Source organism: Trachypithecus francoisi, unplaced genomic scaffold (genome assembly GCF_009764315.1).
Source record: "Trachypithecus francoisi isolate TF-2019V2 unplaced genomic scaffold, Tfra_2.0 Lachesis_group3, whole genome shotgun sequence".
NCBI classification, from domain to species: Eukaryota; Metazoa; Chordata; class Mammalia; order Primates; family Cercopithecidae; genus Trachypithecus; species Trachypithecus francoisi.
Genome location: NW_022681468.1, coordinates 66,221,961 through 66,366,139, shown reverse-complemented (window position 1 = coordinate 66,366,139; position 144,179 = coordinate 66,221,961). Strand labels below are relative to the sequence as shown.

At 39.0% G+C, this 144,179-nt stretch overlaps 1 protein-coding gene, 1 long non-coding RNA gene and 1 pseudogene across 18 annotated transcripts in view; 2 read left to right on the top strand and 1 right to left on the bottom strand.

Moving 5' to 3' along the window:
- Nucleotides 1-4,011, bottom strand: part of LOC117071280 — a 4,144-nt gene extending 133 nt beyond the window's left edge. Inside the window, exon 1 of the long non-coding RNA XR_004432223.1 lies at nucleotides 3,956-4,011. This is a non-coding gene — a long non-coding RNA (uncharacterized LOC117071280). The remainder of the gene's footprint in view (nucleotides 1-3,955) is intronic.
- Nucleotides 4,012-6,898: 2,887 nt separating this feature from the next.
- Nucleotides 6,899-7,350, top strand: LOC117071033 (annotated as a pseudogene).
- Nucleotides 7,351-27,722: 20,372 nt separating this feature from the next.
- MIA2 (MIA SH3 domain ER export factor 2) lies at nucleotides 27,723-143,124 on the top strand. Of its 17 annotated transcripts, XM_033188189.1 has the most exons (30): nucleotides 27,723-28,037; nucleotides 30,704-30,837; nucleotides 34,438-34,524; nucleotides 40,886-42,116; nucleotides 47,001-47,219; nucleotides 47,324-47,424; nucleotides 70,281-70,406; nucleotides 72,553-72,574; nucleotides 72,665-72,753; nucleotides 83,342-83,419; nucleotides 84,992-85,018; nucleotides 85,580-85,690; nucleotides 86,303-86,374; nucleotides 87,213-87,317; nucleotides 92,189-92,311; nucleotides 94,071-94,191; nucleotides 95,423-95,469; nucleotides 96,246-96,336; nucleotides 100,357-100,495; nucleotides 104,872-104,973; nucleotides 106,260-106,320; nucleotides 107,166-107,201; nucleotides 109,532-109,599; nucleotides 110,819-110,901; nucleotides 112,536-112,664; nucleotides 117,427-117,585; nucleotides 137,616-137,738; nucleotides 140,148-140,206; nucleotides 141,174-141,408; nucleotides 142,522-143,124. In XM_033188189.1, the coding sequence occupies exons 1-30, from the start codon at nucleotides 27,923-27,925 to the stop codon at nucleotides 142,686-142,688; spliced, it is 4,260 nt and encodes a 1,419-aa protein (XP_033044080.1). In that variant the 5' UTR covers nucleotides 27,723-27,922; the 3' UTR covers nucleotides 142,689-143,124. The 17 variants fall into 17 exon arrangements, with proteins under 17 accessions (XP_033044080.1, XP_033044084.1, XP_033044082.1 ...); XM_033188193.1 differs by lacking the exon at nucleotides 47,001-47,219 and having other exon boundaries at nucleotides 142,522-142,847; XM_033188191.1 differs by lacking the exon at nucleotides 112,536-112,664 and having other exon boundaries at nucleotides 142,522-142,847.
- The last annotated feature ends 1,055 nt before the right edge of the window (nucleotides 143,125-144,179 follow it).

Genomic DNA, 144,179 nt, shown 5'->3' with positions numbered 1-144,179 from the left:
CCACGATGCCCAACTAATTTTTGTATATTTAGTAGAGACAGGGTTTCACCATGTTGACCAGGCTGGTCTTGAACTCCTGACCTCAGATGATCCACCCGCTTCAGTCTCCCAAAGTGCTGGGATTACAGGCGTGAGTCACTGTGCCTGGGCTAGACTCTCTTTTTAAAGATTAACTGGAAATCATCATGGCGGATGGGAGGCAGAACTAGACTGCAGCTCTGACTTTGATGGACAGAGTGGTGTGCGGAGGCTCGCACCATGAATTTTAGCTTCAGATCAACTGCAAGAACAGACCACCAATCTTGAGAGGACCCACAGACCCTCTGACAGAAGCGGACTGCTCCTCCAGGACCCTGGAGACACCCCAAATATTGTGAGAGCCCAAACTGCAAAAGTGGGAAAGGTAGATCCTCCTGTCCCAAACACACACCCTCTCTGGAGAAATTGAAGGACTGTTTGCAGGAGAAGTTTCTGATCTTACCTGGAGCTGAGTCAATTAGAGAGCCCAGTGAAATACAGGCATAGAGGAAGCAGCAGGAAAGGCCTTGGGAACTTGCTGGGTCCCCAGCATGCCATTCCTGCCTGAAACCACAGAGATCTATCAGGAGAGTGGGCAGAAGAGTGAGGGACAACACCACAGAGAGAAGGAAGTGTCCAGCTGAACTTTGTGACAATTCGAACCTGGTGAGAAGCCTCCTGGCCAGAACTCAAGGGAGGGCACAGATCGGTGTGCAGACTCCACAGACGGGGGAAGAACTAAAGCCCTTTTCTTTTGCAGCTGGGAGGAGGGTAGCCTGGGGCAAGTTCTCAAGCCCAGCTCACCCACTGCCCAGAAATAGACTTGAAGCTGTTAGGGGGTGCATAGTGGGAGTGAGACTAGCTCTTCAGTTTGTGTGGGAAGTGGGTAAGGCCCGTGACTGTGCTTTCCCCCACTTCTCTGACAAACTGCATGACTCAGCAGAGGCAGCTATAATCCTCCTAGGTACACAACTCCATTGACCTGGGAACCTTACCCCATCCCCCACAACAGCCACAGCAAGACCCGCCCAAGAATAGTCTGAGCTCAGACACACCTAGCCCTGCCCCCACCTGATGGGCCTTCCCTATCCACTCTGGTAGCTGAAGACAAAAGGCATATAATCTTGGGAGTTCAAGGGTCCCACCCACCACTGGTTCCTCTCCATACTACCATAGTTGATGTTTTCTGGAAAGCGCCACCTCCTGGCAGGAGGCCAACCAGCACAAAAATAGAGCATTAAATCACCAAAGCTAAGAACCCTCACAGAGCCCACTGCGCTCCCCTGCCACTTCCACCGAACAGGCACTGGTATCTACTCTGTGCGGACAACTCCCAGTACCAGCCCAGAGCTGGGTAGACGTGCTGAGTGGCTAGACCCAGAAGAGAGACAACAATCACTGCAGTTTGGCTCACAGGAAGCCACATCCATAGGAAAAGGGGAGATCCGTGGGACAAAAGAATCTGAACAACAGCCTTCAGCCTTCGACCCTCCCTCTGACAGAGCCTATCCAAATGAGAAGGAACCAGAAAACCAACCCTGGTAATATGACAAAAAAAAAAAAGGCTCTTTAACACCCCCCAAATAATCATAGTAGCTCACCAGCAGTAGATCCAAACCAAGAAGAGAGCCCTGATTTACCTGAAAAAGAATACAGGAGCTTAGTTATTAAGCTAATCAGGGAGGCACCAGAGAAAGGGGAAGCCCAGGGCAAAGAAATCCAGAAAGCAGTACAAGAAGTGAAGAGAGAAATATTTAGGGAAATAGACAGCATAAAGAAAAAACAATCAAAACTTCAGGAAACACTGGACACACTTACAGAACTGCAAAATGCTCTGGAAAGTCTCAACAACAGAACTGAACAAGTAGAAGAAAGAAATTCAGAGCTCGAAGACAAGGTCTAACAAAGACAAAGAAAAAAGAATAAGAAAATATGAGGCTGGGCACAGTGGCTCACGCCTGTAATCCCAACACTTTGGGAGAGGTCACGAGGTCAGGAGATTGAGACCAGCCTGGCCAACAGGGTGAAACCCCATCTCTACTAAAGATACAAAAATTAGCTGAGTGTGATGGTGCGTGCCTGTAATCCCAGCTACTCAGGAGGCTGAGGCAGGAGAATCGTTTGAACCAGGGTGTCGGAGGTTGCAGTGAGCCGAGATGGTGCCATTGCACTCCAGCCTGGCGACAGAGCAAGACTCCATCTCAAAAAAAAAGAAAGAAAGAGAGAGAGAGAGAAAGAAAGAAAAGAAAGAAAGAAAGAAAGAAAGAAAGAAAGAAAGAAAGAAAGAAAGAAAAAGAAAATATGAACAAAACCTCCAAGAAGTCTGGGATTATGTGAAATGACCAAACCTAAGAATAATTGGTGTTTTGAGACTAGCCTGGCCAATATGGTGCAACCCTGTCTCTACTAAAAGTACAAAAAATTAGCCAGGCGTGGTGGCACGTGCCTGTAGTCCCAGCTACTCAGTAGGCTGAGGTAGGAGAATTGCTTGAACCCGGGAGGCAGAGGTTGCAGTGAGCTGAGACTGTGCCAGTGCACAACAGCCTGGGTGACAAAGCAAGACTCTGTCTCAAAAAAAAAAAGAAGAAGAATCGGTGTTGCTGAAGAAGAAAATTCTAAAACCTTGGAAAACATATTTGGGGGAATAATTTAGGAAAAGTTCTCCAAACTTGCTAGAGACCTAGACATCCAAAAACAAGAAGCACAAACAACACCTAAGAAATTCATCACAAAAAGAACATCATCTAGGCACACTGTCATCAGGTTGTCATCAGGTTATCTAAAGCTAATACAAAGGAAAAAATCATAAGAGCTGTGAGACAGAAGCACCAGATAACCTATAAAGGAAAACCTATCAGATTCACAGCAGATTTCTCAGCAGAAACCCTACAAACTGGAAGGGTTTGGGGCCCTATCTTCGGACTCCTCAAACAAAACAATTATAAGCCAAGAATTTTGTATCTAGCAAAACTAAGCATCGCATATGATAGAAAGATACAGCCTAGGCCGGGCGCCGTGGCTCAAACCTGTAATCCCAGCATTTTGGGAGGCCGAGACGGGCGGATCACGAGGTCAGGAGATTGAGACCATCCTGGCTAATACGGTGAAACCCCGTCTCTACTAAAAAATACAAAAAAGTAGCCGGGCGAGGTGGCGGGTGCCTGTAGTCCCAGCTGCTTGGAAGGCTGAGGCAGGAGAATGGCTTAAACCCGGGAGGTGGAGCTTGCAGTGAGCTGAGATTCGGCCACTGCACTCCAGCCTGGGTGACAGAGCGAGACTCCGTCTCAAAAAAAAAAAAAAAAAAAAAAATCTATTTCATACAAATGCTGAGATAATTTGCCCCTACCGAGGCACCACTACAAGAACTACTAAAAGGAGCTCTGTATCTTAAAACAGGCCGGGGGCAGTGGCTCTTCCTCTGTGCCAGAAGCAGAACTGTGTTGTCATTATTCCTGGGCAGAGAGAAAGATGAAAATTTCCTCCTCTCTTCTCAATTTTTATTTTTATTTTATTTATTTATTTACTTATTTTGAGACGGAGTTTCGCTCTTGTTGCCCAGGCTGGAGTGCAATGGCGCGGCAGCGTGTGGTGTTGCTCACCACAACCTCTGCCTCTGGGATTCAAGCGATTCTCCTGCCTCAGCCACTCAAATAGCTGGGATTACAGGCATGCCCCACCACACCCGGCTCATTTTGTATTTTTAGTAGAGATGGGGTTTCTCCATGTTGGCTATATTGGTCTTGAACTCTGACCTCAGGTGATCCACCCTCCTCCGCCTCCCAAAGTGCTGGGATTACAGGCCTGAGCCACCGCGCCCAGCCTTATTTAGTTTTTTGAGACGGAGTCTTGCTCTGTTACCCAGGATAGAGTGCAGTGGTGCCGTTTTCGCTCACTGCAACCTCCCCTTCCTGGGTTCAAGCGATTCTCGTGCCTCCACTTCCTGAGTAGGTGGGATTACAGGCGCCTGCCACCACGCCCGGCTAATTTTTGTATTTTTAGTAGACATGGGGTTTCACCATGTTGGTCGGACTGGTCTCAAACTCCTGACCTCAAGTGATCCGCCTGCCTCAGCCTCCCAAAGTGCTGGGATTACAGGCGTGAGCCACCGCGCCCAGGGTCTCCCAATTTGCAATTAAGTGGAAGCACGAAATTATTTCTGGCCAATAGAAGTAAACAGAAGAGGCTGGGTGCAGTGGCTGACTCCTGCAATCCCAGCACTTTGGGAGGCTGAGGCGGGGGGATCACTTGAGACTCAGGAGTTCCACACCAGCCTGGCCAAGGTGGCGAAACATTGTCTCTACTAAAAACACAAAGATAATTAGCCGGGTGTGGTGGCACGCACCTGTAATCCCAGCTACTCGGGCAGCAGAATCATTTGAACTGGGAGGAGAAGGTTGCAGTGAACCAAGATGGCACACCTGTAATCCCAGCTACTCGGGCAGCAGAATCATTTGAACTGGGAGGAGAAGGTTGCAGTGAACCAAGATGGCACAACTGCACTGCAGCCTGGGTGACAGAGCAAGACTCCTTATTAAAAAAAAAAAAGGCCGGGCGCGGTGGCTCAAGCCTGTAATCGCAGCACTTTGGGAGGCCGAGACGGGCGGATCACGAGGTCAGGAGATCAAGACCATCCTGGCTAACACGGTGAAACCCCGTCTCTACTAAAAATACAAAAACTAGCCGGGCGAGGTGGCGGGTGCCTGTAGTCCCAGCTACTCAGGAGGCTGAGGCAGGAGAATGGCGTGAACCCGGGAGGCGGAGCTTGCAGTGAGCTGACATCTGGCCACTGCACTCCAGCCTGGGCGACAGAGCAAGACTCCGTCTCAAAAAAAAAAAAAAAAAAAAAAAGGAAACAGGAGTAATATAAATATACACCACTTCCGGGTTCCAGGCTGGTCTTTTTTTTTTTTTTTTTTTTTTTTTTTTTTGAGACGAGCTTTCCCTTTATGTTGCCCAGACTGGAGAGTAGTGGCACAATCTCGGCTCACTGCAACCTCCTTCTCTCAGGTTCAAGCCCTTCTCATGCCTCAGCCTCCCAACTAGCTGGGATTACAGGCACATGCCACCACGCCCGGCTAACTTCTGTATTCTTAGTAGAGATGGGGTTTCGCTGCCTTGGCCAGGCGGGTCTCAAACTCCTGATGTCAAGTGATCCGCCCACCTTGGCCTCCCAAAGTGCTGGGATTACAGGCGTGAGCCACTGGGCCCCAGCCAGGCCTAGTTTTTAACTGAGTTCTTTAGTTCTCTTTGCCTGCCATGGTGACCTTGGCTAACTCAACTTCCAGATGGTTTCGCTACCGGTTAGCTGCACATAGGACAGTTCACAGTAGACTGCAGTGTGAACAAGAAACAAACTTTCATTGTGTTAAGCCATTGAGATTTATGGGTTATCTGCAACCTTAGCTAATGAATTACCTTGATAAATACACATTGTGGGGATAATGCTGTATTAACTTCTGCTTTGTGTAATCTCCTTAAGTATCCATATTTGCCATTAAGGAAGTTTTATATTCTGTAACTGTTGGTGGATTTCCATATATCATAACACCATCACTCAGTGTTGGCCATTTGGTAAACAAAAATGTGTCATGCAGCAGCATGATTACTTTTGGTAGTTTATCAGATTTGTAGGAAACAATAGTTTCTCTTGTATTCAAAAGTAAAGAAACTCTGTTTCATAAGGTGGCAAACTCCCTTTTCAGAAACCTCACTGTGTGAACAACGGTGAAGTCTTCCAGTGCTTCCACTGCAGTAAATCAGCATTAGCAATGTGACATAAGTGTAATCTTCACTCTCCACTGCACTACACTCTCCTCACTTTCATGTGAGGGGAGCACTGAGACCACTGCGGTCTGATACTATGTAAGTATCAACTTTTTCCAGCCATCACTGTAGACATACAATTTTTCTGCTTTTTGATATTTAAGATTACAGAGCAGGGAATGTTAAGACCATGCTTATATTTTGCTTGTGAATAGTATGATTTTCCAAAATCCCCAAATTATATTGGTTATTTTGAGACTTCAAATCCACTCCCATTCCTACTCCCTCGCCTATGTTGGCATACACTATTTTAGAAGCAGAACTTAAGTTTTAGAGGAGGTGCTGGCAATTTGGAATATGAAAGAATGGGGCTGGTTTTACCTTGGTTGTTCTTGAATGGCTATTCTTATCCGAGTGAGGCAAACCCAGCATGGGTAGGAGCCCTGGAAGTGGACAAAATAAACCTGTGCTTGTGTCAATTTGTATCTCCTCATGCTGTTTCCTATATGTCTTCCTTGAGAAAAATTGTCTTCCTGAGAAAATTGACCGGACTTTTGTTTTGTTTTGTTTTTGAGACAGGGTCTTGCTCTGTCATCTAGGCTGGAGTGCAGTGGCACAATCTCGGCTCACTGCAGCCTTGACTTCTTAGGCTCAGGTGACCCTCCTGTCTCAGCCTCCTGAGTAGCTGGGACCACAGACACATGACACCATGCCCAGCTAATTTTTTGTTTTCTGTAGTGATGGGGTCTCCCGATGTCGCCCAGGCTGAGACTTTACAAAAAAAAAAAGAAAAAATATCTGGCCGGGCACGGTGGCTCACACCTGTATACCCAGCACCTTGGGAGGCCAAGGCGGGTGGCTCACTTGAGGTCAGGAGTTCGAGACCAGCCTGGCCAGCATCGTGGAACCCTGTCTCTACTACAAATACAAAAATTAGTCAGGCACAGTGGCATGCACCGGTAATCCCAGCCACTTGGGAGGTTGAGGTAGGAGAATGACTTGAACCAGGGAGGCGTGGAGGTTGCAGTGAGCCATGATCGTGCCACTGGACTCCAGCCTGGGCAAGACTCCATCTCAAAAAAAAAAAAAAGAAAAAATATCTGGGGTCCCCAGCCTCATGACCACCTTGCTGCTCAGCCTGCTGGCTGGCCCCCAAAAGGTTGCAGCCAAATGTGGTCGCTCCTTCGCCTGCCCCAAAGGATTCAAATGCTGTGGCGACAGCTGCTGCCAGGAGAATGTGTTCTTCCCTGGCCCCTTGAGGGTCTTCATCATCATGTTCCTGATCACCCTGCCCCTCTTGTGCATCTGTGACTGGTTAAGCACTACTGTCCCAACTACAGAGACCCGGACCCAGACGCCCTGACGGATTGCCGGGGACCCCGGGAACTGCCCTCCATCATCCCGCTAGAGAGGGTCAGAGCATCCCTCTCTGCACCGCCACCCTCCTATAGTGAGGTGATTCTGAAGCCTACCTGGGGCCCACCTTCCACAGAGCCACCCCCTCGCTACAGCTTCAGGCCTGAAGAATATACCGGGGATCAGAGGGCCATTGACAAGCCAGCCTTCTGAGTCACCTCCTGCCTAGAATCTTGCCATCGGCAGCCTCCTCCCCAGTGCCTCCTGGATCAAGCTAGAGACTGCTGGCACCGCAGGAATGTCCCTGCCCATCCTGCCATATCTCTGTTCATTCTTGGATTTAACTTATGGCTTTTTCTGCCTCTGTTCCCAACCCAGCTGCCTCTGTTGTCCTGAAGGTCAGGCTGGAGTGACAGTATCTGCCCACCCCCCAACCCAAGAGAGAGGCTGCTGGAAGGAAAATGCTGACCATTGGAGGTGCCCAACAGCAGAATGGGCTACTCTGAGGGGTAGTAAAAGCCCCATTTCTGGAGTTATGCAAATCTTGACTGGACAGTCAGCTCTGAGATTTTATCAGGGCACTTCTATACCTGTGGGAGACTGGACTGGATGAGCTCTGAGCCAGCTTCCAATCTTACTTGAATAGAGAACTCACTGTACCCACCCCCAACACGTGGTAAACACACATCCTCACTGAAAACAAAAAAAATCTCTGATTTATGTGAAATATTTTATAAACTATAAAGCCACTAAAAACACTAGCTCTTCCACTTTCATTGAATGACTGTTAAACCTATATAGAAAGTCATTTCATTCAGTTGCTTAAGTGTACATTTTGCAACTCTTCTTATCCTGAAGAGTATACTAGACAGATATATTGTTCAAGTTGCTCTGTGGTTGCTTTAATGCTCATACGAGAAAAAATTAATGACTAATATGAGCATTTGGTTAACATGTTTTTTAAGACTTGAAATGTTGCTGCCATGTTCTGTACCTGTGCTATTCAATATGGTAGCCACTAGCCACATGTGACTATTGAGCCTCTGAATTGTGGCTAGTTTGATTAAAGAATTGATTTTAAAATTTTATTTGATTTAAAAAACTTAAGTTTAAATAACCATGTAGATAACACAAATATAGAAGGCTTCTGTAGTATAAAAAGTACTATTGGATAGCACTATTCTACACAAAATCCTCATAAATATTAGTTATTATTTAGAACTATGCCATCTGATATGTAGCTGTTGGTTACATGTAGCCATTGAACACCTGAAATGTGGTTATTCTGAATTGAGAAATGCTGTCAATATAAAATACATTAGATTTCAAAGGCATAGCATGAAAATTGAAAATATGTAAAATGTCATAATAATTTTTATATTGATCATCATAGTAGGTAGAATAATGGCCCACTGAAGATCTCCATGTACACATCTCGAAAACCTGTGAATATGTTTCATATGTTACATGGTGAAGGGGAATTAAGGCTGTAGAAGGAATTAAGGTTGCTAATCAGCTGACCTTATAACAGTGAGAATATGCTGGATTATCTGGGTAGGCCCAATACAACTACAAGGGTCCTTAACAGTAGAAAAGGAGATGTGACTACAGAAAAAAGACATAGAGGCTGGCCATCATGGCTCACACCTGTAATCCCAATACTTTGGGAAGTCAAGGTGAAAGGATCACTTGAGCCCAGATGTTTGAGACCCTGTCTCTACAAAAAAAAATTTTTAATTAGTTAGGCGTGGGGCTGGGCGCGGTGGCTCACGCCTGTAACCCCAGCACTTTGGGAGGCTGAGGTGGGCGGATCGTGAGGTCAGGAGATCGAGACCATAGTGGCTAACATGGTGAAACCCCGTCTCTACTAAAAATACAAAAAAATTGTGGTCCCAGCTCCTCAGGAGGCTGAGGCAAGAGAATGGCATGAACCCGGGAGGCGGAGCTTGCAGCGAGCCAAGATCAAGCCACTCCACTCCAGTCTGGGCAACAGAGCGAGACTCTGTCTCAAAAAAAAAAAAAAAAAATAGCTGGGCATGGTGGTGCCTACCTGCAGTCCCAGCTTCTCAGCAGACTGAAGTGAGAGTATCACTTGAGCCCAGAAGGTTGAGGCTGCAATGAGCCGTGATTGTGTCACTGCACTCCAGCCTGAGTGACAGGACAGACCCTGCCTCAAAAAAAGAAAAAAGATGCAGAGATGCAACATTATTGGCTTTGAAGATAGAAGAAGGGGGCATCTAAGAAGCTGAAAAATACAAGGTAATATATTCTCCCCTAGAACTTTAGAATAGAATGCAGTCCTGCTAACACTTTGGTTTTTGCCCATTGAGATCTATATTGGACTTCTGACCTATATAAATATGAATGAACAAATGAATGGGCCATGCATGGTGGCTCATGCCTGTAATTCCAGCACTTTGGGAGGCCCAGGCAAGTGGATCACTTCAGACCAAAGAGTTTAAGACCAGCCTGGGCAACATGGTGAGATCTTGTCTCTACCAAAAAAAAAAAAAAAAGAAAACATTAGCCAGGCATGGTGGCGCATGCCTATACTCGGGAGGCTTGAGACAGGAGGATCGCTTGAGCCTGGGAGATTGAGGCTGCAGTGAGCCATGATCATGCAATTGCACTCCAGCCTGGGCAACAGTGTGAGACCTATCTCCAAAACAACAAACTAAAACAAAAAAGCCTAAATAAATCAACAAAATAAATAAGTTTGTTTTAAGATACTGTTAGTAGTAATTTGTTACAGCAGCAAATAGACGATGAATACAATAATATTAAATAATATCTTGTATATAGTGACTTAAGTAAAATATAATGTTGAAGTTGATTTCACCTGTTTCTTTTTACTTTAAAAAATATAGCTATTGGGAGGCCGAGGTGGATGGATCACGAAGTCAGGAGATTGAGACCATCCTGGCTAACACAGTGAAACCCCGTCTCTGCTAAAAAACAGAAAAAATTAGCTGGGCGTGGTGGCAGGTGCCTGTAGTCCCAGCTACTCGGGAGGCTGAGGCAGGAGAAGGGCGTGAACCCGGGAGGCAGAGCTTACGGTGAGCTGAGATTGCGCCACTGCACTCCAGCCTGGGCGACAGAGCAAGACCCTGTACACCCCACCAAAAAATATGGCTACTAACTCTTATGTTCATCACAACACTATTCACAATAGCAAAGACATGGGATCAACCTAGGTATCCATCAAAGGTGGAGGGAATAAAGAAAATGTGATACATATACACCATGGAATACTACACAGCCATAAAAAAGAGTGAAATCATGGCCTTTGTAGCAACATGGATGCAGCTGGAGGCCATTATCCTAAATGAATTAATACAGGAATGAAAAATCAAATATTGCATGTTCTCATATATAAGTAGGAGCCACTACTTATGGGTATACATGAACATAAATGTGGCAACAATAGACACTGGGGACTACTAGAGGGAGGAAAGAAGGAAGTGGATGTATTAGTCTGTTCTCAAGCTGCTGATAAAGACATACCCGAGAATGAGTAATTTATAAAGAAAAAAGGTTTAATTAACTCACAGTTCCGCACAGCTGGAAAGGCCTCAGGAAACTTACAATCATGGCAGAAGAGGAAGCAAACACGTTGTTTTCACATGGCAGCAGCAAGGGGAAGTGCCAAGCAAAAGGGTTTAAGCCCCTTATAAAACCATCAGATCTCATAATAACTCACTCACTATCATGAGGACAGCATGAGAGTAAGCACCCCCATGATTAAATTACCTCCTACTGGGTCCCTCCCATGACACGTGGGGATTATGGGAGCTACAGTTCAAGATGAAATTTGGGTGGGACACAGCCCAACCATATCAGGGGTCAAGGGCTGAAAAACTACCTATTGGGTACTATGCTCACTATCTACCCCAAACCTCAGCATCATGCAATATACCCATGTGAGAAACCTGCACATGTACTCCCAAATCTAAAATAAAAGTTGAAGTTATTTTTTAAAATAGCAGAGAAAAATTCCCCAGTGGTATGTTCCTAAGTTGTACAGCCAAAATTTATTATTAAAAAAATTAACATGAAAAAACCTGTATGCAAATGTTTGTAGGGGCTTTATCCATAATCACCCAAAACTGAAAATAACTCAAAAGTCCATCAACTAGAGAATGGATGAACAACCTGCTATATATCCATACAAATAGACTACAACTCAACAATAAAAAGGAACGAACACACGCAAAGTAAAATGTGGCTACTAGAAAATTACATATGTGGCTCACTCTGTCGCTCTCTTTTTTTGTTGTTTTTGTTTTTTCTTTAGAGACGGGGTCTTGCTGTGTCATCCAGAATGGCGTGCAGTGGCGCAATCATAGCTCACTGCAGCCTCAATCTCCTAAGCTCAGGCAATCCTCCCACCTCAGCCTCTCATCATTCTTTATTTCTATTGGACAATGCTGATTTAGAACTTTTTGGCTTGATCATTTTGTGTTGGAGCAAAAGCAAAATTACTTTTTGAGAAGATTCTTGGGCTGTTTCCAAGTGCTCCTTTGGCTTACTTTCAAGATGGAGTTGGGAAGTGACTTTCTATTTAGTCACTTGACCTCTTGAACTCCTTACCTTTCATAAGATAATATCAGTCTTACTTCTACTCTGCTAAGAGTTAAAAGTATATGATTCAGCACTTAACAGGCCATATAGAAAGTTACCTCTACATATTGTCAGTGAACATGACCTCAGACTCACAGTTGTTTGTTCAGTATTTATCAATGTGAACAAAACAAAATCACAGTTTAATGTTCATTTAAAGAAGTCATGGCCAGGCACAGCGGCTCATGCCTGTAATCCCAGCACTTTGGGAGGCCTAGGTGGGTAGATCACTTGAGGTCAGGAGTTCAAGACCAGCCTGGCCAACATGGTGAAATGCAAAAATTGAAAAAAAAAAAAAATTCCAACTACTCGGGAGGCTGAGGCAGAAGAATCGCTTGAATCTGGGAGGCAGAGGTTGCAGTGAGCTGAGATTGCACCACTGCACTCCAGCCTGGGCACACCGTGAGACTCCATCTCAAAAAAAAAAAAAACAAAAACAAAGTCATGATAACTGCTGAAATTACAGAGGCAAAGATAAGCATTTCATGCCTTTGACAGTCCTAGTTCAGAAATAATGGTAGATATTTGCATAAAACCATACTATAGAGATTTTGTGGTAGAAGCATTTCCTCCTGGGCACACGTATTTTTTAGCCTTTCTTGCAGTTAGACTATAGCCACATGATTGGGTTCTATCTAGTGGGAGTTGGCAGAAGGAATGTACTTTCAGACCTGACCATAAAATTCCATGCATGACTGTCGACGCATCCTGTTTTGCTTCTGTGATGACCTCAGAGGCCACATGCTGAAGATGGCAAAGTCACAAAATGGAAGGAGTCCAGATCCCTGAGTTACCAAAGGAAAGAAAGTCAACAAAGAAAGTTGCGTAACTGACTTTGTGAGTGAGAAGTAAGCCACTGCTGTTTTAAGTCACAGAGATTTTGTTGTTTGTTATCACAGCATATCTTCGCTTACCCTAACTAATATATTTCTATTTAAAAACGACTTTTAGGTTGGGTGTGGTGGCTCATGCCTGTAATCCCAGCACTTTGGGAGGCCGAGGTAGGCGGATCACTTGAGGTCAGGAGTTTGAGACCAGCCTGGCCAACACAGTGAAACCCTGTCTCTACTAAAAATACAAAAATTAGCCAGGTGTGGTGGTGCATGCTTGTAATCCCAGCTACTCGGGAGGCCAAGGCAGGAGAATTGCAAGAACCGAGGAGGTGGAGGTTGCAGTAAGTTGACATTGCACCACTGCACTCTAGCCTGGATGACAGAGCAAGACTCCATCTCAAAAAAAAAAAAAAAAAAAGACTTTTAGGGCTGGGCGCCTAAAATTACATGTGTGTAATCCCAGCACTTTGGGAGACTGAGGCGAGTGGATTGCTTGAGCCCAGGAGTTCGAGACCAGCCTGGGCAATATGACGAAACCCTGTCTCTACTAAAAATACATAAAATTAGTGGGCCGTGGTGGTGCACGCTTGTACTCCCAGCTACTTGCGGAGCTGAGGCACGATAATTGCTTGAACCCGGGAGGTGGAGGTTGCAGTGAGCTGAGAACACGCCACTGTACTCCAGCCTGCACTGCAAAGCAAGACTCGGTCTCAAATAAATAAATAAGACTTTTAGGCCACAAACAGAGGCTCACATCTGTAATTCCAGCACTTTGGGAGGCTGAGGTGTGTGGATCTCTTGAATCCAGGAGTTTGAGGCCAGTCTGGGTAACATGGTGAAACCCTTTCTCTGTCATAAAAATATGAAAATTAGCTGGACGTGGTGGTACATGCCTGTAGTCCCAACTACTCAGGAGGCTGAAGTGAGAGAATCACTTGGGCCCAGGAGGTGGAGGCTGCAATGAGCCAAGATTGCAAAACTGCACTATTGCCTGGGCAACAAAGCCAGACTCTGTCTCAAAATAAATAAATAAATAAATAAAAGTAAAAGTAAAAAATAAATAAATAAAATTTTTTTTAGGAGTTGTTTAATTCTGGAACTCATAGGTAAATTTATCTTCAATTACTTTTTTTTTTTTTTTTTTTTTTGAGGTAGCTTCTCATTCTGTTGCCCAGGCATGGAATGCAGTAGCACAATCATGGCTCACCACAGCCTAGACCTCCCAGGCTCAAGTGATCCTCCCACCTCAGCCTCCAAGTAGCTGGAACTACAGCCATGTGCCACCACACATGGCCAATTTTTTTATTTTTTGTAGGGATGGGGTCTTGCTATGTTGCCCAGGCTGGTCTCAAACTCCTAGGCTCAAACGATCTGGCCTGCCTCGGCCTCCCAAAGTGCTAGGATTACAGGCCTGAGCCACTCTCCAATTACTCATAATTGTTATAATTTGCAAAGTACATATGCCCATCATCCAACAAGTAAACAGTTCTTGAAGTATATCTAATGCAAAAATATGGAAAGGGCTCATATGTCCTTGGGAGCTGGTGTGATGCTTCATAAATTCATATGAGAGAGGATCAATCAATTTTGTTATAGTTCTGTGAAGTAGTAGTTTAGTACTCTACCTCAAATGGAATACTTACAAATTCCAAACAAACAAAAACAAACAAAAAGACGGCTCTTTTCCTGTTTCTATTTATAATTTCAGGGTCTTAGCGTTTTCCCAAACATAAAGTGCTTCTTTAACTAATTTTGATTATCTCTAACTGCACTCCCAGATTCTTCAGGGTAGCCACACTGTTAAATCAGAGCATTTCTGGATATTTTGGAAGCTTGAACAATAAAGGCAAATCTTCTGTGTTCTTTTTGCTTTGTTTATTGTTTTCATTGTTTCACATATTTATTCTTCAACCAATAAGAATTTTAACTATAAATCAAAGCTGACTCTATTACTACAGGTTTCCATAGTTTATGAAGTATTTACACTATGACAAATTGATGAGTCTATTCTCTAGAAATTCTTTTAGAAATACATGAATATTACTACATATTCTGTGGTGAAAAAAAAAGCCACACAAATAAAACTCATTTCTATATTTTTATCACCTGACTATAGTGATATCAAATAACATTTGATCTGGAATCCTAGGTTCATACCAATGCTACTAGTGCTTCACAAAACCAAACTTATACTTTTTTGAAGGGGAAGGTGGGAATAAAGGCTGTGAAGAATGATAATCAAACAGAACTCATCTGTACAGTAATGAATTACTTGCCCAAGACTTTAGAGGGATATCTTCATATTTCGTCTTGCTGAGCTGAGTCGCGGAATCATGCACTTCACAGCTGTATACTAGTGGCAATATCGTGGTCTTCAGTTGTGATGTTGTTGTTGTTGTTGTTGTTTGAGACAGTCTTCCTCTGTCACCCAGGCTGGAATGCAGTGGCGCCATCTCGGCTCACTGAACCTTCCCCTTCCAGGTTAAAGCGATTTTCGTGCTTCAGCCTCCCAAGTAGCTGGGACTGCAGGCATGCACCACCATGCCCAGCTAATTTTTTGTATTTTTAGTAGAGATGGGGTTTCACCATCTTGGCCAGGCTAGTCTCGAACTCCTGATCTCAGGTGATCTGCCTGCTTGGGTCTCCCAAAGTGCTGGGATTACAGGACAGTTGTGCCGTTTCTAATAATGCACATGTTTAAAAACGTAAGAGGACTAATCACAAAGGCTTTTAATCCTGAAAGTACAAAATTTCTACCCTGTGGCCTTTGGGAATGAGATCTTGAAAAAAAAGTATTGGAAGTTGTAATAGAATCAAACCTAGGCATAATATGTAATGGTTATAACATGAATTTTGACTTCTCTAATTATTTGCAGAAAATTTTAAGCCCTAGCCAATTTCCCTTGCTCCCAGGGATACCTTCAAGCTGATTGTTCTTGTCATCAGTTTGCGCTTGCACAGAGAAATAAAAAATTCATTTTAATATAAGTTTAAGAAAAATGTTACTAGAAAAGTAATGACAGTTATTTCTCAGGATTTCATCTTATGTTCCAAATCCAAATATAAATGAATCAATTATTTTTATTGTTAATGAGGTTAACTGAGAGTTAATATTGATGCTTTTCCAGTCGTAGAAGACTGCTAAATCCAGAGGGAAAACTTGTGTAGAAGAAAAAAATTATTAGGAATAGTAAAGTTAATATAATAGTGGAGACCCTTTGCAGTCTCCTTCAGAGATATTAAAGTGAGTATCAGTGTTGAAGTGAACAAGAACATAATTAACAAGCTTTTAAATTTATATGTAGGAAGGGAATTTGTTATTCTTTTCTTTTTTTTGAGACGCAGTCTCGCTCTGTCGCCTAGGCTGGAGTGCAATGGCGTGATCTCGGCTCACTGCAAGCTCCTCCTCCCAGGTTCACGCCATTCTCCTGCCTCAGCCTCCAGAGTAGTTGGGACTACAGGCACCCACCACCATGCTCAGCTAATTTTTTGTATTTTTAGTAGAGACAGGGTTTCACCATGTTAGCCAGGATGGTCTTGATCTCCTGATCTCATGATCTGCTCGTCTTGGCCTCCCAAAGTGCTGGGATTACAGGTGTGAGCCACTGCGCCTGGCTGGGAATTTGTCATTCTTAAACCAACTACAATAATCTCAATGTTCAGATAATTCCAGAAACTCCTGACACAGCGTGGCTTGTAAAGAGGAATTTCCAATCTCTTTTTCACCGCATTGTAGGAGATGAAGAAGCAAAGCATAATCCCACAGGACCCAGGAAGAAATCATAACTTGTGATATACAGTCAACTGCTCAGATTGACTGGCCAGGATGACATCATGGCATGGATCTCAACTAGCAATCTTGCCCCATGGAAGTTTTCTAAGTCAGTGAAAATTGCCTTGGATCCTGATGATTTCGTATAAAGTAAAATATTACTTGGTGGAGGAAACATATACTTAAGAACGTTGTTTTGTGATATCTTGTTGTAATGAAAAATGTAGGCTCATACACATAAATGGTAAATAGTGTTTGAAAATATTTTGAGTCTTGAGGAAATGTGAAATAAATTCTTAGGTGATAGTAATAAAAAATGCTTGAGGCATTTGTTATGTGTTTGCCTTTTATGTAGCTTTTATGTAGCTAAGTTGTGGTTACTCCTGAGTGTAAAAGGATGGATGTGTTTAGTAATATAATCAGAGTGGGTTTGTGGAGTACATTTTTGTTGGTGGTCAAAGCCTTGGAAAGCATCTTCTCAAATGGTTTTTTGTTATCAGTAGTATCTTGTTAATCGGTAAGAGTTTGATGAATTAAAATATCATACACTCGAGACAAAAAACAATTAAAACTGAGAAATATTGTATGTTGTTGCAACATAAGAAAGGAGATGAGAAAGCCTATTACCTCATTTAAAAATGATGTCATGCTTATATTTGAGGTTAGTCAGAGTGTACATTTTGTTGTTGCTTTTAAAACTAGGTAGGCTTGTTTCTAGTGGGTCATCAAGTGTTATCCTGTAGACATAGGTTTAACGGAAGATTTTAATAACCGTGAGTGCTTGAATAAGGGCACCGCCTGCTGAATCCACTCCATTTCCCTTCTCGTCTGCTCCATGAAGCCACCTGGGGAGGTGAGGCCAGTATTCACAGTCCAGAGCCCTGCTGTACCATCCCACCTCATTCAGCCCTTACCGGAGGCTGCAGAGACTGAGGCTTCTGTTGTTCCTCCCTTCCTCACCTTCCTCTTCTCTCTTCTCTTCCTCATGCTCTTCTGTTCCCTACCCACTGCCCCCCTCTGCCATCACTTCATGAGGAGAAGCCTAGTTGGAGGACAGTTAGGTAAAAGCAGACAGACAGTTACCTGCCAATGTATTAGGACCAGAATGAGTCATGGAAATTATTTTCATGAGAAATAACATTTTTAAAAGCAGTTATTTTGTTTTTAAAATTATTTTATCACATTTGAGGCTTCTAATAATTTGTTTTTATTTTGCATTTTTTTGTATCCTCAATGTCAGATACATGTGATTGATCTGATTCTTCACTAATGACAAAAAGCCAACATCTATTTAAGCTTTCTCGCTTTTGAGCTGGTGGAAAGGCTCAAAGGTAACCTTTATTGGAGCATTATATTGCAAAGATGAAGCAACAAATAGATATTTATTTTGCTTTCAATGATCTTATATATTAAGGTTCTATTCTGCTAAAGGACTAATAAGTCTCATGAAGAGAATCAGCAAAGTAAGAATTCTCCACATAATTCAGATACATTTTCAACTTAAATGTTAACTTTAAAATGACTTTGGGCCAGCCACGGTGGCTCACACCTGTAATCCCAGCACTTTGGGAGGCCAAGGCAGGTGGATCACTTGAGGTCAGGAGTTCGAGAGCAGCCTGGCCAACATAGTGAAACCCCATCTCTACTGAAAATACAAAAATTAGCCAGGTGCAGTGGTGCATGCTTGTAATCCCAGCTATTTGGGAGGCTGAGGTGGGAGGAACACTTGAACCTGGGAGGTAGAGGCTGCTGATCATGCCATTGTACCCCAACCTGGGTGACAGAGTGCTCTGTCTCAAAAAAAAAAAAAAAAGGAAAAAATATTAAATGAAATGACTTTCAGGCTGGGGTATGGTGGCTCACGCCTGTAATTCCATTACTCTGGGAGGCTAAGGCAGGCGGATTGCCTGAGGTCAGAAGTTCAAGACCGGCCTGGCCAACATGGTGAAACTCCATCTCTACTAAAATAAAAATTATCCGGACATGGTGGCGACCACCTGTAGTCTCAGCTACTCGGGAGGCTGAGGCAGGAGAATTGCTTGAACCTGAGAGGAGGAGGTTGCAGTGAGCTGAGACTGTGCCACTATACTCCAGTCTGGGCGACAGAGTGAGACTTTGCCTCAAAAAAAAAAAAATAATAATAATGACTTTGAACTGTTCTGTATGGTATAGTGGTAGTGGGCATATGACTATGCATTTGTCAAAACCCATAGAACTGTATACTTATACTTACACCACAAAGAGTTAATTTTACCATATGCAAATATAAAAAAAATCAACTAGAATGGCAGGAGGACCCCAAGATGGAATGTACTTTGAAGCTACAAGAGGCTAAGTAGTTTGCCAAGACTTAGCGTGAGTTCACTGGCAGAGGGGTTGTTTATTTCTATGGCCCAGGGAAGTCTGAACAAGGGGGAGAGAGGAAGAAAAAAAAAAGAGAAGAGGGAAGATAATAGTATCAGATCAAGGATTTTTTTTAGGGTTTTTGTTTTTTTTTTTTGAGAGAGTTTCACTCTGTCACTGTGGCTGGAGTGCAGTGATGTAATCAGGGCTCACTGCAACCTCCGCCTCCCAGACTCAAGTGATCCTCCCACTTCAGACTCCTGAGTAGCTGGGACTACAGGTAGGTGCCATTATGCCTGGCTGATTTTTATTTATTTTTTATGTTTTTTTTTTTTTTTGTAGAGACAGGGTGTTGTTATGTTGTTTAGGCTGGTTTTGAACTCCGGGCTCAAGCATTCCTCCTGTCTCCCAAAGTGCTGGGATTACAGGCATTAGCCACTGCGCCAGGCTTTCAAGGTATTTTTATTTTATACATCTTTGAAAGAAATTGATAAAATAAATAATCATAAAGAACTTATCTATTCGTTTTCATGTAGAAATTTTATGCAATACATGCTTTTAAAAATATAATTATTGGCCGGGTGCTGTGGCTCACGCCTGTAATCCCAACACTTTGGTAGGCCGAGGAGGGAGGATCACGAGGTCACAAGTTCGAGACCAGCCCGGCCAAGATGGTGAAACCCTGTCTCTACTAAAAAAAAAAATACAAAAAAATTAGCTGGGCACATTGGTGGGCGCCTGTAATCCCAGCTACTCGGGAGGCTGAATGAGCCAGGAGAATCACTTGAACCTGGGAGGCGGGGGTTGCAATGAGCTGAAATCATGCCACTACACTCTAGCCTGGGCAACACAGCAAAACTCTGTCTCAAAAAATATATATATATAATTATTTGGGGGAAGTGTAAATATTAAATTACTGACTTTTTTTTTTCTTAAAGACACTTGGAAGCACGAGGTATCTAGTACTGTGGACACCAAAAAGGCAAGAGGGAGGAGAGAGTACATAAAAGAGAAAGGGATGGCTACAGGGAATGAAGGAGGATGATTTGGGAGAGAATAGTGTAAGAGTATCTTACATTGGCACATCTGAGTCATTTTTTTTTTTTTTGAGACGGAGTTTCACTCTTGTCATCCAGGTTGGAGTGTAATGGCGTGATCTCAGCTCACTGCAACCCCCGCCTCCTGAGTTTAAGCTCCTGCCTCAGCCTCCTGAGTAACTGGGATTGCAGGTGCGCACCACCATGCCTGATTCATTTTTGTGTTTTTAGTAAAGACGGGGTTTTGCCGTGTTGGCCAAGCTGGTATTGAACTCCTGAGCTCAAGTGATCCGCCCACCTTGGCCTCCCAAAGTGCTGGGATTACAGGCATGAGCCACTGCACCCAGCCCATCTGAGTTCTTTATAGACATCTAGGGTATTGATGATTGGGAATTAGTAGGAATATTAAATATTTCTAGGCTGTTGCTCATTAACCTATTTATGTACAGGAACCTGTCCAACATCCTTGAAGCATCTGGGAATCCAAAGGCTTTTCATAGCTTTGCATGCTGGATGTTTGGACTTTCACTGCTACTGCTACTATCACTCCAGTGACAAAGATGAATATGGGAAAAGCTAGATCTGTTTGAAAAAAATTAATCAAAAGATATAATCGAATTTTTTTTTTTGAAATGAGAGAGAGAGCAGTTGAGCTACACAACTCAGTACAGAATCTCATTTAGTCATGAGGCATGACTTCTTGAAAAGGAATCACTTCATTTATTTATTCATGCATGTATTCATTCATTCAGTAAAAAGTTATTGAGTGATATATATTTATTAATTTTTTTTGAGACAGAGTTTTGCTCTTATTGCCCAGGTTAGAGTGCAGTGGTGCAATCTCGGCTCACTGCAACCTCCGCCTTCCGGTTTGAAGCAATTCTCCTGCCTCAGCCTCCCAAGTTGCTGGGATTAAAGGTGCCACCATGTCCAGCTAATTTTTTTGTATTTTTAGTGGAGACAGGGTTTCACAATGTTGGTCAGGCTCGTCTTGAACTGCTGACCTTGTGATCCACTTGGCTTGGCCTCCCAAAGTGCTGGGATTACAGGCGTGAGCCACTACACCTGGCCCTATTTATTAAGTAATTTAACCTAAGAACCTAAGTCATCTAAAGAATAAGTAGGAGTTACCAAAGCAGTTATATGATAAAGTTATATGATAAAAACACAGATCGTATTACTCTCTTCCTTAAAACTTCCTATGGCCTCCCATTGTACTTAGAAAAAAACTCACACTCCACACTTCCATAGCAAAAAGACCCTGCATGATTGGGTTCCTCGTGTCTGTGCCTCTTGCTTCATCTCCTAGTACTCTTCACTTGTCTTGATGTTTCTTGAATATATAGGCCAAGTTCATTTCTACCTTAAGACAGAGGCGCCCATGCTGGAGTGCAGTGAAGCAATCTCAGCTCACTGCAACCTCTGCCTCCCAGATTCAAGTGATTCTCCTGCCTCAGCCTCCTGAGTAGCTGGGTTTACAGGCACGTGCTCCATGCCCAGCTAATTTTTGTATTTATTTATTTATTTTTTTAGTAGAGACGAGGTTTCACCATGTTGGCCAGTCTGGTCTCAAGCTCCTGACTTCAGATAATCTGCCTGCCTCAGTATCCCAAAGTGCTGGGATTACAGGCGTGAGCCACTGCGCCTGGCCAAGGCCATTTTTTTCTGACATACTCTAACGCATTTGTATGCCTTCTTTATTTTTTTCTTTAAATCTGGGGTAATGAAGCTTCAGACAATGAAGTATAACCTCCTCATTAATTCTTTCCTCTGCACAGTAATTCTGTCTCCCCACTCCCCTCGTCTTAAGTCAAATGTCACTCCAGTGATGCCTTCTGAGACAACCTTATCCAAGTAGACGTTTTTCTCTGTAATAACTTATCACTACCTGAAGTTATCTTGTTCATTTGTTTACTTGTTCTTGTCTGCCTCCCTTCAAAAGCATGCAAGGTCTATGAGAGCTGGAACTTTGTCCTGTTCATTCCTGTATCTCCAGTCCCTAGAAGAATGCCTGACACATCATAGGCATTCAACAAATAATACCTATCTTAGAAGTGAGATTTGTATGCGAGATATTAAGCTCACTTGTTCAAAGTTGGTGCTCAACAAACTTTAATTTTCTTTCCTGTCTCTTGATGAGACTAATCAGTTTGGTTCCCTGATGAGCAAAAATCACACACATATCTTGGATGTAAAGAATGCTGCATACTATTATTCTGAAACAACTTGTAAAGGAATAATGACAGTGTGTGGGGGTATTCTCTTTTTGCTATCCTTAATCCACTCTTAATTCTGCCATTCTGCTCAGTGTCCCTGGAACACAGACCTTTAGGACTGCTTCAGTGGGTTCCATTATTTGCTGGCATTTGGCTGGGTTTGGCAAGTGGGAGGCTGCATCAGGAGGTCAGAAGGTGGGAGCAGGGTGAGGTTATCTTGATTGAGTTCCTTTACTGAAGACTTCAAGTTCCTGTTCAGCCGTCCTCTCCTAAGCTCTCTCCAGTCAGTGGTCACATTCCTGCCTACCTGGGTCTGTTACATCCTTTGTTGGTTTCCCTTAACCCTGTCCCCACCTTTGTAAATAGTCCTTTTATTAAGTTCTCCTAAATCATTGAGGAGTGCTGTCCCCTTAAAATTGAATGTCCAGCCTGTAATCCCAGCACTTTGGGAGGCCGAGACGGGCGGATCACGAGGACAGGAGATCGAGACCATCCTGGCTAACACGGTGAAACCCCGTCTCTACTAAAAATACAAAAAACTAGCCGGGCGAGGTGGCGGGCGCCTGTAGTCCCAGCTACTCGGGAGGCTGAGGCAGGAGAATGGCGTGAACCCGGGAGGCGGAGCTTGCAGTGAGCTGAGATCCGGCCACTGCACTCCAGCCTGGGCGACAGAGCGAGACTCCGTCTCAACAAAAAAAAAAAAAAAAAAAAATTGAATGTCCATCTGTTACCTGGTTAAATTCTTATTGATACAGACAGAATGGGAAAAAGTGGGAGAATTACAATGTGATCTTCAACAACACAAAATAACAAACATAGGAAAAGCCATTGGCTGGGCATGGTGGTTCATGACTGTAATCCCAGTGCTTTGGGAGGCCTAGGTGGGTGGATAACCTGAGGTCAGGAGGCCGAAACCAGCCTAGCCAACATGGCGAAAACCCGTCTCTACTAAAAAAATACGAAAATTAGCAAGACTCTGTCTCAAAACCAAAACAAAACAAAACAAAACAAAACAAAACAACAACAACAACAACAAAAAAAAGGCAAGCCATGGAGTGACTAGCACAGATGATGCGTCAAGTCAAAATGTGCGTGTTCTGTCATCTCCTCTTTTTGTGCCTGTGAATCACCAGCTTCTGAGGTTAGGTCCTCTAGAAGCAGATGCTAAGATAGAGTTTGGGGTTCAAAGGATCAAACCTATGAAAGGAAGTGGCAGATAGCAGGATTGGGCAGAATAAGAAATCAAATTGCAGTGCAGGCCTTACAAAGACTCAGTCAACCCAACAGGAAGCTCTAGGTGAGAAATGCCCATCAGGTTGTCCCACATGAGGCTGAAATGACTCTGCCTTTGTACTCTCTTGTTTATTCACTAGATTCACTAGATCACTCAGGAAGGGGTGAGCTTGGGTAAGGGCATAGGCCAAATGACCCTGAAATGCAGGCTCTATTAGATTTTTTTGAAGAATATGAAAATCTTAGCTCTGAGAGAGCAGGCTTCCTACTGATCATTGATTTTGGAAAACAAACTTCCTTTACTTAGGACCTTGAAAGCAAAAGTCCTTCCTTCACTTTAGCTTGCTTAGGAGCTGGGTATTTGTCTCTGCAGGCGCTGGTATAGGTCTCTACAGCTGAGGCAGGCCCTGACATAGCTGCTAGTGGAGGCTGTTTACTAACTGTACTCCCTGTAGGTGGGCAGAAAGTACTATCTTGGAGAGGGGATATGGAGGGCCATCTCCACGCCTTCCCCACAAGACTAACATCTTCATCTCTCCCGGGTCTTTTCTCTCACTGCACACACATCATACCGTGGGAACTCTTTCCGAAGGCTCTATCCTCATCCATAGTAAAATCCCTCTAGATTAATCAGTTCTCGTCATCCCAAGTACCTTCTAATTAAATTTCCCTGTCTTATAAGTTGCCAGAGTAACAGGCAGGTGTTGAAGAAAATATGTTCCCACTTTAGGAAACCTGAGATACTAAGAGAGAAGACTGTACTATGTAGTGTCAGACATAACATCACCAAGCAGTAGAAGGACAGCATTCATGATTCTGTCTTTATATTCTCATGGAAAGGGTTGCTCTGTGATTCTATCTCTAGGTACTGAATATGTGTGGCTTTGAGGGTTCATTTTATTATTATTATTATTATTATTATTTTTGAGACAAAGTCTTGCTCTGTGGCTCAGGCTGGAGTGCAGTGACACCGTCATAACTCACTGCAGTTTTGAACTGCTGGATTCAAGAGATCCTCCTGCCTTAGTCTCCCAGATAGCTAGGACTACAGCGTGTGCCACTATGTCTGGCTCATTTAATCTTTCTTTTTTTGTAGAGATATGGTCTCCCTATGTTGCTCAGGCTGCCCAGACTGGTCTTGAACTCCTAGGCTCAAGTGATTCTCCTGCCTTGGCTTCTCAAAGTGCTGGGGTTATAGGAATGAGCTGCCATGGCTGGCTGATGATTCATTCTTTAGCATTATGCAATAAGTACTCTTACTTCCCATATGGTTTGTGAAGAATAGTATAGGCCTTCCAAATCAGTATTCCTGGCTGAGTTGTGTTACCATGACACCTTCCTCAGTTTTAACATTTAGCATTACATTTGATGAATTTGATATATTCTGCAAAATGCATCAGCAATTAGATAATATCTGGCTAAGTTAATATGACTGTTTTTTATAGTGAAAGTCACACTTTGGTTTCTTTTAACCAAATGCTCTTTTCCCTTTCATGTGCCATCTCCTCATCCAGCTTTGTTAGAGACAGTTCATCAACATTGTGCTAACACATTTTCAGATATCTGTTAAATTATAATTTAAATAATGATCTGAACATAAAATGAGATAATCTGAGTGCATTAAGTAGCAAGAGTGTGGGAACATTTCTAGTAGGAGCAAATCCCTCCAGACCGGCATCTTAGGCAAAAATTTTCCTCCACTCAAATCTCCCTCAGGCCAATCAATACCAAATTTAGAATTTGCTGGGCTCTTGCTGTTGTTAACTTAGAACATGATTAAGTCAATTACTTCTGAATTTATCTCTAAATTCTTTATATTATCTTTAATATTTAATACAAAAACAAGGAGAGTTAAACTACATTAATTACTAAATGTTCTTGATTTAATACTGGATTTGGTAATATGCAAATAACCCTGCAAATATGCAATATTACAAAATATGCAAATAACCCTGAGCTAAATTTTGATGCTGAAGAGCTGATCCTTCTTTAAATGTCTTTAACAACACAGCTTGTAGATTTGCAAAGGTACTTAATAAACTAACCTACATCTTTTTTTAAAAAATAGAGACAGGGTCTCACTGTGTCACCCAGTGTGACAATAGCTCACTGCAGCCTCAAACTCCTGAGGTCAAGCAATCCTCCCGCTTCAGTCTCCCAAAGTGTTGGGATTACAGGTGTGAGGCACCTGGCCTAACCTACACCTTTTTGTATGTGTTTCCATACCACTATGCAGTGCTCCGTTGCAATTCAATGATCCTGAAATGCATACTCTATCAGATTCTTTTGAAGGATATAAAAATCTTAGCTCTGAGAGAGCAGGTTTACTGCTGATCATTGTTTTTGGAAAACAAAGCAACAAACAAACTTCCTTTACTTAGGATCTTGAAAGCAAAAGTCCTTCCTTTACTTTAGCTTGCTCAGGGGCTAGGTATTTGTCCTATTTGTGTCAGGCACTAGAGGGGAGCGTGACATCATACCAGTGCTGGGTTCTGACCTGAGAATCAGAAGACCAACTGTATGCCCACTGGTATGCCCAAATACAGTGAAAAAGTATAGCAAAGGAGGGCTTAGACCAATATTTTCCAAAGAATGAAATTGGACAACCATGGTTTCTGAAAATCGACGGAGACCTAGAGTTTTTACCCAAAAATTTCTAATGTGGGATTTTGATCCTTTTTGAGTGACAATAACCTTCAGATGACTGGATTTTCATAGCTTTGTTCTTTCTTTATTTATTTTTCATTATGATTATTTTTTTGAGATGGACTCTCTTTCTGTTGCGCAGGCTAGAGTGCAGTGGCGCAATCTCAGCTCACTGTAACCTTTGCCTCCTGGGCTCAAGTGATTTTCCTATCTCAGCCTCCCAAGTAGCTGGGATTACAAGTGCCTGCCACAACTGGCTGATTTTTGTATTTTTAGTAGAGATGGGGTTTTACCATGTTGGCCAGGCTGGTCTTGAACTCCTGACCTCAGATGATCCTCCTGCCTTGGTTTTCCAAAGTGCTGGGATTACAGGTATGAGCCACTGGGCCTGGCTGATTTATTTTATTTTAAAATAATATATGGGCCAGATGTGGTGACTCATGCTTGTAATCCCAGCACTTTGGGAGGCTGAAGCAGGAAGATCACTCGAGTCCAGGAATTCAAGATCAGCCTGGCCAACACTGTGAGACCTCATCTCTACTAAAAATAAAATATTAGCCAACTGTGTCCCACATGCCTGTGGTCCAGCTACTCAGGAGAGAGAGGTGGGAGGATTGCTTAAGCCCGGGAGGCTGGCCTGGGCTAGAGTAAGACTCTGTCTCAAAAACAAAACAAAATCAAAAAAGATATGTGCTTTCTTTTTTTAAAAATAAAGCCAAACAGGCCGGCGCGGTGGCTCAAGCCTGTAATCCCAGCACTTTGGGAGGCCGAGACGGGCGGATCACGAGGTCAGGAGATCGAGACCATCCTGGCTAATACAGTGAAACTCTGTCTCTACTTAAAAATACAAAAAACTAGCCGGACGACGAGGCGGGCGCCTGTAGTCCCAGCTACTCGGGAGGCTGAGGCAGGAGAATGGCGTAAACCGGGAGGCGGAGCTTGCAGTGAGCTGAGATCCGGCCACTGCACTCCAGCCTGGGTGGCAGAGCAAGACTCCGTCTCAAAAAAAAAAAAAAAAAAAATAAAGCCAACAATATAGAAAAAGTCAAACAATATAGGAACTACAAAGAAGAAAATACCACCGGAAATCACACTATATACTTCTACCATGTGGGAAGCACTTATTCAGGTATCTTTCTTTCATTCTCTGTCCACTTACAGAAATACGCATACAGTTTTTAAAACATGGAGTAATACTCTACCTGTTGTTTCTGGAGTAGTCTTGTTGCAGACAGACTGACATCTTTACACAGCAGATGACTTGATTCTTGGTGGTAAAGCAAGTGGTTGGTTATAAGTATGGGATCTCATCGTATCTAGTTTAACATTTCTTTTCCACTCACTATGTGCCATTGAGTGAGTGATTTAACCCATCTCTCTGTGCCTCAGTTTCCTTATATACAAAAGTGGGGATGATAATATTACCTACGTCAGAGAGTTGGTGTGAAGGTTAAATCAGATCAGATATTTAAGTACTTACTTAAGACAGTACCTGGAACATAGTAAGTACTTACTACATTTTAACTATTGTTCTTAACTAAATAAGTTTTAACTTCATAGTAACAATAAGGGGTTTTTAAATATACAAGTGGAATCTTTTTAAAAATACTTTTCACCATGATATTTCAAAGCCATTCTTTTAACATAAATTATTACTCTTTTTGCACACACTATGTACATTATCCACTGAAATTAGTATTTGCAGGTAACTATACTGCAAATACTAATTTGTGGAGACCTACTTAAAAACTATCTTGCTGAACACAAGGTACCTTTAAGTGAGACAGTTTTATATGGGCTTCCTTTATAAGACATTAGTCCAACTAAAAATCCGTGTTAATTATTAAACCCTTAGGTGTTACAGGAATACCTGACACTGCAGATTGGAAAGAGACAGTGTTTGTCTCTCAAGTTAAACCAACAAGCCGGTGGAAAAATGTAGTTATCAAGAAATTTTTAAAACTTCAACCCTTTTTCTCTTATATTTAGTAAAGAGAGTTAAATATCTCCTGTTTTGGCTGACATCTCTAAAACCTGAGCAATTGGCTTCAACCTCACTTGGGATTCCTGGTTGCTTGTTTTAGCATGGAGAAACTTGGCGTCCACAGAATCTTTCTTCTGGCTATTTCTCTGACAAAGTGTCTGGAAAGTACAAAACTGCTGGCAGACCTGAAAAAATGTGGTGACTTGGAATGTGAAAGTAAGTTTGCTTCCCCCGCTTCTTCTCCTCCTAAACTGAGGCTCTGAAATGACATAAAATCTTATTGTGGTCATGCATGATAAAAAGGAGTACTGGTATCATTGAGAAATATTTGCATTATGAAGCATAGCATGGTATAAAAAAGAAATGTTGGAAGCAAAGCATTTTGTGATAGTATTTAATGCAAATATACAAACAGCAAAAATCAGTCTGCTATAGAAATAGTTCAGAAGTTAAAATGATATTAATTCGTACCTCGAAAACAAACTAATCAGCCCTTTTACTATTTTTAAAGATAAATCTGGGAGTCTCTGAGCCTATTCTGGCTCAGAAGGCTGCCCCATTAAAAAAAAAAAAGGATAAATCTACTTGATTCATATAAAAAAAGACATCAGGCTAATTTGATAGTCCTTTATTTATGAAGGTCTTTTACTTTTTAGTTTCTGTTTCACACACAGAAATTTCTGATTCTCATGACGTTCCTAAAAAGTGTTCTTATTTCAAACCATCATGATTTATTCTTCTAAACTTTATCAAATGTTAATCATTTCTGTGTCATTTATTATGTAAAAATACTGAAACCAGGGTTAGAATATAAATTTTTTATTTATATAATTGAATATAAAGCTTTCTTTACTGTAAACGGAAATTAATTTCCATTCTATTAAGAACTAATTTTCTGTTATTTTATGGTGCAAAATAAATTACACCCCAATATATTAGAGTTGCTTTAAATAAGTTATTTTTCCTTTTGTTTTTATGTTATAATAAATACGTATTTTTTCTCTCTCAGCAAAATCAAGAGTTGCTTTAAATAAATTCTACCTTTTTGTTTTGTTTTTCCGAGATGGAGTCTTGCTCTGTTGCCCAGGCTGGAGTGCAATGGCACGATCTTGACTCACTGCAACCTCCGCCTCACAAGTTCTCCTGTCTCAGCCTCCAGGTGCACACCCGGCTCATTTTTCATATTTTAGTAGAGACGGGATTTCACTGTGTTGCCCAGCCTGAGCTCAGGTAATCCACCTGCCTCACCCTCCCGAAGTGCTAGGATTACAGGCATGAGCCACTGTGCCTGGCTGTGAGAATTACTTCTAATTTGTAACATGAAAATTAAAAATGGAAAACATTATTAGTATAAACATAAATAATTTATAAGTAATAATTTTGAGTAAACATTCTTCCTTAACTTTTTGGACATATAATGTAATACATAGAGAAGTTTGCTAGATGATGTTTTATTATCATAATAATCTTTTGGCTGGGTGTGATGGCTTGCACCTCTAATCCCAGCACTTTGAGAGGCTGAAGTGGGAGGATCACTTGAGTCCAGGAGTTTGAGACCAGCCTGGGCAACACAGTGAGACCTCATCTCTACAAAAAAATCAAAAAAGTTAGCTGAGCATGGTGGCACAAGCTATAGTCCCAGCTACTAGGGAGACTGAGGTTGGAGGATGGCTTAAACCTGGGAAGTGGAGGCTGCAGTCAGCTATCATTATGCCACTGTACTCTAGCCTGGGCAACAGAACAAGACCCTGCCTCAAAAAAATATATATAAAGAAAAAAAAATCTTTCCCTCTTTATATTACAACATCATTTTAGTTTCCTTAAGGCCAGACATAGAACCTGAAAAGGGAACATTCAAATTTATAGAAATTTATAATGTTATTTTAACTTTAATTGCATGACAATAAAAATATCTTGATTTACACATGTCAGTATCATTTTAATAGATAATATGGTGTGTATATTACTTCATGTGTTGAACTGCTGAATCTGGCATATGTGGCTGTGATTCGTTCATAGTTATTGAGAGCCTACTACATGTTGGGTTGGACAGGGGGCAGGTGCTATGCATCTAAGGGGAATAAAATGAGATGTAAGATAAGTTTCTTCCCCTTCAGAAAATTTAATTTTAGTGAACGATGACAAGACAGGTTAAAATGAAACAGTAAATAGTGATGCAGCCTAGTAAGGATAATAGGTAATTTAAAGTTCAGAGAAAGGGCAATCGGAGTAGGTTGGAATAATCAGGCTGCCTCACAGAGGAAGCAGGACATGACTTAAGCATGAAGGGGCAAACAGGTGTCTAGACTGGGGAAAGGACAGAAAGAAAAGCTCAGAATAAGGAAGGAGATTTTGCAGTGAGAAGAACCTCCGAGCAAATCAGGCTCCACTAGGGTTGTGTGACCAATTCTCTGAGCCTTCACTAAAGACTCATTTGTTAGACTGAGATGAAATTATTTGCCTCACAGATCTGTTTTGAGGATTTAATAAAATAAAAATATGAGAGCAATGATCATAATGCCTAGAATATGGTAAGTGCCAGGGAGAAAACTGATTATCTTTTTTCCTTTCCTACAGACTAGAGAATGATAATGATACGTTCCAGGGACGATGGATAAACAAGCTTGAGTGTAGCCAAGTCTGTGTGAAGGGATAGGAGGAGGTCCTTTCAAAGAGAGAAAGGGGACCAGGTTATGGACAGCCTTGGATACCAGGCCCAAAGGCTTAGACTCGCTAAGGCTACGTAGGTTTTTGAGGCCATAAATGATATAAAGATATTAGCATTTGGAAACATATAGGATGGATTGAAAGAGAGCAAGATGAAAGGGGAGAAATAACATTTTAATTTAATGTGTGTGTTTTTCTTTACATGTTTTACATAGCTTTAATAAGCAGAGTCTCAGCCATGAGAGATTACAGAGGACCTGACTGCAGATACCTGAACTTCACTAAGGGAGAAGAGATATCTGTTTTTGTTAAACTTGCAGGAGAAAGGGAAGATTTGTGGGCAGGAAGTGTAAGTAACTACTTTTAAAAATTGAATGCAGAATAAATGACCAACTTGCACAAGGATTCCTTTCTTTTCTTTTCTTTCTTTTCTTTTCTTTTCTTTTCTTTGGAAACAGGAAACAGGGCCTGACTCTGTTGCCCAGGCTGGAGTGCAGTGGTGTGATCACAGCTCACTACAACTTCCAACCTCCATGTCCTGAGTTCAAGCCATCCTCCCACCTCAGCCTCCTGAGTAGCTGGGACTACAGGTGTGTGTCACCATGCCCGGCTAATTTTTGTATTCTTGGTAGAGACAGCGTTTCACTCTGTTGCCCAGGCTAGTCACGAACTCCTGAGCTAAAGTAATCTGTCTGCCTTGGCCTCCCAAACTTCCAGGATTACAGGTGTGAGCCACTGCACCCAGCCAAGGATACCTGCTTTTCATCTTTAAAGAAACGTTAAGAATTTCAAAACACAGTATATATATTAAAAACCCTTGACATATTTAAACAAACAAAAAATGGTCATGTTCAGTGGTAGTTCCAATATTTCTATAAAAGAGGCTTTTTGGGAAGGCAGTATGGTTGGGATGGAGGGCTAAGAGAATGCCTTGAATTCTTGAATTTATTTTACATAGCATGCATCATTTTTAAAATTAGATTTTTATATTTATTTGGAGGGACTTCATATTATGGGATGGCTAGGCAACCCCAGTCATTTATTGGTGCTGCCAAAGGTCAAGGTTTTTTTTGTTTTGTTTTGTTTTTTTGTTGTTGTTGTTTGTTCGTTTTTTGAGACAAAGTCTTGCTCTTGTTGCCCGGGCTGGAGTGCAGTGGTACAATCTCTGCTCACTGCAACCTCAGCCTCCCAGGTTCAAGCAATTCTCCTGCCTCAGCCTCCTGAGTAGCTGGAATTACAGGAGCATGCCACTACACCTGGATAATTTTTGTATTTTTAGTAGAGATGGGGTTTCACCATGTTGGTCAGGCTGGTCTCAAACTCCTGACCTCAGGTGATCCACCTGCCTTGGCATCCCAAAGAGCTGGGATTACAGGCATGAGCCGCTGCACCCTGCCAATGGTCAAGTTGTAGAGACTGCAAAGTTTTAGTTAATCAGATTAAAAGACATTTATTTCTGAGCAAATGAAGGGCTGAGTTGTTATTGAAGAGATCCCCAGAAAGGTTGGTAGCCTAGGGAAGCTAGGTGTATAAGTTTTGTTTGTTTGTTTGTTTGTTTTTGAGACAGAGTCTTGCTCTGTCACCCAGACTGGAGTGCAGTGGTGTGATTTCAGCTCACTGCAACCTCTGCTTCCCAGGTTCAAGCGATTCTCCTGCTTCAGCTTCCTGAGTAGCTGGGATTACAGGTGCCTGCCACCACGCCCGACTAATTTTTGTATTTTTAGTTGTGACGGGGTTTCATCATGTTGGCCAGGCTGGTCTGGAACTCCTGACCTCAGGTGATCCACCTGCCTTGGCCTCCCAAAGGGCTGGGATTATAGGTGTGAGCCACCGCACCTGGCCCTACGTGTGTATGTTTTTTATAGAAAAAAACAACAACTCGGGCCAGGTGCGGTGGCTCACACTTGTAATATCAGCACTTTGGGAAGCTAAAGTGGGCGGATCACTTGAGGCCGGGAGTTTGAGACCAGCCTGGACAACATGGCAAAACCTCATCTCAACTAAAAATATAAAAATTATCTGGGTATAGTAGTGCATGCCTGTAAACCCAGCTCCTTGAGAGGCTAAAGTGGGAGAATCGCTTGAGCCCGGACGTAGAGGCTGCAGTGAACCGTGATTGCACCACTGCACTCCAGCCTGGGTTACAAAGTGAGACCCTGTCTCAAAAAAAACAAAAAACAAAAAAATAAAAATAAACAAAAACAAAAAAACAAAAAAGACAACCCAGCTGAGAGAGCCTTTTATTTGGCCCAAAGCTTTAGTATGCTGAAATTCCTAGAAGGTTAAATTATCTCTGAATACGTAACATGGGAAAAGTAATGATTAATACTTTCCATTGAAAAAAGTTTCTCTTTGATTGTATCATTATGGTTTATAATGCAAAGGTGCTATGATAAGTACTTTTACTCCCAAGCTGAACAAACATGATAGACTTGATACATATATCACTTCCATATTATATATGCACCAGACCTCTTTTTTTGTATAGCCCCTGTGGTCACTGTTTGAAGAAGCAGATTTTATTTAAAAATTCTCCTTTACCATCAGGGGCTGTAGGACTGGACTTCTAATTGTCACTGGCCAGAATTGCTTGTCTGGCCTCTGCAGTTCTCAACTTTCCCTACTGCTTCTGGTGCCTTTAAAATGCCAGTCTAAGGCCAGGTGTGGTGGCTCATGCCTGTAATCCCAGTGCTTTGGGAAGCTGAAGCAGGAAGAATACTTGAGGCCAAGTGAGACCAGCCTGGGCAGCCTAGCAAGAATACACACACACACACACACACACACACACACTCATACAAATTAGTGGGGTGTTTACATGTCTGTAGTCCTAGCTACTTCGGAGGCTGAGGGAGGCTGAGGCAGGAGGACAGCTTGAATCCAGGAGTTAGAGGTTACAGTGAGCTATGATTGCACTGCTGCACTCCAGCCTGGGCAACAGAGCAAGACTCTGTCTCTATTAAAAAACGAAAACGAAAAAACAATCTATGTCTCGAATTCATTGGAAGCATCCAATGCAGCTGTACAAAAAGTGACATGTTAGGTGTCATAAAAGGCAAAGAAAGCATTCTTTTTTATTTACTGTATGTGAACATAATGGTTCCACATAAAAGCAGTGTTTAATGTGTGAAGCCAGGGCGAAGTTTTAGGCACATTTACTTTTGTGCATTTGATGTTTAGTTCATGCAGTTAGCTGTTTAAGAAACCACACTATGGACCCACAGGCTGTCAGTTTCCAAATAGTTACAGCTATGGAGAGCTGGACAAATCACAGTTGAGGTACAATGGTGCTGGATTAGAGGACCAAAAGAAATATGTTCTTTAAAACTTCAACAGGGTTAGGAAATGGGCTGAGGGTGGCTGTGTAAAACCTTCACCCTTGGGGGACAATCTGCCTTGCTTGAACTGGGTTAAGAAGATCTCTGTTATTAAGGTAGCCCCAGAAAAGTAGAATGGAACCAAATCCTCCCTGGAGAACTTGTAGACCTTTACTATCTTGATGAATCCATTTGTGGCCCTTCAGAGTTTACACCGCCTGTCTGATTTTAACATCCTGAAAATATTGAATATGTCACTACTCCATCTAGCTTGGCTACCGCCACCATTGCATTGCCTTTTGATATCCCAGGTCTACTCGTGTAAATCTGCAGTTGACCTGGACAGGAAAGGTTGTTAAAGAACAGAAAAAGGAATAACATGAGTAAGTGGAACAGGTTTCCTTCTGAAGTTCGAAACAGCGACATTTTACGATTTGGCTCTTTGTTCCTTAAATAAATGCTCTTCTTTTGAATAACAAAAGAATATGATTTTACTCTCTTTTACATGGAAATTGATAGTCAATGTTTGTGATTTGGAGTAGATGAAAGCCAAGGACATGGGACAAAATTAGGTTCAATAATTATTATTGCTTTGATCATTCTTTCTCGATGATCTTTGTTCTTCATTTTGACAGAAAGGAAAAGAGTTTGGATATTTTCCCAGAGATGCCGTCCAGATTGAAGAGGTGTTCATATCTGAGGAAATTCAAATGTCAACTAAAGTGAGTAAACTCATTCTCAGTTGTTAATTGACTTTAAAATTTCTTGGTTAAAACAGTTTTCCCTGGTATCAGTGCCTATTGCTTATGTACTTTTTATAGTGAATGCATGAAATAGTTGACCTGAGAACTTGCTCTAGGAATAGCTTGAGTATCTGAATAAAATTAATTAAGACAAATTTGGTGACAGTAAAAGATTTTGCTTTCTGAAAAATTAACAGACAGGCAGTAGAGTGTAGTTGTTAAGAGCATGGATTCTGGAGATGGACTGAGTTCAAAGTCTGACCCAACTACTTACAAGCTATGTGGCCTGGTATGCCTCAATTTCCTTATCTGTAAAATGGAGGTGCTGAGTATAATACAATGGTTCACGTATTGTTTTGAAGAATAAATGAGTATATGTAAAGTACTTAGAAGAGCACTAAGTGCTCAGTAATTGTTAGATATTATTACTAATGCTATTGTCTTACTAAGATAAAAGTTTATTTTCCACCACACTCCTTAGTCTCCTATCTGCACATCCTCTTTTGCTGTTGGAGTTTTTCATGAGTTTTTCATGATAATGTTGGGCTTCAAGGGAATCAGGAGGTGACTTTTCAATTAATAAACTTGGTTAGCCCATTTAATTCAGATTCTAGCTTAAGCCAATTTACCTTAAATGAGGTCAGTGAGAAGGGAGTCTATCTAGTTAAACAAACTGCCTATTTTCTGGCTCTTTCCCATCACAAACTCTGGGATTAGCTGTCTATTTACTGTATAATAATTGGTCCTGTCAGTTCTATTTCTAAAATATATCTGGAGTATATTCCTTCTCTTCAATTCCATTTTCACTATCGCCCTAATTCAAGGCACTATCATCTCTTGGTTGGAACGCAGTGGTACAATCAAACTGTACTACAGCCCAGAATTCCTGGGGCTCAAGCAGTCCTCCCGTCTCAGCCTCACCAATGGTTGGGACTACAGGTGTGCCACCACAAGTGGCTTCATCTATTGATTAGAATACTACAATAGCCTTCTAACTATACTCCTTGTCTATACTTTTGCCCTCTTTCAATCCATTCTCCAAACAATAATGAATCTTGTAAAAACAAAAAATCAGATGATATCATTCCTTTAAAGCCCTTTAGTGGCTTTTCACTGGACCTGGAATAAAACCCAGACTTCTTACCCTGGCTTCACAGTCCCACATGATCTGCTCCTGCCTCCTTTGCTGACTCTGTCTCTGGTGCCATTCTCACGTCACTCACCATGATCCTGGCCAATCTGGACTTTTGACTGTTCTTAGAACATGCCAAGCTCTTTCCCAGCCCGGGGACCCAAACAGGCTATCTCTTCTGGTTGGAATGCTTTCCCCAAACACTTCACTTGGCTAGTTCTTTCTTATCCTTTAGGCCCGAGATTAAACATCAGTGCCTCCTAGGAAACTTTTGGAAGCAAAGGATATGTTTTAATATCTGGATTGTGGTGATGGTAACACAAATGTATACATTTGTTCAAATGCATACATTCATTATATGCAGTTTATGTATACCAATTATACCTCAATAAAACTGAAATGAAAGTATGTTGAGTTTGAAAATCAAAAATAAAAACCAGAGCCTTGGAGAGGCCTTCCATGATGATTCTAAAGGAATTGTTGCTTCTTAATCACAGTTTTCTGTTTGTTTCCTTCATAGCACTTATTGCAATTTTTTTTTCTTTTTCTTTTTTGAGATGGAGTCTCGCCTCTTATTGCCCAGGCTGGAGTACAATGGCACAATCTCTGCTCACTGCAACCTCCATCTCCTGGGTTCAAGTGATTCTCCTGCCTCAGCCTTCCAAGTAGCTGGGATTACAGCGGCCTGCCACCACGCCCGGCTAATTTTTGTATTTTTAGTAGAGACAGGGGTTTCACCACGTTGGTCAGGCTGGTCTCGAACTCCTGACCTCAAGTGATCCACTCGTCTTGGCCTCCCAAAGTGCTGGAATTACAGGTGTGAGCCACCGCACCCGTCCTCATTTATTGCAATTTACAATTAGTTTTTTCTATTGTTTACTGCAGTATCCCAGCACCTAGCACAGTGCCAGGCATAAAGTAAGTGCACAGATGCCCCAAATTCTTATGTCAAGTTCCTTGGGAGACAGATATTGAAACAAGTCTTTGCATCCAAGAAGTTTGCTGGGTAGTTTGGGAATAGCACCTGTGAAGGAACAAAAGTAAAAGCAGGACTTGGCTGGGCACAGTGGCTCATGCCTATAATCTCAGCACTTTGGGAGGCCGAGACAAACAAACAAACAAAAACAACGAAAAAGAAAAAGAAAAAAGAAGCATGACTGGGCAGACAGAGAAGTTGAATTGTGATGTAGTTGCAGTGAAGGTCTCAGCTGATTTCCTAAGGAGCTCTGGAGCTGGAATGGCCCTTCAGAGTCGTCTTTAATAGAGAGAGAGGCAAGACAATTGGACCTTTTATCCCCACATTTCTGGTTGTATTTGGAATACTGTAACTTTGGGCTGGGATATGCGAGTATTTACTAGAGATAGTTACTATTCTAAATGCTTGACTTATTTAATCCCCACAACACCTTGGTAGAATAGGTACTGTCATTATCCCTGGAGGATTCAAGGAGGAAAGTTCTCTCTGAAAGTCAGATGAAAAGTCAACTTGCAAAAGGAAGATTAATACATCAAAAGGCATACAAATTTATTTGATCACAATTTTATGTGACACAGGAACTTTCAGAATGGAGAACCAGGCTGGGCGTGGTGGCTCATACCTGTAATCCCAGCACTTTGGGAGGCCAAGGCAGGTGGATCACCTGAGATCAGGAGTTCGAGACCAGCCTGACCAATATGGTGAAACCACATCTCTACTAAGAATACAAAAATTAGCCAGGCGTGGTGGTGTGCGCCTGTTTTCCCAGCTACTTGGGAGGCTGAGACAGGAGAATTGCTTGAACCCGGGAGTGGAGATCATGCCACTGCACTCCAGACTGGGCGACAGAGCAAGACTCTGTCTCAAAAAAACAAACAAAAAAGAATGAAGACCCGAAGATACAGAGGAAACTGTCCATTTTTATGCTTAGCTTCAATAACGTATGGATAGCCATGTAGAGATATGACTGAACAAAAAGGGTATGATCTAATTCAGTAGACTGAGTGGGGGAACCCAGAAAGGCCTGTCTGTCTAGATTCTCCTTGGCTTTGCTGAGCATGCATTGCATCTTTCTGGTTATAGGGCAGGGCCTTCCCTGGAATGCCGGTCTTATGCCCTACAATCAAACAAGGTAGGTCAGAGAATTTATGAATAGCTTTGCATAGAAAAGAGGAGGAAACATTAGAGTAATAATTTTAGATTATATGGCAAGCTTTGGAGAAAAGGGGTTCTTGTTTCTATGAGCTGCCTTGGGAAAGCAGGATTCTACTTTCTATGACTAGCCTCGGGGAAAAATGAGACTGAGAGGTGGAGAATAGGAGAAGTTCAGAGAAGAATTTTGCTTCTGATGTCTTCATTTTGGGGGTATTTCTGAGCCCCAACATCCCCATCTTACAGAAGAAGGAGGCTGAGGCATAGAAAGATCATAAAATTCAACCAAGGTCACAGAGGTAGTAGATGGCAGGGTTGGGCATTGAACCCAAAGGGTTTGACTCCAGAGTCTGTTCTTAATCATGTACTAGACTGTAGTGCCAAGTATATATTGTAAAATTGCAATTCTGAAGCTTATTCTTTAAAAAATCTGAACTTTATCTTCATTTCATAATGGTAGTATCCAAAGGCAGCTCACGTCACTGTTTCTAACATTCAGATTTAAAAAAAAGTCTTCACCATGTTTCTTCTTAATGATTTGGTTGTTCTGTGAGATGGACAAGTAGATCCTCACTTCCACTGGCTGTATGCAATATCTCAATAAATGAAGGCAAATTGTTTCAGTGCAATTTTTTTTTTTTTTAATAGGATCTAACTCTGTTGCCCAGGCTGGAGTGTAGTGGCACAATTATAGCCCACCGGAGCCTCAACCTCCCAGGCTCAAGTGATCTTCCCACCTCAGCCTCCAGAGTAGCTGGGACTACAGCGCATGCCACTATGCCTGGCTAATTTTTGTGTGTTTTTTTTTTTGTACAGAGTTTCTCCATGTTGCCCAGGCTATTCATAAATTCCTGGGCTCAAGCAGTCTGCCCACCTCAGCCTCCCCAAATGCTGGGATTACAGGCGTGGGCCACCACATCTAGCTAACTTTTTTTTTTTTAAGACAGGATCTTGCCCTGTTGCTCAGGCTGGAATGAAGTGGTGCAACCATGGCTCACTGCAGCCTTGAACTCCTGGGCTCAAGTGCTCCTCCTGTCTTGGCCTCCCAAAGTGCTGGGATTACAGGCATGAGCCACTGTGTCCAGCCTTTTGGTGCAATTTTTAACCAGGTTTTCATGCTTTAGAGCAGAGGTCCAATCTTTTGGCTTCCTTGGGCCACACTGGAAGAAGAAGAATTGTCTTCTGCCACACATAAAATACACAAACACTAATATAGCTGATGAGCTAAAAAGAAATATTGCAAAAAAAAATCCCATAATATTTTTTAAAAGTGTATGAATTTTTGTTGGGCCACATTCAAAGCCATCCTAGGATGCATGCAGCCTGTAGGCTGCAGGTTGGACAAACTTGCTTTAGAGTCTCTGGTCTGTCTGAGATATAACCATATGCTGTGAAAATTCCCCCTCTGTCTTGGTCAATGTTGTGCTGCTATAACAGAATACCAGAGACTAGATAACTTATAAAGAAAATAAATCTATTTCTCATAGTTCTGAAGGGTGAGACGTCTTCTTGTTGCAACGTCTCATACTGGGAGGCAAGATGGGGGAAAAAACTGGAGAGAGAGAGCAAGACAGGTGCTGAACTAGTGGTCCTTTTATAAGGGAACCCACTCCTGTGATAATAAGCCTGCTCACACAGTAATGGCATTAATCCTACTCATTCTGCCCTTATGGACTGATCACCTCTCACCAGGCCTCATCTGTCAACAATATTGCACTTGGGATTAAGTTTCCAATATATGGTTTTTGGGGACACAGTCAAACCATAGAACCCTACCTCAAATCACTGCAAAGATGCATGTGTTCAGTCAGTGTGTTCTTAGGAGGTGCAAAATTTTGTGGATATGCATGCGTTTTCATGAGATTTTGTTTGCAGAATACACTGAAAGCATTGATTGTCTCTGCTTCTCAAAAATTCCAACTATTTGAAATAAATTTTATTTATTTATTTTTTTGAGATGGAGTCTTACTCTGTTACCCAAACTGAAGTGCAGTTGTGTGAACTTGTCTCACTGCAACCTCTGCCTCCTGGGTTCAAGCAATTCTCCTGCTTCAGCCTCCTGAGAAGCTGGGACTATAGGTGACCACCACCATGCCTGGCTAATTTTTGTATTTTGTAGTGAGATGGAGTTTCGCCATGTTGGCCAGGCTGGTCTTGAACTCCTGAGCTCAGGCAATCCACTCGCCTGAGCCTCCCAAAGTGCTGGGATTACAGGCGTGAGCCACCATGCCTGGCCCCAAAATTTCAACTATTTAATAACAAATCAATCATAATGGGCCTGGTGCGGTGGCTCACATCTGTAATCCCAGTGCTTTGGGAGGCTGAGGTGGGATGATTGCTTGAGGCCATAAGTTCAAGAGCAGCCTGGGTAAAATAGCAAGACTCCATTTTCGCAAAATATTTTTTTAATTAGCTGGGTATAATATCAGCTACTTTGGAGGCTGAGGAGGGAGGTTCACTCGAACCCTGGAATTCAAGCAAGCTGTGAGCTGTGCTCCACCCTGGACAGCAGAGCAACACCCTGTCTCTAAAAACAAACAAACAAAGAAACAAAAAACCGTAATGTAAAAGGTTTTTCATTTAGGTTTACATATTTAGCCTCAAAGTCAGTTGTGATACAGTGTTTGAGTTTTTGCTCTGCTCTTGAGCTAGTCATGTGTTTTGGGAAAATCACAGTCATCCTTTTTACTTCTTTTTTCTTTTTTTTTTTTTTGAGACAGAGTCTCTCTCTGTCCCCCAGGCTGGAGTGCGGTGGCACGATCTCAGCTCACTGTAAGCTCCACCTCCTGGGTTCACGCCACTCTCCTGCCTCAGCCTCCCAAGTAGCTGGGACTACGGGTGCCTGCCACCACGCCTGGCTAATTTTTTGTATTTTTAGTCAAGACAGGGTTTCACCGTGTTAGCCAGGATGGTCTCGATCTCCTGACTTCATGATCCGCTTGCCTCAGCCTCCCAAAGTGCTGGGATTACAGGTGTGAGCCACCATGCATGGCCCACAGTCATCCATTTTAAATGACTCAGGGAGAAACAAGGAGCTCTAGTACATTCATGTTAATCATATGTATATTTTTTCCTTTTAGGAATCTGACTTTCTTTGTCTTCTTGGAGTAAGTTACACATTTGACAACGAAGATGGTGAATTAAACAGTGATTATGGTGAAAATATATATCCTTATGAAGAAGATAAAGATGAAAAATCTAGTATATATGAAAGTGATTTTCAGCTAGAACCTGAATTTTATGCAACTTACGAAAGTACTTTGTATGAAGACCAATTTCCAGCATTAGAGGCTCCTGAAGATATCGGAAGTACCAGTGAATCAAAAAACTGGGAAGAAGTAGTTGTTGAAAGTGTGGAACAGGTTCATATTCCAGAAGTGCGTGTCCCACCATCTTCAGCTGTGCCTGGAGTCAAAGAATGGTTTGGATTGAGAGGAGAACAAGCTGAAGAGAAGGCGTTTGAATCGGTTATTGAACCTGTACAAGAAAGCTCATTTCGAAGTAGAAAAATAGCAGTGGAAGATGAAAATGACCTAGAGGAATTAAATAATGGTGAGCCTCAAACAGAACATCAGCAAGAATCTGAATCAGAAATTGATTCAGTGCCAAAGACGCATTCTGAACTAGCATCTGAGTCAGAGCACGTTCCCAAACCTCAACCCACTGGTTGGTTTGGTGGTGGATTTACAAGTTATTTAGGTTTTGGAGATGAGGATACAGGGCTTGAATTATTAGCTGAAGAAAGCAATTCACCACTACAAGATTTTCCCAATTCCATATCATCTGATAAAGAGGACACAGTTCCATGTACAGAAATATTAACAGAAAAAAAAGACACAATCACTAATGATAGCTTGAGTCTCGAACCAAGTTGGTTTGATTTTGGTTTTGCTATGCTAGGCTTTAAATATGCCAAGGAAGACAAAGTTATGTTAGATGACAGGAAAAACGAAGAAGATGGTGGGGCAGGTGAACATGAATATCCTCTAACAAGTGAATTAGACCCTGAAAAAGAACAAGAAATAGCAATGATACAAATTATGGAAACAGAAGATCAAATAGACGAGAAACCAGTCTTAAAAAAAACAGATGAATCTGATACCATACCATATTTGAAAAAGTTATTGTATAATTTTGACAACCCTTGGAACTTCCAGAACACTCCAAAGGAAACGGAACTGCCATTTCCCAAACAGATACTGGATCAAAATAATGTAATTGAAAATGAAGAAACTGAAGAATTTTCCATTGATAATTATCCCACAGATAATACAAAAGTTATGATGTTCGAAAGTTCATACAGTCTGTCAGGTTGGTATGAAAATATTTATATTAGAATTTATTTTATTTTTAAACATAATTTATTTTTAAAAGTACAAATCAGATGAAAAAGTCCAGGAATCTGCATTTTTCAAAATACTTAGCTCTTTCTTTTTTTCTTTTTTTTTTTTTGAGACAGAGTTTCACTCTTGTTGCCCAGGCTGGAATGTAATGGTGTGATCTCAGCTCATCACAACCTCCACCTACCAGGTCCTGGTTCAAGCAGTTCTCCTGCCTCAGCCTCCTGAGTAGCTGGGATTACAGGCACACACCACTACACCCAGCTAATTTTTGTATTTTTAGTAGAGATGGGCTTTCACCATGTTGGCCATGCTGGTCTCGAACTCCTGACCTTGTGATCCGCCCACCTCAGCCTCCCAAAGTGCTGTGATTACAGGCGTGAGTCACCATGCCCGGCTCAAAATACTTAGCTCTTTCATCAATTTCTGGTTTACTCTGGAATTTAGATCTTAATATTATAAAATAAAATCTCAACAGAAAAACAATGACTAGAGATCTAAAGATGTTCCAAGAAAATCTTATTTTACAATAAATTTTAATTTTTATCAAAATATTGTATGTAAATAGTTTAAAATTTGAAATAGTGCTAAGGCATTTTTTTTTTTTTGACAATAGCAATGTCTGTTCCCTCCATCTACCTCCACTCCCACTGCTTTCCCAGAGACAATAATTTTCTTTTTTTGTTTTTAAAGCAGTATCTTTTTAGTATTTAAGAGTTTTCTAAATCGAATCTTTATACTGTTCTGCTTTGATTGCCCTATTTTAGACAATGTGTATTGACTTTCTATTCTGGTAGGTGTGGATTTTCTCATTCACATTCACTTTTTAGCCCAATAACACCTTCCCAATACAACTATATTTGAATGGTTTTCTTAGAAACCTAAGCTAAGAGAAACTTTTTTTTTTTTTTTTTGAGACAGGGTCTCATTTTATCATCTAAGCTGGAGTGCAGTGGCATGATCTCAGGTCACTACAGTGTCAACCTCCTGGGCTCATGCAATTCTCTCACCTTTGCCTCCCAAGTAGCTGGGACTATGGGCGCGTGCCACCATGACCGCTAATTTTTGCATATTTGTAGAAGCAGGGTTTCATTATATTGCCCATGCTGGTCTCGAACTCCTGAGCTCAAGCGATCTGCCCCACTCAGCCGCCCAAACTGCTATGATTACAGGTGTGAGCCATTATGCCCGGCCAACTAAGGGAAACTTTAATTAAATAGTTTTGATTCCTAAATTTGATCTTATTCTAGGTCTGTAGATTTGCTTTTCCTAAGAAGGACTATGATAACAAGAGTTTTCTTTTGTTTTTGTTCTGAGACAAGGTTTCACCCTGTCACCTACGCTGGAGTGCAGTGGTGTGATCACAGTTCACTGCAGCCTCAACCTCCAGGGCTCAATCTATCCCTTGACCTCAGCCTCCTGAGTAGCTGGGACGACAAGTGTGCACCACTACACCCAGCTAATTTATTTTTATATGTTGTGGAGATGGAGTCTCCTTATGTTGTCCAGGCTGGTCCCAACTCCTAGGCTCAAGGGATCCTCCCGCTTCAGCCTCTCAAAGTGCTGGGAATACAGGCATGAGCTACTGTGCCCAGCTGATAACAAGGGTTTCCTTTAAGTGTCAATGTAATAAGAAAACTCAAGCAAAAAAAGGGAAAAAGTTTTCAACTTTCTCCCTCAAGTCCCTCAATTCTGAGAGTTCAACAGAGGGCAACAGAAGAGAGCAGAATATAAGATAATACTTTCAGATCTAGATGTCCAGGTATCTAGCAACTCCTATGATTAAAAACATGTGGATTGTATTTTAAGTAGAAAATTTTATAATACGACTTTTCCACATCTCCATCCTTATGACTCTGTGATGGACAGAATATAAACGCAGCAAATATTGACCAATAATACAAAAACAATTAAACCCTAGAATGACAGAAAACCTTTCACAGGAAGAGGGCAACAAACTCAGAAGGAAACACATTTCCATTAGAACCAGGTGATTTTTTTGAGTTTCCAGAACTGTATGTAATACCTTAACATTCCCTAAAATGGGAGCTCTCTACTCAACATCCTCAACCAACATATAGATACTTACATTCTAACCCTTTTCCAAATGAGAAAAGTGCAGGTGTGATGCTTTTTATGACTAAAAAGCTTAGAGACCTTTTTAGGTTGTTAAAGGCTAATTAAAAGGTAAATTCTCTTGTTCTAAACTTGTTAGATCCTAAAGGAATATTTAAGAAAAGGCAGATCTACAACAAAACAATATTAGATACAGAAATCCAGATGATTCCAAAGATTGACATATAAAAATATTTTAGAGCACAATCATAGAAACTCCAGGAATTCAAAAGGATTTCACAAAAAAATCATTTTTGTAAATTTTATTTAGCTGGGAGTGTTGGTATGTTCCTATAGTCCCAGCTACTTGGAAGGCTGAGGTGGGAGATCACTTGAGGCTAGATGTTCGAGGCTGGCCTGGACAACACAGTGACACTTTCTCTCTGAAGAAAATATTGGCGGGGTGTGGTGGCTCACACCTATAATCCCAGCACATTGAGAAGCCGAGGCAGACAGATTACCTGAGGTCAGGAGTTCGAGACCAGCCTAGCCAACATGATGAAACCCCGTCTCTACTAAAAATACAAAAATCAGCCGGGCATAGTGGTGTGCCCCTGTAATCCCAGCTACTCGGGAGGCTGAGGCATGAGAACCATTTGAACGCGGGAGGCAGAGGTTGCAGCGAGCTGAAATTGCAAAACTGTACTCCAGCCTGGGCAATAGAATGAGACTCAGTCTCATATATATATATATATATATATATATATATATACACATACACACACACATATATATATTTAAAATTTATCATTTCATATAGAGATACTGGAAGAATTTCTAAAATTGGTAAATAGTTAAATGAAAATAGGATGTTGCTGCAATTTTAACTAGTTTTGAGGAACTCTTATGAAAATATTCAGAAATTCTTTTAAATTTCAGAAAAAAAGATGTCATTTATTAACAAAGTGGGTTATTCCAAAACACTACAATATTAAATAAAAATTGAATGAAAAACAACCTGAGATCATGCAAAAATTTGTTTTTAAAAAAGCATCCTAAAAGAGAGATTTCTATAAGGCCACAGGCCCTATTTTCTGGATATTAGAGAAAGGATTAAACAGCAAATCTTTTCAGATTTCAACAACTCTTTCAGGGAATAACAAATGAAAACTTGCTGTAATTATAGTGCATAAGCAAGATGAATCACTGATCTTGAATCTGTGTTTGTGAAAGGCTCAGACTTGAGATAACCACATTTACAGAAAACTAACATATTGATTTAGGAATTTACAAAACAGGTAAATTAGGGAACAGTTATTTATATTACAACGTGAATAACGAATTTACAAAAGGATTCCAATTGTGCATACTTAAATAATGAGTTTCCCAAGTATAGTTAAATATTAAAAATTATTATTTTATTTGACTTAAAATTCTGCTAATAAGCAATAATAAAGAAAAGCATACTATATTTAATGTGAATCTTAAAACTTAGGTTTAATTGTGTAAATAATACCTAAAAATATAATTAAATATGAAAATGGAATAGGGAATATTCATTTTTCTTATTATATATTTAGTTCAAATGCCGTTTAAAACATTTTAAAATAATCAATATAGTTATGTATAAATTTGAGTATATTTATTGAATAATCCTTTTATTCTTATAGCATTAAACGTTTTTGTAGATCACTATTTGAGTCCTGTATGTACAATAATCCCTTTGAATTCAGACTCCTGATTTGAATGCTTTTAAGTATTATTATCCACAGGTGCTATTACTAAATTACTGATATGTGTTTGCTCAATTGGGACTTTCATCTTTTAAACAATGATAAATGACAGTGTCAAAGTGCTATGTTAAGACTCATAAGCTCAAAGAGCAAAATTAGACATTGAACAATTCACTTTCTACTCTTTATTATTGTTTTTCAGGACCACACTGACACTTTTTTTTAGACATTACACCTTCTGGTTAACAAATGCATACATAGCAGGAATAAAATCTGAAGGGAATCTATGTGTTGCCTTATTCTTAGTCATATGCTTATATAGTACAACAGAATTGTTGACAATTATGTTAGTTTTACGGTTTTTTTAAAAAGTAATTTTTAGGACAAAAAGGCATGTAGAGAATAGGATTACATATAGCTTTTGTAATTCTTCCTTGGCTGAGGAATAAAGAAAAGGCTATGTAGTATAAAAGCCCCCTAAAAGATGTCTATATCTTAACCCCCAGACCCTGAGAATATGTTACTTTACATAGTGGAAAGGACCTTGCAAATGTGATTAGGGACCTTGAAATGGAGAGATTATCCTTGTGTGTCTAATATAATTACAAGGCTCCTTATAAGAGGAACGTAGGTGTATCAGAGTAAGAGAGACAGAAATTAGAAGATGCTACACTGCTGGCTTTGAAAATGGAGGGTGGGGCCATGTGTCAAGGAATGCAGGAGGCCTCTAGAAAGTAGAAAAAGCAAGGAAATGGATTCTGCCCTAGAGCCTCCTGAAGGAATGCAGCCTTGCCAACTTCAACACCTTGGTTTTAGAATTTCTGACTTCCAGAACTCTTAAGAGGATACATTTGCATTGTTTAAACCACCAAGTTTTGGTAATTTATCTTACTAGCAATAGAAAGGTAACACAGGATACAATTTATGTTTTACTGTATCCTTTCTTTAACGAAGTATCATAATGACCTACCAAAGTTCAGAAAAAAGACCTGCGTAGAAAACAAACGGGGAGCCCTCAACAAAGCAAGTATTTGGGAAAAAACACATTTCTTTTTATTTATTTGTAGATATGGTCTCTAACATAGAGTTACCTATGAGAATTCACGAAGAAGTACATTTCAAACCCTCATCTTCTAAAGATAGTGATGAAAATTCAAAACCATCAGTAGACACTGAAGGACCTGCTCTGGTTGAGATAGACAGATCTGTGGAAAACACCCTGCTAAATAGTCAGATGGCTTCAACTGATAATTCTTTGTCTTCTCAAAATTATATTTCTCAAAAAGGTAAGAAGCAGGTTATTTATTCTCCAATGCATCATTTAAGGAAGAAATTAGAATCAGAAGTTATATAACATCACGTTAACATATTTTTATTTATAAATCAACAGAAGATGCTTCTGAGTTTCAGATTCTGAAATACTTATTCCAAATTGATGGTTATGATTTCATGAATTCTGCCTTTTCATCCATTGTAATTCTTACAGAAATGGTAAGTTTGCCTTTTAAACCTTTTGCAATAATTTTACCTATTTTGCTAAATATAAGAGTGGCTACAAAATATGTTTGAATGAATCCTCCCTGTATAATGTTTATGTAATATTTCTCTTTCCATGACATCTTACCTGTGAGATTTCTGTTTATATGAATGTTTTGTCAAATGGATATTGATTTTTAAAAACATTTCCCTAAGCTTTGTTGATGTTGACCTTGAGCAGTGTTTGCTTTTTACCTCACGCTCCCCATTTTTCAAATTAGGGAAAATTATGTACGAAATAAGTTAACTCAGGAATAACAGGAACTAGAGCTAGGTATGGTGGCGTGTGTCTGGAGTTCCCACTACTTAGGAGGCTGAGGCAGGAAGAGATTTTAACTGAATGTAACAAAGAGAATAAAAGGGAAGAGTGAGCCCAAGGGTTTGAGACCAGTCTGAGCAACGTAGCTAGACCTTATCTCTAAAAATAAAAACAAACAAACAAACAAAAAAACCGAAAATGAAAAGCAACTTGTTTGTATTCAATTGAGAATTGTAACCTCAAAATGGTATAATGTAGGAGTACAAAAGCAACTAAAATATCAAAATTTAACCAAACTGTAACTGAAATTCCAAATTCTATTCACTTTTTCACTTGTTGTAAATTTTACTATTAAATGAGATATTGCAAAAGGACTAGCTGTAGTACTTGGCATATAAGAGGCCTTTTACAAATGTTGCTTTTCTCATCTATTGCTATGATAGAAATAATTGAGGAAGCGCTTTTATCTTCTTATTTATAGTCTAAGCTGAAATTAATAGTGGTTGTTTTCAAGGAGCTCACTCTAGTTGGAGGACACATATAAAAAAGTAATAATTTTAATGTAGTGCTATAATAGTCACAGGGTGCTACTGATATGCAGGAGTAGCTGCCTAGTAGATTGGTTGGGAGGGTTAGGTAGAGAGGGTGGGGAGAAGGAGCCTGGGAGAGTGTCCCAGAGAAGATCATATTTGAGCCAATTTTGAAGGAAGAGTAGGAGTTAGTCAGACAAAGAAAGGACAGGCATTCTAGGTTGAGAAGAGCACTTTTAAAGTAGTGAAGTGGGAGGGAATACGGCACTTTTGGAGCACAATAAGCCATTGAGTTTGAACACAGATTGAAGCTGAAGCAGTACAGAGAGGTCAAATAATAGGGAGTTCAATTCTATCTTATAGATGATGGGGCACTACTGAATTTTAAGCAGAAAGTGAAATGAAAAAGTTTTATTTATAAAGTCTGTCAATGCTGTCAAATAAAGATTAAAGGGGTAAAGACCAGAGGCACGGAGTTCAGTCAAGAAGCTGTTGTGTTAGTTCTGAAAATGAGGAAAAGGCGAAAATCTAAATCAGCGTTTACTAACTCAAATGAGTGAAGTGTGAGTAAAGGTGAGAACTGTAGCCAACTAGAGATTGTATGCCCTGTCTAAAGGATAACAGTACTACTTACCTTGAGCTTCGTCTCCCCAGATACTCTGATTTTCAAGAAAAGCTGGAAATCTGGATTTTTGTGTGTGAAATCTCACAGTTTTTAATACTGGCAAATATTCAGAGTAAAATAAAACACAATGTAGGTCAGAAAAAACATTCTGTGAGTGGGATTTGGCCCACTGGCCACATTTTTTAGCCTCTGGCCTAACATCAATGGTTGTAGTCGAAATGATTGGAAGGACAAATTGGATAGATCTTTTGTAGACAGAATCATTGGATTTAATGACTGACTGAATGCAGCATGGAGAATTACAAGGAAAAGTGAGGATACCAGGTTTTGAGCTCTGGGACCCGATAACTTATGAGGTTTCTAGCTTGGGGGACCCGTTAGATGGTGGTGCCACTGAGTCTTTGTGAAAACTGGGCTTAATAACACACATCATTTTGCTTTGGGAGGCCTCTTCCTCACTTAATTTTTTTTTTTTTTTGCTTGGTTCAAGATAGTTGACATTACGTGATAAATAAGCCCAGAGAAATCATTAATTTATTCTGTATGATTTGGTGTTGAAGATGTTGATTATAAAACGTTAGTTAGGCCGGCCACAGTGGCTCCACTTTGGGAGGCCAAAGAGGGCCGATCACTTGAGGTCAGGAGTTGAAGGCCAACCTGGCCAATGTGGTGAAAACTCGTCTCTACAAAAAATACAAAAATTCGCTGGGGGTGGTGGCGCGTGTCTATAATCCCAGCTACTTGGGAGGCTGAGACACGAGAATTGCTTGAACCTGGGAAGCAGAGGTTGTAGTGAGCCAAGATCGTGCCACTGCACTCCAGCCTGGGCCATAGAGTGAGACTCTGTCTCAAACAAACAAACAAACAAAACAAAAACAGAAAAAGTTAGTTAGAAATCTGTCCCAGGTTAGGAGAAAAGAAAAACTAATAATAATGATAATTACAAAATAGTCCATAATAAAACTTTCAACTCCTCATGGAATTAATTCTATTTTTTGGTATGTCTTGCTGACATAACCCTCCCCTTTTAACCCCCTCCTCCACAAATTATATGAATGAAGTGAAATAATTGAACAGATAATTTGCTAATCAATACATGATATTCACTTCTGTATAAAGTGCTTGTTTATTAATAAAGTCTATACTAAATATGCTTTTATTTGACTCAGTAAACATAGTTAAATACATTTTACTTGGACCATTTTGGATGAAATTATTTAGACATGAAAATATTGAATTTACATTTATGTTAATTATCTTGTGATCTTGGAATGTCACTTATTGTCTGGGAAGGAGTCCCAGTTTGAAAACTCCAATATTAGAGCTGAGATGAGATCACAGGCTGCTGGTCAAAACTGGCTTTGTATTGTCTAAGAAAATTATGAATGAGTTGTCAACATTTAAAACGTGAGCTCATCTTAAAATCTGAATTTCTGGGTTCTCTTGAAAAAGTAGAAGACTGTGATATATAGCTGTCAATTTTCTTGAGCAAAAAGAAACTCAAGTTTGTTAGTGCTTTATTACATAGACATGGACTCTCCATTTTCCTACATTTATGTCAACTGCTTGGACTCTACAGGGTTTTAAGTTCATAATCTTCAGACTATATATTCTGAGAGTTCCTGCTAGATCTAGGATTCGAACAATCTGAATGTATCTATGAAGCACCCATAATATAGATTTGAATAGCTGTAGTAAATGGAAAATTGGAGCAATTTTCCAGTTACATTTAGGTGAAAGGTTTCCTTGTCTTCTTGTCTAAATACTTTAGGTAATTCTTCCAATTCAATGGTCGTTTCAGGTAGATTTTGTGCAGAACATACCTTCTTTGTAATGTTCAAGTACTAGGGATCAACACTACATTTTTCTTTTGAAAATTAAAATGATATTTCTTAAATGATTCCATCACATCAAAAGCAATGGGAAATTAAATGAGGCAGTTTTTAAAAAAAATATAACAAAAAAATTATGAGAAAGCAAAAGGTTTTGGAAAAAAATGATTTTTAAGTTTAAAGATTCCAAAAATGTGAAGAAATTGGAATCAGCACTACTGAAAACTGAATAAGTGTTTTGAAAGTTCAAATATAGAAACTATCTAAAAAAGAAACATAAATAGAAATTATGAGCAAAAAAAGAAAATACACAACAAGCCAAGAGACTTATGCCAAGAATAGAATTTCCAGAAAGAGAGAAGGCAAATGAAGAGAAGGAAGCAATAATTCAAGAAATTTTAGAAAGAAAACTTACCTGCGCTTTAAAAGTAATCAAGTTGGTTTTGAGTGAGATTTTTACTCCTGAGTTCTAATTCTATTGCACTGTGGTCTGAGAGACTGTTATGATTTCCATTCTTTTGCAGTTGCTGAGGAGTGTTTCACTTCCAATTATGTGGTCGATTTTAGAATAAGTGCTGTGTGTCATTGAGAAAAATGTATATTCTGTTGATTTGGGGTGGAGAGTTCTGTAGATGTCTATTAGTTCTGCTTGGTACAGAGCTGAGTTCAAGTCCTGAATATCCTTGTTAATTTTCTGTCTCATTGATCTGTCATAATATTGACAGTGTCTCCCAATATTATTGTGTGGGAATCTAAGTCTCTTTGTAGGTCTCTAAGAACTTGTTTTATGAATCTGAGTGGGTGCATATATATTTAGGATAGTTAGCTCTTCATGTTGCATTGATCCCTTTACCATTATGTAATGCCCTTCTTTGTCTTTTTTGATCTTTGTTGGTTTCAAGTCTGTTTTATCAGAGACTAGGATTGCAACCCCTGCTTTTTTTTGCTTTCCATTTGCTTGGTAAATCTTCCTCCATCCCTTTATTTTGAGCCTATGTGTGTCTTTCCATATGAGATGGGTCTCCTGAATACAGCACACCAACGGATCTTGACTCTTTATCCAATTTGCCAGTCTGTGTCTTTTAATTGGGGCATTTAGCCCATTTACATTTAAGGTTAATATTGTTATGTGTGAATCTGATCCTGTTGTCATGATGCTAGCTGGTTATTTTGCCCATTAGTTGATGCAGTCTCTTCATCATGTCGATGGTCTTTACATTTTGGTGTGTTTTTGCAGTGGCTGGTACTGGTTTTTCCTTTCCATATTTAGTGCTTCCTTCAGGAGCGCTTGTAAGGCAGGCCTGGTGGTGCCAAAATCTCTCAGCACTTCCTTGTCTGTAAAGGATTTTATTCTTCTTCACTTATGAAGCTTAGTTAGGCTGGATATGAAATTCTGGGTTGAAAATTCTTTAAGAATGTTGAATATTGGTCCCCACTCTCTTCTGGCTTGTAGGGTTTCTGCAGAGAGATCTGCTGTTAGTCTGATGGGCTTCCTTTTGCAGGTAACCTGACCTTTCTCTCTGGCTGTCCTTAACATTTTTTCCTTCATTTCAACCTTGGTGAATCTGATGATTATGTGTCTTGGGGTTGCTCTTCTTGAGGAATATCTTAGTGGTGTTCTCTGTATTTCTTGAATTTGAATGTTGGCCTGCCTTGCTAGGTTGGGGAAGTTCTCCTGGATAATATCTGGAAGTGTGTTTTCCAACTTGGTTCCATTCTCCCCATGACTTTCAGGTACACCAATCAGTCAATCATAGATTTGGTCTTTTCACATAATCCCATATTTCTTGGAGGCATTGTTCGTTCCTTTTCATTCTTTTTTCTTTAATCTTGTCTTCACACCTTATTTTAATAAGTTAGTCTTCAGTCTCTGATATCCTTTCTTCCTCTTGATTGATTTAGCTATTGATATTTGTGTATGCTTCACGAAGTTCTTATGCTGTGTTTTTCAGCTCCATCAGGTCATTTGTTCCTCTCTAAAATAGTTATTCTAGTTAGCAGTTCCTGTAACCTTTTATCAAGGTTCATAGCTTCCTTGCATTGGGTTAGAACATGCTCCTTTAGGTCAGAGGAGTTTGTTATTACTCACCTTCCGAAGCCTACTTCTATCAATTCATCAATCTCATTCTCTGTCCAGTTTTGTGCCCTTGTGAGAGAGGAGTTGCAATCATTTGGAGAAGAGGCATTCTGGTTTTTGGAATTTTCAGCATTTTTGTGCCAGTTTTTCCTTGTCTTCATGGATTTATCTACTTGTGATCTTTGAGGCTGGTGACCTTTGGATGGGGTTTTTGTGTGGGGGTTGATGTTGATGTTAATGTTGTTTCTTTGTTTGTTAGTTTTCCTTCTAACATTCAGGCCCCTCTTCTGCAGGTCTGCTGCAGTTTGCTGGAGGTCCACTCCAGACCCTTTTCGTCTGGGTGTCACCAGTGGAGGCTGCACAACAGCAAAGATTGTTGTCTGCTCCTTTCTTACATCAAGGGGCACTGGCCTGATGCCTGCCGGATATCTCCTATATGAGATGTCTGCTGACCCCTGTTGGGAGGTCTCTCCCAGTCAGGAGGCGTGGGGGTCAGAAACTTACTTGAGGAGGCAGTCTGCCCCTTAGCAGAGCTGGTGCGCTGTGCTGGTAGAATCCCTCTTGTTATGATCAGCTGCTCTATTCAGAGCTGGCAGGCAGGAACGATTAAATCCTCAGAAGCTCTGCCCACAGCCGCCCCTTCCCCCAGGTGCTCTGTCCCAGGGGGATGGGGGTTTTGTCTGTAAGCCCCTGACTGGGGCTCTACCTTTCCTTCAGAGATGCCCTGATCAGTGAGGAGGAATCTAGAGAAACAGTTCTGCCCAGTCCAGACCACATGGCCAAGGAGGCAGATTTTGGAGAGCTACTAGTATACTGACTCTCCTGGTTCAACAATGGAAAGAGAAGAAGAGTATCTCTTTCAAATCTCCACAAGGAGCCTTGGCAAGAGTAATTTGAAAATTTAATGGATGTCTTTTGAAAATTTATTTACCCTTAGCACTTTTCTTTTCTCTCTCTCTCTTTTTTTTTTCTATTTTTTGAGACATGGTCTTGCTCTGTCACCCAAGGTGGCGTGCAGTGGCCCTATCACAGCTCACTGCAGCCTCAGCCTGCTGGGCTGAAGCAATCCTCCCACCTCAGGCACCCAAGTAGCTGGGATAACAGGCATGTGCCACCATGCTTGGCTAGTTTTTCTTTTAAATTATTATTATACTTTAAGTTCTAGTGTACATGTGCACAATGTGCAGGTTTGTTACATATGTATACATGTGACATGTTGGTTTGCTGCACCCATTAACTCGTCATTTACATTAGGTATTTCTCCTAATGCTATGCCTCCCCTATTTCCCCAACACAGGACAAGCACCGGTGTGTGATGTTTCCCACCCTGTGTCTAAGTGTTCTGATTGTTCAGTTTCCACCTATGAGTGAGAACATGCAGTGTTTGGTTTTCTGTCCTTGTGATAGTTTGCTCAGAATGATGGTTTCCAGCTTCATCCATGTCCCTGCAAAGGACATGAACTCATCCTTTTTTATGGTTGCATAGTATTCCATGGTGTATATGTGCCACACTTTCTTAATCCAGTCTATCACTGATGGACATTTGCGTTGGTTCCAAGTCTTTGCTATTGTGAATAGTGCTGCAATAAACACATATGTGCATATGTCTTTATAGTAGCATGATTTACAATTCTTTGGGTATATACCCAGTAATGGGATCGCTGGGTCAAATGGTATTTCTAGTTTTAGATCCTTGAGGAATCGCCACACTGTCTTCCACAATGGTTGAACTAGTTTACAGTCCCACCAACAGTGTAAATGCATTCCTATTTCTCCACATCCTCTCCAGCACCTGTTGTTTCCTGACTTTTTAATGATCGCCATTTTAACTGGTGTGAGATGGTATCTCATTGTGGTTTTGATTTGCATTTCTCTGATGACCAGTGATGATGGGCATTTTTTCATGTGTCTGTTGGCTGCATAAATGTCTTCTTTTGAAAAGTGTCTGTTCATATCCTTTGCCCACTTTTTGATGGGCTTGTTTGATTTTTTCTTGTAACTTTTATTCAGTTCTTTGCAGATTCTGGAAATTAGCCATTTGTCAGACGGGTAGATTGCAAAAATTTTCTCTCATTCTATAGGTTGCCTGTTCACTCTGATGGTAGTTTCTTTTGCTATGCAGAAGCTCTTTAGTTTAATTAGATCCCATTTCTCAATTTTGGCTTTTGTTGCCATTGCTTTTGGTATTTTAGACATGAAGTCCTTGCCCATAGCTATGTCCTGAATGGTATTGCCTAGGTTTTCTTCTAGAGTTTTTATGGTTTTAGGTCTATCACTTAAGTCTTTAATCCCTCTTGAATTAATTTTTGTATAAGATGTAAGGAAGGGATCCAGTTTCAGCTTTCTAGATATGACTAGCCAGTTTTCCCAGCACCATTTATTAAATAGGGGATTCTTTCCCCATTTCTTGTTTTTGTCAGGATTGTCAAAGATCAGATGGTCGTAGAAGTGTGCTGTTATTTCTGAGCCTCTGTTCTGTCCCATTGATCTGTATCTCTGTTTTGGTACTAGTACCATGCTGTTTTGGTTACTGTAGCTTTGTAGTATAGTTTGAAGTCAGGTAGCTTGAGGCCTCCAGCTTTGTTCTTTTGGCTTAGGATTGTCTTGACAATGCAGGCTCTTTTTTGGTTCCATATGAACTTTAAAGTAGTTTTTTCCAATTCTGTGAAGAAAGTCATTGGTAGCTTGATGGGGATGGCATTGAATCTATAAATTACCTTGGGCAGTATGGCCACTTTCATGATATTGATTCTTCTTATCCATGAGCATGGAATGTTTTTCCATTTGTTTTTGTCCTCTTTTATTTTGATGAGCAGTGGTTTGTAGTTCTTCTTGAAGAGGTCCTTCACATCTCTTGTAAATTGGATTCCTAGGTATTTTATTCTCTTTGTAGCAATTGTGAATGGGAGTTCACTCATGATATGGCTGTTTGTCTGTTATTGGTGTGTAAGAATGTTTGTGATTTTTACACAAATCACAAATGCACATTGATTTTGTATCCTGAGACTTTGCTGAAGTTGCTTATCAGCTTAAGGAGATTTTGGGTTGAGACGATGGGGTTTTCTAAATATACTATCATGTCATCTGCAAACAGGGACAATTTGACTCCCTCTTTTCCTAATTGAATACCCTTTATTTCTTTCTCTTGCCTGACTGCCCTAGCCAGAACTTCCAACACTATGTTGAATAGGAGTGGTGAGAGAGGGCATCCCTGTCTTGTGCCACTTTTCAGAGGGAATGCTTCCAGTTTTTGCCCATTCAGTATAATACTGGCTGTGGATTTGTCATAAATAGCTCTTATTATTTTGAGATACGTTCCACCAATACCTAGTTTATTGAAAGTTTTTAGCATGAAGAACTGTTGAATTTTGTTGAAGGCCTTTTCTGCATCTGTTGAGATAATCTTGTGGTTTTTGTCTTTGGTTCTGTTTATGTGATGGATTATGTTTATTGATTTGCGTATGTTGAACCAGCCTTGCATCCCAGGGATGAAGCCAACTTGATCTCGGTGGATTTTTTTTTTTTCCTATATTTTTTTGTAGAGGCGAGATCTCACTATGTTGCCCAGGCCGGTCTGGAGCTCCTGAGCTCAAGGGAATCCTTCTGCCTTAGCCTCCCAGAGTGCTAGGATTCCAGGCTTGAACCATTATGCCTAGCATCTTTCTTTTCTTTTTTTCTTTCCCTTACCTTCCCTTTTCTTTTTTCTTTTCCCCTCCCTCCCTCCCTCCCTCCCTCTTTCTTTTCTTTTTTATTTTCTTTCTTTTCTTTTCTTTTCCTTTCTTTTCTTTTTTCTGAGACAGAGTTTCACTCAGTCACCCCTGCTGGAGTGCAGTGGAGTGATCTCAGCTCACTGCAACCTCCACCTCCTGGGTTCAAATGATTTTCCTGCCTTAGCCTCCCGAGTAGCTGGGATTACAGGTGCACACCACCACGCCTGGCTAATTTTTTGTATTTTTTAGTAGAGACGGGGTTTCACCATCTTGGCCAGGCTGGTCTCGAACTCCTGATCTTGAGTGATCCACCTGCTTTGGCCTCCCAAAGTGCTGGGATTACAGGTGTGAGCCAACTGTGCCCAGCCCTTTCTTTCTTTCTTACTTCCATTTTTATTTTGGATTCAAGGGGTACATGTGTAGGTTTGTCACAAGGGTAGATTTTGTGGCGCTGAAATTTGGGCTTCTATTGATTCTGTCATCTAGATAGTGAACATAGTATTCAGTGGGAAGTTTTTCAGTCCTTGACCCCCTCCCTCCCTCATTTTTAAGTCCCTAATGTTTGTTTTTCTCATCTTTATGTCTGTATGTACCCAAGATTTAGCTGCCACTTATAAGTGAGAACATGTGATATTTGGTTTTCAGTTTCTGCGTTAATTCACTTAGGATAACGGCCTCCATCTGTGTCCATGTTGCTGCAAAGAACATGATTTCATTTTTTATGGCTGCATAATATTCCATAGTGTATATGTATCACATTTTCTTTATCCAATCCACCATTGATGGGCACCTAGGTTGAGTTCATATCTTTGCTATTGTGAATAGTGCTGCGATGAACATAAGAGTGCATGTGTCTTTTGTTAGAACAATTTACTTTCTTTGGGTATATACCAAGTAATGACATTGCTGGGTCGAATGGTAGTTCTATGTTTAACACTACTTTTTTTCTATTTTACAATTGAGGAGCCGTTTTGGGTTCTAACATTTATATATTCTTAAGTAGAATGCTTCATTTATTCACAGAATATACAATGGAAATTACCCAGCTATTGTTCAACAGGTAGTTCCTGATTCAATATTTTCTGAGAATAACTCTTACATCACTAGTACAGAGATTAAAGATATGGCTCCACAATTTTGATTTTCTTCCAAAGGACTAGATCTTAAAGTCTGTAACACTGCCTGTTTAATTAAAAGGGTGTAACTAGTACTTACAGCTTTGCAATGGGACTCTTCATAAGGGATGTCAGTGTCTAGGTTGTGAACAAAGTTTACTGGTTAGCATGTTTCTGATGTTCTTGGATATTTTCTAGTACCTGTCACAAACACTAACAGCATTTGTTCTAACATCTGCTTTAAAACAGGCACTATATAAGGCCAAAAAAATCCCATGTCTACTTATGGAGGACAGTCTTTGAATATCTTTTAAATGATAGAGATCATGTACTCTATATGAATAGGCTATAGAATAAAACATTTTAGTGTTTATCAGTTATCAAATTCAGGATTTTTCTTTTCAATTACAGATTGTAAGACGGTAGTAATATGTACGACATTTAAAAAAAATATAGGTGCGTATATATGTGTGTGAGTATATATATACTTAATAAGGAGTGAGGTCCATGAAATTGGGTTATGGGTTGGTAGTCACAACTCCACCTGTAGCACCCCTTCACCACACAAATGTCAAAACAGGATCACAGTGTAGAAACAGAAGAGTGCAGGATATATTAGAATCTGAAATCTTTCTCAAGGATATGAGGTGCCTGGTAGAACTTTATTTACATGTTAGGAAATTTTAACATGAGCTTTTTAAGAAATGGAATTGAAAAATCCAGAGGAAGAGGTGAGTTTGTAACTATTAAGCATACTGAAAAAAATTAGGTTTGGAATTTTGCACTAAGTTTGTAAAGCTTTACTGTGTTTTTGCTATGGGGGACACTTGGATTTTTCTTTTTTTTAAAATTTTCTCCTCTGTCCTTACTATTTTTAACATTTGGAATGGTAATTATTGAAAATTGGAGAGGGGCATAGAGTGACTTAGGGAGGGCAAAGGGAGGTTTTGTTTTGTTTTTTATTTTTTGCAAGTTCTAAAACCTGAAAATGATTCTGGAGTCTCCTGAAAATGTTCAGACACATTGAAGAATTTTTATCGAGTAATACAATGTTCTAATTGAGGCATACACATTGTTCTAGGAGACTGTGAAATGCTAAAGATAAAAGTTTGATTATGCTTCTGTTTTGACTTCAATAAACTATTCACATAATGTAATTTTAATATACACTAATACGTACGAAAGTTGTGTATGCTCTCCAAGGTTTAAGGTATAAACCTGGGAGAATTACTAAGGTAATGGAGAATTACTAAGCAATTTCGGCTACTCTTTTATTAGCATTTCCTGAAACTCCACAGGCTGATGTGGCAACGGAGAAATAGCAATCTGAGTTGTGAAAAGCTAGGCCGCATTTTGGTCCTGAAAAATCACTTGCCGTGAACTTGGGCCAGTTTTTGATTTTTTAAATGGCATAACAATTCGTTGCTACAAGAGGTTACATCAGGAAAATTTCCTAAGGATTTAACATTTTGTTCATCTATTGAGTTCTTTTGGGTGATTTATTTAGGAGGAAGTATCTGCTCCTTTTTGAGTTGCTTCACCAAAGACTTGAGAAGGCAGAATATAATAAGAATGATTATGCTGGCAATGAAGACATATATATGAGATGGGTTATCCTTTACACCTACGTCAGCTAAAACCGTCTCCTACGAACAAATCCAGCACTTGGCACTTTATTTGACGGTCCTAAAAATAGGGTCCTACATTTGGAAGGCAAGGTGCTACTTTTAGTTCCTCTTCTCGGAGGAAAACAGCCGCGCCGAGCCAGGCCAAGGTCCACGGGGATTTGATTTAGCATTTGGGTAACTGGGTGCTAATGGAATTGAAAACAGCTGGGCCTAGTAAATGCCCAGGTGACTCAGGTAAGCGAGGAAACCCGATCGAGGTTCTCTTGCGTGGGACAGGTTAAACTCTGACTAGACCACAGCTGAGCCTGGACGCCTTCCTGTCCAAAATCCAAGGTCCGGACATGGTTGGCAGGGCGCACCGGCACCGGCGCGTGCCCCGCAGGCCATTTTTCTGACTGGAATGACGGCAGCGGCTGGCTTCCCGGGGCCGCCGGGGTCTCCCGGGGTATGCCGCCGTCAGGGCTTCTGCAGGGCGCAGAGAGCAGGCTCTAGCGGGACTGCGGCAGGAAAGCCTTGGGTGTCGGGGCTGGGCCTGGCGCCCGTCCCTGGGTCGAGGGGGCGCGCTGCGCTCGCCCCCAGGGGTTGTGCCGAAACGCCTCTAGGAGAAGCCTCGCCGCCGCCACCGCGGCCGCCCGAGGCGGGGGACCTTGGGACATAGCCCTGGTCTTTGGGGCTGTGCGGCTCACAGGACGGCGCACAGTATGAGGATGAATCCCATCCTCTAGTCCCAAGCCTCTCTACTACCACAGCTAGGTGACTTCGCTAGGTAGAGCGCCGGCCCCTTTAAGAGCGAACGACCGGGACACGTCTGCGAAGCTTGCGCGAAGAAGGGGAAGTTTGCAGCGGTCCGCGCCTCCCCGCCTTCTCGCGGCTGCCTGGCCGAAACCAAACCGAGGGTTGGGGTGGCGGGGACAGGGTGCGTCGCAGGCTTGTGCAAGTCGGGCTCGGACCTGCGCTGCCTCAGGATGTAAAGTGTAACAAGGGGGTCGGGATGGGCAGCGTGGGCCTGTGAGGCCTGCGGGTGCCCGCGTCCCCCAGCTCCCCCCGCAGCCGGCTCCGCAGTGGTCCGCTCCTGTTGCCGGGTGCGGATTCGGGTTCCGGACCGAAGGCTGTGTGTTCTCCGCCGTTTATCGTGGCCCCAACGGGCCGGGGTTACTGCGGCGACCACGAGAGCAGCTTTGGTGCTATGGAGGAGCCCGGGGCTACCCCTCAACCGTATTTGGGGCTGATCCTGGAGGAGCTACGCAGGGTGAGCCCAGGCGCGATGAGTGTTACGTGGCCCAGGGGTCGCGGGAGCCGCCGGGGAAGGAAGCAGTAGATGGGCTTTGGGGTGTGAGCCGCAGTGGTCAGAGGTCCCGAAGCCAGTCCTGGTCTGCTGCCCGGCTCCGGCCTGTGTTCGAGGCAGTAGTGAGGCTCGTAGGGCGCTTGAGTGGTTTTTGTGTGATGGTGGAGGACCTGGGGCTCTGGAAGGTGAAGAAAGCACTTGCTTAGCTGGACTTTGCAAGGATGTAAATGTTTCCCGATTCCTGAAACTAATTAGCCTTTCCGCTATGTTGTTTATTTTGAGCAGGGGTCAGTGACAAGTGGTTCCTTCGACTGTGAGAAACTTGAGGACTGTTCCTTTAAATTAGTTACATTTAGTGATGTAACTTTTCGTTGAACCTTGAAAGGACACCTGAGGTTGGGCGGGGAGTTGAAATTTTGATTCTGCATTTTTTTTTTTGTAAGGAATGCCCTTTTGAGATGCTCTACCATGAGTGAGTTTGTTCTTCGCTTCTGTCTTAATGTACAGTCTAGAGATAGTCAACCCCCAGTGTTCAAATTTTGTTTTTTTCAAGTCTAGTTTATAATCAGGTTTTAGAGATTTTTCTCCTTAAGTGTTTCTAGGTATCTTTGTTCACATGTATAGGGGCATTTATGTCGCCGTGTTTTTAAAAACTGGATTAAATCTTTAAAAAGACCACGTAATTATTGAGGCAGTTATGATTATGTTTTCTTGTTACGTGAATTAAAAGTACTGTTGCCGTGGTGTTAGTTTATGGGTTCATAGTTTGTCTAGTGCATACGTATATGTATTTAATATGAAAGGAGAACCTTTATGGAGATTCTAAATGGACTAAGACATAGTTTTGGCCACTAGCATCATGTTGTCTGTTAATAGAAGACCAAAAAAAAAAAAAAAGTACAAAGTAGAAACTGATGAAGTGCTTACCTAAGCATACACACAAAGTGCTTGGGAAATTGAGGGGTGGGAGAGATTACATTTTATTGAGCGTTAGGAAAGACTTTCCAAGGCTGAGCAAATAATTTAAGCAGAGGAGGCATGAAACAGCACAGTGGGTGCAGGGAACTAGGAGCTGTATTACTTAGAGTGTAAAGTGGGCTTAGGGAGTGATGTGCAATGATGCTTGCCGGAGATGTAAGTAGGTTCCAAGTGCTGTAGGTGTTGGAGAGCTGTTGAAGGCTTTTCCGTGGTTAGGCTTTGGTTTAAAAGCTCTTCTTGATAGTAGCATGTAGATTAGATGTCAGGGAAACAAACCTTGAAATAGGGATTAAGGGAGAGATAACAGTAGTAGGGATAGAAAAGAGGGTACTGTGTGGGGAAATAACCTCATAAGAGCTAAAATATATTTGGCTTTATTGATTGCATGTGAAGGGTGAGAGAAAGAGAAGGAATCTAGAGGGACTTCCAGGTTTCTGGCTGTGGTAACTTATTCATGGAGGTAGGGTTTATAGGAAGAGAAGCATATTGTGGGATGGGAGATAATTTCGGATTGCACATTATTTTCCTTTCTTCACTAAAAACAATAATAATCGAGATTTAGTTTTTATAGGACTGCCAATTTACAGAGACTTGGAGAAATGCAGCCAGATTTTGCAGTTTTCTCTAGTCTGGTGTGTTGTATCTTCACCTGCACAGTTTTTTTTTTTTTTTTGCTAAATGCAACTACCCTGGCCTGGAGGCTGGGATGGCGCAACATTGTTCTGCTTTAAAATTTTTTTTTAGTTTTAAAAATTATTTTGTATTGAGATGTATTCACACAACATAAAATTAATCCTTTTATAATGTCCATTTCAGTGCTTTTTTTGGTATATTCACTATGTTATGCAACTGTCAGCACAGTTCCTCAACATTTTTATCACTCCAGAAAATAAACTCTGTACTGATTAGCAGTCTTAATTCCCATCCCTCATCCCTTGACAACCACTAATCTATTTTCTGTCTGTATGAACATGTCTATTCTGCACGTGTCATGTAGTCATACTCTATGTGGCCCTTTGGCTTCTTTTACTTAGCATGTTTTCAAGGCCTATCCATGTTGTAGCATGTAACAGAGCTTTATTTCTTTATTCTTTCTTTCTTTTTTTTGAGACAGGGTCTCACTCCTGTCACCCAGAGGGGAGTGCAGTGGCACGATCTCAGCTCATTGTAGCTTAGACCTCTCCGGCTCAGGTGATCCTCCCACCTCAGCCTCCTGAATAGGTGAGACCACAGGCATATACCACCAGGCCTGGCTAATTTTTTTGTATTTTTTGTAGAGACAGGGTTTCTTCATGTTACCCAGGCTGGTCTTGAGCTCCGAGGCTCAAGTGATCTGCCCACCTCGGCCTCCGAAAATGCTGGGATTACAGGCATGAGCCACTTCACCTGGCCCTTCATTTCTTTTTATGGCTGAAAAAATATTCCGTTGTGTGAATATATCCCATTTATGTCATAGTTGATGGACATATGGATTATTAATACTTTTTGGCTGTTACGTATAATGCTGCTATGTGTACAAGTTTTTATGTATGTTTTTAGTTCTCCTGGGTAAAGTACCTGGGGTGGAATTGCTAAGTCATATTTACCATATGTTTAACTTTTTGAGAATTGCCAAATTGTTTTCCACAGAGGTCACACCATTTTACATCCCCACCAGCAGTTTATGAGGGTTTCAGTTTTCTGCATCCTCTCCAACGCTTGTGATTTTCTGTTTTCTTTTGTTTTTAATTGTCACCCTTGTGGGTGTACAAGTGAGTGGTATTTCACTCTGTTTTATTTTTTATTTTGAGACCGAGTCTCGCTCTGTCACCCAGACTGGAGTGCAGTGGCGTGATCTCGGCTCACTGCAGCCTCCACCTCCCAGGTTCAAGAGATTCTCCTGCCTCAGCCTCCTGAGGAGCTGGGACTACAGGCACTAACCACCACACCTGGCTAATTTTTTTATTTTTAGTAGAGACGGGTTTCACCTTGTTGGCCAGGATGGTCTCAATCTCCTGACCTTGTGATTCACCTGCCTCACCATGTTGGCCAGGATCGTCTCAATCTCCTAACCTTGTGATTCACCTGCCTTGGCCTCCCAAAGTGCAGGGATTACAGGTGTGAGCCACTGCGCCTGGCCTCACTTTTTTTTTTTTTTTTAAGAGTTGGGGTCTTGCTTTGTTGCCTAGGCTGGAGTGTAGTGACATGATCATAGCCCACTGCCACCTTAAATTCCTGGCCTCAGGGGATCCTCCTGCCTCAGCCGTCCAGAGTGCTGGTATTACAGATACGAGCCACCACACCAGGCCTCATGGTTGTTTTGATTTGTATTTTCCTAGTAACTAATGATGTTGAGTATGTGCTTATTGTTTATATCTTCTTTGGAGAAATGTCTATTCATTTCCTTTTGCTCACTTAAAAAATGGGTTGTCTTTTTATTGTTGAGTCGTAAGCATTTTTTATACATTTAGGGTGCTAGATGCTTATCAGATAAATGATTTAGAAAGATTTTCTCTCATTCTGTGCATTTTCTTTTCACTTTCTTGGTGTGTCCTTTGAAGCATAAGCGTTCTAAATTTTGATTGAGTCCAATTTATCTTTTCGTCTTTGGTTGCTTGTGCTTTTGGTGCCATAGCTAAGAAACCGTTGCTTAAGACAAGGTTACAAAGATTTACAGTTATGCTTCCGTCTAAGAGTTTTAGCTCTTACAGGAAGTTCTTCGATCCACTTTGAGTGATTTTGTTTTCATATGTGTTGTGAAGAATGGGTCTAGATTCATTCCTTGGCATATGGATATTTATTGGCTTATTCTAGTATGATTTGTTTGAAAGGACTGTTTTTTCCTCATTGTCTCAATACTATTGAAAATAATTTACCATACATTTAAGGGTTTATTTCTGGACTCTCATTTCTATTTCATTGGCCTGTGTCTGTCCCTATATCATTACTACATTATCTTTAAAACATTTTTTTACTCAATGTCTTGATTATTGTAGCTTTGTAGTAAGAAACAGTAGGGAAGTATGAGTCCCCCAATGTTGTTTTTGTTTGTCAGTATTCTTTTTCTTTATCAATGTTGTTTTGGCTATGTGGAGTCCCTTGCATTTCTATATAAACTTTAGGAATTCAGTTTTAGGAATTTAGGATTCAATTTGTCCATTTCTGCAAAAAAGGCAGTTGGAATTTTGATAGGGGTTGCATTGAATCTGTAGATCAGTTTGGGGAGTATTGCTCTCAATAATATTAAGTCTTCCAAGCTGGGTGCAGTGGTTCATGCTTGTAATCCCAGCACTTTGGGAGACCAGATGAGCAGATCATTTGAGCCCAGGACTTTGAGAGCAGCCTGGGCAACTTGGTGAAAGTGTTGTGGTCTTTCTGCTCCTTAGCTCAGCTAGGTCTGAGTTCTTGTCTCACAACCAAGAAGAATTAGGCATGCAGACCCCGGAGAGTGAGTGGAGTAGTATTTATTAAGTGAAAGGAAAGCTGTCAGCAAAGAGGGAATGCAGGGGGTGGTTCCCCTACCCGAAGGTGGGAAAGTCACCCTGTGTGACTGGGTGTGAGGCCTTTTATGGACTCAGAATGGGGAGTGCATGCTGACTGGTTTGTGAGTATGCAAAAAGGTTAAAGCAAAGACACCACTCAAAGGTGGGCATGACAATGTAGACAACTGATTAGGAGGCCGGGTGCGGTGGGTCATGCCTGTAACCCCAGCACTTTGGGAGGCTGAGGTGGGTGGATCACAAGGTTAGGAGTTTGAGACCAGCCTGGCTAACATGGTGAAACCCTGTCTCTACTAAAGATACAAAAAATTATCTGAGCATGGTGGCGTGCGTCTGTAATCCCAGCTACTCAGGAGGCTGAGGCAGGAGAATCGCTTGAACCTGGGAGATGGAGGTTGCCGTGAGCTGAGATTGCGCCATTGCACTCTATCCTGGGTGACAGGGTGAGACTCCATCTCCAAAAACAAACAAACAAAAAAAGAAAACATTAGTAAAGGATAGGTATATGTAAAATAGGTGAAGGATGGGAATTAATCAGAGGAAAGCATGCCAAACAAGAGGGCAAGTTCTCAATCTGATCCAAGGATTTAACTTGTAGCTTGGCTTTCAAGCTTTAAACTGTCTTTGGCTTGAAGTTAGGGTTTCACTAGGGACTCGCCCCTATCTGCCTAAGCATTTGCCTGCCTCCTGCCACTCTCAAAATCCTGTCTCTAAAAGAAATACAAAAATTAGTTGGGCGAGGTGGCGTGTGCCTGTAGTTGCGCTGCTTGGGAGGCTGAGATGGGAGGATCAGCTGAGCCTGGGTAGGGCGAGGCTGCAGTAAGCCTAGATCGCACCACTGCACTCCAGCCTGGGCAACAGAGTCAGTCCCTGTCTCAAACAAAGAAGTCTTCCAGCCCATGGACATGGATTGGCTTTACATTTGTTTAGGTCTTCCTTAGTTTCTTTCCACAATGTTTTGTAGTTTCAGTGTGCACTTCTTTTGTTAAATGTAATCCTAATAATCTTACTTTTTTGATGCTAATGTATATGGAAATGTTTTCTTTATTCCATTTTCAGGTTGCTCATTGCTATTGTATAGAAATTCAACTGATTTTTCTATGTTGATTTTGTATTCTGCTATTTTGCTGAACTTATTAGCTCTTGATAGTTTTTCTATAGGTTCTTTAGGATTTTCTCTCTATGTAGAATAGCATTGTCATCTTCAAACAGTTTTTCTTCTTCCTTTCCAGTCTGGATGCCTTTTATTTATTTTTCTTGCCTAATTACTCTGGCTAGAACCTTCATTACAATGTTGAATACATGTTGATAGAGTGGATGTTATTGTTCCTGATCTTAGGAGAAAAGCTTTTTTTTCCATCATTAAGTATGATGTTACCTGTAGGTTTTGCATAGATGTTCCTTGTCAGGTTGAGGAAATTCCCTCAAATCATACTTTGTTGAGTGTGTTTTGTTTTGTTGTTGTTTGTTTGGGACAGGGCCTCACTCTGTTTCCCAGGCTGGAGTGCAGTGGCATGATCATGATTCACTGCCGTCTCAACTTCCGGGGCTCAGGTGATTCTCCCACCTCGGCCTTCTGAGTAGCTGGGACTACAGGCATGTGCCACCATGCTTGGCTAATTTTTGTTGAATGTTTTGATTATGAAAGGGTGCTAGATGTAGTCAAATGCTTTTTCTGTGTCTATTGAGATGATCATGTGTTTTTTTTTCTCTTCATTTTCTTAATATGGTTTATAACATTATTGTATGTTAAACCAACCTTGCATTTCTGGGATAAATCCCACTTGGTCATGGTACATAATCCTTTTTATATGTTGTTGAATTTGGTTTGTCAATATGTTTTTGAAGATTTTTGCATCTGTAGTCGTAAGATGTATTGGTGTGTGATTTTCTTTTCTTATGATGTATTTGTCTGGCTTTTATGGTAAATACCAGCCTCATAGAATAAGTTAGGAAGTATTTCTTCCTCCTATATGTTTGGGAATAGTTTAAGAGTAATTGGTGTTAATATTTTATCTTGGAGAGGTGTACCTTCATGGAACTTTGTGTTTTAATCAAGTATTTACAGGGCCTGCATATTGACATACTTTTTGTTATTAATATATATCATGTTTGAGATTAGATGAAAAACAATTTTAGTTCATTCTTAGTATATTTTATCAACTTGATTAATTGATTTTTTTAAAGCTACTTGATCTTGAACTCCTTTAGTACTTATGTTTTGGAAATGAAATAGATTTTAAGTGTTCTGTGGTTAGTCACTACCATATTTTATGGAGGGTTACTCTTGGAGGGGTTACCCATCACCCTTTAAATTCCAGTTTATCAGATTACATGTAATTCTGTATTATATTTGTTGATATTTGAGAAATTTGGTTGTTCTTTCTATGTTTTTGTGAGATAGGGTGTTATGTTGTAGATAAAATTTAAGGGTGAAAATCTCCTTGAGAAAGCTGGAATAATTTAGACCAGAGCAATGAATTTGAAATGAATCCTTTAGAACTCAGTTGCTTTTTTTGTTTTTGAGATGGAGTCTTGCTCTGTCACCCAGGCTGGAGTGCAGTGGTGCGATCTTGGCTCACTGTAGCCTCCTCCCGGGTTCAAGCAATTCTTGTGCCTCAGCCTGCCGAGTAGCTGGGATTACAGGCTCATGCCACCATGCCCAGCTAATTTTTGTATTTTTGGTAGAGATGGGGTTTCACCATGTCGGCCAGACTGGTCTCAAACTCCTGACCTCAAGTGATCCGCCCACCTCGGCCTCCCAAAGTGCTGGGATTACAAGCCTGAGCCACTGTACCTGGCCAAGACTCAGATTCTTTGCTTTTCTCCTATCTACCAGATCTAACCAGCTCAAGGTTTTATTTTATTTTTTGTTTTTAAAGTCTTTTTTATTTTTATTTTTTGTAATCCCAGCACTTTGGGAGGCCAAGGCAGGTGAATCACTTGAGGTCAGGAGTTTGAGACCAGCCTGGCTAACATGGTGAAACCCTGTCTCTACTAAAAATATGAAAACTAGCTGGGCATGGTGGTGGGTGCCTGTAATCCCAGCTACTCAGGAGGCTGAGGCTGGAGAATTGCTTGAACCCAGAAGATGGAGGTTGCAGTGAGCCTACACGGTGCCACTGTGTTCCAGCCTTGGCAACAGAGTAAGACTCTGTCTCAAAAAAAAAAAAAAAAAGATTTTCATATGGTTTATAACATTATTGTATGTTAAATCAACCTTGCATTTCTGGGATAAATCCCACTTGGTCTTGGTACATAGTCCTTTTTATATGTTGTTGGATTTGGTTTGTCAATATGTTTTTGAGGATTTTTGCATCTGTAGTCGTAAGATATATTGGTGTGTGATTTTCTTTTCTTGTGATGTATTTGTCTGGCTTTTAGGGTAAATACTGGCCTCATAGAATAAGGAAGTATTTCTTATACTTCCTAACTTAAAAAAAAAAAAAAGTGTTTTTTTTTTTTTTTTAAATCCTTAATTTCCATGTTTCCTTAATCCCCCCCCCTTTTTTTGAGACAGAGTCCAGAGTTTGGCTTTGTCCCCCAGGCTTGAGTGCAGTGGCGCGATCTGCAACCTTTGCCTCCCAGGTTCAAGCGATTGTCCCACCTCAGCCTTTCTAGTAGCTGGAACTCCATGTGCCTGCTACCATGCCTGGCTAATTTTTGTATTTTTAGTAGAGGCAGGGTTTTGCCATGTTGGCCAGGCTAGTGTCGAACTCCTGGCCTCATGTGATCCGCGTGTTAGCCTCCGAAAGTGCTGGCTTGAGCCACTGCGCCCGGCACTAGCTCAGTGCTTTAAACTAGAATTTACCATGTCCTTTTAGAGGAGAAGAGCTGATAAAATATGATTGAATCAAAGAAATATTATTGCACTGAAGATAATTACATGTTTGATCTGAGAGATGCTTTTGAAATTGCCTTTTAAAGTAGAGTATCTTAAGTCATACTGATTACACAATTTTTGAGGTAGTATGCATCTTATGTGTGAGTAAGTTAGCTAAAAGTAAGATGCTTGGAAAATGCGTAAACTGTAAAGAAAACTTTTCTCACTGGTATTATGTATTGAATGCCTTTTTCCCCCATTGACAAAATAAGTATTTTTTTTAAATCATTAATCGCCTGTAATGATACTAGATTTCTGCGAACTGGTACCTAGGGTAATGTAGGGAGAGGCAGAAGCAGAGATCAGGGTAAAGGGATATTTTTTAGAAGTGTAATCAGGTTTGTTTGGTACAGGTTAATGAAGTATAGATAGTACCTTGGAAGGAGTATATATTTGGATTAGAGTTATACAAGATTTTGGAGAGGACAATAACTATAAACACTGTTCTTAATAGGCAGAAAGGGCCTAAAAGGAAGATTTGCTATAGACGTTTAGGGTTAAAGCCTGAAAAGAATCAAACCCGATCATATTTCAGATTGTTCTTAAAATGGCATTTTTCTTTTTTCACCTTACCTTTCCCCTTTTCTTTTTGATCGAGTGATATCTTGGGCCTGGTAACAAAGAGCAGAATAACCCCATTAGGTAAGGGTGGGTAATGAACTGACCCAGAGAAAGGTGAAATATAGAAGCAACAGCAAAAGCCTTAGGCTGTGTTGTGCTGAAGGTCTGCTATGGGGAGAAGTAATGTGGAAAGGCCATGGTCAGAAGATCAGGACCTTTGGAGGAGATAATAGAAATAATTACCCTTTATTGAACACCCATCTGGCATGTTCAAACAGCATTATTCTCATTACACGTAAGAGAGGGACCCGCAGAGGTAGGGTGGAGAGATTCAAACTCCAAACCCAAAGCTCTATCAGTGGTGTTCAAAACTTTTTTTTTTTTTATTTTTTGAGGCAGGTCTTACTTTGTTGCCCAGGCCGACTTTGAATCAAACTTTTTATTTTTAAAGCTGCAAATTGATTTTTTCTTCCTGTAAGGAAATTGCGTATTAGGGAACTGATTATACTCTACAGATAAAACCTAAACTGGTTGAAATCAGGGTAAGAGTACCTGAACCCCAGGTCACTCAGTTTTTTTCTCTGGCCTTCTCTTATTCTCATCCTTGGAAGCTTTAAGGCACCTCTGTAGAACTCCAGTTTGAATATAATTGCATTTCACCATACTGCTGTTCTTTACTTGGTGATAGTGATTGAAAGTTGCCAAAAAAAGGTACTCTGATACCTTCTGTTTCCATGTTAGTCTGGTAGCCCATTTTGTTTTGACCACATAAACTTGTACCTGTGTTTTGTAATCAATATTTTTATCAAAAGTGCATTTTAAAGAACTTAACTTTTCTTTATCTTGAAGGTTGTGGCAGCATTGCCTGAAGGTATGAGACCAGATTCTTATGGTTTTCCATGGGAATTGGTGATATGTGCAGCTGTTGTTGGATTTTTTGCTGTTCTCTTTTTTTTGTGGAGAAGTTTTAGATCGGTAAGTAACCAGTGCTATACTAAGAGAATGTTCATTCTGTCACTGGGCTGAACAAATAATATGAGAAACTTACTTATTTGTTATTTTAAGGAAACAAGTTAGAAACTACATAGGGATTCAGAGTTTTTTTTTTTTTTTTTTTAGAGATGAGGGTCACGAATGAGAGGCAGGCTCAGTGTTGTGGCTTCCACCTCTAATCCCAGCACTTTGGGAGGCCAAGGCAGACAGATCACTTGAGCTTAAGAGTTTGTGACCTGGGCAATGTGGGAGACCCCATCACTACAAAAAATACAAAAATTAGCTGGACATGAGGACACCCGTCTGTGGTCTCACTCAGGAGGCTGAGGTGGGAGGATTGCCTGAGTCTGGGAGGTCGAGGATGCAGTGAGCCATGATTGCAACACTGCACTCCAGCCTGGGTAACGGAGAGAGACCTTGTCTCAAAAATAAAAGAGATGAGGGTCTCGTCTTGCTCAGGCTGGTCTCAAACTCCTGGACTCAAGCGATCCTCCTACTGGGTCTCCCAAAGTCTTGGGATTATAGGTGTGAGCCACCATACTTGACTGAGATCTTTTAATGTAAGATTTTTCATATTATATATATTTAAAGAGATGGGGTCTGACTTTGTTGCCTAGGCTGTAGTGCAGTTGCTATTCATAGATGCAATTATAGTGCACTACAGCCTCAAACTCCTGGGCTTAAGCTATCCTGTCTCAACTTTCTGAGTAGTTGTGACTACACAGGTCCATGTCACTCTGCCCAGCTTCATCTTGTTTTAAATTCTGGGAAATTTTATTTATTTTTGAGACAGGGTTTCACTCCTGTCACCCAGGCAGGAGTGCAGTGGCACGATCTTGGCTCACTGCAATCTCTGCTTCCTGTGCTCAAGCCATTCTCTTGCCTCAGCCTCCTGAGTAGCTGGGACTACAGGTGCGCACTAGTATGCCTGGGTAATTTTTGTATTTTTTGTAGAGGTGGGTTTCACTGTGTTGCTCAGAACTCCTGGCCTCAAGCGATCTGCCTGCCTCAGTCACCCAAAGTGCTGGGATTATAGGCGTTAATCACCACGCCTGGCCTAATTTTGGGAAATTTTTAATGCATTTTTGGGACTGCTATTTTTCAGATGTTGGCCCTTCTGCTTCTGACTTCCCTATCTCTTAACTTCTATTTTTCAATTTCTTTATGGTTTTCTATACCTTTTGAGAGAGTTTCTTAATCTGAGGAACTGAAATCTATTCTTCATCTATACTCATTTTAGAGTATCTTGTCTTTTAAAGGTTTTCCCTTTTAATTTTATCTCTATCCATATTCCGTAGATGATTGAAGTCCTCGTTTCTTTTCTACTTGTTTGTGTTACCTCAACCCTAAGGCTGATCCTTTTACAAATGAATTCCCCTTGCTTCATTATTTGAGAGAGAGGTTAAGGAAGAAAAAGGTTTGGTTTACTGTTTCTTTAGTCAGTTCAGATCTATGGCCCTATGGTAACGTTTCTCAGACTGTTTTATTTAGGATATTAGCATCAGGGGATATGATAATAGGGGCTTCTTGAAATTATTTTTTTAGGGTCACATATGTTTGGGGAGCAATGGGTTGCAAGTATCTTTAGAGTAAAGTTATTTCAGAGCATTTTAATATGCTAATTCACAATGTGAATCTTCAATAGGGAGTCTTTAATAAGTAGTATTTTGGCTGGGCGTGGTGGCTTATGCCTGTAATCCCCACACTTTTGGGGGCCCAGGCAGGTGGATCACCTGAGGTCAGGAGTTCTAGACCAGCCTGGCCAACATGGTGAAACCCTGTCTCTACTAAAAATATGAAAATTAGCTGGGCTTGGTGGTGGGTGCCTGTAATCTCAGCTACTCAGGAGGCTGAGGCAGAGGAATCGCTTGAACCCGGGAGGTGGAGGTTGCAGTAAGCTGAGATCACGTCATTGCGCTCCAGCCTGGGTGACAGAGCAAAACTCTGTCTCAAAAAAAAAAAAAAAAAAAAAAAGCATTTATTTTCTCATTGGAAACAGAATACTTTTGGCTTGTATTTATACTAAGGCATAAGAAACCTGTATTTTTAAGTTGGCAGAAGTTAAATAAATTGATTTATTTGAGAGTATATTTGTTTTAATGTAATTTTTGTTAAAAATTTGTTTCAGGTTAGGAGTCGGCTTTATGTGGGTAAGTTCTTTTTTCTGCTTTAACTCTCATTGTTGCAATGTAAACACTTATAATAATTTACTCATGATAATATTGACTTGACTCTTTTAGGAAGAGAGAAAAAGCTTGCTGTAATGCTTTCTGGACTAATTGAAGAAAAATGTAAACTACTTGAAAAATTTAGCCTTGTTCAAAAAGAGGTAAGATATTTTTGAAAATATTCATGTTAGAGTCAGAGAACTTTATACTTCTCACTGTAGGTACTTCTGTATAAATTTAAGATTATGAATGCTTTCTTTGCAGAGTATGAGAGTTCTCTTGCTCTTCATATTCAACACTTAACCAGTCTTACTAATTTTAACCGTTGTAGTAGGTGTACAATGGTGTCTCCTTGTGCTTTCCTTTTGAGTTTTCCTGACTGATGAGGTCGAGCACACAAACACGCCCTCTGCATGTGCACATTTCTGGTATCTGTTTGTGTATCCAAATGTTCTCTTTTCCTGAAGACAGCAGTCAGACTGGATTAGGGCCCATCTTAACAACCTTATTTTATTTTGACCACCTCCAAAGGCCTTGTCTCCAAATACAGTCACATTTTGAGGTACTGGGGTTGGAGCTTCAACATATGAATTTGTGGGGACACAATTCAGTCCATAATGGTCTTTGATCCATTTGAAATCAGATCTGCGATGGTGCAGTCGAGGGTGTGTGTGTGTGTCGTGTTGAGTTAACCAATGCCATTTATTGGAAGGACTATCTTTTCTCTGTTCTGTAGTGTCATCTTCTTAAGTCACTGAATATATGTGAGTCTGTTTCTGTTAAATCTTCCATTTTGTTGGGCTTTTTCTTGTTTGTTTTTTGCCAGTAACATACTTTTTTATATCCTGTAGTTTTATAATAAGTCTTAGTATCTGGTGTGGTTAATTTACAGTTCTTGGCTGTTATGAATCAAGTTACTGTGAACATTCTTCTACAAGTTTTTTTTTTTTTTTGTGGGCATGTATTTTCATTTCTCTTCAGTAAGTAGTATTGGAATTGGTAAGTCATTAGGGCAGGTAGTATAGTTTAACTGTATAAGATAAGAAACCGGCCGGGTGCAGTGGCTCACGCCTGTAATCCCAGCACTTTGGGAGGCCGAGGCGGGCCTATCACGAGGTCAGGAGATCGAGACCATCCTGGCTAACACGTTGAAACCCTGTCTCTACTAAAAACACAAAAAAATTAGCCGGGCGAGGTGGCGGGCGCCTGTAGTCCCAGCTACACGGGAGGCTGAGGCAGGAGAATGGCGTGAACCCGGGAGGCGGAGCTTGCAGTGAGCTGAGATCCGGCCACTGCACTCCAGCCTGGGTGACAGAGCCAGACTCTGTCTCAAAAAAAAAGAAACCCTTCTGGCTATTTTTATCATTTTTCTTTGTTTTTGGCTTTCAGCAGTGTTACTATGATTTGTCTAGGTGTGTTTTTTTTTTCCTGTTTATCCTTATTGGGGTTTATGATGCTTCTAGAATCTGTGGCTTAATGTCTTTTATTAGTTTAGTTTTTTTTTTTCTTGAGACAGTGTCTCTCTCTGTTGTCCAGGCTGCAGTAAGTGGTGTAATCTTGGCTCACTTCATCCTCTGCTTCCTGGACTCAGGTAATCCTCCCACCTCAGCCTCCTGAGTAGCTGGGACTACAGGCATGCGCCACCGTGTCCAGCTAATTTTAAAACATTTATTGTAGAGATGGGGTTTTGCCATGTTGCCCAGGCTGGTCTCGAACTCCTGTGTTGAAGCAATCTCCTGCCTTGGCTTCTCAAAGTCCTGGGATTACAGCTGTGAGCCACCGTGCTCTACCTTTTGTTAGTTTTGAAATGCTCTTGATTGTTACTTTTCCACATATTGTTTTTGCCCTTTTTTCTTCTTTCTTTCTGGTACTATAAAAATGAGTATTTTAACTTTTTATTATTTCTCATCTGTCTTTTATGTTCTTTTCTGGGATTTCCATCTTTTTGTTTGCCCATGTTTCAGTCTAGACATATTCTTCTTTAACTTCCATGTTAACAATTGTTTTCATTTATGTCTAATCGTCTTTTAAACCATCCATTGAGACCTTAATTTCATCTCTTGCCTTTTTCAGTTCTGCAGTTTTATTGTGGCTCTTTTTGTAGTTCTTTTTCTCTGGTACAATACTATTTTTTAGTTCCGTTTACACATTATGCTCTCTTATTTTGTTTTGTTTTGGTTTGGTTGTTTTTTGGAGACGGAGTCTCCCTCTGTCGCCCAGGCTGGAGTGGAGTGCAGTAGAGCGACCTCGGCTCACTGCAGTCTCTGCCTCCCAGGTTTAAGCGATTCTCCTGCCTCAGCCTCACAAGTAGCTGGGACTACAGGCACACGCCACCATGCCTGGCTAATTTTTTATATTTTAGTAGAGACGGGTTTCACTGTGTTGCTCAGGCTGGTCTCAAACTCCTGAGCTCAGGCAATCCACCCGCCTCGGCCTCCCAAAGTACTGGCTTACAGGCGTTAGCCACCACACCTGGCCTGTGCTCTCATTTTATTTATTTATGTGTTATTTTTATTTTCTGATTTTCAGACACCTGCCGACAAATGTGCTCTCCTATTTTAATGTCTGCTGCATTATCCAGTAGTCTGTTTCTGGTGCTCATTTTTTTTTTTTTTTTTTTTTTTTTGAGACGGAGTCTCGCTCTGTCACCCGGGCTGGAGTGCAGTGGCCGGATCTCAGCTCACTGCAAGCTCCGCCTCCCGAGTTTACGCCATTCTCCTGCCTCAGCCTCCCGAGTAGCTGGGACTACAGGCGCCCACCACCTCGCCTGGCTGGTTTTTTTTTGTATTTTTTTAGTAGAGACGGGGTTTCACCATGTTAGCCAGGATGGTCTCGATCTCCTGACCTCGTGATCCGCCCGTCTCGGCCTCCCAAAGTGCTGGGATTACAGGCTTGAGCCACCGCGCCCAGCCTCTGGTGCTCATTTTTTTCTTTTGTTTCTTAGTCAGGTCTTGTCCTCTTGAATGCCAGGTTTATTTTATATCAGCTGTCAGTGATAATATAATAAAAATTGCAGAGATAATTTTGAAGCTGTGAGTGCTGTCATCTCTCTTCAGTGAGGATTTACTATTGCTTTTCATAGGCAGCTGGGCTAGGGACGTTAGAAATTTTAGATAACTATTTATTTGAGTTTCTTTTTTGTAAAATACATTTTATTGTATATATTTAAGGTATAGACATTTCAGTTAACTTTGAGTTTTTTTTGTAAAATAAGTTTTATTGTATATATTTAAGGTATAAACATGTTGAGATACATATATAGTAAAATGGTTACTATAGTGAAACAAATTAACGTATTCTTTATCTCTCATAGTTACGCATTCCCTGCCCACCCACCCCCCAAGGGCAGCTGTAATGTACTCATTTAACAAAAATCCTGAATGCAATACACTATTATTAACTATGGAACTCAGTTGATATCTTTTAACTTGTTCATCCCACATGTTTTCTTTTCTTTTGTTGAAACAGGATCTCATTCTGTCACCCAGGCTGGGGTGCAGTGGCATGATCTTGGCTCATTGCAGCCTCTATCTCCTGGGCTCAAGTAATCCTCCCACCTCAGACTCCTGAGTAGCTGCGGCTACAGGCACATGATACATGTTTGCCTGATTTTTAAATTTCTTGTAGAGATGGGGTCTCCCTGTGTTGCCCAGGACAGTCTCAAACTCCTGGGCTCAATGATCCTCTCACCTCAGCCTCCCGAAGTGTTGGGATTACAAGCGTGAGCCAACGTGCCCGGCCATATTTTCTACTTTGTGTATTTTGACCTACATGTCTCTGTTTCCTCCCTCCCACCCAACACTGCTAACCACTGTTTTATTCTCTATCTCTATATATTTGACCTTTACAAAAATTCCGCATGTAAGTGAGATCATGCAATATTTTTCTTTCTATGTATGGCTTATTTTACTTAGCAGAATGCCTTCTAGGTCCATCCATGTTGTAACAAATGGCAGGATCTCCTTTTTATGGCTGAATAATATTCCATTGTAAATATATACCACAGTTTCTTTATTCGTTTGTTCATTGATGGATACCTAGGTTGTCTCCATATTGGCTACTGTGAATAATGCTGCAGTGAACATGGGCGTGCAGCTATCTGTACAAGGTGCCAATTTCATTTTTTTCGGATAAATATCTGGAAGAAGGTTTGCTGGCTATAGTAGCTCTATTTTAAATTTCTTTAGGAGTCTCCATACTATTTTCTATAATGACCTTACCAATCTACATCCCTGCCAATAGTGTACAGCAAGCCCTCAATGTCCTTGGTAGTTTCTTGAAAATTGACTTTCAGTGAAACAATGTATATACTGAACTCAGTTTTTTCCCCCTTATCAATGTTATAATGAAACAATGTTGGCCGGGCACGGTGGCTCAAGCCTGTAATCCCAGCACTTTGGGAGGCCGAGACGGGCGGATCACGAGGTCAGGAGATCGAGACCATCCTGGCGAACACGGTGAAACCCCGTCTCTACTAAAAATACAAAAACTAGCCGGGCGAGGCGGCGGGCGCCTGTAGTCCCAGCTACTCGGGAGGCTGAGGCAGGAGAATGGCGTAAACCCGGGAGGCGGAGCTTGCATTGAGCTGAGATCCGGCCACTGCACTCCAGTCCGGGCGACAGAGCGAGAAACAATGTTGAAGAAAACAATGTAATTCAAAGGACAAAGGACCTGCTCTATGCCTTTCTCTTTTCTTGTCTAGAAAAAAGGTTCTGTCTTTTTTTTTTTTTTTGTAACTTTTATTTTCAGTTCAGGGGTACAAGTGCAGATTTGTTACATAGGTAAACTTGCGTCTTGGGGTTTTGTTGTATGAGGGTTCCCTTTTCTCCATAACTTCACAAATATTTGTTGTCTCACTTGTCTTTTTGCTAATAGCTATTCTAACAGATATAAGGTAATATCTCATTGTGGTTTTGATTTGCATTTCCTTGATGATTTGTGGTGTTGAACACCATTTCATATACTGTTGGCCATTTTTATGTCATCTTCAGAGAAATATCTATCTAAGTATCTAAGTCCTTTGCCTGTTTTTTTTTTTTTTTTTTTTTTGAGACGGAGTCTCGCTCTGTCACCCGGGCTGGAGTGCAGTGGCCGGATCTCAGCTCACTGCAAGCTCCGCCTCCCTAGGTTCACACCATTCTCCTGCCTCAGCCTCCCGAGTAGCTGGGACTACAGGCGCCCGCCATCTCGCCCGGCTAGTTTTTTTGTATTTTTTTAGTAGAGACGGGCTTTCACAGTGTTAGCCAGGATGGTCTTGATCTCCTGACCTCGTGATCCGCCCGTCTCGGCCTCCCAAAGTGCTGGGATTACAGGCTTGAGCCACTGCGCCCGGCCCTTTGCCTGTTTTTTTAATCAGATTATATGTTTGCTTGCTGTTGAGTTGTGTGAGGTCTTTTCAAATATTGAATATTAACCCCTTATCTGATATATTTTTTCTCAGTCTGTAGGTTGCCTTTTTATTGTGTTTACTTATGTATATTTTAATTTTGTTTACCTTGCAGCTTCACCTCAAAGGAACTTTCATTTTATTGTTTCTTTTGCTGTGCAAAAGCTTTTTAGTTTGATATAGTCCTGTTCACTTATTTTTTGCTTTTGTAGCCTAAGTTTTTGATGTGATATTCAATAAATTATTGCCAAGGCCAGTGTCAGGGACCTTTTTCCCTGTGTTTTCTTCTAGGAGTTTTGTAGTTTCAGGTTTTATGTTTAGGTCTTTTGTCCACTTTGAATTGATTTCTATGTATTGTATAAAATAAGACTTCAATTTCATTCTTTTGCATGTGAAATCCAGTTTTCTCAGTTCCATTTGTTGAAGAGACTATTCTTTCTGCATTGTGTATTCTTGGTGCCCTCTTGAAAATTTGACCGTATCTATTTGGATTTATTTCTGGGCTCTCTGTTCTGTTCCACTGGTCTGTGTATTTGTTTTTATACTGGTACCACACTGTTTTTATTACTACAGCTTTGGAATATAATTTAAAATCAGTTAGTCTGATGCTGCCAACTCTGTTTTTCTCAGAATTGCTTTGACTCTTTGGGATCTTTTGCTATTCCATATTAAATTTAGATTAAACAAATTTCTGTGAAGAATGCCATTGAGATTTTGGCTGTCTTTCCATTTCTTTGTGTGCTCTTCAATTTCTTTCATCAATGTTTTATACTTTTCAGTGTGTAGATCTTTCACCTCCTTGGTTGAATTTGTTCCTATTTTATTTTATTTTTTTGATGCTGTGTAAATAGGATTGTTTTCTAGGTTTCTTTTTCGGCTAGGCTATTTGTGTATAGAAATGACATAGTTTTGTTTTGATATTATATCCTGCATCTTTACTGAATTCAGTTATTAGATCTGTATTTTTGATGACATCTTTTGGGTTTTCTGCATTTAGGATCGTGTCATCGGCAAACAGATAATTTTACTTTTCTATTTGGACATCTTTTATCCTTCTCTTCCTTCTTTCCTTCTGTTTTTTTTTTTTTCTGAGACAGGGTCTCACTCTGTTGCCCGGGCTGGAGTGCAGCAGTGTGATCTCAGCTCACTGCAACCTCTACCTCTTGGGTTCAAGTGATTCTCCCACCTCAGCCTCCCAAATTGCTGGGATTGCAGGTGTGCACCACCATGCCTGGCTATTTTCTTTTTTTTTTTTTTTTTGTATTTTTTGGTAAAGACAGGGTTTCACCATGTTGGACAGGCTGGTCTTGAACTCCTGACCTCAAGTGATCTGCCCACCTTGGCCTCCCAAAGTGTTGGGATTATAGGCATGAGCCACTGTACCAGGCCTTTTATTTCTTTTTCTTGTCTAATTGCTCTTGATAGTACTTCCAGTGCTATTTTGTTTTTGTTTTTTGAGACAAGGTCTCACTCTGTTGCCCAGGCTGGAGTGCAGTGGCATGGTCATGGCTCACTGCAGCCTCAGCCTTCCAGGTTCAGGTGTTTCTCCCACCTTAGCCTCCCAAGTAGCTGGGACTACAGGCGTGCGCCACCACACTCAGTTAATTTTTTGTGTTTTTTTTGTAGAGATGGTTTTTGGCCAAGTTGCCCAGGTTGGTCTCAAACTCTGGGGCTCAAGTGATCCGCTCATCTCAGCCTCCCAAAGTGCTGGGATTACAGGTGTGAGCCACGGCACCCAGCCCTTCCAGTACTGTTTTGAATAGAAGTGTTGATTGTGGGCATCCTTGCTTTGTACCAGATCTTAGTGAAAAAGGTTTCAGTCTCTCCCCACTGATGATGATATTTGCTGTAAGGTTTTCATAAATGGCTTTTGTTATGTTGAGGAGCTTTATTTCTGTTTATTTTTTTCATTATTTTAAAAATTTTATTATTATTTATTTATTTATTTATTTTGAGATGGAGTCTTGCTCTTTCACCAGACTGGAGTGCAGTGGCGTGATCTCAGCTCACTGCAACTCTGCCTCCTGGGTTCAAGCAATTCTACTTCAGCCTCCTGAGTAGTTGGGACTACAGGTGTGCCCCACTACACCTGGCTGATTTTTTGTATTTTCGTTGAGATGGGGTTTCACCATGTTGGCCAGCATGGTTTTGATCTCCTGACCTTGTGATCTGCCTGCCTCGGCCTCCCAAAGTGCTGGGATTACAGGCATGAGCCACTATTATTTAGTTTTTTGAGACAAGGTCTCACTTTGTTGCCCAGGATGGAGTGCAGTGGCATGCTCATGGCTCACTGCAGCCTCAACTTCCTGGGGTCAAGTGATTCTCCCACCTTAGCCTCGCTAGAGTAGCTAGGACTAGAGGTGTGTGCAACACCAAGCCTGGCTAATTTGTGTATTTTGGTAGAGATGGGGTTTTGCCATGTTGCCCAGGCTGGTCTCAGACTCCTTAGACTTCCTAAAGTGTTGGGATTACAGGTATGAGCCACCATACCTGGCTGGAACTTTGTTTCTGTATTTAAACTAGTAAGAGTTTTTTTAATCAAGAAATGATGTTGGGCTGGACGTGAGGGTGTGTGCCTATAGTCCCACCTACTTGGGAGCCTGAGGTGGGAGGGTGGCTTGAGCCCAGGAATTCAAGTCCAACCTGGGCAACATAGTGAGAACCTATCTCTCAAAAGAAGAAAAAAATGGATGTTGAACTTTGTTGAATTTTTTTTTTGTGTCAGTTGGTATGATCATGTGGTTTTTGTCTTTCAGTCTGTGAATGTGATGTATCACATTAATTGATTTATATATTTTTTTTATTTTTATTTTTTTTGAGACAGAGTCACTCTGTCGCCCAGGCTGGAGTGGAATGGCGCGATCTCAGCTCACTGCAACCTCTGCCTCCCGGGTTCAAGTGATTCTTTGGCCTCAGCCACCTGAGTAGCTAGGACTACAGGTGCTTGGCTAATTTTTGTGTTTTTTAGTAGAGACAGGGTTTCACCATGTTGGTCAGGATGGTCTGGAACTCCTGACCTTGTGATCCGCCTGCCTCGGCCTCCCAAAGTGCTGGGATTACAGGCGTGAGCCACTGTGCCTGGCTCATTTGCATATATTAAACTGGCTTTGCATGCCAGGGATACATCCCACTTGATCACAATGCATAATCTTTTTGATGTATTGTTGATTTCAATTTGCTGATATTTTATTTAGGATTTTTGCATCAGTGTTTATCAGATATATTGACCTATAGGTTTGTTTGTTTATTTATTTTTTGTGGTTTCTTGGTCTGGCTTAGGTATCACGGTGATGCTGGACTCAAAATGTGTTACGAAATATTCCCTCCTGTTGTTTTTCTTGGAAGAGTTTAAGAAGTATTGGTAATAATTCTACTTTGAAAATTTGGTAAAATTCAGCCATGAAGCCATCTCTTCCTGGGCTTTTCTTTGTTGGGAAGTCAGATTACTTTAATAACAGATGGAGATATTTGGAAGCTGGGCCTCAGTTCAGAGGATTAGTCTGTTTTTTGTTTCGACTTTGTTATAAGGTCGGCAGGTTTTTTTTCTTTTTTTGTCTTCTTTGTTTTTTGAGACAGTCTTGCTGTGTCACTCAGGCTGGAGTGCAGTGGCATGATCTTGGCTCACTGCAACTTCCGCTTCCTGGGCTCAAGTGATTCTTGTGCCTCAGCCTCCCGAATAGCTGGGATTATAAGCACACATCACCACGCCCAGCTAATTTTTGTATTTTTAGTAGAGACAGAGTTTAACCATGTTGGCTAGGCTGGTTTTGAACTCCTGATCTCATGATCCATGTGATCCAGGCTCCCAAAGTGCTAGGATTACAGATGTGAGCCACTGCGCCCATCCAAGGTACCAGTTTTACTTGGTAAGGATATGAATTTCCTTTTGCTGCTGTAACAAATTACTGCAAACCTAGTGGTGTAAAACAACACACATTTATTCTTTTACAATTTTGAAGGTCAGAGATCTAGAACTAATCTTTTAAAAATTATTTCGTTGTAGAGATGGGATCTCACTATGTTTCCTAGGCTGGCCTTGAACTCTTGGCCTGAAGTAACCCTCCCCCCTCGGCCTCCCAAAGTGCTGGGATTACAGACATGAGCTACCATACCCAGCCTTAAAACCAATCTTAGGGGCAGAAATTAAGATAGCAGCAAGTCTGTTTCTTTATGCAATGTTCTAGGATAGAATCTGTGTTTTGTCTCTTATATGGAGTCTACCAACATTCCTCGTCTCATAACTACATCACCCCAATTTCTGCTTCTATCTTTATATCATATCATTCTTTTCTAAGTTTGGTCCTCTTGCCTCCTCCTTATAAGGACCCCTGGCATTATGTTGGGCCCACCAAAATAATTCTGGATGCTCTTTCCATCTTAAGATTCTTTATCACACCTGGACGTTCTGGGGTAGAATATCTTTGGACAGGTCATTGTTTAGCCAAGACAGGGTTCATCTGAGTTGGCAGGTCTTGAACTCCCAAGTTTTTTTTCTCACTTTTGATTCTTCTGAAATCTCTGCTGAGTTTCTTAGCCCATCAGCCTCTTCTTCTAGGAGGAATAGACATGCCAAATACTAGACTTGCTTTTCTGGGGATTCCCACTTCTCTCACAAATTCTCACTGTTTTGATAGCTTTCTGAGACTTTCAGACAGATACTGTTTTTTTTTTTTTTTTTTTTTAGTATTTTCATCAAGCTTTTCTTGTTCTTGCCAGAAAGGTGGGTCCAGAACAACCTAGTCTTCAATTTAATCACTTTTTTTTTTTTAATAATTGAAGTGCATTTTGCCAAATGTTATAGCATTATATCTTTTATTGTTCTTTTCATTTTTTGATGGCTGTTCCCTACCTTTTACAGATTTTTATATTCCCCACTTGCTATATTTGTTGTATGGTATGAATTAAAAGTGAAAAGTTTTGATGGTCAGTTACTATAAATTTCTCTTGAATGAATAGGCTTAAAGAAAGGATTTATTTGTTGTGGCCATAATTAGATAGCTTACATAAAAATACACTCTTTGAGTAAATCTTTGGATAATCTTTAGTACAATCTTACCATTAGAATTTTTACCTCATTTTTAGTAAAAGATGCTAATATGAGTTATAGTCCTATGTTCTCTGAGAAGCAGACTTTACTCTTACAGGTGAAGTTCTGACATTTGTTGCCTGAGCTAGTGGTCTGTGATGTGTTAGCTGCTCTGGCATTGTTATAGTGGTCAGATTTGAAAAACTTAAAGCTAAGTAAATCCAAGTAAACTTAATGTACATGTGGAAATGGATTCTGTCTGCTTCTTAGGCATCTATCCAGACAAGATTTAGAATAAAATTGGTAGAGTTTTTACTTGTGCTTTGCTTTGTTTCAGTATGAAGGCTATGAAGTAGAGTCATCTTTAAAGGATGCCAGTTTTGAGAAGGAGGCAACAGAAGCACAAAGTTTGGAGGTAAAAAATCAAATGCTATAATTTAAAAGCTGGGGGAAAAATGCTAAATAACAAAAACTTTAAAAATGTGTCGTCTGAAAACTGTTTGAAAGAAATGTGAAAGAGAATCTCTGGATGTTAAAACTTAAAGAAGAAAATTAATATAGGAAATGGGACAATAGTAGGTAGCATAAAATATTATAAAAATTTGAGCTTTTGTTGCTAACTTGTTTTGAGTCAGGCATGTTTATGGTCAAGGAATCAGGAGCTATAGAGAAACTTCATTCTATCATTCCTGGGAAACATATTAAGGTGATCATTCCTTTTTTGACTCAGTTTGCTCTAGAAAGGAGAAATAAGATTCATTTTTATAAACTTAGGAATAGTTGGCAACAAGAACTTACGTAAATTATGACAGTATTTGCCTTTACTTTCATCTTGAGGATATTAAGAGCTAACTAGAATTAGGCCAGAGGCTTATGTTATAAATAATGGTCCATTGGTAAATGTTTAACAACTATTTTTAAAAAAGCAGCCTTATTTGTAGCCATTTGCTGAGTTCTGTAGTATGAATACTTCCACCGTGGCCAGTTTCGAGCTACCAACATGATGTCACTGAATAAGGAGTCTGGGAAGATAATGCTTAAAGGAGGCTTTCCTGAGCCAAGTGTCATTTGGTTAATTTTAAGGAAGGAAAGTATGGTAATTTGTAATTTAGCTAAACTAAGACAGATTAGGGTAAGTGATGGGAATGCCTTACTACTGTTTAGATATGGACGTGCTGTAAAAAGCAGAGTAGTGACAAAGGTTAGCAGAGGACTCCTGCATCTGCAAATATTAAAAGAGAAAACAGTAGACCTTGTACCTTTGATAAGTGTCCAGTACAGTGTGGTAGTTCTCAGTCACTGCTGTCCGTAATCATCAGAAACTCTTATGTGTTATGATTCAGAATTTTCTGGTAGAGTCCAAAGGAAGTTATAAATTGGATTCCAAATAAGTTTCTTGATATTTTCTTCACTTGTTGTCTATTAGTGTCTTCAAGAAGTTGTTGAAATTATATTTTATTTGCTGACCCTCTGTCTTAACTACTCTCCCAGTAGTAATTTATTAGTTTGATAAAAGAATTTTAGAAGGCATTTGGCATGCTAACAGAAGAGCAAAAAGTAGGTAGCAAAGACATTTACTCAAGCTTCATAATATCGAGGATAAAATATTACACACCAATTTATTTTCAAGGTAATGAATTATTATAGGAGTAAAATTGGCTGAATTTTTAGCTGCATTCAATATTTTGGAACATCTTCAATTTTAGTAATTTTTTAGCATGGTATTTTCATTAATAGTAATCATAATTGAATTCAAACTATAATGTAATGCAATTTAAAAAATATGATAGCTGAATCTGTAGATAAAATCAAACTAAAAGAGTAATTTTGATTCAGGTCAGGGAATTCCTACAATGAAATAGTCAAATTTGGGGTAATATGTATAAACAAGTTTTTAAATCACTGTAATATAGTATGTGTTTGTTCTGCTTTTATTTTGGCCTGCATTAAAATCTTTGAATCTTTTGGTTTATTTTTCTTTAACAAGTTTGTTGAAGGATCACAAATATCAGAGGTATGTTTATTATAGTATTTAAAATCCAGTTGGAATAATCCAATAACTAATCATTTTAAATTAAAAAGATCATAGAAAATAGGTCTTAATTCCATGTGGAATATTATCATGAAGCAGCATTGATGGTTTTTTAGTTGATTTTTTATGTCATGCCTTTAATTATATTAAATTAGCTTTATTTCTCATTTTTTTCTTTATAATGTTTTTAAGCGGAGGTTGGCAAACTGTGCATAGTGGGCCACTTTTTAAAATAAAATATTGTATTGGAACACAGCTATGCTCATTCATTTAGGTATTGCTTTTGTTTCTCACTACAATGGCATAGTTGAGTAATTGCCACAAAGACTGCATGGCCTATGAACCTAAAATATTTATTCCCTGGGTCTTTACAGAAGTTTGCTGACCACTGCTACAGTTGCTGTTACTTTGATATTATAAAAATGAGCAAATATATAAATGAAAGTTATTTAACTTACAGTACATATTTTTGATTATGTTTATCTGATTTTCTCTAATGAAAAATTCTTGTATCTGTTTTATAAAGTTCGCTTTCTCTCTTAGGCAACCTGTGAAAAGCTGAACAGGTCCAAGTCTGAACTTGAGGATGAAATACTCTGTCTAGAAAAAGAATTAAAAGAAGAGAAATCTAAACATTCTGAACAAGATGAATTGGTAAGGCTTTTTTATTTGAGGGAGAATATAAGAAAAAGAAAGTAACTGAGCTTTACAAAATTAATATGATACTGGTTAAAGTATTACATTTTTGTAAAAAATGTAAAGAATACAGAAGGTTGTAGGGAGCAGAATTTTCTAGATCCACTCTTTTCACTTCCCCTTAGATGTTACTGTGTTAAATTTCTTGCATATTTTCATAGACAATTTCTATATGTACTATGCAAGTAGCTCATGTAAATAAAAACTGAATAATCATGTACATAGTGTATATTTGTAATTAACATGTATATTAATATAACTTTTTCTTTTAAAAAACCTATCTTAATGAAAATCTTGATGTATATGAGATTATTTAGTAAAACATGTTAGTGGACTTATCTTGAGCCTATATAACTTAAATGTTATGAAATATTAAAGTTGATATGAGATATAGTTATGTAATGTTCATATAAAATCCCTTTAAGCATATGGCTAAATAAACTGAGAAGGTTTCTTAATTTGAGCTGTCGCTTATGGAGCAAAATTGTTAGGTTAACAGTATATCTAATATTTATGGCATTTTGGAACTAGAGTTTAGTAAATATTTATTGCCTGATACTGTCTTTCTAGATGGCGGATATTTCTAAAAGGATACAGTCTCTAGAAGATGAGTCAAAATCCCTCAAATCACAAGTAGCTGAAGTAAGTTGAATTAGTCTAGTAGGTCTGTTGCTTTTGAAAATCATTTTAATTTAATTTTTTTAAATTAAGAAGATACAATAGTAGAATTTGAGATATAGGGGATCCCAGGTATGTATTATTATTTTTTTTAAATACTACCTATATGAATAAGCATGGCTGTGTTGCCCAGGCTGGAGTACAGTGGCATGATCTTGGCTCACTGCAACCTCCACCTCCTGGGTTCAAGCAATTCTCCTGCCTTAGCCTCCTGAGTAGCTGGGATTACAGGCATGCGCCACCACACCCGGCTAAGTTTTGTATTTTTAGTAGAGGCGGGGTTTTGCCATGTTGGCCAGGCTGGTCTTGAACTCCTGAGCTCAAGTGATCAGCCCACCTTGGCCTCCCAAAGTGCTGGGATTACAGGCATGAGCCACCACACCCAGCTTGTATTTTTTATATGAAGTACTTCAGAAAAGTTCATCTTTTCAATGGATAAGTGTTTGTTGAGCTGTTACTATATATTGAGGACTGGTTGCTTGACACTTAACATTAATAGACAGAAAAGTCCCCAGGAAGCTTAAATTTTAGTAGGGGAGACAGAACAAATAGTTATCAAAATTTGCTGCACAGTACATAGAAAGTTACAAGAGGTTTGTTCAAGGTCACATCATAGCAAGTTAGTGGGAGAGGCAGGACTAGACCCCAATTCTAGGCAAGCCTTTTTTCTGCTACACCATGCTGCCTCTGCTGTTAATATTGGCATGGTTTTGCCTTTGTTTAATTCTGTGTTCTAGGGAGTATGTGTAAAGATGTGTATTAAATTAATTGTTACAAACTTGATATTTTTTGTTTTACTTAGACCAAAATGACCTTCAGGATATTTCAAATGAATGAAGAACGACTGAAGATAGCAATAAAAGATGCTTTGAATGAAAATTCTCAACTGCAGGAAAGTGAGAAACAGGTTTGTGCTCTGTAGGGACTCTTCAACTTGTGAATATCTAATTATAAATAGTCTTGGCATCCTCATGACTGACCTGTGCTAGGGACAAGTGTAGGCTTTTCCTTGAGAGCATGAGAGTGGGACAGTCTCCCTTACATATTTCAGTGTCTGTCTCTTTTGTATAGTATACCAAAGTGTATACTTTTGGCAGCCTCTACCTCCAGGGCAGGGAAAGTAAGCCAGGGCATTTAGCATTTTGGTAATCATAACCAACTTAAAACCAGACTGAAGGGGTACAGAGAATGTGAGTGAGGATTATTGAAGTTATAGATCTGGGACCTAAAGATAGAAGCAGTTCTGGCGGCAGATCACATGAGGAGGTGGCATTTGCCCTGTTTCTCACCCACATACATAGATACTCCCAGGTATATTTCTTCTTCTGCTTTGCCAATATAATTGTAACTTTTCAATGGGAAAATTTTTCAGTGATTAAGTTATTATAATTATCCAAGTATTACTCACACCAGAGCCACATTGGTTTGTTGTTGTTGTTTTTTTTTTTTTAAGACGGGGTCTCACTCTGTTGCCAGCCTGGAGTGCAGTTGTGTGATCTTGGCTCATTGCAACCTCTGCCTCCCAGGTTCAAGCAATTCTCCTGCCTCAGCCTCCTGAGTAGCTGGGACTACAGGCGCGCATACAGGCGCGCGCCTCCATGCCCAGCTAATTTTTGTATTTTTAGTGGAGACAGGGTTTCACCATGTTGACCAGGATGGTCTCGATCTGTTGACATCATGATCCGCCCGCCTCGGCCTCCAAAAGTGCTAGGATTACAGGCATGAGCCACTGCGCCTGGCCTCGTAGTTTGTTCTTATTACATATTCTGTCTTATTCAATATTTTCCTTAGAGTTAATAATTGTTTTGTTTCTTGTATACTTACCTGATTCATCTGTACGCTGTCTTCTAGAGATACAGGTATCTTATTCATGCCTTCAAATGCTTTGTTTAATCTGTTAATTTCGTTTTCTTTTTCTTGAAGCAGTTTTTTTCTCGGGCCTCTCTTGGTTTAATAAGAACTTATTCTGTAGGTGTGTGTTCTGTTCTGTGTCCTGAGATTTCACTTCACCCCCATCCTAAAGATTCCTCTTGTCTTTCTCCTGTGTTAGATCTTCTATTTCCCATATCTAAGCTCTTTTGTGGTTAATTCTTTTGGTTAACTTTCTGAGGAAGAGGTATAGGAAATAATTTTTTTAGAACTTACATGCCTGGAAATGTCTTGTTTCTCATACTTGTTGATATTTTGGTTGAAAATATTCTGGGTGGGCATATTTTTTTTCCTCAGAATTTTGACACTGTCACTCCATTGTCTTGACTTTCCAGTATTGCTTTTAATAAGTCAGAAGCTGTTCAGATAATTGGACATTTTTGGTAATCTGCTTTTTTCCTCCCTAGAAGCTTTTAATGTCTTTTTATTGTTTCCTCTTCTCTGAAATTACAGATCATTACACATCTCTTGACCTCATGATCCACCCGCCCTGGCCTCCCTGAGTGCTAGGATTACAGGTGCGAGCCACCGTGCCTGGCTACTGGCGGGGTTTTCTTTTCTTTTCTTTTTGTTGTTTTTTTGTTTTTGAGACGGAGTCTCGCCTTGTTGATCAGGCTGGAGTGATCTTGGCTCACTGCAACCTCCACCTCCTGGGTTCAAGTGATTCTCCTGCCTCAGCCTCCCAAGCTGGGATTATAAGTGTCTGCCATCACGCCCGGCTAATTTTTTGTATTTTTAGTAGAGATGGGGTTTCACCATGTTGGCCAGGCTGGTCTTGAACTCCTGACCTCAAGTGATCCACTTGCCTCGGCCTCCCAAAGTGCTGAGATTACAGGCGTGAGCCACTGCACCCGGCTGTTCGCAAGCTTTTCTATAGGATATTCTGGTTAGAGTATTTCTTTATTTCTTTTTTTTTTTTTTTTTTTTTGAGACGGGGTCTCGCTCTGTCGCCCAGACTGGAGTGCAGTGGCCAGATCTTGGCTCACTGCAAGCTCTGCCTCCCAGATTTACACCATTCTCCTGCCTCAGCCTCCTGAGTAGCTGGGACTACAGGTGCCCGCCACCTCGCCCAGCTAGTTTTTTTGTATTTTTTAGTAGAGACGGGGTTTCACCGTGTTAGCCAGGATGGTCTCGATCTCCTGACCTTGTGATCTGCCTGTCTCGGCCTCCCAAAGTGCTGGGATTACAGGCTTGAGCCACCACACCTGGCCATGGTTAGAGTATTTCTTTTCTTTTTTTTTTCTTTTTTTTTTTTTTGAGACAGAGTCTCACTTTGTTACCCAGTCTGGAGTTCAGGGCGCTATCTCGGCTCACTGTAACCTCTGCTGCCCGGGTTCAAGTGATTCTCCTGCCTCAGCCTCCCAAGTAGCTGGGATTACAGGCATGCACCACCACATCTGGCTAATTTTTGTGTTTTTGGTAGAGATGGGGTTTCACCATGTTGGCCAGGTTGGTCTTGAACTCTTGACCTCAAGTGATCTGCCTGCCTCAGCCTCCCAAAGTGCTGGGATTACAGGCAGGAACCACCGCACCTGGCCAGGTTAGGGTATTTCTAATTGGAGGATTCTCAGTTGTTGGTATCTGACGACCATTTGCACGGGGATGAGTCCTCCACATTTCCCATTTGGGAGGTGTAAGCCTGTTTGCCAACAGTCTTGCAACTCAGTCAGGTAAAGAGTGCTGGTGTCTGACTGTTCAGTAAGTCAGTTTCCTCTCAGTACTTTTATGTTTTCAGTATGTTATTTCCATCTTCACCTGGATAGATGTCCCAGAGTCTCAGGTTCCACCTCTCCAAAGAATAACCGTGTAGGGTTTTGTATGTCTGTGTGTGTGTGTGTGTGTGTGTGTGTGTGTTTAAGAGACAGAGATAGAGAATGAATGAGAGAATAAGAATGTGTATATATATCTATGTCATGGGAGGCTTTCCAACTGCTTTTTATACAGACTTTTGGCCAATCCTCCTTTTTTCCAATCCTGTTTATTTTCCCTACTATTTGTGCCTTCAAATCATGAGCCTTTCTGGGGTATATCAAATCAGCCTACTTTTGGGTGTTCCTACATTCTGGCTTAGATTGTAGTTCTCTCTAGTAGGTTGAGTCTTTTTATCACACTTCTGTCTCTTTCCATTTTCTACTTCCACAGTTATCTTTTGTCTCATCTCCTATTCTTTTTTCCTTATGGGTTTATGCCTTTGAAAAAAAAAATCTGTTTTCTGCCATTTTAGTAGATTTGAGTAGAAAGTGGTGGTAAACCCCGTGTTAAATTTGCCATGTTATGATCAACAGTTACCTTTTCCACCTTGGAAAATATTTCACCTAGATCAGTCTTACTCTTTACAACTGCTTTCATCTAACTCCCTTGTAATAATCAAAGTTCTTGAAACAAACTATTCACTGATGCCATGTTCTAATGCACTCCTTCTCTCATGTTTTAATACTGCATACTGTGTACTCAAGTCTCTTTACTGACTCATGAGAGATGACCTAATCACCAAATGTGAATTGTTTCCTGAATTCTCATTTGTTTTTACCTGTATCATCTGATTCTGTTATATATACATAGAAAAGGGTTACTTTTCATGTGTTAGGAAATATGCTAATGAAGCCTTAGTTTTGCAGAGAAATCCAATAATTACTGTTTGGTAGAACATAGTTTCGAACACTGAATACATTTAGACTTTTTCATATATATGAGCCATTTCTTTTGTGAATCGCCTGCTCAGTCTTTTTTTTTCTTTGCCTGTTTTTCTTATTGAGGTCTAAGAGCTCTTTGCATGCTAAGGTTATTAACCTTCTGCTACAAATGTTAACGAGAATTCTTTCTTGGTGGGGTGCAGTGGGTCATACCTGTAATCCCAGTGATTTGGAAGGTCCAGGTGGGAGGATCACTTGAGGCCAGGAGTTCAAGATCAGTCTGGGCAACATAGCAAGACCCTGATTCTACAAAAAATAAAAATAAAAAAATTAGCAGAGTATGGTGACATGTGCTTGTAGTCTAGTTGCTTGGGAAGCTGAGGTGAGAGAATATCTTGAGCCCAGTAGTTAAGATTGTGGTCCAGTTTAAATGAGAGAATGAGACCCTGCCTCTAAAAAAAAAAAAAAGAATTCCTTTCTAGTTGTCTTTAAATTTCATTTGTGTTATATTTGATTTGTGAAGCTTTTAAGCTTTATGTAGTCAAGTCTGCCTTTTATGATGATCTTTACTTTTTGTCATGTTCAGAAAGGCTTTCCTGTGAAAGTATATGTAGTAGAATACTGTTTGTGCAGAATCTGATCTGTTCTAGATTAATGTTATTATTATTATTTTTTCTTTGAGATGGAGTCACTTTCTGTTGCCAGGCTGGAGTGCGGTGGCGCAATCTCAGCTCACTGCAACCTTTGCCTCCTGGGTTCAAGTGATTCTTCTGCCTCAGCTTCCCGAGTAGCTGGGACTACAGGCGTGTGTCACCATGCCCAGCTAATTTTTGTATTTTAGTAGAGACGGGGTTTCACCATGTTGGCCAGGATGGTGGTATTTCTGAAGATTAGTTATTTTAAGTACAAAATTGCACAATGATTTAAAATATAAATTTTAATGCAAGTAAGGTATGACATTTTATATGGGATATGAGGAACGGTAAGAAATGATCAAATCTAAGATATGTATAACTCAGAAAACCTTTATTTGATATAAATATATGATATAAACTAGTTGAAGAATGTGTGTGTTATTTTACACTACCCCATTTTGAAAGTTCTTTGAAAACAGGAGCCATGTCTTTCTTTTTTAAGTGGCTACACAATGCCTTCTTAGTATCTTTTAATGATTCACTTATATGATGAGTTGCATTTTTAAAATTTTCATTTTCAGCTTTTGCAAGAAGCTGAAGTATGGAAAGAACAAGTGAGTGAACTTAGTAAACAGAAAATAACATTTGAAGACTCCAAAGTACACGCAGAACAGGTTCTAAATGATAAAGAAAATCACATTAAGGTAAATGGTTCTACTGGTTTTAGTGACCAAGTTGGCTAGAATTTTACATTAACTCTGAAGTTTGAAAACTAGTTTTTAGCAGCTTTTATTTTCACAACATATTTTCATAACGTATTTGGCCAGATTTTCAAATGTTTCTTGAATACTTACAGATTTGCAGTATGTATATGCACATACACACATACATACTTATATGAATATTCTGTGTGTCCTTTTTTCTTCTCTGTATTTTAGCCTAGGTATTTAATAAAGAAATAAAAATAATGGTTTTTACTGTTTCTCTTCAGGATGCTGTCTGCTCCTGTTAGGAGGTTGGAAGACTTTGAGAATTTGGACACATAGTTATATATATTAATTGAATATCTTTAACTGGTGTATGTACTTTCATGGAGAGGAATACTTTTGAAAAATAAATTTAATTGAAACGACTCTAATTGTAGGAATAAAATAATTGATATTACTCTTAGGATTTTTTGACTTTTTTCATTTCCTACTCATTTAAAAAGTCTTAATGCTGGTAAATACAGATACTCACGTGTATGAAATACTATGTAAAACTAATGTTCTGTAATTTACACAGTGATGTGGATGTTGTCATATTGAAAGTGATGGATTCATGCTAGTTATGTTGCTGCTAAGAATATTTTCAAAATTCCAGCTGTCTTTTATTCAGAATTTGGCACACACACACATATATTTAGTAAATAATATATATTACATATAAAAATATATATTAAGTAAATGATATATATAAAATATATGTACTTATATATATATAAAGTAAAAAAATATATGTGTGTGTATATATATATATATATTTTTTGGAGACAGAGTTTCAATCTTGTCGCCCAGGCTGGAGTGCAGTGGCACCATCTCAGCTCACTGCAACCTCTGCCTCCTGGGTTAAAGTGATTCTCCTGCCTCAGCCTCCTGAGTAGCTGGGACGACAGGCATGTGCCAATATGCCTGGCTAATTTTTTTGTATTTTTAGTAAAGACAGGGTTTCACCATTTTGGCCAGGCTAGTCTTGAACTCCTGACCTCAGATGATCCACCTAGAATGAGATGCTAACCTCAAGCTCTGCTCAAAGGTATAGGCCATGTTATTTGTGCTTGGAACTCTGAAGAGAGGGAGGAGATCGAAGGGTGAAAATTGTAGAGCAGTGCGTTATTTTTAGGTGGGTTCCTCCAGAGGAATACGTGACACGTCGTTTGATTATCTGTAGTGTTGGAAAATATTTCTTTATTCAACAAAATTCAAAAAGTACTTTTGGAAAACCTCTAATGTTCCATTCAAATTCTATTTTATAAATGTCTTTATCTCAGTTGAACTCCTCAGCTAATTGTTTCCTTGAATAAAGCAAGTAAAATCTACGATCTTTTTATACATTATGTATCTCACTGCAGATGTGTTTGGTGTCACACAGAATTTACTCTTATGTTAAATTAGGCCACTGTTATTTGTGGCATGTGAGAAATGTCATATACGAAAATATTTTACTACTTTTTAGTTGCATATTAATATGTACTATACTTGATTTGGGAATAACTAGTTTTGGTTTTTATCTTGCAGAGTTTAATAGTCAATAAATGTTATCATTTCTCAAGACTTTACAATATCTTAAGAGGTAGAAAATAAGAGCTCTTGTGTTGTTATTTATGTGAATTGATTTTTAAACTATAACTGGACATTCAGAAGCTGTAAAGCTGTTAGCATAAGGCATTACTCTCTCTGTTTTTCCCCTTTGTTAAATGTCAAGACTCTGACTGAACGCTTGCTAAAGATGAAAGATTGGGCTACTGTGCTTGGAGAAGACATAACGGATGATGATAACTTGGAATTAGAAATGAACAGTGAATCAGAAAATGGTGCTTACTTAGGTATTAAGTCATGACTCATCTCCTTTTGCTAAAATGGTGACTAGCTCTTCTATTTCCTTTTTTTCCCTATGTGCACCATGTTCTTTATATGCTTTTACTTTGGCACATTCTGTCTGTCTGCAACATACTGTCCTTTCTCACCATCCCTTATAGTTTAGCTTCAGCTGGAGCATTGCCTTTTCAGTAAGTCTTTCTCCAGCTGCTCAGACACACTTACAGCCTCCCCGCTTTGTTTTCTTTGTATATTATGCATATCTTTATTATAGCCACTTTCAAAATTACATCATAATCATTTCAATACCTGTTTTTCCCTGTACTGTAAGCTAAACAAATGGATGAATGACTAGTTTGAGAAATGAGTGTTCTGTAAGTGAATACTTCAGGATACTTCTTTTGCTTTCGTCAGAGGTTCAGATGGTTACAGTACTTTTAATCTTAGCCATTCAAATTGTTATTGCCATTGCTGGTTGTGCTCTGAAGTTGGCGAAAGTGGCAAAAGTTAGTTTCACTATAGCCACTTACTGTATTCTCACACCAATTCCTTTGACCTGAAAAAAACCTTTTTATTTTGAAATACGGCATCATAGGAAGTTCTAAAACTAGTACAGAGGTCCCATGTACCCCTCTCTCATTTTACCCCAGTGGTAGTTCTTCAGACTTTTATGTTATTTTTCTGTTCTCTTCCTCAGCCCCCTGCATAATTAACAAATTTATTAAGGAGGAAAATGTGATTAAAAGTTTTTTCATGATAACATTAATATGTTGGAAAAAATTACATCCCTAAAATAAGTATATAAAGTTTTGTTTATACTTTTTCATTTCTACTTGATCATATATAAAATAATCCTTTCTCTATTTGAGAAAACTCATGCTTGTTTAATGTTGTTTTAACTTGGGTTATAATTTTACTCATATTTTGGATGCTGTAAGAATCCAAGAATAGTTAACGATTGTGGTCTATATTTAGATGAATGTTGAATCCTTGTTATAAGTCTGTTCTTCGAGTTAGAGCTGCAGAACACTGTTAAATGATATGGCACTTCAGTGCTTTTATTGTTTAGCTTCCTGGGAGCAGGTCCAAGGCCATTCTGCTTTATACCAAATGCTTTATTGTAGCAAGAAGAGGGATTATAAGTTTCTGGTTGAGTGAACTGATAAGATCATTTTGGTGTCTATTGTCATATTATACTGTTTTCCCAAATCATTGTTGTGCTTTTGATTTTCACTGTAGATAATCCTCCAAAAGGAGCTTTGAAGAAACTGATTCATGCTGCTAAGGTTTGTGCTATTAGATACATATAAAGAATAAGGAGGAAGAAAGAGAACATGGATTACTCATGCCTCCTTTATAGTAACTGTTTAAAAAGTCCATTTTATTGTTCCTATATAAAAATATTTAAGAAATTACCAGAATTTTCATCATCAATTACTTTTTACTTTCAGTTATTAACTTTAGAAGTTCATATAATTTTTGGAATTTATCAAAATAAAAAATTCCAAGTTCTGTACTCATTTTTTCAGATAAGAATATATTTAAAATGTTTCTTGTATTTTATCTCGTACCTCCTTCAGTGCATTCTTTTTCTTCTAGTCTCAGTATTTTCTTACCCCTTCTGCCCTATATCCTATTTTAAGTAAATACTAGATTCCTTTTTTTCTGGTTTATTCCTTCTCTTTTCCACTCTAGTAGTGGTATTCTCATTTTTGCTGATCTATGTGAAGTCTTGGTAATGTAGTTTGAAGGCTGCTTTAATAAAAACTTTTGTTGAAAGTAAATAGAATGAAAATAGTCACTTTCTTAAGCATCCAGTGAAAAGCATTCACTACTTTTCTCTATCCCTTGTTCTGAGATTTACAAGTATTGATGACTTTGCTGGTTTGTTTTAAGATGGAAGTTGCATTATTGGTTTCTGTATTCCAGGTGATAATTTCATCAAAATGATAAAAGAGCTTAAAAAGTGTTGGGGTTGTTATAGTGAGGTTTTATGTTATTTTTGTTGTTGTTGTTGTATAACTAATTAATGTTACTTTTTTCCTTCTTCCCTTCTTTAAAGTTAAATGCTTCTTTAAAAACCTTAGAAGGAGAAAGAAACCAAATTTATATTCAGTTATCTGAAGTTGATAAAACAAAGGAAGAGCTTACAGGTAGGTCATCTATATATACACTTTTAATGTTTTTCTAAGTAAGTACACCTCCTTTCAGAGAATGGTAAAAATTAATTGAATTAATTTTGGGAAGATCCAATTATATATATATTTAACTTTTGTTCTTGTTTGGTATTTGTGAAACAGTCCTGGTTTTTGTTGTCATTGTTGCTAAAGGTATATCGATTTCCTCTATATTTATGTGAAGTTAAAATAATGAAATTTTTTAAAAAACATGTAAAACTGTATTTATCTTTGAATTACAGTGTTATGTGTTTGTTATGTTTTAGATGTTAAAAAGTAGCAAATTGAAACTTAATGTTTAACGTCTTTGTTAATTGAAAAATTGATCTTCGGTAGTGGTACTACTTGCAGTATGATTTGTTCCTTTAATGTACATACATAGTATATTAGCACATACAAGAGTGATGTTAGACCTGTAGAAACAAAGGTTTTTTTTTAAATTGAAAACATTTATGTTTATTTTGCTGATAGTGTTTGTATTTTTAAAAAGTAAACAAGTTCTGTCAATATGTTTGAAAAATTTTAAAGTTGGCATAAATAGCATCTCATTTTGTAAAAATAAAAAAGAATAAGTAAAAAGATTTACCATATACATTTGGAAGGACATACTCAAATGTCAATAATGATTATCTCTGAATATGGGATTATGGACAGATTTTTATATTCTTTTTACTTATCTGTATTTTCAAAAACTTCTACAGTATGTGAACTACATTTATAATACTATTTTAAAAGATTGAACCACCAAAGATAGAGGTTATTAAACAATTATATCCCTACTCACATGATTTTAGTAATTGGATTATTTTTGGATTTAGAGAAACATTAGTATTAGTTTAAGAGAATGTTGCTATGTGTAAAGCATTGTACTAAAAGCCATGGGAGATTCACAGAAGGAAAAGATAGCTTACTTTCAAGGAAGTGGTATTTGAAAAAACGTGTGTACAAAGTGCCAGAGTAGCAAGGAAATTTGCTCACCAGTTGTCCCACTCCTTAATACAGTTTCCTGGCAAATCTTTGTTTTTTTTCTTAGATTAATATTTGGAGACTCTATGTCTGCCTGTACTCTTCTTCCAAATCTAACTTTTTTTAATGGATCATGAAAGATAAATTTCTGTAATTGATCTTTTATTCATAGCATGAAAATTTTCCTCTAAACTGTTTCTGCCTTTTCTTGTAATCATTTACAGTGGTCTTTAAGTCACAATTCAAAACAAAATAGCTAGAGTAGAAGTACAAAAATATGGCCAGGCGTGGTGGCTCACTCCTGTAATCCCAGCACTTTGGGAGGCCAACGTGGGCAGATAACTTGAGCTGGGGAGTTCAAGACCAGCTTGGCCAACATGGTGAAACCCTGTCTCTACTTAAAATACAAAAATTAGTTGGGTGTGGTGGCACATGCCTGTAGTCCCAGCTGCTTGGGAGGCTGAGGCACGAGAATCTCTTGAACCTGGGGTGAGCCAAGATCGCACCGCTGCACTCCAGCCTAGGTGACCGAGCGATACTCTGTCTCAAAAAAAAAGGAGTACATAAATGCATTAATTAAGTATTGGGTTGTAGTTTGCTTGTTTGTTTTACAGTAGGGATGATTGAATATTAATAGAGATAATACCCAAAGTTAATTTCTTTACGTGATTGTTCTTGGCAATGGCTTAAAGCCTAGGTCAATGGATTTTTTTTTTTCTGATGTAGATTAAAAAATTTCTGTGGAAAGATAGTTACATACAATTTCCTGTACATATAATCATTTAATATTTAAAGATGTAAACTGTTATTTTGGTTTGTATGTTTAATGGGTTATATTAGTCCATTCTCACATTGCTGTAATGAACTACCTGAAACTGAGTAATTTGTAAGGAAAAGAGGTTTAATTGGCTCATGGTTTTGCAGGCTGACAGGCTTCTGCTTCTGGGGAGGCATCAGGAAATTTACAGTCATGGTGGAAGGCGAAGGGGAAGCTAGCACATCTTACATGGTGGGAGCAGGAGGAAGAGAGTGAAGGGGAGGTGTTACACACTTTAAAACAACCAGATCTCTTGAGAACTTTATCACCTCGCGGGAGACAGCACTAGGAGGATGGTGATAAACCATTAGAAACCACCCCCTTGGTCCAATCACCTCCCGTCAGGCCCCACCTCTAACATTGGGAATTACAATTCAACATGAAATTTGGATGGGGACACAAAGCCAAACCATGTCATGAGGGTTTTAGAATAATTAAATACCATTACATGTAATTACTAAAATTTTCATGCTTGTCAATACGATTTCCAAAACTCTCCTCTTTAGGCAGATTGAGTTTTGTCCTTTAAGATTTGTGGTGGTGATTCATATACATGTTATGGGAGATGATACCTTCCTTCATCTTAGAGGAGTTGAGGTTATTATCTTGGTACCTTAATATTAGAGATGTTCAGAGTTGGTACTTCAATTTTGGAGGAGCTCAGAGTTGAGGTAATTACTTTAGAAGAGAAAGGAGGTTTTTTAAAAAAATTGGTGCATAAATTATAAAGCATTCATAATTATTTAGAATTATTCATTTTTATTTTATAGATTTTTTAAAGATCATTTAGCAGTTGAAACACAGCTTAAAGTTGGTATTTTTCTCTCTGGTCTTGATCTGCTTTAAACTAGGAGTATGTTTGAGCATTTGTTGTGAGAAGATCCAGATTTCTGGCTTGACTTACATGTCAAAATTTTAGCTTAAAAGGGAGGGCTAGGTAGAATTTAAGTATTTATTGAGAGAGAAAGTTTTTACTAGATAAAAACAGGCATTATTCATCACCTGGAAATAGTTTTACAGGGAATGTTGAGCTACAATATCTCCCTTTAAATCTCTTATCTCCAAGACCTTCCTGAGAAAGTTAGTGGCATTTAGCTCCAAAATTGAAAATTAGATGCTAGAATTAGAATGTTTAAGGTTTTGGGAATCCTATAAATAATAATAAAAATTAGAAGAATTTTTTTCTTTTTTGGAGACAGGGTCTCGCTTTTTCACCCAGGCTGGAGTGCATTGGTGTGATCTTGGCTCACTGTAAGCTCTGCCTCCCAGGTTCAAGCAATTCTCCTTCCTCAGCCTCCCAAATAGCTGGGATTACAGGCATGCCCCACAACACCTGACTAATTTTTGTATTTTAAGTAGAGACAGGGTTTTGCCATGTTGGCCAGGCTGATATTGAACTCCTGGCCTCAAGTGATCCACCCACTTCGGCCTTCCAAAGTGCTGAGATTTACAGGCGTGAGCCACTGTGCCCGGCCAAAATTAAAACAATTTATATAACTCCTTAATTAAAATATTAATACACTCAGTGGAACTCTAGTCAGTCATCAGAAAATAATGGGATCCTGTTTTGTGGCAACATGAGTGAGCCTATTTTAAGTGAAATAAGCCACACCAGAAAGAGAAATGGCACATGTTCTCACTCATATATGGGAGCTAAAAATGTTGATCTTATACAAGTAGAGAGTGGAATAGTAATAGTAATACGAGGTTGGGAAGTATAGAGGGTACGGATTAGGGAGAGGTTAGTTAGCAGATACAAAATTATAACTAGATAGGTGGAACGATTTCTAGTTCTATAGCACTGTAGGGTGACTAGTTAACTTTACATTTATTTTTCTTTTTCTTAGATCTACTTTGTCATATTGTTATTTTTAAATAGCTAGAAGAGAGGATTTTGAATGTTCATAACATAAACAAATGACAAATGTTAGAGGTGATGGATATGCTAATTACCCTGATAGGATTATTAGACATTGAATACTTGTATTGAAATATCACACTGTACCACATAAATATGTACAGTTTTTATGTGTCAATCAACGAATAACAATAAAAGCATTTAGGTAAATAAAATACCTTATAGGTTTTCTGTTTTTGGATAGAGTTCAGTTTATTAATAATTTATTATTTTTAGTAATTTTTATGTTTCTGAAATGTTAGTATGCAACTCAAAATGTTTACTCCTTTAATTATGACTTAAACTTTTTATATAGAGCATATTAAAAGTCTTCAAACTGAACAAGCATCTTTGCAGTCAGAAAACACACATTTTGAAAATGAGAATCAGAAGCTTCAACAGAAACTAAAAGTAATGACTGAATTATATCAAGAAAATGAAATGAAACTCCACAGGTAATAAAAATTATGTTAACTCCATTGAACAGCAAGTAAAATAGCTTTAGGGATACATGTTACATGGTTAGCTGTAGTGATTACTGAAAGTTCTCAATTTGTGATTAGATTGTATGTCATCAACTTATTTTTAAGAAAGGTATTTGATCTGGAATACTTTTCAATAAATCTGGAAACACTTTTTTTTTCAACAAAGAAAATACTGTAAATGATGTTGGAATTTCCAAGCTAGTTAACAGAATCCTCTTTAGCTTCTAGTAAGTAGTCAGCAAATTATTGCCTTAAACTTCCTAATACTGGCAGGGTTCCTGAGTGGACACTCTTGATTGAACTGCCCATTTAATTCCATCTCTGATATATGTAAAACGGATTTCTCTGTTCTGTGCAAGTTGCTTCTTCCCAAGTGTTCCTTGTCTTAGTAAATGGCAGTGTCCTTTACTTAGTTATATAGGGTGGCTCCTCAAGCCATTTTTGACTTCTCTCTTGCTTTTATATCTCCTATTTATTCTGTCATTAAATCTTGTCAGCTATTTTATAGCCTGAATCTGACCACTTTTTACCATCTCCCATATTAGTCTGGTCCAAGTCATCAGTAGTTAACATCTGGCTTATTGCAGTAGCCTTATGAGTAGTCTCCTCCTTTCCACCCTTTCTCCTGCACTATGTTTTCTCTGCAGCATGCAGGATGACCCTTAAAGTGTGAATTGTGAGTACGGTCACTCTTGTGCTCAAAATCCCCGGGTGCCTTTATATCACACTCAACCCGCAGCTTTTATATCTTGGCCTACAAGACAGTACAGGATTGGACCCTTGGCCACCTCTTCAATTTTAGCTTATTCATGTTCATTTTCCTCTCAGTACCCTCTATCCAACACTGGCCTTTTTGATGCTCTTTAGCACATTGACCTCAGGGACTTTTGCACTTGTTTCTTCTGCCTGGAATGGTGTTTCCTATATATTTGCATGACTCAGTTCTTCATTTTATTAGACCTGGGTTCAAATGTTACCTCAAAGAATCCTTCCCTGGCTACTCTAACTAAAATAATACCTGCTACTCTTCCTCCCCTTATTTTGCCTCATAGCTCATATTGTCCTCTGATGATTGATTGCTTTTATTTCTTTTATCTTCCCTATGTTAAATATGAGCTCTGAGAGAGAATTATTTTCTTCACTTCTGTATTCCCAGTGCCTAAAGCATGTGAGACACATGATAGCTGTTCAGTCCATGTTTGTTGAATATATGTACAAATATGTTCAGTGCCTTTATATATTGGAGTGAAGGAGAGTGTGTGTGTGCATGCTGTTGCCTAAATGCCTAAGTACACTGAAGACCCTTGAGATACCTGAAGACTCTAGATTTTCAAATAGTACCATAGCACATATTTTTTTCATTGTAAAGGGTAATAAGATGTAACAGACTTTCAGGTTCCTTTAGGCTCTTAATGAAAGTTATTACAGTTGTTATTCATTATTTATAGAATCTGTATTTGTGAATTCACTTACTTGCTAAAATTTATTTGTAAATCAGATCAATACATGCAGAGCTTTTGCAGCCATTCATGAACACATTCCGAATGATGAAAAATTGGAGTTGCCCAATGTGCATGTTCCCAGCTGAGGTCAAACAAGGCGATGCTCTGCTTTCTTGTTTCAGCTCTCATTCTGCAAACAAGTGTCCTTTTACAGTATATTTGTACCTCATTTTTTACATTTTTATGCTTTTTGCTGGTGATTAAGCTGTTTTAAATGTCCCCTAAGCATAGTGCTGAACTGCTATGTGGTGTTTTGAAGCACAAGAAGGCTGTGATGTGTGTTACAGAGAAAATACATGTGTTAGATAACCTTTGTTTAGGCATGAAGTACAGTGCTTTTGGCTGTGAATTCAATGTCAGTAAATTAACAATATATGTTAAATAAGGTATCTTTAAACAGAAATGCACAAAAAACAAGGTTATATATTGGTTGGTTGATAAAATTGTTGTGACCAGAGGCTATAGCAGGAAGCTAACCCTGTATTACCCTTGGGAGCAGTGATCTAGTATTTGCTAATTTACAATTTATAGTGACTTTATGGAACATAACTAGCACAAATAATGATAGTCTACTTTATATATTTGGAAACTGGTAGAGAGTACTAATGCTTCTTTGAGATCAGGATACTGGGTAGTGCTTGGCTCATTCACTGCCAAGTTCTATACTTCAGTCATGATTTGGACTCAGTTCACAATTAAAAAGTTGTTATTTGTTATGAACCTTTGGCCATTTGGGACTGCTCAGGGTATGCAAGAGAATAAACTTGATGAAATGGAAGAATTACAGTATAACCTCAGGGTTTTTCAGCCAGTGTACCTATGAGTGGGCCCTTCTTTTTAGGTTAGAATGAAAGGTATTAAAGTAAAACTTGGATATAAGTGATTGAGGTGAAATAAATATTTTTGAGTGTATCTTTTGAATAAAAAAAGTATATGGTTGGTTATAGAATTTTGATGAGTAATGTTTAACATTTCAAAGAAAAGGTATTTTCTTTAGATTTTTAAAGGATAGGAAACTGAGTAGTATCCTAGTTGTGTGTGTTGTTCACATGATTTCATTCATTAGTTTGAAATTATTTTAAATTCCTAAAATATTTTACATTTCCTTCTTATATTTATGTTAAACTACTTGCTACTGAAATTCAATGAATTATGCCATTGGTACTTCTTCAGAGTAAAATATTGAGTTGATAGTACCAGTGAAATGTTAAATTTATATTCTTACTGCATATAGTATAATTTAAGTTCAGTCTAGATGTTGGCGTGATGTTTTTCATGACTGATATACCATTTTCCCAAATTTAATAGTGGAAACAAATGAAATGGTAGGACCTAGAAGCTTGATGTGTTACTTTTTTTTTTTTTTTTTTTTTGGGATGAAATCTCGCTGCTATCCCCAGGCTGGAGTGCAGTGGCGCGATCTTGGCTCACTGCAACCTCCGCCTCCCGGGTTCACGCCATTCTCCTGCCTCAGCCTCCCGAGTAGCTGGGACTACAGGTGCCCGCCACCACACCCGGCTAATTTTTGTATTTTTAGGGGAGATGAGATTTCACCATGTTAGCCAGACTGGTCTAAAACTCCTGACCTCATGATCTGCCCGCCTCAGCCTCTGAGAATGCTGGGACTATAGGCATGAGTCACTGCGCCCGGCCAAGATACGATATTTTTAAGTCATATCATCAGGTCTCCTTTCACAGTGTAATTTCTATTATTAATAGGCCCACCCAAATTCAATGGGAAGTTATATAGACCTCACCTTTTATCAGGAGGGGTGTCAAAGAATTTCCAGCTATCTTCAGTCTACATGGTCTGTAAAAGCACATCTCTCTTTCATATCCGTGCCCATCGCACTTTCGTGCTTTTCCTAAGGAGATGACTTCTTTTTTTTTACAACGTCCATGAATGTGATTGACTTTAGAGAATGCTTTCTAAGCAACAGGTAATGTAGTGCGTAGAATACAAAACATTTACTGCCATGCTGCAAGACTTCTTCAGTCGTTTGTTTTGTTCCTTCTCAAAATTCATGACGGAGGGAAGTTACCCATTTAGGACTCCAAATGTGTTTTCCTGTGGTATTCAATAAATGTTTCTTGGGTGACCAAGGTTATTAATGATAGTATGTGAAATGAAACAACATGGGTGTTATAGCATAAAAGAGTCACTGCTTATGAGCTCTAGGCCTTGGTTTAATGATTTCTCTGTGCTTCATTTTTGTTTTTGTAAAATGGGAATAACTACCACCTTCTTGTAGAGCTGTTGTGGTAATTAAATAATACATGCAAAAGTCTAAGAACAGTTTTTGGCACATACTAATGGCTCAATAAGTTATTATTAATAGGACTAGATGTAGTAAATAGGACTGCTACTACCACTGTTTACTTTGGGTTCATTGTAATTATAATTATGTGTGTGTGTGTGTGTATGCTCACCTGGAAGCCTAACACTAACCAATATAAAAATTAATGAAACACATTTTATTAATTGGTGACTTCTTACTAGCAAATGTCATGCTTGTTTATACAGAAAGACTTGATAAGTGATAGTCATAATAGTTTTTATTAAATATATCTTTGATTCTGTTTTTAAGATAAATTTATATAGAAAACTCCTGAAACTGTTAGTAGTTGTGTATTAGGCACAATGCTTTACAATTTCGGTTTTTAATATTAAATTTCACACCAGGAATGTTTATACAGGTACTTTTTTTTTCCTTGTAGGTAATGTTTTCAGTGGTATTTTAGAAATCATTTTATAGGAATCACCAGTTTTGATACAATTAAAAAGATAGAATTGATTATCTTATGACATGTATTAAGAGAATTAAAACATTTTTTGTTTTTAAGGAAATTAACAGTAGAGGAAAATTACCGGTTAGAGAAAGAAGAGAAACTTTCTAAAGTAGACGAAAAGATCAGCCATGCCACTGAAGAGCTGGAGACCTATAGGTATTACATACGTTTTCCCGGTTTCTTTATTGGGATGGGAAGAGTATCAAAAAAAACCTAATGCCAGAAAAAATAATAAATGAAAATAGAAAACATTTTACAATCTGACAAGTGGTACAGACAAAAAAAATACATTTTTGTCTCATCACTTTTCATTCAGATTTCTTGGTCAGCAGTTATACAGAAAATATAAAAAGGAAAAATGTTTTTCTTTCAGGTTGTACGATTTTTAAAATCTCTCAAAGTTGATATGGACAATTCTATTTCATGTTAGTGTCAATATGAATAGATTTTAATTTTAAGGTCTTTCCTCATTGGTTCAAATGGAGAAGAATATATGTAATATTAGTGAATCAATAGGTGTGCCACAAAAAGAAGAGTGAGCCACAGAGCATTCTGAAGTATTTAAAAGACTATAAATCTAGATTTTACCTTGGTTTGATTTACTAGATCCCAGGAAATAGAAAATATAGAGAAAAAAAGGGGCAAGATTCAGCCGTATCCCGAATAGTTGTGATACTTCATTTTACCTCAGTAAGCTTGAGTTTTATCCAAAATAAGTTATCTTATTAGTCTCATAAAAGTAACAAGTAAAATTTTACTTCACAATGATTGCTAATTTCCTAGAATTCTGTTAAGACTACCCATATCTGGCTGGGTGCGGTAGCTCACGCCAGTAATCCCGACACTTTGGGAGGCCGAGGTGGGTGGATCACCTGAGGTCAGGAGTTCTGAGACCAGCCTGGCTAACATGATGAAACCCCATCTCTACTAAAAATACAAAAAAATTAGCCCGTCATGGTGGCGGGCACCTGTAATCCCAGCTACTCAGGAGACTGGGGCAGGAGAATCGCTTGAACCCTGGAGGCGAAGGTTGCAGTGAGCCGAGATTGCGCCACTGCACTCTATCTTGGGCAACAAGAGCGACACTCTGTTTAAAAAAAAAAAAAATGACCACCAACATCTGAATGAATCTTCTAGGATCATTCTTCTTAAAAATAAAAACAACACAATATACCACATAAATATTTGCTTGACTTTTGGTTTAGGTAAACTCAAGTAGTAGTATTATGTTGTAATCAATGTTAAAATTACTTTAGGAAAAAATTTACTGTAGAACCTCTCAGAGGTGATTATTTCTTAATGTGGAATTCTGGAGTTTTTTTTTTTTTTTTTTACATGAAATAGAGCATTCCGAGTTTTTTAATAAATATTTTTTAGTAGAGAGTATGTTCTGTCATTTCGTATTATATGTTAATAGTAGAATAATTATTCATTCCATTTAGAAAGCGAGCCAAAGATCTTGAAGAAGAATTGGAGAGAACTATTCATTCTTATCAAGGGCAGGTATATATATGTGTGTGTGTATATATATGTGTGTGTATAATTGAAAACAATTCTGGTTTGTTTGAATTGATGCAGGAATATAATTACCAGTTGTACACCTCTTTTGAGGTGTCGCATGTGGCTGTGGGACACTTCCCAGGAGCCAAAGATTCTGGGATAAGAAATCTTATTTAAAATTGCCATATTGGCTGGGTGCAGTGGCTCACGCCTGTAATCCCAGCACTTTGGGAAGCTGAAGTGGGTGGATCATTTGAGGTCAGGAGTTCGAGACCAGCCTGGCTAACATGGCAAAACCCTGTCTCTACTAAAAAAAACAAAACAAAAACAAAAACAAAAGTTAGCCAGGTATGTTGACACATGCTTGTAATCTCAGCTACTTGGGAGGGAGAGGCGGGAGAATCGCTTGAACCCTGGAGGCAGAGGTTGCAGTGAGCTGAGATTGTGTCACTTGCACTCCAGCCTGGGTGACAGACTGAGACTCCGTCTCAAAAAAATAAAATTGCCATATCTCCTGCTGCTTTGAGAAGGTAGAGTGCATCACATGAACGTGTATCAACAGTGGGTTCTCATACTGAGTCAGGCTAGTTATATGTTAACTGGCAATTCCTGTTGATTATTGCATAAAGTAAAAGTTTACTAGACAAAAAATGTAATTGTCTTTACATTCAGTTTTTGTTTTAAAATATAATAGATTATATATGAAAATTTGCTTTGAAAATGTTGCCTACTCTTCAGAGATGCTTGGGATATTTTTGAGTTGTGTGCTACATCATGGTGGTAGATATGAATGTCTTTTACTTAAGAAAAATAATTGTTAGTGGCATTTTAATTACTTTCTTTTTCAGATTATTTCCCATGAGAAAAAAGCACATGATAATTGGGTAAGTTTTAAATTTCCTTAAGTCTCTTTTGTCAAATCGTATTTTTTTTTTCAGAAGGTATGTTGCTTATTTAAATTAGATAAAAATATGGTATTCTAAAAAATCAGTTTCTTTTAATTTTACAAGTAGTGAAATTACGTTCCTTGTGAACTAAACAGTTTGTTCCAACACAGTTATTCAAAAAATTTGATTTTTCCTTCTTTGCTTTTATCACATTGCTTCTTTGAAAGGAGTTTATGCTCCATGGGGAAGGTGATATAATCATGGATTGATTGTTTCAGGGCACTAAATTGCCACTGATTAGTTGTGGACAAGCTACTTAAAATTCTTTGGGCCTATTTCCTCATTTGTGTAATGATGGGATTAGATTAAGTGATCTTCAAAACCCCTTCTAGTTCTAAAAGTCAAAGTTCTGTTACCTGATTCTCAGTGTTGAATTACTGGGTACACATTAAGAAAAGGGTCATCATGAGAAATAGTGTATCAGTGCTCCAGAGGAACTGACTGTGTGGGGAAGTGATAAGGATGCAGATTTTGACTAATTATAAGAAAGACACTCTAACATATAGGACTGTTGTAATAACTGGCCTTTGTCACTAGGAGTCTTCAACAGTAGGCAGTTTGCACAGTGGGTGAATACATGGAGTCTGGAATTAGGCTGTCTTGGCTGGTGTCCTGGCTCCATCACCTTTCATCAGTTTTCTTATCTGTAAGATAGATATATCAATAGTACCTATTTCATAGGATTATTGGGATGATTAAATTCATGTAAGGTTGTTGCCAAATGCCTGATACACGTATACATTCAGTGAATGTTAACTGTTGTTATTGTTATAGTGAAACTTGGTAGATGTTTCTTAGACATGTTGGAGTGGAGATTCCCACCTGGGGTGAGAGATTAGATATGTTGAGGGGTATCTCACCTATTAGGTAGAGTGAGAGATTAGGTCCTCCTCAGTTGTAAGATTCTGTATGCTTTGGTATTGAGGGTTCCAATGAAAATTTGTTACTGAATTAAGCTGCGCTGGGAGATGAATTTAGTTAACCACTCCTCACCACTTGTAAAATACTTAGATGTAGATTACTCTTTGAAGATGGAGAGGTCCACACACAGTCCCAGGGTAAGTTGGTAAGAAGGCTGTTTCTGGAAGGGCAGCAGGAACATCTTACAGACCTTAGAGGGACACTGACTTGTAAAGATTAGAATAAAAACCACAGACAACAATGGACAAGAAGGGAATATGCTGAGACCTAGAGGTAACAATTCCACATCCCTTCCTCACCCCTGCATATTTATTAAAGTCTCCTAAAGTAAAGGTTATCTCAGACGACATGGGTAGAGGCTACAAAGAGACAGTTAAGCAGTTGGATATACAGATCCAGGACAGCCAGATGACAACCTAGGATATATCTGTCCTCACGTGTTCTAGAACACAGGGCAGGCAGAAAAACCCAAGGAACCACAGGCTAAAGAATTATGTATCAGGAAGGTCACCTGGGAGAAGCTCCACAGACAAGGTGTGTTTTTAGCTGAATTGGGATTGGTAGAGGGAATGAAAGTGACACTGAGCAGTAGCTTGTCACACGCTCCAGAGCTGAGCTACCCACAGGAGCAGACTGGGGTCTGAGCAGAAGACAGTTAATAGGAGAGGCTCATATTAGTTTCTGAAAAGTCATGTGGTAACAGAGTTTAACTTGTTTTTTAGGGAAAAAGTGTTCGTTTCAAGGAACTAATCACCCAATCAGATAGAACCCAGACTGGCTGAGTTTAGAGTCCATGAGGCTCTGAATGTTTGACCCCAAGATGGATGGGGACGAGGACATGGCTCAAACTGTCAACTTTAGAGATTTGAGGGTAGGGGGATAATAAAGTCTCAATTACAATAATAAAAAGATAGGATGTTTATTAAAATCTCTTGTGTTCTAGGCACTGTACTTAGCCTTTTACATACATTACTTGTTCAATCTACTCAGTAACTCTGTAAAGTAGGTATTATAATACCTACTTTATAATACAGTAGGTATTATAATAAATTATAATATATTATATTATAATATTTATAATATAATACCTGTATTATAATACAGATTTATAGATGAGGAAACAGCCTAAGGTCATATGACTAGAGGGTAAAGAGTAGATACAGAAATTCTGATCTTTCAGAGTCCAGATCTTACACTTTTTCTTACTTAAGTGATTATGATTTGTATACCATTGTTGTGATATATATATATATTTTTTTAATTTAATGAGTGTTTATGTTGACATGTTTATGCTTATGTTTTAAGTTTATATAAATGTATTTTTAAAATGTGTTATTTTCTTGAAGTTGGCAGCTCGGAATGCTGAAAGAAACCTCAATGATTTAAGGAAAGAAAATGCTCACAACAGACAAAAGTAAGTATGTTAGTGGGAACATTTAAAATTAGTTATTATTCTTACGTTATTTCATTAATTAGGTAATACTTTTATAAGGTTAAGTAAGAAAACTTACAGTGAATCCAGCATATCTCGTGAGATATCTATTAGTTTTAATAGGAATGTCTAGTTTTTTTTTGTTTGTTGAAGTACTTGTCCCAGGTCACTGAAGTGGCACTTGGAGGAAACTGTTAACAGATCCTTCTGCAAAAATTATAGCTAACAAATTTTTTTAAACCAGTGTAGATGGATGGAGGTAAAAATGGATGGAAAGCGAAAGGATGAATCTCTCTGACATAGTAATGCCGAGAATATCAGCCTCTTTTAATGGATAAGTAGATAGGATAACATTCACTAATTTCTCTCATTTCCTGGTTTTGTAGTATTGGCTGACATTGTTTTACAATAAAATGAAACGTAGAATAAAAGTGTACAATATAGAATAGCAGGGAAGAGTAAGTGCTTTTCTATGAATATTATAACAGTCTTCCTAGAATGTTATAATTTCTTGTAACAATGTACTGTTAACATTATCCAATATTAGTTTTCAGTCCTCTTGCTTGTCTTTTCTACTCTCAGAAATTAAAATCAAATTATTAAATGTTTTATTTTATATCTCATGATTAAGAACTAGAAACGAGATTCTTTTAAAATGTCACATTTGTAGGGTAAAACGTTTACGAGTAAGATAGTAGGACAAATTAATGGGATTTCCAGTGTTATAACTGGAATCATGAGTGTCACATTACAATGGAAAGCATACATGACTCAAAGCCAGGAACTCTATGTCTTAATCCTGGCACTTTCGTTGTGAATAAATCATTTAAACTCCTAGCCTCAATTTCCTTAGTTGTAAAGTGATAGACTTGAACTGGTTGACCTTGGAGGACTCTTGTATTTCAAAAATTTGGATTCTGTGATACGGCACTCATGGTAGTCTAGTTTTGAAGAAGAAATAAAACAATTGTAAGGCTCCACAAAACATCACCATCCGTAGGGCAGCAAGAAACTGGTTACCCTAGTTAATCAGCAGTGGGAGATAAAAGTGTTTTGGTCAGAATAATAAATTTTAGAGGATCTGTTTGTTCTGTGTAGATATTAAGATAGTGAAGAGTAGCTTGTACTTGGTAGAGGCATTTTTTTCTTGTGGTGCTTCTCTTGGATGAGTAACTTAGAGATGTTTGTTCTTTATTTGCAGATTAACTGAAACAGAGTTTCAATTTGAACTTTTAGAAAAAGATCCTTATGCACTTGATGTTCCAAATACAGCATTTGGCAGAGGTAGTCTTTTTTTTTTTTTTAACCCCTCATTTAAAATACATATTATATATATATATATATATATTGCACATATAGTTTCTATTAGTGTAAGTTAATTAACACTGTTATTTATATAAATATTTTAGATTTTAGAACCAATGTTCTAGTCTAAGCTTTCTCATAGACTCACAAGTTTCTAGGTTTTGTTTCCTGTGCAATAATGAAAATTATTGTTGCTTTTATTTCTCAGTGGGATTTTGTGAGATGATATATATTTAGTGCCTTGAGCTTGAAAAGCCAGGTGCTTGGCACATAGTAAGGTACTCATTAACAATTTTCTAGGAGATTGAATGAATAAGGAATGCTTACCTGGAATAGCATTGTGACTGTTTATATATTAACTATAGTTGGAATTTGCTTGTTTGATAATTAAAAAATAGTTTTTAATTATTTAAAAGCATTAATTTAAAATGTGGGGAAAACTCAATCTGAGTTTTGATTGCTTTAATTACCTTCAAGGGAGGACCAATTTTTTTTTGTAAGATATATTTAATATTTCTGTCCATTGTTGAGTTAGGGTCTGCAGTGATCTCAAACTATTGCAAACAGTTTAAATTTTTTCATAATAATTTTGGTTGAATTGGAATGAAGCTTCTAAGGTAGTGAAAAATAAATATATATAGGTAGAATTTCATTTTAATAACTTTGGAAAGTTATAAAAATCACTTTTGAGAGTAAAATTTCATTAAAATTAAAGTCTATTTCTACTTTTAAAAAGTATTAGATTATTACGAATTTCAGGTAGTAAAGTTTGGATTGGGGTGAAGTATACAGAAGGATTTTTTTTTTTTGTCTGAAGCCAACACAAAAGTTTCAAGGAGGGTAGATAATACTTTGATCTTGTCTTGTAGCTGGTTTGAATATTATACCAGCTACACTCATGTTTTACATTTAACATGTTTTAAAAATGTTTTTTTGGTGGTTTTTGTTTGTATTTTGTTTTTGATTTTTGACTTTGGAAACAAAACCATTATTTGAGAGTGGTAAAGTTTGTAAAGTGGTAGGTGTCTTGGCTGTATAGATTATAGATTAAGTGATTTATTTGATAAATTAGTATTTGTAAACTGACTTAGTGGTAATGAATCAAAAGTAAATTGTAATCTTGTTTCAAAGTATTTTATGCATTTTTCTCCTCTTCATAATCTGAGCATTATTTAAACAATTCGTGGCCCAATACAGCCTACCTGGCCCTGATTTAAACTGAGTAATTCTGTGTTGCAACTCTCACTAGCTGAAATGTCCGGATGCATACTGCCAGTAAAAACAACCCCCCAAAAATCTAACTTTATGCTGCTATAATTCTAAAATATATCTCCAATATCCCTTCTTAATATAAATGATTGTTTAAGTGTATTAATTCCCAATAGGTTGATGTTTTTATTGGTTAAAGTGTCTGGTAGACAAATAATTGAAAACACCAGGGTCTATATTTAATTCTGTTCTATATTAGCAAAATCAAAGGATACATTCAGGACATAGATTAAACTTAAATTGGCAATAGGATGACCTGATGGTAATTGTTGAAATGGGATTCTAACTCTATAGTGTAGCTAAGTGAAACTATGAATTTAAATATGCTGTTTTAATTATTCCAGAGCATTCCCCATATGGTCCCTCACCATTGGGTCGGCCTTCATCTGAAACGAGAGCTTTTCTCTCTCCTCCAACTTTGTTGGAGGGTCCACTCAGACTCTCACCTTTGCTTCCAGGGGGAGGAGGAAGAGGTATATTGTTTAAACATCTTTATTACTCTAGATTTCTTCCTTACTTTATATTTTCATTTCAACTTACCTTAAAAATGATCTGTAAAATAAACATTTGGAAAATACAGGCATTCCTTGCACTTATTGTAAATAACTTTTATTTGGAAAAGGATCTCTATGATATCTAATTTTGATGTATTTTTCTCTTAGAAACAGTGCTATATTAGATAACATTTTGATCAAGGACTTGATACGTATCTTTTTAAACCATATTTTTGACTTCTTAAAAACTATATATTACATGATGTAATATAAAATTTTATAAGACCACATGAAATAAAATAACAGTATAAACTAGCATAAAATTATATATGTGTATGTATATATATGTAACTTTTTTTTTTTTTTGAGACAGTTTTCGCTCTTGTTGCTCAGCTGGAGTGCAGTGGCACGATCTCGGCTCACTGCAACCTCTGTCTCCCAGGTTCAAACGATTCTCCTGCCTCAGCCTCCCAAGTAGCTGGGATTACAGGCACATGCCACCATTGCTGGCTAATTTTTTTTGTATTTTTAGTAGAAACGGATTTTGCCACATTGGCTGGCCAGGCTGGTCTCGAACTCCTCACCTTAGGTGATCCACCCGCCTCAGCCTCCCAAAGTGCTGGGATTACAGGTGTGAACCACCATAAAATTATATTTTGATGAAACATTAGAATTTTGATGGGAACCTTTACTGTGGTCTACATCATTTGTTAATACACTGGGGGCCGGGCGTGGTGGCTCATGCCTGTAATCCCAGTATTCTGGGAGCCGAAGGGGACAGATCATGAGGTCAAGAGATCGAGACCATCCTGGCCAACATGGTGAAACCCTGTCTTTACTAAAAATACAGAAATAAGCTGGGTGTGGTGGTGGGCGCCTGTAGTCCCAGCTACTCACGAGGCTGAAGCAGGAGAATTGCTTGAACCGAGAAGGCAGAGGTTGTAGTGAGCCAGGATAGTACCACTGCACTCCACCCTGGCAACAGAGCGAGACTCCATCTCAAAAAAAGAAAAAAAAAAAAAAGTTGGGAAACCAAGCCACAGTTGTCTGCTGTCACCCCCTTGTATGTTGTTGAGAATTTCTGTAGGTACCTCAGGCCTAATCATTAGCTATTCTACATTTATCTCATCAGCATCACCCTGGTGTTACAAAAGGCCCTATTACCTTTGAAAACTCCTGTGTACCTGGAGTTTTCCTTTTTTGATGTCTCACCATACTTTCTTTGTCAAGTTGCTTTAAAGTTTTCCCTTAATTTGTGTCGAAATTCAAAGATATAGAGCCCTATTTATTTCAAAATCAGAAGTCTTACATTTTCAGTTCCAAGTATGTGTTTTATAAGAGTTAATGGCATTCTTCACCAGTGAAACATTCCCACCCTTTGTATCAGTGATTTTACCAGATTGAATTTGAGATAAGAACATAAATTAATGAATCTAAATAAAAACACCAAATTAAATACAACAAATCAAAGTTCGTATACACAGATGGATATTACTCATCTAAATAGTAGGAAGTCTGTGTACTTGTTAGTTGAAGCTGCCATTATTCCAAATATTTTTGGAACTCTTCCTTTGGAATTGCCTTCAAAGAATATGAGAAAATCAACTTTCTACTCTATGTTCATGAGATATTCTCCCTTTGCCCATATCCTGTTTGTATCCTCTTTCTCCACCCTCATTGTGCTTCACTTAGAACTGTTCCTGTCCACCTCCCAGTCCCCCCAGTAGATTGGGCCACAGCCTGGGGTCCCTACAGAGCCTTTGCTTATGTTGATTTTGAACTGGAAGCTCCTAGGGAAAGGGACTGCCCTATAGACTGATACTTAGAGCCTTAGGGAGGCTTTGCATTGAGCACTTCAGGAAAGGGACTGATTTTGATATTAACATGTCTGCTGCAAGCTTAGGACTTAGTTATCTAAGTCCACTCCCACCCCTCCATTTTTTACCTTGACTTACATTAAGAAATTTATTTTATATCATGTCATATTGTACACCAACATAAATATGATTGAAATATAATTGAAACCAGCTACATGAAATAGTACTTACCATTACAGTTTTGATGCTTTCTTTTCAGTTTTATCCCGTTTCATTAATTTAATCTTAATTAGTATTATTTTTTAAACTTCACACATCACAAATGAGTAGGAGCTAGCAGTCTGAAAAAACAGTGCCCTAGAAATAAGGGTATAATTGGCTAGACTGCAAACATGAATCACTGGAAATTGAATTACATAAGTCAAGGATTGCTTGTAGTCAGTTGAATATTTGGAATGATTAAAATTTACATTTGATTTCTCCTCTTTCCTCTCCTATTTAATTTAAACATACAGTGTGTTTAGATTATCTGCAAGGGTGTTTTACTATTTGTTTAAAAAGCTACAGAAGTTCTAGGTAAGTTGTCATCGGGTCTTACAGAGTTGATTTGAACTAAAACTTTCTATGATCCACCAAAGGAGGATGGAGAGTACCTGTTGTTTTCCTTACTTTTATTATCTTTTTAATTTGAAGTTTGGGTGAGTGGTATATTTGAATAATATTGAGTACGAGTGAAACAATTTCTTCTTGGAGTAAATTGTATGTAACTTGGTTTGAATAGAAAACTTTAACCATTAGCATTTTTAGGTTTGTAATTTTCACTGGGTAGTCAGTTGACCTGTAACTTTGGTCTTCTGGAAGTAAGCAATCAGGAGGGAAAGCCTTTGAATGTCTCCTTTAAATCTCTGTGCTTCATTCCAGATGAACTCTGCCTAACTGACAGCTTGCACATTTTCTGCTTTCCCAGCCTTCTTCTTCTAATGAGCTAATTATTAGGATGAAGAAGCGAGAAGGAAAGATTTGGGGAATCTGATAGAACGTATACTCATAAGGCAAAATGATAGTTTACCTCCTGATGTAAAAGTCAGTTGATCTGATTCTACTAAAGGGAGTAGATGGAAAATTTGTTTTAAAGATTACTATATATTAAACTTGAATGCTTATGCTGATTTGTACTAGTTACCAAGAAAAGTTAAAATTAATTTTGGTTTGTTCTCTTAAAGGAGGTACTGAAATAGAGTAAGCATTTTTGTTAGACTTCTTTTTTTATTTTTTATTTTTTTGAGATAGAGTCTCACTGTGTTGCCCAGGCTGGAGTGCAGTGGCATGATCTTGGTTCACTGCAACCCCTTTCTCTCAGGTTCAAGTGATTCTTGTTCCTCAGCTTCCTGAGTAGCTGGGATTACAGGCATGTGCCACTACACCCAGCTAATTTTTGTATTTTCAGTAGAGATGGGGTTTCACCATGTTGGCCAGGCTGGTTTCGAACTCCTCACCTCAGGTGATCCACCCACCTCAGCCTCCCAGCGTGCTAGGGTTACAGGCATGAGCCATTGCGCCTGGCTATTTTAGTTAGGCTTCTATTGAAAAAAAATTGTCCCCTGGGTGCAGTGGCTTACACCTATAATCCGAGTACTTTGGGAGGTCAAGGTGGTGGGATTGTTTGAGCCCAGGAGTTCGAGACCAGCCTGGGCAACACGGCAAAACCCTGTATCCACAAAAAATACAACAATTAGCGAAGTGTGGTGGCACATGCCTGTTGTCCCAGCTACTTGTAAGGCTGAGGTGGGAGAATTGCTTGAACCCAGTAGGTGGAGGTTGCAGTGAGCTGAGAATCGCACCACTGCACTCCAGTCTAGGCAACAGAGTGAGACCTTGTCTCAGAAAAAGATTTTTTTTAAAGCTATTCCTTGAGAATAATAAGCTTTTGTTTCCTGGACAATACAATTTTGAGAAGACCCCCCTTTTCCCTCTCAATGACACATAAATGAGGTATTAATGTATTTTATTGAATGTTAAATTTTTTTTTTTTTTGAGACGGAGTCTCGCTCTGTTGTCTAGACTAGAGTGCAGTGGCGCGACCTTGGCTAACTGCAAGCTCTGCCTTCCTGCTTCATGCCATTCTTCTGCCTCAGCCTCCCAAGTAACTGGGATTACAGGTGCCTGCCGCCATGCCCAGCTAAGTTTTTGTATTTTTAGTAGAGATAGGGTTTCGCCATGTTAGCTAGGGTGATCTCGATCTCCTGACCTTGTGATCCGCCCGCCTCCATCTCCCAAAGTGCTGGGATTACAGGCATGAACCACCAAGCCCGGCCAAAATTTTTTTATATTTGTCTTTTCCATTTTAACTGAATATGGGTTTTGTTTTTTGTTTTTTTTGAGATGGGTTCTCACTCTGTCACCCAGGCTGGAGTGCAGTGGCACGATCTTGGCTCACTGCAACCTCCTCCTCCTGAGTTCAAGCCATTCTCCTGCCTCAGCCTCCCTCGTAGCTGGGATTACAGCACCTGCTACCATGCCCGGCTAATTTTTGTACTTTTAGTAGAGACAGGGTTTCACCACGTTGGCCAGGCTGGTCTTGAATTTCTGATCTCAGGTGATCCACCCTCCTTGGCCTCCCAAAGTACTGGGATTACAGGCGTGAGCCACTGCGCCCCGCCCTGAATGTGGGTTTTTAATTAAGGTACTATCTTTTCTGTGGTCGTTAAGAAGGGAACTTTAAAATTACCACCCTTTATTTCTTATAATTAGTTTTAATTATCCTGTTACATCTGGCATAGGAATCATAGCAATTTACTTTCTATACCCTTATTTTTCAGACTTCATATTTATAACTTAGGATTTAACCACTGATTTTTTGTGTAAAACAAGCATATAAGACTTTTTAAGATGAAACAGATTTGTATGTTTTTTTCTTTAATTAGGCTCAAGAGGCCCAGGGAATCCTCTGGACCATCAGATTACCAATGAAAGAGGAGAATCAAGCTGTGATAGGCTAACCAATCCTCATAGGGCTCCCTCTGACACTGGGTCTCTGTCACCTCCATGGGAACAGGACCGTAGGATGATGTTTCCTCCACCAGGTATGTAAAGACAATAGTTATTATTTGTCTTTGAAAGGCAGCTGGGATGTGGAATACACAGGAATGGAAGAAGAGAGGAGTATATGTTTGTTTTCTCTTAGGAAATATCATCATACATTTTTGAAAACAACAATGATGAGTAATCTGAACAGAATGATTGGAGGTAATTGTTCATATTATAGAAAGCTGTTTTCTCCCTCAATGGAATTTTTTTATTGTTTTTGTTGCTTATAGAGGTAATAATGCATGTTTACTTTAGAAAATCCAAACAACACAGAAATGTATAAAGAAGTGAAAAATCCCTTTTGTCATCTTAGTGTGTCCTTCCCAGAATTTAGTTGTAGGTATATATCTTTTAGAGATTTTTTTGGGTATACATTTATACACATAGCTATTCAAATTCTTTTAATCACTCTGTGCAGTTGTACCATTCACCCTCTTTTGTAATTGTCTTTTTTCACTGACCATTTTATCTTTCCAAAGTAAATATATTTACCAGAAGAGTGACAGCAGAATATCTTGAAATAAGATAATAACTGCTGTTCTAACAGCTGCATCATCTACATTAGGTATTTCTCCTGATGCTATCTTTCCCCTGGCCCCCTACCCCCAGACAGGCCCGGGTGTGTGATGTTCCTCTCTCTGTGCCCATATGTTCTCATTATTCAACTCCCACTTATGAGTGAAAACATGTGGGGTTTGGTTTTCTGTTCCTGTATTAGTTTGCTGGGATTGATGGTTTCCAGCTTCATTCATGTCCCTGCAAAGGACATGAACTCATTCGTTTTTATGGCTGCATAGTATTCTATGGTGTGTATGTGCCACATTGTCTTTATCCAGTCTAACATTGATGGGCATTTGGGTTGGTTCCAAGTCTTTACTATCGTGAGCAGTGCTGTAGTAAACATACATGTGCATGTGTCTTTATAGTAGAATGATTTATAATGCTTTGGGTATATACCCAGTAATGGGATTGCTGGGTCAAATGGTATTTCTAGTTCTAGATCCTTGAGGAATCACTGCACTGTCTTCCACAATGGTTGAACTAACTTATGCTCCCACCAACAGTGTAAAGCGTTCGTATTTCTCCACATCGTCTCCAGCATCTGTTGTTTCCTGACTTTTTAATGATTGCCATTCTGACTGGCATGAGATGGTATCTCATTGTGGTTTTGATTTGCATTTCTGTAATGACCAATGATGATGAGCTTTTTTTCATATGTTTGTTGGCTGCATAAATGTATTCTTTTGAAAGTGTCTGTTCGTATCCTTCGCCCACATCCTTCACCTACTTTTTGATGGGGTTGTTTGCTTTTTTTCTTGTAAATTTGTTTAAGTTGCTTGTAGATCGTGGATATTAGCCCTTTGTCAGATGGATAGATTGCAGAAATTTTCTCCGATTCTGTAGATTGCCTGTTCACTCTGATGATAGTTTCTTTTGCTGTGCAGAAGCTCTTTAATTATATCTCATTTGTCATTTTTGGCTTTTGTTGCCATTGCTTTTGTTGTTTTAGTCATGAAGTCTTTACCTGTGCCTATGTCCTGAATGGTATTGCCTAGGTTTTCTTGTAGGGTTTTTATGGTTTTAGTTCTTACGTTTAAATCCTTAATCCATCTTGAGTTAATTTTTGTATAAGGTGTAGGGAAAGGGTCCAGTTTCAGTTCTTGGCATTTGGCTAGCCAGTTTTCCCAACACAGTTTATTAAATAGGGAATCCTTTCCCCATTGGTTGTTTTTGTCAGGTTTGTCAAAGATCAGATGCTCGTAGATGTGTGGTGTTATTTCTGAGGCCTCTGTTCTGTTCCATTGGTCTATGTATCTGGTTTGATACCAGTACCATGCTGTTTTGATTACTGTAGCCTTGTAGTATAGATTGAAGTCAGGTAGCATGATGCCTCCAGCTTAGTTCTTTTTGCTTTGGATTGTCTTGGCTATATGAGCTATTTTTGGTTCCATATGAAATTTAAAGTAGTTTTTTCTAATTCTGTGAAGAAAGTCAGTTGTAGCTTGATGGGAATAGCATTGAATCTGTAAGTTAGTTAGGGTAATATGGCCATTTTCACGATACTGATTTTTCCTATCCATGAGCATGGAATGTTTCTTCTTTTGTTTGTGTCTTCTCTTACTTCCTTGAGCAGTGGTTTGTAGTTCTCCTTGAAGAGGTCCTTCACATCCCTTGTAAGTTGTATTCCTAGGTATTTTATTCTCTTTGTAGTAGTGTAGCGAATGGAAGTTTGGTCATGATTTGGTTCTCTGTCTGTTATTGGTATATAGGAATGCCTGTCATTTTTGCGCATTAATTTTGTATCCTGAGACTTTGCTGAAGTTGCTTATTAGCTTAAGGAGTGTTTGGGCTGAGTTGATGGGGTTTTCTAAGTACACAATCATGTCATCTGCAAACAAAGACAACTTGACTTCTTCTCTTCCTATTTGAATACCCTTTATTTATTTCTCTTGCCTGATTGCCCTGACCAGAACTTCCAATACTATGTTGAATAGGAGTGGTGAGAGAGGGCATCCTTATCTTGTGCTGGTTTTCAAAGGGAATGCTTCCAGCTTTTGCCCATTCAGTATGATACTGCCTATTAGTTGGTCATAAATAGCTCTTACTATTTTGAAATACGTTCCATCACTACCTAGTTTATTGAGTTTTTTTTTTTTTTTTAGCATAAAGGGGTGTTGGATTTTATCGAAGGTCTTTTCTGCATCTATTGAGATAATGTTGTGGTTTTTGTCATTGGTTCTGTTTATGTGATGGATTACGTTTATTGATTTGCATATTTTGAACCAGCCTTGTATCCTAGGGATGAAGTTGACTTTATGGTGGTGGATAAGCTTTTTAATGTGCTGCTTGATTGGTTTGCCAGTATTTTGTTGAGGATTTTTGCATCAATGTTCATCAGAGGTATTGGCCTGAAATTTTCTTTTTTTGTTGTGTCTCTGCCAGGTTTTGGTATCAGGATGATGCTGACCTCATAAAATGAGTTAGGGAGGAGTCCCTCTTTTTCTCTTGTTTGGAATAGTTTCAGAAGGAATGGTACCAGCTCCTCTTTGTACTTCTGGTAGAATGCGACTGAATCCGTCTAGTCCTGGTCTTTTTTTGGTTGGTAGGCTATTAATTACTACCTCAATTTCAGAACTTGTTATTAATCTATTCAGAAATTCGACTTCCTCCTGGTTTAGTCTTGGGAGGGTGTATGTGTCCAGAAATTTATCCGTTTCTTCTACGTTTTCTAGTTTGTTCACGTAGAGTTGTTTGTAGTATTCTCTGATGGTAGTTTGTATTTCTGTGGGATCAGTGGTGATCTCCCCTTTATGATTTTTTATTGTGTTTATTTGATTCTTCTCTCTTTTCTTCTTTATTAGTCTGGCTAGTGGTCTATCTATTTTGTTAATCTTTTCAGAACACCAGCTCCTGGACTCACGGATTTTTTGAAGGGTTTTTGTGTCTTTATCTCCTTCAGTTCTGCCCTCATCTTAGTTATTTCTTGTCTTATGCTATCTTTTGAATTCCTTTGCTCTTACTTCTGTTGTTCTTTTAATTGTGATGTTAGGGTGTTGATTTTAGATCTTTCCTGCTTTCTCCTGTGGGCATTTTAGTGTTATAAATTTCCCTCTAAACACTGCTTTAACTGTGTCCCAGAGATTCTGGTGTGTTGTGACTTTGTTCTCATTGGTTTCAAATAACGTGTTTATTTCTGTCTTAATTTTATTATTTACCTACTAGTCATTCAGGAGCAGGTTGTTCAGTTTCCATGTAGTTGTGCGGTTTTGAGTGAGTTTCTTAATCCTGAGTTCCAATTTGCTTGCACTGTGGTCTGAGAGACTGTTTGTTATGATTTCTGTCCTTTTGCATTTGCTGGGGGAGTGTTTTACTTCCAAATATGTGGTCAATTTTAGAATGAATGCTATGTGGCACTGAGAAAAATGTATATTCTGTTGATTTGGGGTGGAGAGTTCTGTAGATGTCTATTAGGTCTGCTTGGTCCAGAGCTGAATTCAAGTCCTGAATATTGTTGTTAATTTTATGTCTCGTTGATCTAACATTAACAGTGGGGTGTCAAAGTCTCTCACTATTATTGTGTGGGAGCGTAAATCTCTTTGTAGGTCTCTAAGAACTTGCTTTATGAATCTGGGTGCTCCTGTATTGGGTATATATATATTTAGTATAGTTAGCTCTTCGTGTGGCATTGATCCCTTTACCATTATGTAATGCCCTTCTTTGTCTTTTTTGATCTTTGTTGGTTTGAAGTCTGTTTTACCGGAGACTAGGATTGCAATCCCTGCTTTTTTTTTGCTTTCCACTTGCTTGGTAAATCTTTCTCCATCCCTTTATTTGGAGCATATGTGTGTCTGTGCACATGAGATGGGTCTCCTGAATACAGTACACCCATGGGTCTTGATCCTTTATCCAATTTGCCAGTCTGTGTCTTTTAATTAATTAAAGATTAATATTGTTATATGTGAATTTGATCCTGTTATTATGATGCTAGCTGATTATTTTACCCATTAATTGATTCAGTTTCTTCATCATGTCCATGGTCTTTACATTTTGGTGTGTTTTTGCAGTGGCTGGTACCGGTTTTTCCTTTCCATATTTAATGCTTCCTTCAGGAGCCCTTGTAAGACAGGCCTGGTGGTGCCAAAATCTCAGCATTTACTTGTCTGTAAAGGATTTTATTTCTCCTTCACTTATGAAGCTTAGTTTGGCTGGATATGAAAATCTGGATTGAAAATTCTTTTCTTTAAGAATGTTGAATATTGGTCCCCACTCTTTTCTGGCTTGTAGGGTTTCTGCAGAGAGATCTACTGTTAGTCTGATGGGCTTCCCTTTGTGGGTAACCCGACCTTTCTCTGGCTGCCCTTAACGTTTTTTCCTTCATTTCAATATTGGTGAATCTGACGATTATGTATCCTGGGGTTGTTCTTCTCAAAGAGTGTCTTTGAGGTGTTCTCTGTCTTTCCTGAATTTGAATGTTGGCCTATCTTGCTAGGTTGGGGAAGTCCTCCTGGATAATATCCTGAAGAGAGTTTTCCAACTTGGTTCCATTCTCCCCATCACTTTCAGGTACACCAATCAAACCTAGGTTTGGTCTTTTCACATAGTCCCATATTTCTTGGAGGCTTTGTTCATTCCATTTTATTCTTTTTTTCTAATCTTGTCTTCATGCTCTATTTTTGTAAGTTGGTGTTCGATCTCTGATATTCTTTCCTCCGATTGATCCATTTGGCTATATTGATACTTGTGTATGCTTCATGAAGTTCTTGTGGTGTGTTTTTCAGCTGCATCAGGTCATTTATGTTCTTCTCTAAATTGGTTATTCTAGTTTGCAATTCCTCTAACCTTTTATCAATGTTCTTAGCTTCCTTGCATTGGGTTAGAATATGCTCCTTTAGCTTGTAGGAGTTTATTACTCACCTTCTGAAGCCTACTTCTGTCAATTTGTCAGACTCATTGTCCAGTTTTGTTCCCTTGCTGGCGAGGGGTTGTGATCCTTTGGAGGACAAGAGGCATCCTGGTTTTTGGAATTTTTAGCCTTTTTGCCGGTTTTTCCTCATCTTCATGGATTTATTTACCATTTATCTTTGCTGTTGGTGCCCTTCGGATGGAGTTTTTGCGTGATCAATCACAGCACAGTCCCTCACGCTTCCCTTGGCTAGGGGAGGAAGTTCCCTGAACCCTCGCACTTCCTGGGTGAAGCGATGCCAGCCGTGCTTCTGCTTGCCTTCTGTGGGCTGCACCCACCGTCTAACTAGTCCCAATGAGATGAACCAGGTACCTCCGTTGGAAATGCAGACATCACCCGCCTTCTGCGTTGGTCTCACTGGGAGCTGCAGACCGGAGCTGTTCCTATTTGGCCATCTTGCCTGGGAATCAACAATTTCTTTTGATCTATCTTCAGGTTTACTGACTCTTTCCTTTGTCATTTCCATTCTGCTATTAAGCCTGTCTTGTAAAAGTTTTACTTTAGATATATTTTTCAGGTCTAAAATTACCATTTGGTTCCTTTTTTATCATTTGATTTCTCTGCTGAGTTTTTAATCTTACTATTCTTTATAAGCATTTTTTTAAACCACTGAGTATATTAGTTTTATAATAACTGCTTTAAAGTCATTGTATGGTAATTCTAACATCAGGGTCATCTTGAGGTTGGCTTCTAGTGATAATATTTTCCCTTAAGGATGGGTCACATTCTCTTTCTTGATGAGTTTGTATTGGATACTAGACATTGTGTCAATTTTAGATTCTCTTCTGTTGCTCTAAGAGTGTTATTGGTCTTACTGTAGAAGACCATTAACTTGGATGGGCTCAGACTGCAGCCTTTTCCCTTCTGTGGTGGGGAACAACTCAAATATTAGTTCAGTCCTTTTTGCTTTAGCTGAAAACTGCTTAAATTTGCCATACACATGTGTTGCTCAGGAATCAGCCATAGACTTGGGCAGGGATTGTACCCAGAATATTGGGCTGTACCTTTCCAGCTTTCTCCTTTCTAGGATATCCCAAACCTGTTGCCTTGGGCTTGGGCTCTGTGCACTTGTTCTTCAGGCAAGAAAGTTTTATCGAGTTTTGATTGCTGTGTGCTGCAACCCACTGTGGTCTTCCATCAGGCTAAAACATAAAAATGGAAAACTCACCCCATACCTAGTTGCTATTCCTTTCTTCTTCCAAGCTCTCTCTTCTTTTCTAAGTCCTCCTGCTTTTGTTCATGCCCAAGGGCTTCAGGCAGTTATTTTTTTGCATATCGTCTGGAATTTATAGTTACGTGTAGGAGAGTCAGTCTGAGTTTACCATACTAGAAATGGAACCTGGTCTCCGACTTTTCAATAATTTGTTAGCTTCTTAATTGATACCTTCATCGAAGAGATATGTGTCCATTCTACAGAGTATCTCCAAATAATGAACCTGATCCCTTTGGTTTGACAGAGGGCCAACCTGTGTCAACTGTAATCTCAATGTCATAGACAAGAGTAATTCTACAGACACAGTAAAGGAATTTTCTGTATTGTTCCAAAATTTATGATGAGTGAGAAGGGCTAAATGACTCCGGAGGCTCTAGCATGAATTAGAGTAATGCTGATAAATGTATTTCTCAGTTAGCTTCATTCCTACCTAAAGTTACAAAAATATTCTGTGTTTGCTCTTGGTACATTGGTACATGCTATTTAAATAGTCACTGAACAGGATGTGTGTGGTGGCTCACGCCTGTAATCCCAGCTCTTTGGGAGGCTGAGACAGGTGCATCACCTGAGGCCAGGAGTTTGAGACCAGCCTGGCTAACATGGCAAAACCCTGTTTCTATGAAAAATACAAAAATTAGCTGGGATGGTGGCAGGCGCCTGTAATCCCAGCTCCTTGGGAAGCTGAGGCAGGAGAGTTGCTTGAACCTGGCCTGGCGACAGAGAGAGAGACTCTGTCTCAAAAAAAAAAAAAAAGTCACTGAACAGATTTCAGGGTTCTTTTCTTTTATGTTGTGTTTCAGTTAACAAAATGATAATGAATGAGGGGACTTAGGCTTTTTTTTTTTTTTTTTTTGAGATGGAGTTTCATCTTTGTCGCCCAGGCTGAGGTGCAGTGGTGCTGTCTCGGCTCACTGCAACCTCTGCCTCCTGGGTTCAAGCGATTCTCCTGCCTCAAGCCTCACAAGTAGCCGGGATTACAGGGCATGCGCCACCATGCTTTGCTAAGTTTTGTGTTTTTAGTAGAGACAGGATTTCACCATGTTGGCCAGGCTTGTCTCGAACTCCTGATCTCAGGTGATCCACCTGACTCGGCCTCCCAAAGTGCTGAGATTACAGGTGTGAGCCACCACCCCCGGCCTAGGCTTTTAAAATCTTATCATTGCTATTACTTTTTTGTGTAACCTTGAGCAATAAATTTTACCTGTCATGGTTTTCTCTCTTTCAAAATAATGGTCTCCTGGCTGGGTGCAGTGGCTGTAATCCTAGCACTTTGGGAGGATGAGGCAGGAGGATTGCTCGAGGCCAGGAGTTCTAGAGCAAGTTGGCCAAAATAGTGAGATTCTGTCCCTACAAAAAAACAAACAGAATAGTGACTTCTGTAAAACAGAGATGGTGATGTTCTAAAGTAATCTGCCTCTCTTTTATGTACGGTTGACTTATTGGGACTCATGAAGAGTCCTTCTCACTAATAATTGTCTTTAAGATTTTTCTTCAATTTTAAAGTATTTTAGTTTAAAATACTTATGTTAAAAAATAATGTGACAAATAAAATAACTAAGTGTCTGAAGAATATGGATTCTGCATTTGAGATTATCTGTCATTTAGTCTGTTAGGCATAATTTATAAAATGTATATATTTTCTTAACATGTTACTACTTGGAAGAAGTGTTTTAGATTTTCATTGACTTAGCGTGGAAGTCAGTCTTAGCATCTTAGCATGCTAAGATGAGTTAGCAGAAATGATTTTAAATCATTCCATAATTACAAGGTATAATTTATCTTTACACCGTTAAATACTTTGAAAAAGGAGGAAACTTTACTTAGCTTATGTAGTCAGAAAAAGCTGCTCTAACTTATCTTTTTTCTCATGTGCTCTATTCCAGACATTCTTTTAAAAAATATTTTAATAATGTTAACTTTTATTTGAGATTCACAAGATACATGTGCAGGTTTGTTACATGGGTATATTGCGTGATATTGAGGTTTGGGGTGTGTCTGAATTTGTCACCCAGAAAGTGAGCACAGTACTCAGTTTTTGAGCCCTTGCCTCCCTCTCTCTCCTCGCTCTACTCTAGTAGTCCCCAGTGTCTCTTGTTGCCATCTTTATATCCATGTGTACCCAGTGTTTAGCTACCACTTATAAGTAAGAATGGGTTAGTTTTATGTTTCTGCATTAATTCGCTTAGGATAATGGCCTCCAGCTGCATCCATGTTGTTGCAAAGGACATGATTCTATTCTTTCTTATGGCTGCGTAGTATTCTATGGTGTATATGTACTGCATTTTCTTTATCCAGTCCACCGTTGGTGGGTATCTGGGTTAATTTCATGTCTTTGCTATTGTCAGTAGTGTTATGATAAACATATGAGTGCTTGTGCTTTTTTGTAGAATGACCTAGTTTCTTTTGGATATTACCCAGTAATGGGATTGCTGGGTCAAATAGTAGTCCTGTTTTAAGTTCTTTGAGAAATCTTCAAACTGATTTCCACAGTGGCCTAACTAATAATTTACATTCCCACCAACAGTTTATAAGCATTCCCTTTTCTCTACAACCTTGCCAACATCTGTTATTTTGACTTTTTAATAGTAGCCATTCTCACTAGTGTGAGGTGGAATCTCACTGTGGTTTTGATCCAAACATTCTTATTACTTAAAGGTTTTATTAGCAAGTATACACCTAGTTTCTTCAAGTAATCAACATTTTATTCTCATTATTTTCAGTAGCAGACTCAATCTTATAAACTAATAAGGATTTTAAAACGTTTAAGTTTTCTTTTAAAACTCTGTGGAATATAAATGGTTATTAAAGGTTAGTACACAAATTTGGCCACCTTATTAGGATAGAGCTAATTCTGCTGAAGCATAATATGTGTACAAAATTTTATACAGTGTTGAACAGTCTACAATGTATCTGTTCATCTAACATTCTTATATGTGCTTTTAGTTAGTTTGCGTGTTTAGAACAAGACTGGCTTAGGTGAAAAGGCATTTGGACTGGAAATCAAGAAATTTGCTTTCTGGTTTTCACTCCTTTATCTTTTAGTGTGATTAAAAAAATTTATTAAAAAATTTTTTAGAGACAGGGTCTCACTTTGTCAGCCAGCTGTAGTGCTGTGGCGTGATTATAGCTCACTGTAGCCTTGAACTCCTGGACTCAAGCGATCCTCCACTCTCAGCCTCCCAAGTAACTGGGACTGTAGGCACATGCCACAATGCCTGGGTAATGTTTATTTTATTTTAAATTGTTTTGGGAGACAAGGTTCCTATGTGTTACCCAGGCTGGTCTCAAACTCTTGTCCTCAATCAGTCCTCCCTCATCAGCCTCCTGAATAGCGGGGGATTATAGGCACGACCCTTTGTGCCTGGCTTTTATTGTGATTTTTAAAACTTGTTTCATTTATTTGGACCTTGTGTGTTATATAGTGACATAACTATATACAGTCTATAAGAAACTCATTCGAATATAATAGTATAAGTAGGTGGAAAGTAAAAGGATAAAAAAGATACACCATGCAAACATTAATCGAAAGAAAATGAGGTCAAGAAGATATAGCAAATGTTAAATGTGTATATGCCATCAGCAGCTACAAAGTATGGGAAACAAAAAGTGATAGCACTGAAAGGAACAAAGACAAATCCAGTTATAATTGGAGACTTCAACATCCCTTTCTCAGCAATTAACGAAACAACTGAAGAGAAAATTCAGCAAGTATGTAGAAGAACTGAACAGTGTCCTCAACCAACAAGACCTAATTGACACTTATAGAACAAGTTACCCAACAGCAGCAGAATACATATGCTTTTCAAATAGCCGTGAAACATTTTACAAGATAGATTGTATCCTGGGCCATAAAACAAACCTCAACACATTTAAAAGAAGTGAAATAATGTAGAGTATGTTCTTTGATCACAATGGAATCAAACTATAAATAATGAACTATTGATATATGCAACAATTTGGATGTATCTCAATAGTTGAGTGAAGAAAACCAGTCTCAAAAGTTTACATACTGTTATTCCATGTATATAACGTTCTTTTTTTTGAGATGGAGTCTCACTCTGTCGCCCAGGCTGGAGTGCTGTGGTGTGATCTCGGCTCACTGCAACCTCTGCCTCCCGGGTTCAAACTGTTCTCCTGCCTCAGCCTCCTGAGTAGCTGGGACTTCAGGCACATGCCACCACGCCCAGCTAGGCTAATTTTTTTATTTTTAGTAGAGACAGGTTTCGCCATGTTAGCCAGACTGGTCTCGAACTTCTGACCTCAAGTGATCCACCCACCTTGGCCTCCCAAAGTGCTGGGATTACAGGCGTGAGCCACTGTGCCCAGCCATATATAACATTCTTGAAATGACAGTATAGAAATGGAAAACAGATTGGTGGATGCAAGAGTTTGAGATAGTAGTGGGGAGGGGAGTAGGTATGACTATAAAGGGATGGCACGAGGGAGGTGTTTTTGGTGGTAAAATAATTCTGTATCTTGAGAGTGGTAGTGATTACATAAATCTACACATGCAGTAAAATGTCAGAACTATACACATGAGTTGTACCAGTGTCAATTTTCTGGCTGTTACAATACACTATGATTATGAAGGATGTAAACATCGAGTAAAGGGTGTGCAGGACCTCTCTGTAGTATTTTTGCATCTTTCTGTGAATCTCTAAAAAAGTAAAAATCTTATTGTATATCATACACATATAGGAAAGTGCAAGTATTAAGCATATAATGTGATTTTTTTCCCACAATTTGAGCACAGTGATGTAACGAGCACTCAGATAAAGGGATAGTTTTCAGTTTGGTTATTCATAAGTTTAATTAGAAGTCTTATTCATAATTTTAGCAGAAAAAATGTTCTTGAATAATATAAGTAAGTTGGTAATATTCACATATCATATAGTAATCAGAATTAAAATTTTAACAGAAATATGTCCTGGGAATAACCAGTGCATTATAAATTCCTTATAAATACTAACCTGCAACAAAAATTTATCAATGTGACTTACCTTGCTCAGCGCTTCAGTCGAAAGAAAAAACGCAAAAGTGTTTTCATATGTAGAATGAGAATATTATAGATCAAAGAGACCTGGTGAGAAAGTAGTTTAAATTGTTCACATAATTCTTTTGCCAGGGTTAACTGTAACAAAGGTGTTTCTCATAAAAACTTTCAAGTTGTTATGTGTTGGCTTGTTTTGTTTTCACTTTTGGAAATGAAAGTGAGGTATCGTAATTTATTAAGTAGATAATGTCACTATCCTGTAGATCAGCAGTCCCTAACCTTTTTGGCACCAGGGACTGGTTTCATGGAATCCAGTTTTTCCACGGAGGTTGCGGGGAGGGGGATGGTTTCGGGATGAAACTGTTCACTTCAGATCATCAGGAATTAGTTAGATTCTCATAAGGAATGCACAGGCTAGACCCCTCACATGCGTGTTCACAGTAGGGTTTGTGCTCTTATGACAATAGAATGCCTCAGCTGAGGAGGTGGAGCTCAGGTAGTAATGCTTGTTTGCCCTACTCACCTCCTGCTGCGCAAACAGTTCCTAACAGCCCACGGAAAGGCACCGGCCCGCAGCCCAGGGGTTAGGGACCCCCACTGTAGATGACGACATACATACATACATACATTTATTTATTTCCCTGTTTTATGGTGCTGATTAATGACTACTTCTAATTGTAGCTCAGGTTGGGATATATAGTTTGAAAATTGTTGGCATATATTTAGATAGAAAGATACAGTGGGTTAGTAGCTTTCCCAAGGAGAAGGAGTTAAAATGTTAACTCTGTATTTTTAGTTCTAAATATATTTTCAGAATCTATGTGCTATAGTTTGTTTCATTTTTACAAGAATTTCTACTGAACATCTTATTCAAGATATTGGGACAAAAAAAGAATCAATTATTAAAAATGTGTAGTTACGTATTTCAGTGATGAGTTAATATAATGAAATAAATGTAATACTGAAACAGATCTTTTTCTACAACAGCTCTGTCCAATAGAACTTTCTGCAATAATAGAAATGTTTAATATCTATACTGTCTGGTACAGTAACCACTAGGCACATGTGGCTAGTAAATTCTTAAAATGTATCTAGTACAACTTGAGAAACAGAATTTTACATATTATTGAATTTTAATTGTCAGTTAAAATTTATTTTCTTTTCTTTATTATTTTGTTTTGTTTTGAGACAGAATCTCACTCTCATCCAGGCTGGAGTGCAGTGGCATGAACACAGCTTACTGTAGCCTTGACCTCCTGGACTCAAGTGACCCTTCTGCTTTAGCCTCCCAAGTAGCTGGGACTATAGGCATGCACCACTAATGCCTAATTTTTAAATTTTCTGTAGAGACGGGGCCTCGCTATGTTGCCCAGGCAGCTTCAAAATCTTTGGCTCAAGCAGTCCTCCCACCTTGGCCTCCCAAAGTGCTGGGATTACAGGCATGAGCCACCATGCCCTCTTCCATACCTTTTTGAGCTTTACTATTACTAGTTTTAATTGTTTAAAAGAACAAGGAGTGTGTATGTGGTTTCTCCTTATTTTTGTCGGTGCTTATCCTTTACTGATTTGGATAATATATTTTATGTAAGCATAACAAAGAGACTAAGCAACTATACCTTGGTGGTGTAATCATGAGTTAAGTGTGGTCTCTACCCTGGCATGTTTAAAAACTATTTTTCTTAAAGAGCTGAGCAAATAAGAGACATACAGTGTACAACTAAATTGATGAGAACAGTTTTGACTTTTTCCTTGGGAAACAAGTGTGCGAAGCAGATCAAAATACCTTGGATAGCTTTGAATGCACAGGCATAGATTTTTACTTCACTGGCTCTGATTCATAGACATTTATGCTGACCATTGTCCTACATTCTGAATAGTTTTTTCGGACAAGACTCATTTCAGACAAGACTCATTAGAATTATAGTTTGTCTTAATTAAGGCTCATTTTGATCTTCTTGATGAAAACTGTGGTCTTCACAAACTTAATAAGATGTTCTAAAGTCTTGGTATATATGCTTTTATGCTCTCAAAGGATGATATTTACTTAAAGTTGCTCCCAAATTTTAGGCTACCACTTTTTTGGGAATATATATATCTTAATCACTTGTGTCTTATATAGTGATCCTTTATACATTCTCATGATTATTCAGTTGATAAATTGCCACTGTATATGTTTTTATAAACATTAAAAATCTGTGTTTAATTTGTCAGTCTTCCTGAAGAGAGTAGGTTGAGGAGAGATTAAGGTCTAGGGACAAATGTAGACAACTTTTTGAAAAATTTGACTTTGAATGAAAAAGAGATGGTAGCTGGAGGGAGAGGTGTTTTGGTTTTTAAAGATGGATAACATTGGCTGGACATGGTGGCTTACGCTTGTAATCCCAACACTTTGGGAGGCTGAGGCAGGTGGATCACCTGAGGTCAGAAGTTCAAGACCAGCCTGGCCAACATGGTGAAACTCCGTCTCTACTAAAAATACAGAGATTAGCCGGTGTGGTGGCATGCGCCTGTAGTCCCAGCTGCTTGGAAGGCTGAGGCAGGAAAATTGCTTGAACCTGGGAGGCAGAGGTTGCAGTGAGCCGAGACCACACCATTGCACTCCAGCCTGGGCAACGGAGTGAGACTCTCTCTCAAAAAAAAAAAAAAAATGAAAGATGAATAATATATTTTTTTGCTGATGGGAATAATTCAGGCTAGAAGGAGAAATTAATGATGGTTGGGAGAGGGTCTGGTTATAAAAGTGAAACCCTGGACTATTAAGCACAAAAGATGCTATCCAGAGTGTAATTGCAGAAATTGTGGTAGCTGGGTCACTTTATCCATTCTAAAAAGAAGGAAGGCAGAGCAAGTGAGCACAGATTGTAGCGATTGGGTGGAGGGTGAGTGGAGGTGTCCAATTGTTTCAATTTTCTTGATGTGGCAAGATCATCAGCTGAAGCAGGTGGTAGAGGAGAGGCTTGTGAGATTTGAAGAGAAAAAGGTATGGAGTAGCTATTTAGGAGAGTGGAAGAATTTGATCATTAGTAAAGTAGTGTGATTATAGGGCATTGTTGAGCATCGGTTTGAAATTTATGGTCATAAATTTGAAAAGCAGTCAATACTATATTTTTAATATAGTTTATAATCATAACAACAAGCTTAATTTATCAGATATTTATAAAGCTATATATAAAATGTATTTGTGTCAGACTAAATGCCTTTTAATCATTCTAACACTCTTAAGAGTGTTATTCTATTATTCCCATTTTACAGGTGAAGAAACACAAGCACAGAAAGGTTGGGTAACTTGGTGAACACCACAAATTGAGATATTATAGCACAATCCTGGATATCACCCTTGAGAATTTACATATTAATATTTGCTTCAGATATATATGTGTTTGTGTGTGTAAATGTGTAAATAAAACATAAAAAGAAAAAGCACACTATATAAATGAATTGAACACTATTGCATTTCCTTTCCTGGGCATATTACCTTCCTTTCCCAGAAGCAGCTATTCATGAGTTTAGTGTGTGTAAACTTTCAGTTCTAATAATGATTTTTAAAAAGTTAAAGTTCTCAAAGACAAAAACCACATGATTATCCCAATAGATGCAGAAAAGGCCTTTGACAAAATTCAACAGCCCTTCATGCTAAAAACTCTCAATAAATTCGGTATTGATGGAACATATCTCAAAATAATAAGAGCTATTTATGACAAACCCGCAGCCACTATCATACTGAATGGGCAAAAACTGGAAGCGTTCCCTTTGAAAACTGGCACAAGACAGGGATGCCCTCTCTCACCACTCCTATTCAACATAGTGTTGGAAGTTCTGGCTAGGGCAATCAGGCAAGAGAAAGAAGTAAAGGGTATTCAATTAGGAAAAGAGGAAGTCAAATTGTCCCTGTTTGCAGATGACATGATTGTATATTTAGAAAACCCCATCATCTCAGCCCAAAATCTCCTTAAGCTGATAAGCAATTTCAGCAAAGTCTCAGGATACAAAAATCAATGTGCAAAAATCACAAGCATTCTTATACACCAGTAACAGACAGAGAGCCAAATCATGAATGAACTCCCATTCACAATAGCTTCAAAGAGAATAAAATACCTAGGTGCCCAACTTACAAAGGATGTAAAGGACCTCTTCAAGGAGAACTACAAACCACTGCTCAGTGAAATAAAAGAGGACACAAACAAATGAAGAACATACCATGCTCATGGATAGGAAGAATCAATATTGTGAAAATGGCCATACTGCCCAAGGTAATTTATAGATTCAAGGCCATCCCCATTAAGCTACCAACGACTTTCTTCACGGAATTGGAAAAAACTGCTTTAAAGTTCATATGGAACCAAAAAAGAGCCCGCATTGCCAAGACAATCCTAAGCCAAAAGAACAAAGCTGGAGGCGTCATGCTTCCTGACTTCAAACTATACTACAAGGCTACAGTAACCAAAACAGCATGGTACTGGTACCAAAACAGAGATATAGACCAATGGAACAGAACAGAGTCCTCAGAAATAACACCACACATCTACAACCGTCTGATCTTTGACAAACCTGACAAAAACAAGAAATGGGGAAAGGATTCCCTATTTAATAAATGGTGCTGGGAAAATTGGCTAGCCATAAGTAGAAAGCTGAAACTGGATCCTTTCCTTACTCCTTATACAAAAATTTATTCAAGATGGATTAGAGACTTAAATGTTAGACCTAAAACTATAAAAACCCCAGAAGAAAACCTAGGTAATACCATTCAGGACATAGGCATGGGCAAGGACTTCATGTCTAAAACACCAAAAGCAATGGCACCAAAAGCCAAAATTGACAAATGGGATCTAATTAAACTAAAGAGCTTCTGCACAGCAAAAGAAACTACCATCAGAGTGAACAGGCAGCCTACAGAATGGGAAAAAATTTTTGCAATCTACTCATCTGACAAAGGGCTAATATCCAGAACCTATAAAGAACTCAATCAGATTTACAAGAAAAAAACAACCCATCAAAAAGTAGGCAAAGGATATGAACAGACACTTCTCAAAAGAAGACATTCATACAGCCAACAGACACATGAAAAAATGCTCATTGTCACTCGCCATCAGAGAAATGCAAATCAAAACCACAATGAGATACCATCTCACACCAGTTAGAAAGGCAGTCATTAAAAAATCAGGAAACAACAGGTGCTGGAGAGGATGTGGAGAAATAGGAACACTTTTACACCGTTGGTGGGACTGTAAACTGGTTCAACCATTGTGGAAAACTGTGTGGCGATTCCTCAAGGATCTAGAACTAGAAATATGCATTTGACCCAGCCATCCCATTACTGAGGATATACCCAAAGGATTATAAATCATGCTGCTATAAAGACACATGCACACGTATGTTTATTGCGGCACTATTCACAATAGCAAAGACTTGGAATCAACCCAAATGTCCATCAGTGACAGACTGGATTAAGAAAATGTGGCACATATACACCATGGAATACTATGCAGCCATACAAAAGGATGAGTTTGTGTCCTTTGTAGGGGCATGGATGCAGCTGGAAACCATCATTCTCAGCAAACTTTCACAAGAACAGAAAACCAAATACCGCATGTTCTCACTTATAGGTGGGAATTGAAGAATGAGATCACTTGGACACAGGAAGGGGAACATCACACGCCGGCTCCTATTGTGGGATGAGGGGAGTGAGGAGGGATAGCATTAGGACATATACCTAATGTAAATGATGAGTTAATGGGTGCAGCACACCAACATGGCACACGTATATATATGTAACAAACCTGCATGTTGTGCACATGTACCCTAGAACTTAAAGTATAATAATAATAATTTAGAAAGAATTAAAGTTCTGTTTTATCACCTTGCCTTATCAGCCTTACATACTTGAATTCTTTCCTTGTTAATATATAGAGAGTTTATTACCTCAATTGTGGTATGGTATTTCAGTATATAAGAAACCACAATATATTTATCCAGTTCCTGTTGGTGACCGTTTAGAGTGTCTCCAATATTTCACCATTACTAAAAATGCTGCAGCTAACACCCTTTTTGTACATATGTTCTTTCAAGATTAGTCCAGGAAATGGAATTACTAGGTAATAGGGTATGCACACTTTTGGTTTTATTTTTAATTTTTTTTGTCAGGGTTAGGGTGTTGCTTTATCGCCTAGGCTGGGGTGCAGTGGCGTGATCTTGGCTCACTGCAATCTCTGCCTCCTGGGTTCAAGTGATTCTGGTGTCTCAGCCTCCCGAGTAGCTGGGATCACAGGCCTGTGCCATCACACCTGGCTCATTTTTTTGTGTTTTTAGTAGAGATGAGATTTCACCATGTTGGCCAGGCCGGTCTCAAACTCTTGGCCTCAAGCAGTCCACCTGCCTTGGCCTCCCACAGTGTTGGGATTACAGGCATGAGCCACCACGCCTGGCCTGTTTTTGGTTTTAGTAGATATCTCCCCATCGTCCTCAACAGAAGCCGTTGAGGACGGCTAGTATATGAAGTGTATGAAGTATATGAGAGTAGCTTATTTCTGCAGTATAATCCTTAGTTTGCAAAACTGCTTCAGAATGCCCTGTACACTTACTCCCACTCCTTATTCATTTTTTTCTTATAATTTTTTTCCTTCCATTCTTTCTTTCTAATCATGTCTTCTATTATAAGGGTAGAATACTATCATAGAAAACAAAAGTTTGAAAGCAAAAAAGAAAGGGACCTTTCACGTCCTTCTTTTCTGTAGTTCAGTTCAGTCTTTAACTGGTCATATGCTTTCCACATAGCTGTATCTTATTACATGTATATGTGTGTGTTTATATGTGCATATGAGGGTGTGTGTATATGTGTGTATATGTATATGTGCATTTGACCAGAATACCCTTGATTACTTGTTCATCATTACTTTTCTTTCAGGGCAAGCTTTACTGCCTCTGACTCCATTTCTGATTCCTGCAGTCAGAAATAGATGGGCTGCCTCTTATATTATGTATATTTCCTTTTATTAAGACATTAATCACATTGTATTTATGTGTTTCTATCAGAATTAGACTGTAAGGGCAGGAGGTGTATCAAGACCAACATTGTATTGTTTGTGCCTGACACATACTAGGCCTTGGTAAGATTTAAGGAATGAATTGCTTTTGCCAGTGGAGGGCAACATAGCCATGTAGTTTATAAAGTAGCACATTTGTAACAACATTTTTTATTTCTGAGATTGTTGATGTGTGGGGATATAATTTAGAAGCAAAATAATGATGTAGTATCTTGAGACCTAGTTAAAAAGAGTTGGTGTTCAGGTTTCCTTATTTCATCCCCTCATCCAACTCCACCATTTAATTAATCCTATGTTTGAAGTAGAAAGGGAAAACTGAGTTTAGATCTCAGTGGTTGGTACTGACATTTTCTTTCATTAGGCTAACTCAAACCCGTTGAAACAGCTCCTCGCTAGGATTTTGAAAGGGAGTGTAAATGAGCCTTCAAACTATCTGGATCTTTCTCTCTTCAGTCACATTTCCCGACCATTGGGAGCTCATTAAATATAATCTCTTTGTTGACTCTGGTTGATGCCAGGTGGTTTCTTTGGTTTTGTGTAGGAGAGATGATGTGTCGGTAAGATCCTCTGTAGTAGTAAAGATAGGGTTTCACCGTGTTGGCCAGGCTGGTCTTGAACTCCTGACCTCAAGTGATCCACCCACTTCGGCTTCCCAAAGTGCTGGGATTACAGGTGTGAGCCACCATACCCATCTCTTTCCATTTGGTTTGGAATAGATACTAAATTCCAAAATGTCAATATTACTAAAAGTTTGACAGTGATAACCTCTGAATGATACTCCTTCTGCTTTGATGACGAATTATCACCTGTTCTGGTAAATTTCTTGCTGCGCTTATGTTTTATCTCTTTACTTTTTCCCTATGTTAGTAGCTGTTTCCTAGGTCTTTTTTGATATGTGGATGTATTTACTTCCATCCATTCTTAAAATGGAAAGTTAAATGAATTTACATATATATAGTTTATACAAACTATATGTATATAAAATAAATATATATTTTATATACATATAGTTTGTATAAACTATATATGTAGCTTATATATATAGTTTATATATATAAACTAAATTCTGTTTTCACATGTTCTAATTTACACATAGTAACTGAAACTTTCAAAATTCAAAGTAGCAGATTATGCTTGTGTTTACTATAAAAGTTATTGCCTATAGTAAAATATGCAGTTCTTCTGAAATTGTCTACTATTGTCAACCGAGAAGATGAGTTTAAGTTTTAGAATGCAGGTCAAAAGTCTTAAGTTCAATACATTAAACTTAAGTAAACTTGATTTATATTAAGACATTTAAAAAACTTATTTTCTAGGACAATCATATCCTGATTCAGCCCTTCCTCCACAAAGGCAAGACAGATTTTGTTCTAATTCTGGTAGACTGTCTGGACCAGCAGAACTCAGAAGTTTTAATATGCCTTCTTTGGATAAAATGGGTAAGAAGTACTTTGTGCTTTTCTTCTTGAAAAATGTTGGTGGCACACTAAAGAACTGGAAGTTAGAATAAAGACCAATATAATTGCTATCTCTAGTAGTTCCTAAGGCCAAAATCTCTTTCCTGAAAATGTCCTGGTTTTATGTTTCTTGTTATATTGTACACAGACATGGCATCCAAATATATGTTGGTGAGTTGGTTTGAGCACCATGGAAATAGGTTTACTCCATATACCTATGATGATAAATTTTTCTCTGCTCTATGACTAATTTTCTAATTTTTCTAGTCCACTTACATGTGTCCTGTTTAGTAATCAGGGAAATAAGCCAGGCAAATGTGAATGGATACATAAAAACCCACCAGACAATTTAGATGCATGCTCTCTTGATATTGTGATCAGTTATATTATTTAAACATTTCAAACTTATATATAACTAACATATACTGAGCAATCTATTTGTCCAGCTCTCTTTTACTTAGACTACTTCATAGCAACCCATTGAAGTTGGGAAATAGACGTATGTAGTATATCAACCAGAAGTATACAACATTAAGAAAATAAATTTTTTTTTTTTTTTTGAGACGGAGTCTCGCTCTGCCGCCCGGGCTGGAGTGCAGTGACCGGATCTCAGCTCACTGCAAGCTCCTCCTCCCGGGTTTACGCCATTCTCCTGCCTCAGCCTCCCGAGTAGCTGGGACTACAGGCGCCCGCCACCTTGCCCGGCTAGTTTTTTGTATTTTTAGTAGAGACGGGGTTTCACCGTGTTAGCCAGGATGGTCTCGATCTTCTGACCTCGTGATCCGCCCGTCTCGGCCTCCCAAAGTGCTGGGATTACAGGCTTGAGCCACCGCGCCCGGCCAATTTTTTTTTTTTAAAGTCAAGATTTAAATGTATTGGTAAAAGGTTTCCTCAGGAAAGGAAATATATTTATATTTTATTAAATATATATGTGTGTAAATATTAACATATATATAATATATACATAATTTAAAAAATAATATTGATTTTCTGAAATAGTAAACTATATAGTATAGCTGGGACTACAGGTGTGCACCACCACATATGGCTAATTTTTTGTAGAGATGAGGTTTTGACATGTTGTTGAGGCTGGTCTTGAACTCCTGGGCTCAAGCAATTCACCTGCCTTGGCCTCCCAAAGTGCTGGAATTACAGGTGTGAGACACCTTGCTCAGCCTAGAAAATCAATATTTTATTTTATTTTTTTATTATTATTTTTGAGACAGAGTCTCTGTTGCCCAGGCTGGAATGCATTAGTGCCATCTTGGCTCCACTGCAACCTCCGCCTCCTGGGTTCAAGCGATTCTCGTGCATCAGCCTCCCAAGTAGCTGGGACTACAGACACCCATCACCACGCCCAGCTGATTTTTTGTATTTTTAGTAGAGATGGGATTTCACCATGTTGGCCAGGCTGGTCTCAAATTCCTGACCTCAAGTAATCCACCCTCTTTGGCCTTCCAAAATGCTGGGATTATAGGCATGAGCCACTGCATCTGGCCAAAAATCAGACTGTAAAAGTAACAAGCAAAGAAAGCAGTCCCAAGGTCCTTACAGAATTATAATGAATTCTTTCTGTTTGGCTTTAGAAATTGTTTTCCCCCCATTAAATCAGGTTTAATGGAATGAAAGTAATGGGTGATTAAACATCCATTTCTACACTATTTAAAAATTTTTTACATTTGCCCATTTTTTAATACTAGTTGACCAGTACCTAATATGGCATAATAATATTTAAGTGCTACCGTTTGTAGTTGAATGTTGTCAAGCACAAGTGAAAAATGACTAGTAAGACAAGGACATTTATAACTGGCTGAAGTCATGGACTTTGGAGTCTAGTTAATTGGGGAAGGAAGTGAGGGAGGAAACTCAGTGGTCAGAAGCATCAGTGACTTCTAAGGACAGATGTAGTGAGAATAAATGAGAAAGCTACAAGAGGAGAGGTAGTTATGGTCAGAGAGGATTGCATTTCTTGATGATAACAAAGTTCAGGAACATTTATTTAGGAACAGTAGCTGAATTCCAGTGGCTAGTCTGTCTTACTTAATGGAGGAATAAGGACAGAAGGAAGAAGGGGAGGAAGGAGAAGAGGATAGGAGGGAAAAATAAAAGGAGGGAGGGGGAAAAGGAAGGAGGGAGATGCTTCCTCCCAGATGTCTTCTTAGTTAGGAACTAGCCAGAGAAATCACTGCCACATGCCATCATAGAACTCTGAGTCTGCCAGAATATCTAGGGACCTCAATCTGTTCTTGTGGCCGCAATATACGATATTGGTGTCCAACTGGTTTATGTGCCAACAGGGGGAGTGGGAAAATACCAATTTTGTGATCTGGAAATACTCCAGGAATAGAGTGGTAAATCATGTACTTTTCATGGTTTAACTTTTATGTCTAGATGGGTCAATGCCTTCAGAAATGGAATCCAGTAGAAATGATACCAAAGATGATCTTGGTGTAAGTATTGAAAGAGTGGAATTGTATCCATGTATTCAGCAGCCTTCTTTTTTTTTTGAAATGGAGTTTCACTCTTGTTGCCCAGGCTAGAGTGCAGTGACGCTATCTCGGCTCACTGTAACCCGGGTTCAAGCAATTCTCCTGCCTCAGCCTCCTGAGTACCTGGGACTACAGGCACGTGCGACCACACCCAGCTAATTTTTGTGTATTTAGTAGAGACAGAGTGTCACCAGGCTGGTCTTGAACTCCTGACCTCAGATGATCCACCCGCCTCGGCCTTCCGAAGTGCTGGGATTACAGGTGTGAGCTACTGTACCCTGCCCTGAACCACCGCGCCTGGCCTGAGCCTTCTAAATCTCATGGTTTATTAGAATAGAAATACAGCTAATAAATAATCTGGGTTTTGATATGAGGCTGATTTTGTATTTTTGATTAATATACTTTCTACTTAGCATTAAAGCTGTTTCTTTTGTAGATGGTAACCTGTGGTGATAAAATACAATTTGCAGACTAGGAGTTTGAGTTAGTTTAGTAGTTAAACAAGATTTTAGTTCCCCTCGCCCTTGGATTTTTATTTGAATATTTTAAAATATATTTTTGTTTATTAAGATACTGGTTTTTTGGAAAATATAAACATAGACATCTTGCTTTTTCTTTTTTTCCAGTATATATTTGATAAAATAATATATATTTTGGTGCTCTTGGGTTATATTTCTGTTTTATCTTTAGACAGACTATTACTTTGTTGGTTAAAGCTGTTTTCTGTTGACTTAATAAAATATTTGTGATAACTAAAATGTGATAGCTAATAGATTAATGTGGAAAGCTGTTTGAATCTTTCTCTAGAGCTTTCTAAGACTATCATGGAATGCTTTCTGTCTAGATGGTTTCTTTTAAGCCTGAGATTTTAAGGAAAACGATTACAAATTTGCTGTTTAAGTGACTGCTATATGTCAATTTGTTGTAGAATTTAAATGTGCCTGATTCATCTCTCCCCGCTGAAAATGAAGCAACTGGCCCTGGCTTTGTTCCTCCACCTCTTGCTCCAATCAGAGGTCCATTGTTTCCAGTGGATACAAGGGGCCCATTCTTGAGAAGAGGACCTCCTTTCCCTGCACCTCCTCCAGGAGCCATGTTTGGAACTTCTCGAGATTATTTTCCACCAAGGGATTTCCCAGGTCCACCACATGCTCCATTTGCAAGTATGCTTTTTTAAACTGTTTTTTAAAGCTCAATATGTGTTTTATTAATCAGAGATTTGATTTTACTATCTGTTAATGTAGTAACACAGCGGAGGAAAAATTTTTCTAGCATTCTGTGAGTGTACCATTACTTTTCCGAATTGGGAAGGCAGCCAGCCATAAGTGGACTATAATGAGGTTTCACCTTAATTCATCTTAATAATATGGAATTATTTCTGTATTTTGGTAGTCAAGAAAATAATTGACTTTTTGCAGGTCTTATGATAAAACTAAAATTATCTGTACCTTATCTGGTAGCAACTGGTCATTTTGGCAGTTAGTGAAAATATTTAAAACTTATATTCTAGCATTACAATTACTGGCTATTTTTTAGTCCTTTTCATAAGTAGTTCTGATGTAGTCCTACTTATTTAAAATTTAAAATGTATTTAATATGTTTGACCTAATTTTTGGATTTATTGAATTCTTTTAAAGCTTCACATAAGAAACAGGGAAGAATACATTGCTTTTATATTCATACTTTACTGTTTTGAACTATAAGGTTCTGCAGAATAAATAAGTGGTTACCAAATACTAGGCTTTTCCTATGAATGTCTCATATAATCATTCCTTTCCTTATTTCTCCTCTCTTTTTAAAGTTAAAGGTGAATTAAAATGAATTTTGTTTGGGGGAATTTTAAGGTGGCCTTTGATATTACTGGAAATGTTTCAGTATAATATCAAATCAGAGTTGGGAATCACTGATATGAATTTTAAGTTTGGTGAAAATATTACATGAAAATGTTTTTTGAGAAGGACTTTGATAATGAAAGATAAAAATGTTATTTTTACAGTAAGTTTTATATATTTTGAAATAATTCCTCTTTTTTTAAAAACAGGTGTTAAGATAGGACAAAAATTACATAAAAAATTAATGATATTTCCTTTAATCTTCTGTATTGGAAGAGGTACATTTTTCTCAATGTAAAAAGTAATTTGTTAGATGAAGTAATTATCTGGTGTCAATTTTCAAAGAAAAGAATAGGTAATGGAAGTTATAAACTTAATGATTTATTAGGGCACAGTACAGGTTCTTAAAGTTAAAAAATGTCTTTTACCAATCTCTTTGAACAGTGAGAAATGTCTATCCACCGAGGGGTTTTCCTCCTTACCTTCCCCCAAGACCTGGATTTTTTCCCCCACCCCCACATTCTGAAGGTAGAAGTGAGTTCCCTTCAGGGTTGATTCCGCCTTCAAATGAGCCTGCTACTGAACATCCAGAACCACAGCAAGAAACCTGACAATATTTTTGCTCTCTTCAAAAGTAATTTTGACTGATCTCATTTCCAGTTTAAGTAACTGCTGTTACTTAAGTGATTACACTTTTGCTCAAATTGAAGCTTAATGGAATTACAGTTCTCAGGATAGTATTTTGTAAATAAAGATGATTTAAATATGAATCTTATGAGTAAATTATTTCCATTTTATTTTATTCTAGATGGTATGACTATTTTAATTTGATTAATCCACTATTATATAAACAATAGTGGGAGTTTTATATATGTAATCTTGCAGGTGGGGAGGCTTTAAATTCTAAAGGCTATGTCTTTATGCCAAGAACTGTATTTACTGTGGTTGTAGACAAATGTGAAAGTAACTTTATGCTTAAATAAATTTTAGTTGATTTAAAGATTTGTTTGGCATTGATAATAATAAAATCAGCTAGTTTTTCTATAAGTTTGACTCTATTAACTTTTTTCCTTTTACCAATAACTTTGAGGTACAAAACTCAAACTTACATGGGTCTTTCGTGTTCAGTTATGTTATGACAGATGTGCCCTCTTTCTTGTAAATAGACATGAGTGGCCCAAAGCAACAAATTAATACACTCTTAAAAGTCAAAATGGGCCGGGCGCGGTGGCTCAAGCCTGTAATCCCAGCACTCTGGGAGGCCGAGACGGGTGGATCACGAGGTCAGGAGATCGAGACCATCCTGGCTAACACAGTGAAACCCCGTCTCTACTAAAAAATACAAAAAACTAGCCGGGCGAGGTGGCGGGCGCCTGTAGTCCCAGCTACTCGGGAGGCTGAGACAGGAGAATGGTGTGAACCCGGGAGGCGGAGCTTGCAGTGAGCGGGGATCGCGCCACTGCACTCCAGCCTGGGCGACAGAGCAAGACTCCGTCTCAAAAAAAAAAAAAAAAAAAAAAAAAAAAGTCAAAATGGATTATATTTTAAAGAAAACCAGGATATTATCTAATGGTCAGTTGTAGACTTTTGATCTTCTTATTCACTGAATTTCTTGCACAGTTTCTTTATTGCTTTCCCTGCCCCCCCACCCCGCTCTTCTTTTGTAAGGTATTTACTATTTTCTGTGGGGAATATTGAGATTTACTACAGGATAACTGTAGTGAGTGATGTGTCATCATTTTGCACTTTGGACTCAATATCTGTAGTGTTTCCCTGAATCAGGTTTGTAGGTCATGTTAGGGTTCTTGCACATTAATGTGATTATGGAGGAAAGGCAGTGAAGCATAGCTAATAAACATCACAATACTTATGTTGACCAGTTGGTCGTTTTAGTATTAGACTTTTTTTTCAGTGCCGAAAAATAGAAGATTAAATATTCTTGAATAAAAGCAGTGATACATTTGTAATTGGAACACTTCCCGCCAGCATTTCCCCAGGTGTTCTTTGGAAAACTGATCTTGTGAAGTATTTTTGCTCCCTTTCTATTCTAACCCTCACCTCAAAAAAAAAAAAAAAAAAAAAAAGGCTAAAAAGAAATACTG

Excerpts from the sequence above, each read along its gene's own strand:
- MIA2 (XM_033188189.1), top strand. The coding sequence starts at position 27,923 with ATGGAGAAACTTGGCGTCCACAGAATCTTTCTTCTGGCTATTTCTCTG. Across the intron at positions 30,838-34,437 it reads AAGATTTGTGGGCAGGAAGT|AAAGGAAAAGAGTTTGGATA; the intron begins GTAAGTAACTAC and ends TCATTTTGACAG. Across the intron at positions 47,425-70,280 it reads TTGTAATTCTTACAGAAATG|GTTGTGGCAGCATTGCCTGA; the intron begins GTAAGTTTGCCT and ends TTTATCTTGAAG.